This window comes from Mauremys mutica, chromosome 12, assembly GCF_020497125.1.
Source record: "Mauremys mutica isolate MM-2020 ecotype Southern chromosome 12, ASM2049712v1, whole genome shotgun sequence".
In the NCBI taxonomy this organism is placed as follows: domain Eukaryota; kingdom Metazoa; phylum Chordata; order Testudines; family Geoemydidae; genus Mauremys; species Mauremys mutica.
The window spans coordinates 536,771-655,795 of NC_059083.1; the positions used below are offsets into that span (position 1 = coordinate 536,771).

General features: G+C 48.8%; 4 protein-coding genes across 5 annotated transcripts; 2 read left to right on the forward strand and 2 right to left on the reverse strand.

Annotated features, from left to right (window-relative positions):
* Positions 1 to 17,793: 17,793 nt before the first annotated feature.
* LOC123345379 (C-type lectin domain family 2 member D-like) lies at positions 17,794 to 21,196 on the forward strand. The gene is made up of 5 exons (XM_044982179.1): positions 17,794 to 17,906; positions 18,545 to 18,643; positions 19,165 to 19,343; positions 20,032 to 20,135; positions 20,889 to 21,196. The coding sequence occupies exons 1-5, from the start codon at positions 17,819 to 17,821 to the stop codon at positions 21,004 to 21,006; spliced, it is 588 nt and encodes a 195-aa protein (XP_044838114.1). The 5' UTR covers positions 17,794 to 17,818; the 3' UTR covers positions 21,007 to 21,196.
* Positions 21,197 to 48,235: 27,039 nt separating this feature from the next.
* LOC123345377 (C-type lectin domain family 2 member D-like) lies at positions 48,236 to 63,352 on the reverse strand. 2 transcript variants are annotated; one of them, XM_044982176.1, is made up of 8 exons: positions 63,197 to 63,352; positions 61,520 to 61,635; positions 57,905 to 58,024; positions 55,170 to 55,306; positions 53,347 to 53,439; positions 50,285 to 50,475; positions 49,324 to 49,430; positions 48,238 to 49,117 (listed from the first exon to the last, which is right to left on the reverse strand). In XM_044982176.1, exons 4-8 carry the CDS (start codon positions 55,264 to 55,266, stop codon positions 49,009 to 49,011), a joined length of 597 nt encoding a protein of 198 aa, XP_044838111.1. In that variant the 5' UTR covers positions 55,267 to 55,306; positions 57,905 to 58,024; positions 61,520 to 61,635; positions 63,197 to 63,352; the 3' UTR covers positions 48,238 to 49,008. The 2 variants fall into 2 exon arrangements, with proteins under 2 accessions (XP_044838112.1, XP_044838111.1); XM_044982177.1 differs by lacking the exon at positions 57,905 to 58,024 and having other exon boundaries at positions 48,236 to 49,117.
* An 11,272-nt stretch (positions 63,353 to 74,624) lies between these two features.
* Positions 74,625 to 92,845, forward strand: LOC123345380 (C-type lectin domain family 2 member E-like). The gene is made up of 6 exons (XM_044982180.1): positions 74,625 to 74,667; positions 77,282 to 77,468; positions 83,182 to 83,280; positions 86,059 to 86,231; positions 87,867 to 87,973; positions 91,350 to 92,845. Exons 2-6 carry the CDS (start codon positions 77,390 to 77,392, stop codon positions 91,477 to 91,479), a joined length of 588 nt encoding a protein of 195 aa, XP_044838115.1. The 5' UTR covers positions 74,625 to 74,667; positions 77,282 to 77,389; the 3' UTR covers positions 91,480 to 92,845.
* A 9,525-nt stretch (positions 92,846 to 102,370) lies between these two features.
* Positions 102,371 to 117,797, reverse strand: LOC123345371 (killer cell lectin-like receptor subfamily F member 1). The gene is made up of 6 exons (XM_044982169.1): positions 117,602 to 117,797; positions 115,357 to 115,455; positions 110,456 to 110,626; positions 106,474 to 106,628; positions 104,620 to 104,732; positions 102,371 to 102,555 (listed from the first exon to the last, which is right to left on the reverse strand). Exons 1-6 carry the CDS (start codon positions 117,684 to 117,686, stop codon positions 102,432 to 102,434), a joined length of 747 nt encoding a protein of 248 aa, XP_044838104.1. The 5' UTR covers positions 117,687 to 117,797; the 3' UTR covers positions 102,371 to 102,431.
* Between the last annotated feature and the right edge of the window lie 1,228 nt (positions 117,798 to 119,025).

Sequence of the window (119,025 nt, forward strand, 5' to 3'; positions counted from 1 at the left end):
GTCCCGGAACGGAAGGGCCCCCCGCTGCCGAATTACCGCCGAAGACCCGGCTGCATTTCAGTGGCGGGTCCGACTTCGGCGGTAATTCGCCGGTGGGGGTCCTTCCACCCCAGAGCGCAAGGACCCCCCCACCGGTGAAGACCAGGAGCAGAAGAAGCTCCGGGGGCCCGGCCCCACGAGAGTTTTCCGGATCCCCCTAGAGCGAGTGAAGGACCCCGCTCCAGGGGCCCCGAAAAACTCCCGTGGGGGCCCCGGCAGGACCCGGGGCCTGGGGCAAATTGCCCCTCTTGCCCCCCCCCTCTGGGCAGCCCTGCTCAGCAGTTCAGGGCCCCGGCACCTTTGGGCCTGACGAGGGAAAGTTACATCTCACAGATTTCCAGAGCATGTGTTTGCTACAGCCTGTGATGGGCTGCCAGCCCCGAGCGCTCTGTAGTTCTACCGAAACAGCACTGGGCTGAAGGGGCAGTTCCCAGCCCCGGCACAGCGCACACCAGGGTGGAGGAACTGATTCACCCGGAGACACAGTGCAAACCGCACTGGGGGGCGGGGGGGTCTCATCTACTGGATTTTTTCCAGCCAGTTTCTGCAGTGCAAAGACTCAGATCATCCCTCTGCACAACAGGCTGGGCACATCAGGGTGGGCTGCACCCCGGAGGGGGCATGGCTCGCTGTCAGCAGGGAGAGGGGAGGGATGAGTCAGGATGATTACAACAGCGAGAAACAAATGCAAAGTCCTCCACTTAGAAGGAACTATCAGGTGCACACATACAAAATAGGAAATGACTGCCTAGGAAGAGAACTACGGAAAGGGAACTGGGGGTCATGGTGGACCACTGTCTAAATATGAGTCAACAGTGTAACACTGCTGCAAAAAAAGGAAACATCCTTCTGAGATGTATTAGCAGGAGTGTTGTAAGCAAGAGAAGTAATTCTTCCGCTCTACTCGCGCTGATTAGGTCTCAACTGGAATATTGTCTCCAGTTCTGGGCTCCATATTTCAGGAAAGATGTGGACAAATTGAAGAGAGTCCTGAGAAGAGCAACAAAAATGATTAAAGATCTAGAAAACACGACCTATGAGGGAAGATTGAAAAAATTGGGTTTGTTGAGTCTGGAGAAGAGAACACTGAGAGGGGACATGATAACAGTTTTCAACTACATACAGAAGCATGCACAGGAGTGTAAATTCCACCACTTTTGGAGGGGCACATTCTGTGCCTCTGCCGATTATTGGGGGGGATGTGCCCCTGCTCCCTCCCCTCCCCCCGCACGCCCCTGCGTACATGAAAGGTTGTTACAAAGAAAAGTGAGATAAATTGCCTCCTTACCTACTGAGCACAGGACAAGAAGCAATGAGCTTAAACTGCAGCAAGGGAGGTTTAGGTTGGACATTAGGAAAAAAATTCCTGTCAGGGTGGTTAAGCACTGGAATAAATTGCCAAGGGAGATTGTGGAGTCTTGGAAGTTGTCATTGGAGATTTTTAAGACCGGGTTAGACAAACACCAGTCAAACATCTGTTATTCTTTATCCTTCATTCTAAATTATATAAAATACAAACATATAATCCTTCTGCTACATATCCCCCTTTTGACCCAATAATTATTCTTGAAGGGTCAAAAGGGGAATATGTAGTAGTAGGATTTTATGTTTGTACTTCGTATAATTTAGAATGTAGGATAAAGAATAATAATGTAGCAGATATTGAATGTATTGGTGTATGTTTTGATCATATCCTGCCAGCCACCCTTTTGGAATAGCAGAAAGGAATGGCCTAATGGGCCATTGGTAGAGACACATCAGCCAGAATCTGTGTCTGTGCTGATTTCAAGGCAGAGGCAGACCTTTGAGGGTCACCAATTTGTGGTAGGTTTAACATTTTAAAATAAGTAAAAGAAGGCAATGCTCGTTTTTCTTTCGCATTGCAACTTGATGTTCCTGTTCAAAATGTTCCGTGTAAATTAACTCTGTTTTGTGTGTGAATGAGGAACATGTGGGTTAAGAGATAAGTGTGAAGGCCATTGCTGAACCAGATGGTCGAGGGAGGAGCCGGAGATGCAAGGGTGCCAGGAGGCTGCAACACGCCCCTAGTGAAGCAACAGAGGAGGGCAGATTGACAACTCTAAAGAAGAGACAGGCACCTATCAATGGGGACAAGATAGTTGTGATCAAAACCAGCATGGGACAACTCCCTGAGTTACAAATGTTATTAAGATGATGTTTGAAAAAAAGTGAACAGTACCAAGTTTAAGCGTAGAAAATTCTGGTTATCAGGGAATAACGTACAGATTATCAAGGGGTGCGAAGTTCGGTTTAAGATCGGGTGGTGTAAGGAATAAATAATCTGCAATATCCCCGATTGGGGGGGAAAGGTTGACAGGTCTCAGACATTGAGATATCAGGGTATGTTGTTCATAGAATGGCTACGTTCAGGTGTGGAGTATAATGAGTGGATATGATGAGGAGGATGGATTGACCCTCATTTGGTGAGATTTAAGGTTCAGTGAGTTTATGGTTCCAGTTCATATGGTCCAACAGACAAAGTCTCTCGGTCCCTTTCTTGTAGTAGATGCACCGTGGTGTGTACCACATCAGGGATGCATGCAGTTACCTGGCTCAGTTTGCATGGCTGACTCTGTTTAAGGAGCTGCTGTAGGTGCTGGTGCGATCCCACAAGAGGGGCGGCTGGTTCATCCCAGACGTAGGCACAGATATCTCTGTGGGCACTGGGCTGTGAGCCTTGGTAAATCAAATCACCACCAACCAATCACAGACCTGGGACTGAACATTGCCACGGACAGCCAATCAGCACCAGAGTGGAAAGGTTTCCAAGAGACACCTACCATCAGCATTTTAATAGGTGTCCTTACGGGCTAGGCAAACAGAGCTCCCAGCGCAGAGCGGGCTTCTGACTCAATAGATTATCACCGTGACTCGGGCCTACGTGAGAGATTCCAGTATTCCAACCCCCATACTGCCCCCATAACCCCTCTGCCCCGCTCACCCCTCTGCATTTGGAGAGACAACAAAGTCTAACTACGTCTATGGGGTCTACACAAGGTTGTCATTACCGTAGAACAGTGGTTTTTAGACTGTGGTCCGCAGACTCATAGGGGTCCTCAGACTAAGTCTAAGATTTCTAAAGCAGTCCACACCTACATTGGAAATTTTGTAGGGATCTGTAAATGAAAAAGGGTTGAAAGCCAATGGTTTACAGTTCAGTTCTAATGTTGTTTGTTTGTTATAATGCAGCCATCTCTAGCACACCAATAAGCCTGAGATTTCCCCAGGCTTTTATTTTAAACAGCTCTTAAGGGAGCATCCCTCCGAGGAGAGCCAGCTCAAACTTTTCTGCCTCCTTTTTATTAGATGTAAGCAGGGTCTGAATGAATCTTCCCTGACACCTAGCTGGGAGGGGGGAAGAGACCCTGGGTGCAGGGCCGGCTCTAACTTTTTTGCTGCCCCAAGGAAAAAAGAATAGTGTTGCCCCCCCCACCCCCCCATGAGCGCCATGTCGCCGAACCTCCCCCAGCACCGCACTGCCGACCCCCGACTCCCCCAAGCACCACGCCACCCGAAGCCCTGCCCCTGAGTGCCACGCAAGCCCCTGCCCCCCCCAGCGCTGTGGCGCCTGAAGCACCGCCCTCCCAGTGCAGCGCCACCTGAAGCCCCTGTGACGTTATTGATATAAATGGGGACCATATAGAACATGGGTTGCAACCAAGGTCCTGTAGTGGCACCAAACCTTAGGTAAAGGGGGTCATCTAAGGTGTCTAAGACCAGGTTAGGGGTTGCTGGTTATGATTATGCTGTCTGTATGTCTGTGTATCATTTTGTAGTTGAAGTTATAAGTATTGGCTCTGTACTGTCTGTATTTTGTATTATGCTCGGCTTCTGGGAAATATCCCAGACAAGCTGGTGTTAGCCCTGCCTAGCTGGCTTGATGGCCCATTAAGGACCATCAGCTACACAATTGACCCATGGAGAGAAGGCAGACACGCCTTGTGACTCAGCAAAGTATGCAGAGACTTGTCCATGTGACTGCAGACTCCATTTTGCTGTAATTTTCCACAGTGAGGACAAAGAGATTCTTACACCTGGAAAAGTCTATATAAGGCTAATGCCTCATCTCCATTTTGTCTTCAATCCTGCTTCTGACCTCTGGAGGGACTTTGCTACAAACTGAAGCTCTACACAAGGGACTGAATGACCCATCCCAGCGGGGGATGTATTCCAGAGACTTAATCTGAACCTGCAGTTTACTCCATCACTGCTGCAAGCCTGAACTAAGAACTTTGCCATTACTGTATGTAATTGATTCAATTTAACCAATTCTACCTCTCATCTCTACCTTTTTCCCTTTGTAAATAAACCTTTAGATTTTAGATTCTAAAGGATTGGCAACAGCGTGATTTGTGGGTAAGATCTGATGTGTATATTGACCTGGGTCTGGGGCTTGGTCCTTTGGGATCGGGAGAACCTTTTTCTTTTATTGGGGTGTTGGTTTTCATAACCATTCATCCCCAGGACGAGTGCACTGGTGGTGATGCTGGGAGACTGGAGTGTCTAAGGAAATTGCTTGTGTGACTTGTGGTTAGCCAGTGGGGTGAGACCAAAGTCCTTTTTGTCTGGCTGGTTTGGTTTGCCTTAGAGGTGGAAAAACCCCAGCCTAGGGCTGTGACTGCCCTGTTTGAGCAATTGGTCCTGATTTGGCACTCTCAGTTGGGTCCCGCCAGAATCGCACCGTCACAGCCCCACCCCGCCAGCACAGTGCCGCCCGAAGCCCCCGCCTCCCTGAGCACTGTGCCAAGCCCCCACCTCCCCTCCGAGCGTTGCGCCGTGCAAGCCCCAGCCCCCGCCCCCCCGAGCACAGCGCTGCCCGAAGTCCCCACCCCCGCTCCGAGCGCCGCCCCACCCAAAGGTGCCGCCCCAAGCACGTGCTTGGTCGGCTGATGCCTGGAGCCGGCCCTGCCTGGGTGCGTTTATCTAAATACAGTTTTCTCCTGCTTTGCTTAGATTTGCTAGATATTCAGCTGATGGAGCAGGGTTTTGCTCACGGTAATCAACTTGGTTGGTGTTGGGTCACAAATTATGTTAGTACTGAATACGGGAGTAGTGAAATTATGGTTACCAGTGTTTGTAATTATTATGGGAATACAGAAAAGGAGGACTGTGCCTAACCTGTCCCAAAGGAGGGAGTCACTTTCAGTTAAAGAACCTTGTTAAAACAAGGGGTTGAATGTCCGATTCCTGTGAAAGAAAAAGGGGTGGGGGCAGGAATATTAGCCATGAGGCCGCATACTCTGGAAGGTCCTTCCTAGGCTGGTTTAACCTGTTCCCCCATCCTACTCCACCTCACTGTTTAAAGAATAGACCTAAATAGGTTTCATTAAGAGACACTTTTGTTATGTTAAATGGTTCACTGAGAGCTGAAGTTGCTTGTGGTGAGACTGTTTCTGCACAGAGCTGAAGTCACGTGTGGTGAGTCTGTTTCTGCAGTGTTAGGATATAGATATTCAGGCCTGGCTGCAAAGGCCTATACTTTAAGAATGTAGGTAGATGTTTATCATTTAGCTAGTTATAGAGGTATAAAAGAAAGAATTTGTGTAAGGGCCTTTTTTTTACTGTGACAGTCTGAGGCCCTGTTCGTAGGCTAAGGCCTTTGGCCAAGCATCAGAGGCAGCCATAAGCTGGGAAGCGAATGGCCACATCCTCACATTCCAAACTAGTCATATTGAAATAAGGCAATGTGGGGCTGTTAGGAAGGTGATTTGATCTATCACCTCCAGAGAAAGGGAAGAGCCTAGAAGATGTAAAAGGAAATTTAGTTTGATAGGTTTCTATCTGGTAAGAACTCACTTATCAATAGACACAGCTGGGAAACCCTTATGTCTGTATAGATGTAGTTGTGAAATCCTCACTTCTGTATTGTTTTGTCATTATAGTTCCCACTTTGCTATGTTTATTTGCATGGTCTCTGTCTGGCTCTGTGATTGTTTCTGTCCAGGGCCGGCTCTAGACCCCAGCGCGCCAAGCAGGCGCGTGGGGTGGCCCTTTCCCGGGAGGGCGGCATTTGGCTCTGGCGGACCTTCCGCAGGCATGCCTGCAGGAGGTCCACCGGAGCCCGGGACGAGCGGACCTGCCGCAGAAGCGGAGCCGCAGGAAGAGGGGACCCGCCGCGGGACCGGGGAAGGGCGGCGCAGTGCGCCGCGCTGCTTGGGGCGGCCTAATTTATAGAGCCGCCCCTGTTTCTGTCTGCTGTGTAATTAATTTTGCTGGGTGTAAACTAATTAAGGTGGTGGGATATAATTGGTTAGCTAATCATGTTACAATACGTTAGGATTGGTTAGGTAAATTTCAGTAGAATGATTGGTTAAGATATAGCTGAGAATATTACTATATAAATTAGGGGCAAACAGGAAGTAAATTGGGATTTGAAAACAATGAAAAAGGAACTTGGATTGAAGCTTGCTGGAAGTTCACCCCAATAAACTGAATTGTTTGCACCTTCAGACTTGGGGTATTGTTGCTCTCTGTTCATGCGAGAAGGACCAGGGAAGTGGGAGAGTGAAGGAATAAGCTCTCTATCACACAGAGGTGAAGTCACTTGTGGTGAGACTGTTTCTGCCCAGAACTGAAGTCATATGTGGTGAGACTGTGTATCTGCCCAGAACTGAAGTCACTTGTGGTGGGACTGTGTTTCTGCACAGAGCTAAAATCACTGAAAGACTGCCCGGTGGGAGAGGTGGCTGGTGGGAGTGGCCAGCAGGGCAGTGGTAGAGAGGTGTGATGAGTGAGTAGGATAGCTTTTTATAGACCACCCCGCCTCAGCCAGGTTGGGAAGTGAACTCCGCAGATGCACCTCTGAACTCTGCGTCTGCACTGACCAAGGGCAGCAACTGTGAGTGGGGTGCAGAGAAGGGTTGGGCATGTGACGGAGACTTTGGGTTGTTGGACTTCAGAACCCGAGGAGAAAAGGATACTGCCCAATCTACTTGGGGGTGGGTCTTTTACTCATGGTTTATGAACCCTGTTTGCGGTGTTTTCCCAAATTAATGCTGAGTTACTTCCCTCCTTTTATTAAAAGTTTCTTTTCTACACTCAGACTCTGTGCTTGCGAGTAGGGAAAGTATTGCCTCTTAGAGGCGCCCAGGGGTGATGTGTAAATTTCCCAGGTTACCAGGGCGGGGAAGAGGTGAGGGGCGGGGAGGCTCGAGCCAGTTCTGTGTTGGGTCGATGGAAAGGAACCCCTAGATATTGAACCCGGCCCTGGTTGCTGCTAGCTCCACCCGACAGAAGGGTTACAATGTATTTGTATTACGGTAGCATCCAGGAGCCCTAATCATGGACCAGGTCCCCATTGTGCTAGGTGCTGTACACACACAGAATTAAAGACAGTCCCTGCCCCCTGTGTGAGAGCAGCACTATTAATGCTCATGGGATTGACTGTAGGAATTGTTCCCCTTTGAGGCAGATGAGGCTGGAGGAGGAAGGTAGCTGGCATGTGCCCCAGAAACATCCGTGCAGGGGAGGAACAAAGCCTGGATCAGGATTAGAAAAATAACCCTGGAAGAAAGGAGTAGCTGAAAAGTGAATGAGGCTGTAAATGGAAATCCTCTTCCACACAATGCATAAGTAGGCGGTGGAACTCATTGCCACAAGATGTCACTGAGGCCAAGAACTTGGCAAGATTCACAGCGGGCTCAGACTTTTATATGGGTGATGTGAGTATCCAGAGTAAGATACTAAGGACGTTTTTCATCACTAAAAAAGAGAGAGAGAAAGGCTGTAAAGCTCTGTGCTTCAGGGCATTAACGAGGGCCAGGCGGTAATTTTCCCTGGGGGCAGATTATTGTATAACTGCAGGATTTCTTGCCCTGTCCTCTGAAGCAGCTGGTGCTGGCCACTGTCAGAGACAGGAGACTGGGCTAAATGGACCAGGGGGTCTGATGCCACCTGGCAACTGCTGTGTTTCTATTGATAAAAGCACTCACCCTATAGGTCTGCACCCTGTACAGCTGTTATAAAGTGTATCACATAGTGTAGTAAGATGAGGCCCTGGGTATGAGGAATCAGAGGCCTGGTATGAGGCCTGAGGCCTGAACCAAAAGAATGGTCAAGACTTTGCTAACATAAAGCAAAGTTAAGCTGTGAGCCAGAGGCAGGCCCTGCTCACAAAAGTTGGCAAGAAGAAGGCTGCTAATTGGACGTATACACATATCTAAAGGGTATCGAGCACTAATAGGATAAACATGGATCAGGATGGCACCAGAACCCTGAACCAGTACAAACACATTCCACAGAGACAATGAGGAACAGGCTGACCCATCCTAAAAGACAAGGTCAAAAGGATAACATGATGGGTAGACTTGTTTGTTCGAACCAACACGTACCAGGAGAGAGGCAGCACCCCAACATGCAGAGGCGTTGTACCTCGATACGTCAGGAGTAATGTGTACCTTGTTTGTACCTGTGTATAAGAATGCATCCCTGGGTGTATGTCTTTGTCCAGCCTAGGAGACAGTGGAGTGTCCCGCCACTGACTGAGCTGGTCCATTGTCAGGGAGCACATATGTACTTGCTGAACCGTAGACATATGATCCGGGGAGCTAGAAACTGTTTCGTTTGGTAGTAAACCTGGCCAGGTGCCTTCGTACCTTATCGGAGTCTGTGGTCATTGGGGTTTCTCTCGGGGTCTGCTGTGTCAACGATCTGCAGAGCCGGGTCAGCACACAGAGGGAACACGCACGCAGCCGACTGTTATCAACACTGGGCAGAGCAGAGCACCACACCAGTGACATCTAACAACACATAGTCATGATAAAAACCAGAAACCTCCTTGGCCTGCAAATCACCTTCCAGCCAGCCCCTCCCAAACCCTCATCAGCCCCATGAAAAGGCCTGGAAGGAACGAGATTAACTGCAGTGCGCCCTGAACCAAGCTTTGGCAAGTGAGCTGTGGAGTCAAGCCTTCCTACTTCCACCAGCAGGTGGCACTATCCAGGCTCAAAGCTTCTCTCCCCTCCCTGGATGATTCCCAATAGCTGTTCTTTATATTTGTGTTATTGTACCATCTAAAGACTTCAAACAAGGTTTGGAGCCTCGTTGTCGTAGGAGCTTTACACACACAATTCCACAGTTATTGGTTAATGGAGCTTTCTTTTTAAGAGCTGAATTTTCAAAGTCCACTAACACCCATTAAGGACAGTCCGTGCCTTGTCCTTTTTTGGATTTTCCCCTGAACATTTGTTGCAGGGAAAAATGTGTCTGGATCAGGAAGGAAATGGATCTGCAAAATTATTTTTGTTACTGGAAAGGGAAATCCGGAGTGATTGTGTACATAGCTACTCCCTACATAGCTTGGAGAGCCTGAATTTGTGGTAAGTCTCCCTCTCCGGCTATATAGATGGATACTAAGTCTCATTTCTTTTGAGTTACAGAATTGCAGTGAGGCTGGGAGAGGACTGTGCTTAACCAGACTGAGGCAGCCATGTATTTGTAAAGTGCCATGCAGGCAAAAAATGGATCTGGGGGAAAGCAGCTGATTAAGTGAAAAGAAAGGAACATGCAAAGCTTAGGAGAATTGCAGAAATCAGAAAAGACTCCTAGGCCTGGTCTACACCAGGCGGCGGGGTCGACGTAAGATACGCAACTTCAGCTACGGGAAGTATCTTATTCTGACTTACCTCCCGTCCTCACGGCGTGGGATCGACGTCTGCGGCTCCCCCGTCGACTCCGCTACCGCTACCTCTCTAGATGAGACGCAATATATCGAGCCCCGATAAATCGATCGCTACCTGCCGATACGGCGGGTAGTCTGGAGGTACCCCTAGATTTCATGGCCAGATCATCTCATCTGACCTCCTGCATAAGGCCAGAGAAACTCACCCACTGATTCCTGCATCAAACTCAATAAGCCGTAGCTGCTTAGATCACATGCTGTGCAGCCCTCCAGAGAATGGACTGGTGCCTATAGGCCAACAAAGCAGCAGCAGTGAGTGGAGTGAGGTCCAGCTACATGATCTGATGGTCCCTCCTGGCCTTAACATCCATTAATCAGGCAGGTCCTGGTTCCAAACCCATTGACATCTGTGATTGACTTCCTTGGGGTTTGGATCAGGGTCCCAGAGCACAGACACTGGCTATGCAGAAGAGTTGGAACTGAGCTCCCTTGAGCTTTGGCTTAGCTGGTCCCACCGTCATCAAAAGCTGTTCCTTGGGCATCAGCTGGCTTTAACTTCACCCATGGTTTATGGGTCCCACCAGCAGGCCTCAGGTTAGCCAGTGAAGCTGGTGGTGTCATGGCAATGCTCCCTCCTCCTGGATGTTTGCCTCAGCAACTCTCTCCTCTTTACTGGGGGGAGTGTGTGGGGTAGCGGAGGAGGGATCTGCTGTTATTATGGGATGGATTCATCTGGGTGCACAATAATTATCCTGTGTAGTGTTTTACATACTCAAATCCTTCCCACACTCTGCTCCTCACAGCATCTCTATCACTAGCAATCCCACCTTGTAGTTTTTGTCAGTTGTCTAGTAGTTACAGTAGGGGGGCTGGGAGCCAGGACTCCTGGGTTCTATCCAGGGGTGGCTCCAAGCCCCAGCATGCCAAGCACGTGCTTGGGGTGGCATGCCGCGGGGGGCACTCTGCCGGTCGCCAGGAGGGCGGCAGGCAGCTCCGGCGGACCTCCCGCAGACGTGCCTGCGGAGGGTCCGCTGGTCCCGCGGGTTGGGTGGAGCATCCGCAGGCATGCCTGCGGGAGGTCCACCGGAGCCACGGGACCGACGACTGGCAGAGCGCCCCCCGCGGCATGCCGCCGTGCTTGGGGCGGCGAAATGTCTAGAGCCGCCCCTGGTTCTATCCCCAGCTCTGGGAGGGGAGGGGAGTCTAGTGGTTAGAGCAGGGGGAGATAGGAACCAGGACTCCTGGGTTCTAGCTCCAGCTCTGGAAGGGGAGTGGGGTCTAGTGGCTAGAAATGGGAGTGGTGATTAGGTTCTGTCCCCAGTTCTGACTCCCTGTGGCACTTTGGGCAAGTCACTTCCCCTCTCTTGTGCCTCAGTTTTCCTCGCTGTTAAATATTGATACTGACCCATCTTTATAAAGTGCTTTGGGAGCAGAACTTTTTCTTGGACAAAATATGCCCCTTCCGCCAAATCCAAATTTGCTGTGAGTGGTTTCGATCCTGCCAGCATTCTTTGATTTTTGACATTGTGGTTCACCCTGAAATAACGTTTTTCACTTTGTTCTGGTTTTGGAAAACTGAAAAAAAACCACCTGGGTTTTGATTTCCCCCATCCCCTTTCTTTTACCTCCCCCGTTCATTTCCCCACCAGAAAACAGGGTGAAAGACTAGGGCAGGTGGGGGTGGAACTCAGACACGTTGTACTTTATCCTGCCAATCAGTAACAGCCAGCTGGACGGAATTCCATCTCTTCCTTGTTCCTCCTCCACCCTGTATCATAAACCAGACTCTCATTGCCATATGCTGCTCCGACTGCCACTAAAAAAGTCATGCTGCATTTCAGGTTCCTGCTTGGCCTGGGTTTCTGCACGACCTCTCCTCTTACCCCAACCTTTAAACGCCAGCTCGCCTGGCGTTTCCCAACAAGGAATGATTGCAGTGAGTGAACAACGGGATTGTAGGAAGAGAGGGGCACCCCTAAGGGTTAAGTAGCTGTATCTTTCCATTGGGGTCCTTTGGAGACCTGCTCACTGGCATAACTGCAGTGACAGGGAGAGGGCACTGATTTTATATCTCCTTGTTCTCAGCATCCTGTAAAGGGTTAAGCCCTGTGTGTAGGGTTTGGTCCGTCCTGGTTCTTTCCTCTTTTGTGCTCTTCCACACTGATCCTCTCTAGCTTTCCTCTTGACTCCACGCTATGGCCCCTAATAGTTTATTTCTAAAGCCAGACTGTTCTTAATGCCCGGAATATTTCTACCCATCCACCACCCTTGTAACTTTCTTCTTCACTCTCCTTTGGCAGGAGTGGGGTTGATTGCTGGCCTCCTGTCTCTTTCTTATTCTGAGAAATCTGTAGGGTTTAATCTGTCTGTGTTGGGATTTTCCGTAGCACTCAAAAGCACAGTATCTGAAATGAATCATTGTTGCTTTAAAGGGTAAGTTCTCTCCTTTCACTGGTGCCCTCTGAGATGCCCTTCTGGATCGATGGACAAAAATATCAAGTTGTTTGCAGCATTGTTGTAGCTGTGTTGCCCTCAGGAGGTGAGAGAGACAAGGTGGGTGAGGTCATATCTTCTACTGGACCAACTCCTTCACCTGGAGAAGAGCTGTGTGTAGCTCAAAAGTTTGTCTCTTCCACCAACAGAGGTTGGTCCAACAAAAGATACGACCTTGCCCATGCCTAAAATATTTAGGTCCAAATTCTCTGCTGCAGCCAGTGGCAATAGCCAAAGGTAGGGCTGCAAAAGGGGAGGTTGGGGATCACTGATTCTGAAGGCTTTAGTCTGCACAGACTGACTGCCTGGCAGGAGCATCCAGTCCAGAGTGCAGCAGTGGGCACCTTCCCTGGGGGCAGCCAGAGGACATGGACAGCCAGCTCCATGAAGCTGATGGAGCCAGGGCTGGATTCTGATCTCAGTGGCCCCGGAGTTAATCCAGAGTGACCCCCCTGATTTACTCCAGGTTTGCACTGACCTGAGAGCGGAGTCTCCTTAGTCCTTAAGCATTTGTGGGTGGAGATTGTCTAACTGAACAAAGCACTGCAACAAATTGCCTAGAGAGGTTGTGGAATCTCCATCATTGGAGGTTTTTAAGAGCAGGTTAGACAAACACCTTCTAGGGATGGGCTAAATAATACGTAGTCCTGCCTCAGGGCAGGGGACTGGACTAGATGACCTCGCAAGTTCCCGTTCAGTCCTACATTTCTATATTAGATCTCAAAGTTTTCAATTCTGAGAACCTTTCCCAGCCCTGAAGAAGACCTCCGTGTGCCTTGAAAGCTTGTCTCTCTCCCCACAGAAATTTGTCCGATAAAAGATATTACCTCCTCCACCAGGTCTCCGAATGTAATTGTAAAGGGGGAATTGTCACCCATCGTATCCGTTTCCTGTGGGGTCCTGCAAGATCGGTTCTCGGCCCTACACTAGTTAACAATTTTATCAGTGACCTGGAAAAAAACATAACATCCTCACTCACAAAGTTTGCAGGTGACACAAACACTGGGGGAGTGGTAAGCAATGAAGAGGACTAGTCAGTGATAGAGAGCGGGCTGGATCACTTGGTAAACTGGATGAAGGAAACAACGTACATTTTAATACGGCCAAAGGTAAAGTCATATCCCTGGGAAAAGCATGCAGGCCATACGTACAGATGGGGGACTCTACCCTGAGAAGCAGGGACTCTGAAAACAGATCTGGGGGTCATGGTGGATAATCAGCCAACATGAGCTCCCAGTAGGACACTGTGGCTGAAGGAGCTAATGCGACCCTGGGAGATATAAACAGGGGAATCTCGAGTTGGAGCAGAAGATTATTTTACCTCTGTGTTCGGCACTGGTGTGGCCACTGCAGGAGTCCTGTGTCCAGTTCTGGTGCCCACAATTGAGGGAGGTTGTTGATAAATTGGAGACGGTTCGGAGAACCATGAGAATCACTGAAGGATTCAAAAACCTGCCTTATAGAAGAGCTCAATCTATTTAGCTTAACAAAGGGAAGCGTAACAGGTCCCCTGCCCGCCCCTCTTCCTGGGGCCCACTGGCTGCCCCAGTAAAGCACAGAGAGGCTTCTCCTTCTGCAGCACCTGTGGCTTTATTTACACATTTCTCCCACCACCAGTGATATACTACGTACAGCTGGCAGGCCTTACAATCTCCTCTTCCACCCAGAGTCTGCCCTCAGCCTGGAGACTGACCTTCCCCTGGCCATCCCCCTCCTTCTGGCTGCCAACCAACCTTTCTAGCCCTTGAACCCTCAGGCCCGCAGGTGCAGCCAGTTCCAGAGTCCAGGCACCAGCCTTCTGCCCAGCCCCAATCTATTTCCCCTGATTGGGGCTGGCTGAGCAGGGGCTAATTAGGTGCCCTTGCACCAGCACCCTGCTACAGGAAGGTTAAGAGGTGACTTGATTACAGTCTATCAGTACCTACATGGGGAACAAATATATAATAATGGGCTCTTCAACGGAGCAGGGAAAGGGCTGACATGATCCAATGGCTGGAAGTTGAGGCTAGACAAATTCAGACTGGAAATAACAGGACATTTGTTAACAGTGAGTGTAATTAACCACTGGAACACTTTACCAAGGGTCCTGTGGGATTCTCCATTACTGACAATTTTCAAATCCAGCTTGGATGTTGTTCTAAAAGCTCGGCTCTAGGGATTATTTTCAGAGCAGGTCTTTGTCCTGCGTTATCCAAGAGGTCAGAGTAGATGATCACAATGGTCCCTCCTGGCTTTGGAATCTACGAGGGGATCTGCTACTTGCAGCTATTGCCAAGAGACGATGTTGTGTTTGGATTGTAAGCTCTTTGGAGACGAGGGCGCCTCTCGCTTTACATGACCCCAGCACCTTCCACAGTGATGCCCTGATCTCTGCCAGGGCCTCGGTGCTCTGTCATAAGCATGTGCTGTGCCTCCGCCGTAGCTCATGATTTTGCCCTGACGCAGGATTTGTGTTGGTGTTTTTGGAACAGAGAATTGAAAATTGCTTTTCCCCCCCTTTGGGTTTCCTCACTGAACTGGGCTGTTCCCAACAAGTAAGGATGAGACTGTGTCACAACATTCCTTCTTAGACAACACCTGATCCTCAGGGGCGGCTCCAGGCCCCAGCACGCCAAGCACGTGCTTGGGGCAGCATGCCGCAGGGGGTGCTCTGCCGGTCGCCGGGAGGGCGGCAGGCGGCTCCGGTGGACCTCCCACTGGCGTGCCTGCGGAGGGTTCACTTGTTCATGCGGCTTCGGAGGTCCACCGGAACCGCGGGACCAGCGGACCCTCCGCAGGCACGTCCACCAGAGCCGTGGGACCGTGCTTGGGGTGGCAAAATGGCTAGAGCCGCCCCTGCTGATCCTCCACACATTTCTCCATCTATGGTACTTTTCTTGCCACTGTCGGCATCTCGCAATCTTGACTGTATTTATCCTGAGAGGCAGGGCAGGGCTGTTGTCCTTATAGAAGGCTAATGGTCAGACAGGGAGTCAGTGACGGAGCTGGGACCCAAATCCAGGTGTCCTTGCAACTCCAGCTTTGTGCTTCACTCCACCTCTGTCCCTTGCTCCCCACTCATAACGTTGATGCCTTTGTCCCCTCCCCAGCAGGCAACTCCCACTCCACTCACTGCTGCTGCTTTGTTGGTAATCTGCCGGCCCAGGGGTGGAGTTTCCCAGATATAGTTCAGCACCCACAATGTTCTTTCTCTTTCAGTCCCCAGACTCGGTGAGTACAATTCTCCGGGACCAGGGCGAAGTGGGGAGCAGGGGCCCATTTCTGGTGCTTGTTCATTATTTAGGGAGTGGGGAGAGGGGGATTGGAACCACACTGCAAAGCCGAGGGGTGAGTTAGCTGAGGGGTGGAGAGAGGCAGAGAGAGGGGAGAGCCAGGGGTTGGGGGAGGGGATGATCTAAGCGCACACCCGTGTACTAGGCAGTATTGACACCAAGAATAGGAATGGGCCAGGTCTGGTCTCTAAACTGAGCCTCTTTTGGGGACTGCGACGAGTTTCAGACCGAAGAGAAGACGGAGGGGGGAGGGGAGTGACCCCTTGCCTTGTGATTCAGATCAGTAGTAAAAGAGAAAGTATTTCGAAGGACGTACTGCTATTGCACTGATCTTTGCTTAAAGGGAGTGTTCCTCAGCCTATTTGTGCTGGCGACGTCCTTTGGACTTGAAATAAAATTGTGACACTCCCCCCCCCCACCCTCAAATATCATTAAGTAAATTCTGACTACGACTCAGGGCTGGCATCAGGGGGTGGCAAGCAGGGCAATCGCCCAGGGCCCCGGGAAGTTAAGTTACATGTTTCTGGCTTAGGCAGTGGGGCTCGGGCTTCAGCTTCAGCCCTGACCCCACCGCCCAGGGTGGAAGCACATAACTCAGTTTCGTGGGGCCCCCTTGTGGAGGGGGCCATGGGCAACTGCCCAGTTTGCCCCCCCCTAACACTGACCCTGCTCCTGTGACCTCCAAAGCCCATCCCGTGACCAGGGCCCTCCCTATGGGGGTGCAGGGCCTGGAACAAATCAACCCCCACCGGCTGAGGGGCCCTGCTCTGCAGTGCTGGGGTGACCAGATGTCCCATTTTTATAGGGACAGCCCCGGTTTTGGGGACTTTTTCTTATATAGGCGCCTATTACCCCCCACCCCCTGTCCCGTTTTTTCACAGTTGCTATCTGGTCACCCTATGCATTGGTGGCTGGGCCGGCGGGACGGATCCGGCCTGGTGCTGGGCTGCCTGCCGCTGCTGGTAGTGCCGGCACCTACTGTGAGGGGCCATTGTTGGCCACAGCGCCGTGGTGACACAGGGCTCCGGCCGGGGCGGGGGACTCGCTGCACCAAAACACGGGCGGCTAAGCCGGGCGCTGTCTCCGCTAACTGCCAACAAGATGGCGGGCCCTGTGGAAGTGACAGATTCACCTTCTGGGACCAACCACGCTGGACAATTGCACCAGCCCACGGAGCCCCCAAAGCCTGGGGTCCGGAGCGGTTGCCCCGATTCGCCCTACCCAAGGGATGGCTCTGCCCATGACCCGCCCCAGGGGCTCACAACCCCCAGGTTGAGAAACACTGCTTTAGGGGATCCCTTCACTTCCCCATCACTGACATTACCCCCAGCAGTTCCCGATCTTGGCCCCTGGCAGCAACGTATTGTCTGGTACGAAACAAATCTGGCAGGGAGAAAAACTTAAGGTTCCCCTCGATACAGTCATCCCGAAACTAAATCAGTTTTAATAAATAAGATAAAATCAGCTGCGGTTTTCTGCATTTAACCCAGAATCTCCCTGCCAGGTTTTATTACAACCAAATATCTTTTTGTCATTAGCTGGTTTTTCACTCCCTTTTTGCTGAGTTGAAACAAAAGAGGAACGTGACTGAATATACAGGGGAACCGACAGAACCAATGATGTACTAGTTACAGTAACAGAATCATTTCAGGGCTCCTCCCATCTCGTTGTTGGATTCACCCGCTGGATCTTGTCTTATAGGTGGGCTCTGATCCTGCCCAAATGAATGCACATGCTTAGCTTTCTGTGCGGCGAGTAGCCCCATTGGCTTCAGGGAGACTGTTCAGTGTGTGACGTTAAATAGGCATAAGTGTTTGCAGGGTTGGGGGCTGTAGGGCAGTTCTACACTACAGCTGTATATTGGTATAATTGCGTTGCTCAGGGGGTGTGAAAAATCCACACCCCTGAGCGACATAGTTATACCGACCTACCCCCAGTGTAGACAGGGCTATGTCAACGGGAGAACTGCTCCTGTCAACATATCTACCGCCTCTCGGGGAGGTGGAGTAAGTATCCTATTGGCTGACTGGAGAGTTCTCGCCCATTGGCTTAGAGCGTCTTCGTTAAACTGCTACCGCAGCGCAACTGCGCTGATGCAGCATTTTAAGCATAGACCTGCCCTTAGATTGTAAACTTTTTGGGGCAGAGAACAGCTTTTAGTTATTTGTGTGTGGCACACAAAGGGGCACTAATGTAATGCAGATAACAAATAATAGCAACACAAGCTGCTGTCCAATGCACAAAGGAAACACATCACAGAGAATGTTTCCCCTCTAATCATTCAGTTGCATCATCTTCATTGTTACTGTGGCTATAGCAGGTTCAAGCAGAATTGTGATTTTTTTTAATAGAGAATGACACAGAAAGTCAAAGGATGTACAATGGCCTGGATACCTGCAAGGAACAGCAGCTGGACATGCCCCTTAATAGCAATGGAGACCAAGAGCGAGGAAAGGACCCAGGTAGGTGGAGCCGCTCTGCCTGGGAGAGACACTGCGGCTTACGCAGATGAAGCCGTATTTTCAGTTTCGGGTGCAGCAGCCCAAACGCCTGCCTGCGAATGCAGCAGGGATCTGATCACCCCACCGGCTTCCTATGAGCACCACCACTTGCTTCACATCTACTGCTACAACCTTCCCTGCAGCCGGGCGCTTACGGCTGTGTAACAGGGTGCAGGGGCATTTGGTGGGCTTGCCAGCTGCACCCGTTTGGGACTGTGGCCCTGTCTCTCTCGCTCTGGTTCAGGGCTGAATATCCCAGTTTGTTTCACCGGGACGTGATGGCAAAAGCATAGCTGTGCAGGGAGCAGGTTGGCTTGTTCCATGCTGGTCTGTAATCGTTACTTGTTTAAATATCTCGCCGAGTTACTACGGTGATAAGTGCTGTCGAAAAGCTCAGGAGGAAATTCGTAATCCCATATTCAGTGCAGGGTAGATCAGAGATAGCTATAAACTCTGATCTACCAAGCAGCTAGTGACTGACTAGGGGGTGTGCAAACTGTCCTCTGTCTCTGCACTAGGCCACAGTAAATAAATAACTCAGATTCTTCTCTCCTGCAGCAGCCCCAGTCCAGGAGTGTTAATATATTGGTCTCTTTCAGGTTACGGATTCAGGAAAACTAGAGCACTTAAAATGATTGCAACAGTCACAGTCACGGTCCTGATCTTGGGTTTAATCACTACCACAGCCGCCCTGGCAGGTGAGTGTGCAGCTCTTATGGATTCACTCTCTGCGTTTTCTGTTTGGATCTGGAGCTGGCTCGAGCGCACGTTTCCAGGGCCTGGAGCTGACGGCCTCGCGAGGTTTGGGGGAGCCAGCGGAGCGCTGCAGCCACTAGGGAATGCTTAGCCAAACGGCTTCCCGGGTCGTAGCTCCTGTAGGTGCCTCGTACTTCTTTTTTAATGCTGGTTGAAAAATGGGAAGGGGGCTGGACCAGGGCTGGACCTAGACCTAATGGTGTCCCAAGCGAGGAGTGTTTTCGGCAGCCCCCCACCCCCTTCATTTGTTAAGCGTTTGGAAGGTGAGGTCATGTCCTGCATGCGAGTGTGGAATTGCCTTACTGGAAACGTCCCGGCCCACCACTGCATCCAAGCAATTGCCAGAGCCGCTTAGGGGATTCTCTGAGGCCTTGGTCTGAGGGGATTATTTCGACGTGTTCCCCTTGGATACAGAGATGAGGAGGGGGCAGCCTCTTACCCTGTGTTACATTCTGTGTTTCAGTCAGAACCGCTAAACCGTGTTTGGATTGTGAGGACGTCCCATCGTGCCCGGATGGCTGGGTCGGCTACCGAAGACAGTGCTACTTCTTCTCCGAGGACGAAAGGAATTGGACCGCCAGCCGGAGTTACTGCTCTTCACAGGGCGCCTCCCTGGCGGGGATTGACGGTGGCCTGGAGATGGTGAGGGGCCCGGGTGTTTTGTGAGCGCAATGGACGGGCCTTGGCACCACAGACCGTGAGCCAATGGGACAGTGCCCAGGCCCTGCAGAGTGAGGCGCCCCTGTGTGTCTCGTGCTGGGAGGGCAGAGTGAATGATCTTTCCCAGGTCCCTGGCTGGAGCTGGAGCTGGAGCCTTGCAGCCAGCGCATGATTGAAATTGCTCATTGGCCGCCTGCCCCCGAGCAGGAATTCAGTGGGGAACCCCAGCTCCAGCCCTGCTCATCTCCTGGGAGTTCATTCCCCGCCCAGCTCAGCACAGCCAGTGGTTCCGGATGGATGGATGGATGGACAGGAGAAGTGGCTGGCTCAAGAGACGGCCTGATTTTGCCTGGCTCTTGAGTGTTGTAGGCATTTCCCCTGTACTATAAAGCCACCCTTTGCCTTCCAGCGCCCAGCCACTGCACAGAGCAATGCGCTTTCCCTTACATGTCCCCTCGAAAGCAAAGACACAGGGGCTTGTGCCCTATTTTGCCTTGTGACAATGGAGGAAGGCGACCTAAAAAGTTGTTCTTTTTTTAAATGCCCCCCCGCTCCTCCTCCTGGGTTTTTTCACATGATAGCTACTGTGTAGGCTGGAAGACGTTATGGGCAGGGTGTCAAACATAAGCCATTCGTCCATGCAATACAATGGTCCCCCTTTGTTTTGAAGATGTTCCTTCTGCGGTACAAAGGCAGCGTTTACCATTGGATCGGCCTCAGAAGGGAGCCCAGCCAGTCTTGGAAGTGGCCCAACGGCACCGAATTTGACAATCGGTGAGTCTCTTTCTGGGTCTAAATTTTCTCAGTGCTAAGTCACTGGTGTTGGAAGTGCTGAGTGCAGAGAGATCGACAATGGAGATCAACCTGACAAACGCACATGGGTCAAAAACAGGTGAAAAAGCAGCATTTCCACCCCTTGTGGGTTTAGTTTGTTACTCCATTCATAGAATCATCAAAATCATAGAAATGTAGGGTCGGAAGGGGACTCATAAGCAGTCATCTAGTCCAGTCCCCTGCACTGAGGAAGGACCATGTGCACCTAGACCATCCCTGACAGGGGATTGTCCAACTTTCTAACTGTCAGGGTAGTTATGCCCTGGAATAGGTTACCAGGGAGGTTGTGAAATCCCTGTCACGGGAGATTTTTAAGAACAGATAAGACACTACCTCTAGGACTCTGTTTTGGTGCGGAGAATTCCACTGTCTCTCTCGGGGCTGGTCTACATGCAGAGTAGTCCCTGTTAAACTCAAGGTGCGACTTTAAACTGGTTTAGTTAAACCAGTGCAAAAGGCAGTGTGGACATTCTTCTTTCAGTTTCCGTTGCTTATTCTGGTTTAGCATCAGTCAGCTGGGAATTGGGATAAGATAAAACAAAATAAAATGCTCTTTAACCGGAATAACAGCTTCCATCCACCCAGGGGGCTTCCCCAGTTTAACAAAATCCATGCAAGTTTATGCTTCTCAGTGGGTGTGACCGACAAGCCTTGGCTACGCACTGATTCTAGCTCCCCGGCTTCTGGTTGCAGGTTCGAAGTAAGGGGAGGAGGAGACTGTGCGTATCTGAATGACATAGGCGTCAGCTCGTCAAACTGTGAGACGGAGAAGAACTGGATCTGTGCCAAACCTGATCGATTTGGGAAATGAAAAGAGAATAGTCTGGAAGGGATGGAAAAGCAATGACACTCAATTACTGCTCCCAAAAAACTCTTCTAGGGCTTGGCTACACTGGAGAGTTGCAACGCTGGTGGAGGCTTCACAGCGCTGCAACTTAGTAACTGTCCGCACCTGCAAGGCACATCCAGCGCTGCAACTCCCTGGCTGCAGCACTCACTGTACACCAGGTCTGCTTGGGGTATAACGAGTGCAGCGCTGGTGATGCAGCACTGCTCGTCAAGTGTGGCCACACACCATTGCTGTTATTGGCCTCCAGGATATTAGGAGATATCCCAGAATGCTTTTAAATAAATTACTCTCTTTGTTTTGTTATGCTGCCTCTCTTTGTTTTGTTGTGAACTCGGGTCTCCGGGAGCTGCTTATCTAAAAAACAAACACAGCTCTTGTTTGCTGTGAATGAGGCAGCAGGGGGATGAATGTCCACAGCTAGTGTTTGCTTGAGGAGAGAAACAGCAGGGGGGGAGGGGGAGAAAGGGAGTCAGTTGGAGCAGCTGCTTATCTGGTCTGCAGGCTATTTGCAGTTAAGAGTGAATGAGGGGTCAAGGAAATGGTCAAATTTTGCAAGGCAGGGAGCTGACACACAGTGTCGGCTCCAAAAATCCACTCTTTCTCTCTCCCTCACGCTCCCTGTCACACTCCACCCCACCCCCCTCTTTTGAAAAGCATGTTGCTGCCACTTGAACGCTGGGATAGCTGCCCATAATGCATCACTCCCAACAGCACTGCAAATGCTGCAAATGTGGCCACACTGCAGCGCTGGTAGCTGTCAGTGTGGCCACACTCCAGCGCTTTCCCTACACAGCTGTACGAACACAGCTGTAACTCCCAGCGCTGCACATCTGCAAGTGTAGCCATGGCCCTAGTTAAAGATGCAAACTGTCTTACTCTCATTCGTAATGCATAGATGACCAGTAGGTATCTATTCCAAGTAATAAATATCTCAAATCAAGAGGACACCAATGAAATAGAAAGGCAGCACATTTAAAACAGATGAAAATAAATCTTTTATTGACACATGGCTGAATTATCCTGTGGAACTCAAGGCCACAAGATGTTATTGAGGCCATGAGCTCAGCGGGATTCAAAACAGACTGGACATTTAGATGGAAAATGGGTGGGTGGCCCTTTAAGTGGAGGCAGGTCCTAGCCCCACCTGTTACACTCAGCTTGCTTCCCCAGGTGGAAAAAATAAGGAAAGTCACATGACAGGCAGATGGTGGGGTTAAATCAGGCCTCTAGGGGTGGAGAGAGGACAGAAGCTTGCGGAGCAGCAGATGGGAGATGCCAGGTAGGAAGCCCTGGGGGGTTGGTGTTTGGCAGAGACTCTAAGAACCCCAGAAGGGTCTATGGGGAGAACGGTGAATAAGCACAAGAATTGGAAGCAAGAAGACAGATCCTGAGAAAGGAGAAGCTGTGCCCAGCCTGAGGTGGGGTAGCAGCCGCTGTTGAGTTTGTTTATGGCCTCGGAGACATTGGAAGGGGCGGGAGGGCTTTTCTTTTACAACTTAGCTGGAGGGCCAGGTCTCTGCAACAACCAAGCGAGGCTGGAAGGTCAGGAGATTCCCACCTGAGAGAGGGGAAACTGAGGCAGCAGCTAGCCCGACACCAGATCAGGCAGGCGATGCTGCAACAAGGAACTTTTGCTGCTTAGAAAAAAGTTACAAGGACCCCAAACCCTCCTGCTTTAGAGCTCACAACAGCCTCCCCAGCTGCCAGGCTGGAGAGAAATGTCCCCCAGAATGGAGCCATTTGGAATAACGGTTCCTAAAGGACAGAGGTTTTCAAACTTTTTTTCTGATGACCCAGTTGAACAAAATTGTTGAGCTGGGAATGAGGGGTTTGGGATGTGGGAGGGGCTCAGGGTTGGAGTGCGGGGGTGAGGGCTGCGGGCTGGGGCCGGAAGGGGCTATGGGTTGGGGGGTGGGGGGCTCAGGGCTGGGGCAGGGGACTGGAGTGTGGGGTTGGGGTGCAGGCTTACCTCAGGCGGCTCCCGGTCAGTGGCACACCAGGGGTGCTAAGGCAGACTTCCTGCCTGTCCTGGAACTGCGGACGATGTTGTGCCCTGAAATCAGTCAGCAGCAGGTCCGGCTCCTAGGTGGAGGTGTGCAAGTGGCTCCATGCAGCTCTCACCTTCAGGCACCTCCCCCCAGCTCCCATTGGCTGGGAACTGGCCAATGGGAGTGTGGAGACGGTGCTCGGGATAGGGGCAGCACACGGAGGCCTGTGGCCCCGCGCCTAGGAGCCAGACCTGCTGCTGGCCACTTCTGGGGCACAGCGCGGGCTTAGCTGGGCAGCACCGCCGCCAGGACTTTCAATGACCCGGTCGGCACTGCTAACCAGAGCTGCCGAGACCCAGTGCCTTACATTCTGCAGCCCAGAACTGGATTGCAACCCACAGTGCCAAGGTTCCTTCCCCACTCTGAACTTTAGGGTACAGATGTAGGGACCTGCATGAGAACCTCTAAGCTTAATTACCAGCTTAGATCTGGTTTTGCTGCCACCACCCGAATCCTTTAAGAGTTATTTGGGAAACTCTGTCTACCGTCCCCGCCCCCCCCCCAGACTATCTCCCTCCCCGTAGCCTTGAGAGACTTCGCCACCAAGTTCCTGGTGAACACAGATCCAAACCCCTGGATCTTAAAACAAGGAGAAATTAACCATCCCCCCTCCTTTCCCCCTGCCAATTCCTGGTGAGTGCAGATCCAACCCCTTTGAATCTTAAAATAAGGAAAAATCAATCAGGTTCTTAAAAAGAAAGCTTTTAATTAAAGAAAGAAAGGTAAAAATCATCTCTGTAAAATCAGGATGGAAAATCACTTTACAGGGTAATCAGATTCATAGAGCCCAGAGGAACCCCCTCTCGCCTTAGGTTCAAAGTTACAGCAAACAGAGGTAAACCCTCTTAGCAAAAAGGAACATTTACAAGTTGAGAAAAAAAAGATAAAACTAACACGCCTTGCCTGGCTGTTACTTACAAGTTTGAAATATGAGAGACTGGTTCAGAAAGATTTGGAGAGCCTGGATTGATGTCCGGTCCCTCTTAGTCCCAAGAGCGAACAACCCCAAAACAAAGAGCACAAACAAAAGCCTTTCCCCCACCAAGATTTGAAAGTATCTTGTCCCCATATTGGTCCTTTGGGTCAGGTGTCAGCCAGGTTACCTGAGCTTCTTAACCCTTTACAGGTAAAAGGATTTTGGTGTCTCTGGCCAGGAGGGATTTTATAGTATTGTACACACAGGAGGGCTGTTCCCTTCCCTTTATAGTTATGACACACAGTTTTAAAATCACGGCTCTAGGAGATTGATTCCTTTTTCTGGGGCAGTGGCTGCTGTCAGAGAGAGGATCCCGGCTAGACAGACCATTGAATTGAACTGACATCTTCGGACAATACATTTTTTTAGAGTGCCGCAGGATCGGGGTCTGAGTTAAACACACCTGAAGAGAGTGAGTGCCATAAACGGCAGGGAGGCAATTAGTGAGGACCGTGCTTAAAAAACCTGGCAGCCCCAGGTTGGCGGCAGGGCTCCTTCCTGCTGTCCGTGGTTTTTGGAAGCCGTGACAGCCTTCAAGGGAGTTGCTTGGTGTCCAGTCCCCACCGTGACTCTCAGAGCGAGATAGAACCGGGGAAAAGACTCTTAACAGCACAACATGAGACCACGCAGCCAGAGCAGTGAATTAACCATGGCGCATCAGCCCCATCTCATGTAAACTGGCCCCCAGGTCTGCTGACTTCATTGAGACCCTGCCGATTTATGTCAGCTGAGGATCCGACCCCAGATGTTTCAAACCATGGAACAAAGAAAGGTACGTAGCCCTTGTGATAATCTTCACAGGACAGACCAAGACGAAAGGCCTTTTCTCCGTCAATTGCACCAACAACAGAGCCGGACCAGCCTTGCTTATATCAGGAGCGCGTCTTTCTGGCAAATCCATTTTAATTCAGCGCTGCAGGTTTCCGACGCAATCTGGTTTCTTTTTAACACCCCGCAGTCTCTTTCACCGGGTCTCCCTGCTCCGAGGAACCTGCAGAATCAAAGAGACAGTCACTGCCAATGTGTATAGACTTTGCAGTGAGTTGGATCTGTAGCGGCCCCGTGGGGCAGGAAACTGTGGTTTCTTTTTTCCCAGGCTGCACTGGGTGGGGACCCAGGAGATCAGCATTCTGTTCTAGGCTCTGCCACAGATTCCCTGCATGACCTTGGGCAAGTCACTCAGACCTTGATCCTCAAAGGTAGTTAGGGTCCAAACTCTCACTGATTTCAATGGAAATTAGGGCCCTAATTCCTTCTACCTAAATACTGAAATCCATGGGAGTTAGGAGCCAAGATATCTCTGGGATTCTGGGCCTTAGTCTCTGATTCAGGGGTGCGTGCTTGAGGGGTGGAGACGGCGTGACTGTGTGTTCAGCTGAGATGGGGGGAGAGGGACGGGTGTTTTAAGCAGCAGGGAACGGCACATGCCACTTCAAAATTCTTCCTGGTTTCCCTGCACTTATATTTGGTGATGTCCCCCTCCCCTTAGCGTCCAAAGCTTCCCCATTTCTGACTGGCTCTGGGCCTCAGGCAGAAACAGGTGATCCCACCCCCCCTTCCTTGTCTCCTCCCAAAACTCCAGGGGAAAAGGTCCCAGAGAGGAAGGGGCTAGGCGGGAGTAGGGGGAGCCAGGGAAGGGGGAATCTGATGGAGGAGGCAAAGAGATGGGGAGAGTGGGGGAATTTGAGGGAAGTAGGAGGGGAGCCTTGGGGCGGCAGGGGACAAGAGGAGCCTGAAGGGGAAATGGGGAATTTGGAGAAAGTGGAGGGGGGAAACAAAAGGGAAATTCAAGGGCCTCTGCAGAGCCAGTTTCTATTTGTCCACCAAGTTTGGGGTGAAAATTCCTCCTTCTCCATCACCCTCCAGTTTCCAGCTGGTTCCCTCGTTCCACAGCTGTGGGAGATCAAATCGCTCAGGAACTAACGAAGCGCTGGGGAGGAAGGGGCAATATTACAGTAAATGGAAAGAAACAAAGCCGCTCTTGCAATATTGCAGTTGCAAACGCAGCCGCCCAGACTGCTGGAAGTTCAGTGGCCCCGGCACCTTACGGGGTCGCACCGGCATTATGGGCTTCCATTAGGTGCTCACCAGCACGGGCTAGGGGCATAGGCACCGGGAGCAGCGAGTTGGCCAGGAAGATGTAACTGGGCGGGGGCTGATCAGGTCCCACGTGAGGATTTCTCTAGGAGCAGGAACACTCAGTTGCTGCCTTATAATGAGGGGATAAAAACAAGGAAATAGCTATAGAAAAAATGCAGGCAAGTGGTCAAGAAAGCTGCGTTCCTCCCTGCCCAGCGGGGCTTCAGGCATTGAACAGACCCACGTGGGTACCACCCTGAGTGGGGAATACGAACGTTTAGTCTTTTGCCCAGACAGCTGGCTAATGCCAGTAGAGCAGGGACTGAGCAGCCTTATGGCTTGATCCTGTTACGTCGACTCAGCTGGGCTCTAGCTTGTAGCTACACACCAACCTCCGTCTGCTTTAGCCTGGCGTTGGTTTAACCATACGACGTTTGGCCACTTTTGCTGCGTTCGTATAATTAGAGCAGCAAAACTCCCACCACAACAGATGCAAGATGTAGCAGGGCTGGGCTACACTAGGGACTTATATCGGCACAGCTACGTCTCGCAGGGGTGCCAACAATCCACACTCCGTGAGACACAGCTATCCTGACCTAACTCCCAATGTAGCCAGCGCTAGGTTGAGAGAACAATTCTCCTGTCGACCTGCCCGCCACCTCTTGGGGAGATGGATTAACTACACCGATGGGAGAACCCCTCCTGTTGGCATAGATAGTGGCTACACTGAAGTGAAGCAGCTGTGCCGCTGTAGCGTTTTAAGTGTAGACGTACCCACAGGAATAAAAGTGCATATACTGGTATAGCTATTCCTGTCTGGGGATATGCTGTCCTGGTTTAAGGCACCTTTAGATCAGTGTAACTGTGTCCCCAGTACAGCTCATAATGATGTAGTTATATCAGTAACAATTCACACCCCCCAACTGATATAGTTATATTGGTACGACTTTTAGGTGTATACCAGGCCTTGTTAGCTGCACACAAACTCCCATGTTTGATCACCTGGGAAGGATGAGCTGGGGTTTGAGTTATGTTCCTAGAATCTGCAAGTATGTTATGTTGAATTTGGCTCTCTGATTATCATGACACCGGAAATACACACGAAAACCCAAATTTTTCCAGTGACGCCTGTTGTGACCTTCACTTCTGCAGTGCTGGGAGCTCTTGCAGTTTTACTGCGAGTCTCATGCTATTTTGTGCTTTTCTTTAAGTCCCTGCTCTTGGAGTCAGGTGATTATGGGAGAATCTCAGCTTGTTTTTTTAAAAACAAAGTTTCTGCCCTTCCTGTTGCTTGAAAACATGACCCTGAAAACAAGAAGGCAAAGAACCCTAAATGCATTATTTTTTTTAAAAAATCATGATTTTTAAATAAATCTCACAATTTGGGGGACCAGACTCATGGGTTTGAATTTTCCCATACTGTAATAATTTCAAAGGAGGTGAAGTGCGACATTTTGTGGCTTCTGAATCTGCAAATGAGGCAATAAGATTGTTTGCAAACACAAACAGTACAAACATTAGGAAACTCACAGGTTTTCATTGAAGGGGGAGCCGTCTACCCAAATCCATGTTCTCTCGGGAGATTTAAAATTTAATCCGATCCAAACAGAATTTTTCTCGGATGTGATCGTCTGTATGTAATCCTGTAAAGTGTACGAGACAGGCATTTGGGTGAATAAATGGTGCTCTAATTCTCTGAAGTCTGCTCCAGTGTTGACAGCACCTCACTCAAATGCCGCAGTTGGGAAAATCACAAGGGTGATAAAAAAACCACCACAACATACTGTTAGGGTGGCCAGGTGCATGGTTTTCGATCAGAAAGTCCAATCGGAAAGGGGACCTGACAGTGTCTGGTCAGATCTACTGACCAGACACCCAAAGTCTGGTTATTGCAGGCAGGGGGAGTGGGGAGGCCCTGGATCATCACTTGTGCCATCCCCTACTCAGCTGGGGCCACCTCCTATCTTCATTGGGCAGCTGCAGCTCCCTGCCCCAGCTCTGCAGACATGTCCCTCCTGACCCAGGCCGGGGGGTTGGGGGGGGAAAAGCAGTGAGTGATGGGGGGAGAGGGGAAGAGGAATGGATGGGGGTAGGGATTTGGGGGGAGAGGCGGGGCAGGGGAGGTTCCGGCATTCCTGCTGGAGTGTCAGGTTTTTAAATATTACCAAGTTGGCAACCCTACATACTGTCCCTGGGATCTTAGCACTCCGAGCTGCCGACCTTCAAACAAAATATCTCCTGGCTTATCGGTGGGGTTGGAAGTACATTTTCCCACAGTGGTTTATTACGGAGCAGTGCTCCAAAATCCTACAAGAAAATTAACTTTACCATCTCCTCCTGGTCCTGGGTCACCAGTAAATGAGAGCTCTTTGTTATGCAGTCCTCATGGCTGCTATTCCATGTTCTAGTTTCTTTAGACACCCAGTAACATTTCCCCTTGTACGGTAGCCAGTCCCTGGGGCAAAGTACGCACCTGGAGCCCTCTGGAGGGGGAATTGGAAAGAGCCGTCATTAATGAGTTATTTATATTACTGTAGCACCTACTGTAGCTGCTGATCAGCTGTTTGGCAGGTCAGGGAGGGGCTTGGAGGAGGGTGGAGAATGGTGAGTGGGTGGGGGCAATGGGGAGAGGGTGGAGTGGGGACAGGAAGAGAGAGAGCGAGGGTGGGGCCTCGGGGGAGGGGGCGTTGACATTATCAAACCAAAATATTGCAATGGTCCTGGATCGAAATTGTTTGGAATTTTCGTTTCCCAGGAAATGTCAAGGATTCAGCTCTTGGTTCTGAGACTGATGGGAAAAAAAAATTCCAAATGGTTGGAATTTCCCACAGAACGAAAATTCCCATTTCCCAGCAAGCTCTAACACCAGCACAGGGGCTTCGGGGCTGGGAGCGAATGGCTAAAAGCAGGTCCTACAAACAGCGTGGAGAAAAACAGGTTAAATAACAACCCACTGAAGCTGCACCTGCCCAGAAAAATGAAAGTCAGCGCCTGTGACGTTACCTGTTGAGCTGCTTTGGGGTGGGTCACACAGGTGCTGTTTCAGGTAAGACAATTTCTCGAGGCTGGAGACGCATTTGCTTTCATTTCTGGGTCTCTCGGGGACCGCCTCACCTTCGGGGGCCCATCCACTCCCCGAGGAGCCCTGAAAAACTTTAGTGCAACATCCACGTGAATGAACATTGTGGGCCGTGCTTTAAACCATTACGAATGCAGGTCTGTATGTTACACCTCATTCGGTAGCGGCTAGTGACCATGCTTGGGAAAGAGATGGGGGGACTGAAAGAGGGAGGGAGAAAACTTGTTCATCTTAGCCTCTAAGGATAGAACAAGAAGCAATGGGCTTCAACTGCAGCAAGGGAGGTTTAGGTTGGACATTAGGAAAAAGTTTCTAACTGTCAGGGTGGTTAAACACTGGAATAAATTGCCTAGGGTGGTTGTGGAATCTCCATCTCTGGAGATATTTAAGAGTAGGTTAGATAAATGTCTATCCGGGATGGTCTAGACAGTATTTGGTCCCGCCATGAGGGCAGGGGACTGGACTTGATGACCTCTCGAAGTCCCTTCCAGTCCTAGAATCTATAAACAGATGGACTGAGTGTCTCCTTTGCTACACCCGTTCAGCGCCGTCTCACTTTTCCTGTCTGTGTAACAAAGGTAAGGCCTTCCTGAGCAGCTCAGGTGAATTCATGCACTGGGATCCCGTCTGTTTCATTTTGTCCCGCTGTTGAGAATGATCAGGTTGTTTCTTGGCAAGTGTAACGGGCGTGAAAACGAGCAGGAAAATTCCTACAATTCCCTGGCTTTTGCTATGTTCAAAGACCATGGAGGTTGCAGAAGGCAGCGCTCAAGTTAGGCAAATGTCTCGGCTGAAGTGATACGCAGGCTGTCCACCCAGAACCCTGGCTTATTCAGTGCACAGATTGGATGGTGGCTGCAGCCAGGGCTGCCCAGAGGGGGGGGCAAAGGGGGCAATTTGCCCCGGGCCCCGGGCTCCGCAGGGGCCCCCAAGAGACCAGCTGAGGCTCCCACCTCCGCTCCTCTCTTGGAGCCCTAGGGCATCAAGCGCTGTCCTCAGACAGCGCCGCAGCGTGTCTCTGCCGGGGCCCCTGAACCCCGCCCCGCTCCGAGCCGCGTGGTGAGGGGGCGGGGTTGGGAGCTCCGGGCTGAGCTCAGCTCCCTCCGCTCGGTGTGGAGCTCCCAGCCCCGCCCCCTCCCCACGCGGCTCTGAGCGGGACGGAGCTCAGGCCCCGCCGGCCACACGCTGCAGCTGTCGGGTGAGGCGCTGAGGCTCCTGGCGAGGAGGGAGCCGGGGGTAAGAGGCTGGGGGGGTTGGCTAAGGGGCAGGGAGTCCTGGGGACAGTCGGGGCACAGGGAGGGGGCAGAGGTTGGGGGAGCGGTCAGGGGGCAGGGAATGGGGGGGGTTGGATTGTGCGTGTTCTGGGGGGGGGGGTGGATAGGGTCAGGGCCACCCGGGGGGGGGGCAAGGCGCAGGAGCTTCTTCGCTCCCGGTCTTCGCCAGCGGGGGGTCCTTCCGTTCCGGGACCCGCCGCCGAAGTGCCCCGAAGACCCGCGGCGGGGACACACACACCCCCGCCGCCGAAGAATTACCGCCGAAGACCGGGCTGCACTTCGGCGGCAGGTCCCGCTTCAGCGGTAATTCGGCGGTGGGGGGCTCCCACCGTGGCTCTTCGGGGCACTTCGGCGGCAGGTCCCGGAACGGAAGGGCCCCCCGCCGCCGAAGACCCCGGGCCCCCGGAATCCTCTGGGTGGCCCTGGCTGCAGCAGGGATGCGGGTTGGCCTTTGATTCACAGAAGGGTTGGATGATGGGCAGCGTGTGAGAAGCAAGGGGCTGCATATTGCACCGCTGCCTCTTGCACTCAGCACCGGAGCCATTCAGTTTCCTGGGTTCACTGGAGCACCCCTGATTTCAGGCACCACCTCTTCAGCATCTGCTTCTATCTCCCACTTTCACTGAGCCGGGGAGCTGGGTGAGTGGGTATTTATGTGGGAGGTGCTCTAGGCCAGAGGTAGACAAACTATGGCCTGTGGGACCGTCCTGCCCAGGCCTTGAGCTCCTGGCCAGGGAGGCTAGGGCTCCCCCCCAGGTGTTCCCCGTCCCCTGCAGCCTCACCTCACTGCGACACCAGCGCTCTGGCCTGCCTCTCCTGCCGAGCAGTGCAGTGGCATGGCTGGCTCCAGCCAGGAGCAGGGCTGCAAGCTCCTGCTGCTCTGAGCGGTATGGTAAGAGGACAGGGGGCGGTGGGGTAGGGGGTTGGTCAGGGGACAAAGAGCGGGGGGTGGGGGTTGGATGGGTTGGGGATTCTGAGGGGGCCAATCAGTGATGATAATGTAGTATTCAGGTCTGTATATTTGCCTGAGATAGAATGTGGGGTCTTGAGTTGTTTGCCCGTTTGCCTTTTGATATTTTTATATTCTTACTAATATGTGTGAACAAAGAACAAAGACACCGTGTGTTACATCTGCCCACACGCAGACGGGGTGACAAGAGATACGCGATAGAGCTAACGTGTTGCTGGATAGAGTGGGAGTGTAATATACAAGCGTACACTTGAAGACTGCCTCCACGCCTACCTCAGGCAAATATACCGGCCTGAATACTACATGATCATCACTAGCACTCCTAGCAATGCCCTTATTTCAGTTTTCCTTAAATCTGCTCCCAATCAAGTTAAGCCAAAATAAGAGGGTCAACAACTGGGGTTGTGTTGTTTTAACTAAATTTGTTTAAATTCACACCTTTAGTTAAACTGGGGAAACCCTCCACGTCGGCATCGGAGAAATTCCATTTAAATTCTATCTGCAAGCAAAGTGCTACGGGCGCAGATCTGCTATTAAAAACCATCCTCCTAGTATAACAAAAATCACGGCTCATGCACACTGAACTATTAAAAAACAGCATCAACAAATCCTTAGACCATCCCCAAATCAAAACGTTAAGGAACCACAGAAAGGAACATTGGTGACCCATGTGTTCAAGGCCTAGAACTTTTAAATGTCTCCCCCAAACTGATGAGTAGAGTGGGTCAACATTCACATTTCTGTGCCACTGTGTTATGACGACATTTTCAGTCCAAAATTGTTTGGAAGAAAATGTAGAAATTCTGCAATTTTCTGTGGAGTGGAAATTTTAAAAAAAGATATCATTTAGGGGAAAAAAATCAAAACAATTGCATTGGAAAATTTCAAAATGAAATGCTGAAATATTTCAAAATTTTGAAATCAAATTTTAATTTTTATTGTTTATCATAAAAATTTTTATTGAGTTTTTATATTTGGTTCTATTTTTCAATTTCTTTTCATTTCATTTTTTTTTAATTATTAAAAGCAGCAGCTACCGGCTGTCTTAAACAGCCCGAGCGCTTATCTTATTTCCTTGTTGGATGTGTCCCCTGTTTGATGTTATGAAACCGTTTGACACATTGAGCAAGAAAATCAGAGAAGCCCTGAGTACTAACGACAGCAAGTTCGTTTCAATGCCATGTGTTAGCCAGAAATCTTTTTTCTAAGACATCAAAAACAACTGCTGCTTAGAAGAGTAGCTCTCTTAACCAGTTTTAAAAATAAAACATAAATTGCAATAAAATATAATGCCTCACTTCTGGGCTGCCCAGTTCCTAGGGGAGCTGGTTCTCTGGTTCCCCAACTCATTTCTATGGCAAACTCCCTGTTAAGCTGTCAGAGCTGTTAAAAAAAATAAAAATAAATTTTAAAATGTCATAAGCCTATTTTCCCCTCCCCACTTTTGTCGTATCCAAGAACAGCTGAGCTACTGTTGCTCAAACTTTTAAAAAAAATATTGCTAAGAATGAATGGGGAAAATTTAGCTCAAAATGTGAAAACTGTGGGAAATTATAGGAACCAAAAAACGTCCCTTGTAATAAAAATGCCTTAACAATAGGTGTGGTTGTGATCTGACTGCCTGTGATATGCTTGCAAGCGAATAACTGCTGTGGAGCGACTTACCCCAAACACTCAGCACTATGACTGTCATCAGCAGGACAACGTACCCAGCCGCTCCGATCTTCAAGACAAGTTGATGCCAGTGCGGACACTGATGGAAATCTGGCCAATTCCGTATTTGGGGAAATTATAATAAAAAAGGAAATATTGCAATTACTTGATGATTTACATTCTCTTTTAAACAAGAATCAGGGAGTAGCTGTGTTAGTCTGTATCTACAAAAACAACAAGGAGTCCGGTGGCACCTTAAAGACTAACAGATTTATTTAGGCATAAGCTTTTGAGGGTGAAAAACCCACTTCTTCAGATGCATGGCGACTGCATCTGAAGAAGTGGGTTTTTACCCATGAAAGTTTATGCCCAAATAAATTGGTTAGTCTTTAAGGTGCCACCGGATTCCTCGTTATTCTCTTTTAAAGCTTGTCCAGAAACCCCTGCAAGAGGATGGCACACCAGTCTATACTGCACCCGCAGATATGCTCCCCACAACTGCTCGCAGCACTCCTATGTAGTAGAAAAGTCCTGACACCTTGGTTTTACAGCTGGGAACTCAGGTCCAGGGAGATTGCCCATGATCCCACAGGAAGTCTACCTACGGCAGAGCAAGCTCAGATCTTTAGAATCACAGCCCAGCATCTTAGCCACCAGACCACCCTACTCTTGCTCATCGAATGATAAATAAATCATGATTCTGGGGGCTACGATACAGCTGTCCGTCAGGCGAATGTCCATTTTAAGAGCCTCCCTGAAACTGTCTAGACAGAATTATGCACCCCCTAATATTATCCCGAAGTAGTAAAACAATAGCAATTGTTCTGCAGCGTATTGTGGAAGAACTTGTCTGTCCTTGAACCTTGGTGTGAGCCTGTGACCAGCCAGCAGCATGTTGGGTCTTCCCCTGAGGCCCTGCTCCTGCACTACCCCTTCCTCCCAAGACCCCGTCCCCTGTTCACTCCTCTCTGCTCCCTCCCCTGTTGCTTGCCCTTCTGCCCCTCTAGCCACCCCCCTATTCTGGCACCCCAAGAGTTGCCAATTTTGGACATATTCCTGGAGGTTTCATCACATGACCTAAGATTTAATCTGTAATTCCTGGAGACTGCAGGACAATCCTGGAGGGTTGGCCACCCTAGTGAGAAGCAGCTGAATCGAGGTGTTGGTCTGTGTGGCTCCCTGGAGAGGGACAGAGGCACAATAGATGTTTCTTTGGGCCCAGGCAGAGGAAAGCTGGCCTGGCAGGCTGTGAATATGGCTACCGCTCAGCCAAAGGGGTAAGGTTTTTATCCGAGACCAAAGAAAACCACAAAGAGCAAAAATAGAGTCTTCATGAGAGAGACAACAGAGGGTGTCTCCTGCTTTTTAAGATCCTCCTTCTCAAATCCCTTCACACCCCAGCCACACGTCTTGCATGTGACAGTCCAGAGAACAAGATTAGGGCAACGAACACCAAAACTAAACAGCTCTGCCTGTGCCCTTATTACGCTAACATTTGTACATCAAATCAGCAGACGACCTCAGAATTGGATGGGGACATAACTAATTAAATAAGATCAGAGCTGTGAGGGCTGCCGGCAGCCAGAGAAAATGTCAGAGTGAATAAATGTAATGTCCTTGCCCCAAAAGAAGAAATTGACAGCTGAGGGAGAACATGGAGGGGGTGGCTTTAAACCGAGCTTGTTTTCGTTTTGTTTTATCGGCCTCGTGGATGGACCGGTGGAGCAGGATGCAAAAAACCACAGTTCTTTCCCAGCTACTGCACTGACCACCTGGGTGATGCTGGGCAAGTCATTTTCTTGCTCTGTGCCTCAGTTTCCTCATGTGTAAAACAGGGATAATGATACTGACCATTGAGATCTAGGGGTGAAAAGCTCCAGGTAAGATCTAGGGATTTGTACTTATTTCAGACCTAGCATCACTAAGCAGTTTAACACTGTTGCAAAAAACCCCAATCCTAACATTGTGCTGGGATGTATTAGCAGGAGTGTTGTAAGCAAGACCCGAGAAGTAATTCTTCTGCTCTACTCCATGCTGATTAGGCCTCGACTGGAGTATTGTGTTCAGTTCTGGGCACCACATTTCAGGAAAGATGTGGACAAATTGGAGAGAGTCCAGATAAGAGCAACAAAAATGATTAAAGGTCTAGAGAAAATGACCTATGAGGGAAGATTGAAAGAAACGGGGTTTGTTTAGTCAGGAGAAGAAAAGACTGAGAGGGGGACATGATAACAGTTTTCAAGTACCTAAAAGGTTGTTACAAGGAAGAGGGAGAACAATTGTTCTCCTTAACCTCTGAGGACAAGAGAAGCAGCAATGGGCTTAAACGGCAGTAAGGATGGTTTAGGTTGGACATTAGGAAAAACTTCCTAACTGTCAGAGTGGTTAAGCACTCGAATAAATTGCCCAGGGAGGTTGTGGAATCTCCACCACTGGAGATTTTTAAGATCAGGTTGGACAAACACCTGTCAGGAATGTTATAAAAGGTGCTGGTCCTGCCATGAGTGCAGGGGACTGGACTAGAGTGATGCTCAAGGTCCCTTCCAATCCTATGATTCTATGATTAATGGTTCAGGTAACCAAGTGTGGAAACGCTGAACTGGGACTAGGTGGGGACCGAATACATCAGTTTTCAAAAAGGAAAATATTTGAGCACCACTGGGCTGTACTCTCAGCCAGTTCTTCTAAAGGAAAGATGGTCCATCTCCATTAGCCCATGTCATTCTCTGTTAGCACAGTGAAATGTCTCTGTTGCAAATGTAAGTGTCTTACCTGAAGGATTCAGGGCTAAATTCTGATCTCACCGACCCTGGTGTAAATCTGGAGTGAACTCACTGCAATCAATGGAGTCGGGGTTGGATCCTGATCTCAGTGACCGTGGTGTCAATCCACAGTGACTCCAGAACTAGTTAGTCTGGGTTTACACTGGTTTAAATTAGAACAGTCTTTGCCCTGCTTTCTGAAATAATACATGTAAATTCACTCTCTGAGCATCCCGAATCTCAATGCTCATTCTCGCTCATTCTTCCCCAAACTCAACCGCGGAAGCTTTTTTTCATCCCTTCTGTGACAAAGTGGGAAAAATTTGTAATATTTTCACGATTCCTATGCGTGCCTCAGTTTTCCTCTGAACTTTGCATTGCCACCTACGTGTCGGGCAGGAGGGGAATTAACACTGCTCCTGGAAAAGAGCAGGAGACGTGTGTGTGTGTGTCACCTCACTGCCTGGCTGGAATGAATTGGGTCCTTAATGCACTAGCTGAAACCGACCCACATCAACAGAAGGTTCGGAAAGAAGTCCCAAGGACTGAACCATCAATGCCTAAGAGCAGGAAACTTCATTAGGTGAGACATGTGAACAAAGCTGGAGAACAAAAGGGAAAATGGTGCTGGGTGGCTGGAATAGGGGCTTCCCTATGCAGGGAGTGAGAAGCTCTCCCCTGGGGAGGACAAAGAGATAGAGAGAGGGCCAGAGATGAAATCCATTGCAGCTTGGCTGGTTCATAGCACTGCCTTGGCCAGGATGGACGATGGTGTAACTTTTGCTTCTTTGCCAACCCAAGGATGTTCAGAGTCTGTAGCCAGGTGACTAATAACTGCTACCTTGTTCTGAAAAGGCTGCCTGCGTCGCTGCAAATACTCCCTGAGCGCATTGCACGCTGGAGGGGTACAGAACAAGCCACCCACAGGGGTCTGGCTTGGCTGGATTTGTGGCAGGGATGGATCACTGGTGCCAGAAGACCCAGTCTTGGGGTCCATGGACCGCTGAGGCACCGTGTGAGCCCTGGGGGTCTGAGACGCCGAAGGGGCACAGACTAGACCCTGTGAATCCGTGCCAGCCTCCACCTACCCCGTTATTCTAGAGACACTCGGCAGGAAACATTGTCACCTACAGCGTTAACTTCTTTCCACCCCAAGTCTGTAAATAAGAAACTAAACTAAGCATTAAGGATTCTCTGACAAAACAATACGCTGCTTGTCTTTCTGTGCTAGTGCTACAATTAGCTCTGAAGCGGCCTGGGAGACATTTACATTGACACAGTACAAAGTTTAAAATATACCGTACTACACCTATCAACTAATAAATAGTCATTTACTCGGCTAGACCAAGGCCCAGATTTGGTCCTGTCCAGCATGGGGGGATGGACCACAGACCCAGCAAGGTCCCTTCTACTCCTACATTTCTCTGACTCTGTGTTACACAGACTAGTGCCTCTATTCCGGCCCCTGTCTCTGCACACTCATCTCCAGTTAGAAACCGGGAGATGTAGCTGAAAATCCCCATCTTAGCACAAAAGTAGGAAGGAAGAACGCACTCACTGTGGGGTTGAGATGGACGAGGTAAGTGGGCTCCCGGGATGTTTAAATCAGCATAGACGACATCAGCAGCCATGGCACACACAGCCTGAGATGAGAGTATGCCAGTAAGCAGAGCTGTGAATAAGGAGAACCACCTATTATGCATAAAACAAAATGAACAACACATCCAAAGCCAGGAAGTGTTATCTATCAGAAGCTGCTGAATTTCTTTCCTATCACCGCTCTGTGGATTTCCTTCGCCATTTCAGGCTAAGGACTGAACCGATCGTGTAGTTTTAATCAAGGCATTTGCACTTGCAGAGCTGGGAGGCACTGAATTGATTGGCTTCCAGACGCCCCCATGCTTTCCTGTAAACAGCAGCTCTGCAAGCTAGAGGGGGCCCAACATTTTTTGCTGCATAAAAATTGAGAAAGAGCGTGGAACTGAAATTACAACGGGTATTTCCCAGACCCACTGGAAGCAGCCCAATCCAGACCTGTCCCCTCTCCCTTTCCAACAGCTTTGGGATCGTCAAGCTCTTGTGCCGATGCTCCCTGTGAAAAGAGACGGCACTGGGTAGATGGCACATCACGGCTGATTTCTTCTTTCCTGTGGGGGTTGGGGGCGGGGGGTTAACTTGAGAGTCAGGGATCTGTGCACAAGTTCCATAGAGTTCCCAATGCACAGGGACCGGCCTGCAGGTATGGAGTTGGAGCGTATGTAGGCTACCTTGCATAAGCTCTGAAAACCTTAGTGAGCAAGGATGCTCTTGTGGATAAGGAACAAGCTTGTGAGCTAGGGGTTCAAATCCCAGTTCTGTGACACAGACTCACTAAGTGACCTTGAGCAAGTCACTTAAATCTCTGGGCCTCAGTCCTTCATTTCTTCTTCCCATTTAGATTGGAAGCTCTTTGGGGCACAGAGTGTCTCTTACTATGTACAGTGTGTGTCATCAGATATTTGGCTGTGTGTGTGTTCTCTCTGTGTGCCATCCCAGCTCTGCGCAGAGACCTGGCACAGCAGACCTTGAGCGAACCACCCAATGACCACAAGATCCGTTAAGGTATGAAGGCACCCGGCCTGGTTGATTGTCGATGAAGCACTGTATAGGTGCCTTATACTTGCTACAAGTACACTCAATGAGTGTATGCCCGTGACAATGGATGCAGCTCAATTAGTGGCCAGACTTTTCACTATCCCTTCGGCTGGACAAAGACACTCTCTTTGAGACTCCATTTTGCTATCAAGGTGGTCTGGTACCACCCTTCTGGAATGTTCTTTCATGATTGTGTTGTGCCTAGTACCTCTTAGGAACGTGTGTTTCTGCACTATCAGCCCTGTTCTTGCCAGATTCTGTGAGCAGGGCCTACCTCTTGCTCACAACCTGACTTTGCTTTATATCAGCAAAGCTTGGCCCACTACTTTAGCCCAGGCCTCAGGCCTCATACCAGGCCTGTGATTCAAAGGTTTATATTTCAGGCCCTCTTCCTACTACCGTGTGCAGCACAATGGAGGCCTGATTTCAGTTGTGTTCTATAGATGCTACCAAAATGCACACAATCAATGTTGAGTGGCTGGTTGTTTACAGATATATGTCTATATATACGCGCAGCGGAAGCTGAATTTCTGTTCCATTGCAACAAACTCAGCCCCCATATCTGCTTAGCTGCTACCCAAATATGTGTGGCTTTGACCTGAACATGTACCAAACCTATACGGAAAATAACTCGACCCGCCTCTGTGGTGGTCAGACACAAAATAGTCTTAATATTTTGTCGCTTCGGTTGCACAAACCACTATATCCTCCAAATGCTGACAGGGGTTAAAAAGTGCAAATACGTAATCTGCCAAATGCCAATTGTAATGTTGTTGTCAATGCGTTTTCCAGTTTGTATGTAGCAAGAAGTGTTTCTTGTCTCTGGAGCATTCAGAGCGGCTGCTGCAATGGGAACAGATTTCTTTAAATCAAAGTGGTTATTTCACAGGGGAGTTTCAAAAACCATTTTAAGTGAAACCAAATATTATTTTCAAGGTGAGTGTGTCCATTGTCACAGCATGACCTGGCAAACACAACCAATTCATAAAGGCAGACAGGCCAGAAACTCACCACCAGAAACAATATCAGAAGGAGAAAGAAATTAAGAACTATAGGCATGGTGGAAAAGAGATTGTTTGACTCTATGTAAATGAAATACCTATAACTGTTACAGCTTTTCAAACACAGAGGGCAAAACATACACTTTGGAGCTAACATTTTACATAGAACTGTTCAGCAATGTCTCCCTTCCCTCTCCAGGAAAAAAGTAGTGAAAATGAGACATTTTTTATCTTCATTGATATTTTTCTGTGTGTGTGTGTTTGAAGTTTAACATTATGCAGCATTTTGATAGGACAGCTAATACATTGGTTATACAACTCAAATGCATGAAAAACAGAAGTTTGGACCTAAACGTGAGATGAAAGACTTTAACTGATGCTAGCAACTTAAAAGATAGAAGAGGAAGACAAAGAGTAGAAAATCATCAACCACAATATGTGATCAAGATCACAAAGTTGAGGAAAGTGACTGGTAGCAGGTCTTGTCAATGCAGCTCTAAGGACTTACATAGGCCAGTTTATAAATGTGTATTTGTGTATAACACACTGTGGGAGGGGATCGATCTAAGATACGCAACTTCAGCTATGCGAAAGTATCTTAGTTCGACCTACCTGGCTGTCCTCACGTCGGTGAGTTGATTGCCGCGGCTCCCCGTCGACGCGGCTTACTCCTCCTGCCGAGGTGGAGTACGGGCATCGATTCGGGGATCGATTATTACCCGCCAATCTGGCGCATAGTATAGATGTACTCTAAGTATCTCTATTTAATTTAGAAGATTTCTGTTATAAAAGAATGGATCTGTTAATAAAAACAAAGAAAAAAATCTGAAAAAAATAACATTTTTTGGTTTTAAACTGAATTTTAGATTTGTTTTTCAATGAAATTCCAAACAGTTTGAATTAAAATTATTTTTTGGAAAGAAAATGTCTGTTTTGCACATAATCCATTTTCCATTGGAAAAAGTAACATTTTGACAGAAAAAATTTGACTAGCTAAATTAAGTGCAAAGCAGGTTAACCCAGTGTGCCTCCATGTCTCCCTCTAGTGGCTGAACCAGGTTTAGAGATTTAGGAGTCTGCGACTGCCTCAGGGCTAACAAAGAAGCCCTTTAGCTCAGGCATCAGAGGCTCAGGGCTTCACAGGATTCCAGGTTCAATCCTCCCAGGCAACCCTGCCAGGAGCTTCAGAGTTGATTTCACAGCTGGACAGACCAGTAACGGTCTCACTAATGTTGCATACAGATGTAACACCTATTCCTACTTGATATGCCCCTCCTTATACACCCAAGGATGTCTTTGGCCTTCTTAGCCACAATGTCATACTGAGAGGTTGTGTGGAGTTGATCTCCACCATGACCAATGTGACCTTCTCAATGTCACTGTTTTTTCCTCTGAAACACTGCATGGGCTTCGGCAATGCCAAATGGTATCCTTACATAACCGAACACTGTGTCAGCTCTCCCTGTTCCCATGAGCAATAAATTCATGGACACGTTTTAAAAAATAAATAGCAGATTCTTCCATATTCAGCACTGCCTGTCATTAACCAATAAGTTCTGATTCATTCTCTGATCAGAAAAAAGACCATTTGTATATCTTCCTTTGTGTTGCTGGTTTGTTGAGACCCAAGCCTGATGTCAGCTGCTTTAATCGTAGTATTTTTCTTAGGAAGGAGTGATGAAATCACAGAGTATGGTTATGGCAAGAGGTGAAAACGTCTGCTGTTATGCACACAGAAATCTCAGGATTAGTAGCCAGGCCATCTCTTGAGGCCATCTTAGATATGTGGCTTCCATTTGGTCATTTATCAGGTGTAAAATCCAGTTACTGAGGAAAGAAATGGGCCACAGAGTGGTTTAAGAAGTTAGATTTGTGCAAGAGTCCACAGGTTACATCCTCACTGCAGAGCTAACTCATCTGACCTGCACTGGAGTGACTCCTCTCAAGTAGAATGGAGGGGGTGGGGGGGGTGGGGAGAACATGGGAAATTTTTCAACCAAAACTGTTTTTTATGGAAAATGAAGATTTGGGACAACTGAAACATTTTGTGAAATTGTGCTGAATTTACCAATTGTTTCAGTTAAAAAAATATTCTGAAAATATTTTGATTTGAAACAACTTTTCAGTTTGAAATTTCCTTCAATTTTATTCAACATAAAATAAAAGCTCAAAATCAAAACAAAACATTTTCGTTGTGGGTGAAATGAACCATTTTTCTTTGACCCCAAATGAATTTTTTCTGCCTTTTCAGTATGCTGAAAATTTTGAAAAATTTTCATTTTGGGTTGATCTGAAACTAATTTTTTTCCTGATATTTCAGGAGTGCCAGCAAACTGAGAAACTAGTCAGCTGCAGAACTCTACCCTGAGTTAGCCTAGCTCCAGCGAGGATGCCCATGCTGCAAAAATAACACTCATGTTGCCATGTCCACAATGGCTCTGTTCTCACCTGAATGTGGTGCTAGCACTTCTCAGGATACATCCTCCAGCTCGTCAGTGAGCTGAGCTGCTCTAGGAATTCTTTCCCAGTGAATTGTTGGAGAACTTGTCTGTCCTTTTGGGGCACACTGGGGAATTGTGGGAAGGCACTGGAGGACTAGTGACACTGAAGTTGTGCTAGCCTGCATCCACACTACAGAGCAGCTGTGTTAGTAGCTGATGAGTTGTGCTCACTCAAGTTGTACTCTCCAATGGGACAATAACGTGAGCTACAAGCAACACTGCATTTGAATTAAAAGCTTTGGTGTGGGAACAGGACTCAAGTTAGGGCAGCATTTGAGTTATAACTTCAGCTGACTTTGCAGTGAAGACAAACTCCAAGAAAGACAAAGCTGCTCCTTGTTGACAGGGCTTTAGCATATGTCTATACTGAAAAAATAAAAGGTGTGTTCATAGGGTGACCAGATGTCCCAATTTTATAGGAACAGTCACGATTTTGGGGTCTTTTTCTTATATAGGCTCCTGTTACCCCCCACCACCCTCCCGATGTTTCTCATTTGCTGTCTGATCACTCTGTGGGTTCTTAACCTGGGTTACCTAACTCAGATTCAGGGCCGGCTCCAGACCCCAGCACGCCAAGCGCGCGCTTGGGGCGGCGTCCCGTGGGAGGGCGGCAGGCGGCCCCAGTGGACCTCCCGCAGGCATGCCTGCAGAGGGGCCGCTGGTCCCACGGCTCCGGTGGAGCATCCGCAGGAACGTCTGCGGGAGGTCCACCGGAGCCGTGGGACTGGCAACCGGCAGAGCGCCCCCCCGGCGTGCCGCCCTGCTTGGGGAGGCGGAAATCCTAGAGCCGCCCCTGCTCAGATTAAAACAGCAGTGAAGACACATCAACTCGGCTTTTAACTTGGGTTGGCAGCTCAAATTAAAGCCTATAGAGGAGCTGGTGGTGGAATTTGAGCTGCTAACCCTGAGTTAAAACCCAAGTTGCTGTGTCTTTACTGCTATTTTAACCCAAGTTAGCTAATGTGAGTTAAAAGACACACCTTTTTTTGCAGTGTAGACATACCCTTAGCTGGTGTTTCTGCAAGGGTTGCCTGTGAACTGTTTGCAGTCTCTTTTTTTCAAGAAACAGGACTGGAAGAGCATGTCTCTGCTTTGTGGGTGCCCCTTTCTCTGGCCCAATGTTGCATGGGGTCCTCCTCTCCGGTGCCCCTACTGGGCTCTCCCACAGATGTGCAATGGCCCAGCCTGTGTCGTCTCCCAACTCACCCTCAGAGTGTTCTCCTCCAGCACAGTCACGCAACGGTTCACTCCGCTTCTGGGGTACTCAGCGTCCCAGCTGATGTTCACAAAAGGTCCTTCAACCCTCCTGGGCTTCTCTCATTTCTCCTCCCTCTCATCAAGGCACTGACTTCCCAGGCTTTTTCCCCGTTGGGAGTCCAAAATTCCACGTGAACTGGTTTCCTACCCCTCCTGGGCCTCTCTTCTCTTCCCTGATGTAGGGCTTCTCTCAGGAGCCGATTCTGCCCCAGGCGGGTCTCTCCACTTGACCTCCTCAGGCTCTTCCCAGAGGGGAACCTGCTTTGTTCCTTTCTCCACGATCTTCCTCCTCTGCCGAGTCCCCAGCCCTAGTTAAGTAGTGCTCTGCCTGCTTCACCACCACAGCTGGGCTTGGTTTCTAATTATGCCCCATTACATCCAACTAGGGTCACTAATGAGCTAGGATGTTGCCAGCTCATCAGAGAGGCTGAAGAATAGCTGCTAAGTCCTGGGCAGGGGCATTTGTACCTTCTGTAAATAAACGAACCATACCAAGAAAATCCTCTTATTAGGCACTGCCCCTTTCTCCTCTGAGGGGAAGCTAGCCCTCGGCTTTGCCAGCACAATGCTTTATTTTTATATGATTTGGCTTAAGGCCTGTCTCCTTTACTGGAAAGTCTCTACTTCAGAAGCCTCAACAGCTTAACGAACATTGCCTGAGTCGTCACTGACCTTTAGCCTTCCTTTCCTGTGTGATCTCTTTGGTCTGCTGCTCGCAAAAGGTGTCAATTGTGCTCCCACGACAGAGATGGCTCAGGAAGGGCTCCCTCACACTGCAGTCTCCTGCAAAACAGAACCAATGTGGTGCGTTAGAGGGTTTTCCCTTCACCCTCTCCCCTGGTTCTCCTCACACAGACAGAAAGCAGAAGACCAGAAGTCCGAAGCGCAGACAATGCGATGTTTACTGGGGTTAGTTTCCAAGCAAGCATATTCCGAAGCCCTGCACACCGGTTGGGCTTATCTGTATGTGATAGAGTCTTTTCCGCAGTGTTTCCTTCCCAGTTCTGATGCCACAGAGCCTTGCCTGTGTCTCTGTTCCCCGTTCCCTATTTCCTGTTCCCATTCCCCCCTTAGCAAATGTGATTCCAATTTTCCTTCCCCCCCACTTCGTTTGACCCCAGTTTATATAGTAATAGTCTCAGCTCTATCATTCTTAACCAATCATTTCACTGAAATGTAACTAACCAATCCTAACATATTGTAACATAATTCTCTAACCAATCATATCCCACTACCCTCATTAACTTACACCTGGCAAAATTAATTCTACCGCAGGCAGAAACAATGAGAGAACCGGACAGATTAATAGAAAAGTGGGGGCCATAAAGATAAAACAATAGAGAAATGAGGGTTTCACAACCACAACCATTGAGAAGTGATTTCTTGCCAGACCGGATGCTAGCAAACTATGTTTTCTTTGAAAAGGATAAGGGGGCCGAGGTTAGGACTGCAGCTGGGGGTGGATCTGGAGCCAGGAGCGGGGCTGTGGCCAGGGGCTGAGGTTGGGCAGAGGTAGTAGCATAGCTGGGGAGGTGCAGGGGAAACAGCCGCTTCCCCTCAGCACATTTTCCAAAAGCCGTGCCTTAGTTAGGGGTTACCATGGCGCCAGCGGGCGGGGCCCACGCTCCGCTCTGAAGCTTGGCCTACCCGGCCAGTGCTGGGCTCTTGCAGGCAAGGGGAGGCAGCACAGCTGGAGGAGCCACGGGGCGGGGGCAGCACGGCCGGAGGAGCCATGGGGAGGGCCCCGGGGGCGGCATGGCATGGCCGGAGGAGCCATGGGGGGCCATGGGGGCGGCCAGAGGAGCGAGGGGAGGGGGCAGTATGGCAGCCCGCAGCACGGCCGGAGGAGCCGGGGTGGGCGTGGCCCGAGGAGGAGCCGGGGGGGGCTTTTTAATGTTTGCTCCCCCTGCTCTTAGAACCTGGCTATGCCACTGGGCGGAGGCGGAGCCGCAGCCAGGCTGTGGTGGGGCCGGGGCCGGCAGCTGGGCTGGCAGCCTGGTGAGGCTCCGCTCCTGGCCTCACCCCCAGCCTCAGCCCTGGGCAAAAAATGGAGCTGCAGTGAGCGGTCGAGGCTGGGGGCTGGCGTGGGGCCAGGAGCAGAGCTGCACCGAGGCTGAGGGACGGGGTCAGGGACGGGGACGCGGTTGGGGGGAGGGACCGGAGCAGAGCTGGGGGCAGATTGGGACTGGGTGGAACTAGGGGGGCTTGCCCCACAGTTTGGAGACCTCTGGAGTACATGGACCACTGATCCAATCTGGACGGGACAGTCCTATGTTCCCAATTACCAACCAATCAGGATTCACAGCCACGTAACAGAGACCGATTTTACGTCTTGGCAAATGTGTGACTAAGAAACTGACTCATGGATTGTAGCAGGAAACACTCTCTGATCAATGAGCCCTGCGGTAATTCAGTGGCATAGCTACCAACAGGTGTTACTGATGATATTACCAGCTAGCAGCACTCAGTCCTTCCTGTCACTACTCTGTGATCTCTGTGCATGAGCTTAAGTACGGCTGGCTTCTGCATTGGTCTGAAAGAACAGTGGGAAGGGTGCAGTTACCTATATCTTCAGTGGGGTTGTGTTACTACAATCGGCTTCTGCAGCAGGCTTAGCCACTTTACAGGCAATTCCTCTCTGCAAAATGCCTCTATAAAAGCAGTCCTTTTTCGCTCAGCAGATCTGCTTCCTCTAGGTATCCAAGTCCCATCTCCTGAGCCTTCGCCTCTCTGTGGAGTGAGCCCAGCTCTGGGAGCGGGAGCTGGATTCAGTTCAGGCTCTTGCATCAGTGAGTTCCAGCTGTGCAAATCCACTGATGGCACCAGGGCTGCAGAGGGGTCGCTGAGGGCAGGATGGGAAGGCAACAGGGGCCATAGATTGCAGACGGCAGAGAGGAGCAGATATTTGTAACTTTGCATGAGGCAGAAGCAAAGGGCACGAGGATAAGAGTATTTGCAGGGTACAGGTCAGCCATCCGGACACATGGAAGCAGAAATCCTCTGTTTGATGATGAGCAATTGCACATTGGTTGTGTATATGGTCCCTGAGCTGGTCAGAGATCATACAAAGCTTAAATTGCTTGCATCAGCTCTGCTTTATTCTCAGTCTGAATCAAACTGGCTGTGCAAAATTACACCTACAAGAGGTTCCCATGGCCCCACTGAGACTCTCTGGCTGGGAAGCTTAGCCCTTACAGGAACAGCCCCTCCCTCCCAGTACCACATCTCTTCTTCTAAGCAAAACTTAGTAACACCTAGAAAAACCCAACGTGAAACCAACACACAGTTACTAACAATGTTCAACTAGTCTCTGAGGTGCCTTGTGCAGTCTCCCCTGGAACATCAGCTCTACAGCTGTCAGGAGGCAGCAAGTCCACTTGTCTGGTTGTTCCCTGTCTGAGATTTCCATTGTCTCAACCCAATGTGGTTGTTGCCAGTCTGAGACCCTCTCAGCCAAAACAGCTGATTCTGTCCCCGTTATCTCCCTTTCTTCTGAGATCTGGAGAAATCGTCACCTGTTCTTCCATAGTATGTGTCCAGCGAGGGTCACAGCTTCAGTCAACCACCAGGCAACCTCTTGTGACTCCGCTGCTATTTGCGACCAGTGTTTCCCATCATACAGATCATTTTTCAGAAGTGGTGGCAGCTCCTGGGACCCCAAATCATCTTCAGTTTTTTGCTTTGCCTTATCTGTCTCGTTCTACATCTGAAAATCCCCAGTGACGCTAACATCAGTTTCTAACAGTGCAGGCACGCTTGTTGGCAGTTTTCTGGTGAAGAACCCATGCTGTGGTGGTGCCGTTCTGTAATTTAACGGTGATAAACACAGATCAGAGTCTGACTCTGCGTCCTTTTTTCAGCCTCCATTTTATTATTTTAGTACCGTTTTCTGCCAACCTGCTGGGTTGGGGAGAACGGGGACTAGTGGTTACATGTTGAAACCTGTACATCACTGTGAACTGTTTAAACTCATGCCCACTGAACCGGGGCCCGTTGTCAGACATCACTAGGTCAGATACGCCATGTCCAGCAAAACTAGATTGGATATGCACAACCACCCGGTTAGTAAGGCTATCTGGTAAGGCTATTTCAGGGAAGTGACTTTGTCTAAGTTGTTCTTAAAAACTTCTAGTGATGGGGATTCCACAACCTCCCTCAGAAGCCTGTTCCAGAGTCTAACTCTCCTTAGAGTTAGAAGTTTTTCGCCTCATATCCCACCTAAATCGCCCTTTCTGCAGACTCAGCAGGTTCCTTCTTGTCCTATCTTCTGTGGACAGGGAGAACAATTGATCACAGCCCTCTGTATAAGAACCATTTACATATTGGCAGGTTATTATCATGTCCCCCCTCAGCCATCTCGTCTCTAGACTGAACTTGACCAAGTCTTTCAACATCTCCTCAGAAGTTATGTTTTCTAAACCACGGATCATTTTTTTGTCAGTGTCTTCTGGACTTTATCCAGTTTGTCCACATCTTTCTTAAAGCGTGACCACGATCCTACATCTCTACGTCTCAGAGCACTGAGATTTTCTGGGTACAGTTTGTTTATTCACCGGCACTCCAGCACCCTGAGTTTCAGCACCCCTGCTCCCTGGGCCCCAGTTCCCCACCCGTAACAGGGGGATAACGATACTCCCTTTGTATATTTAGATTTCAAGCTCTTTGGGGCAATGCTTGTCTCTCGCTGTGCATCTGTGTAGCACCCAGCACAACGGGTCTCTGATCGCAGCTGGGGCAGGGACTGTCTCTTCCTGTGTGTCTGTGCAGCCCCTGGCACAGTGGGGTCCTGATGTCAGGTGGGGCCTCTATGCACAGCCATAATACACAATGACTCATGATAATAATAATGGAGGACGGGGCCACCGGACAGGCCAGTAGCCTACCACTGCATACCCTGTGGTGGCTTATTGCTGTATTAGTCACCTAACCACAGCTACCTCTCACATCTTAGTGAATAAGGTCCAATACGCAGAGTGTCTCTCCCACTTTTTTATTGACTAACATGAGAATGCCTGTTCGTGAATTGTTTGTGCAGTGGGTAGATCAAGGGGGCTCAACCTTTTCCACATCAAGACCGTCTTCTCATTTAACACTACAGGAAAAGCAGCGTGATTACAGTCCTTTGGTAACAGCTTGTTTGCAACATCCAGCTTAAGAAGCTGGTAGGAGAGGTATTGCTTCAAGAGAAAGGGAAGAACATAGTGTTTTCTTTGATGGTTTTGGTAGCTGGTCATATGGAAAAATATATTAATATTCAGAAAAATAACTTTTACGTTAGTGAAGGCCCTAATGCTGACACTTTGGCACATTAGTTGAGACCAGAGCTGGTCAGAATATAGGGGAGGGGTTTTGTGTAGAAAACTTCAATTTTTTTATCCAAAATTGAAATACTTTGATTTGGAAATGCTGCTGTGGTACCTCATGGGAGATGTAGTTCTGTTTCCTCATGCTCCCATTCTCCTCTACATGCCAGGCGTCTTGGTCAGACTACGTCTCCCACAATGCACCGCAGTCTCCCATCTAGGAGAGGGGATCACAGTGGTCCCTTCTGGCCTCAGAATCTATGAGAACTACATTTCCCAGCCCAATTTTCCATCGAAACACAGGTTTGGACCAGTCCTCAGTGAGTCGACAAGGGTCAATATCTCCAGTTCAGAAAGCAAAGTGACGACTAATCACTCTCCCTCATTCCGAAAGCCTCGCATTGTCTTTTGCCTTGGCTTTGTGCATCAGTCTGGCCTGCTGCAGACCCAGCGTCTCCCTGTGCTGCATCTTGAGCTGCTGATACCTTTGTCGTCATTCAGATACGCGCATTCACCTCCTCCCCTTATTGGAAACCTGCAACACAAAGGCCGTGGGATTTAAAAAACAAACAACCCCGTTGGAGTCAGTGGGGCAGATTCCCAGCTGGCGTAAGTCATATAGCTCCACTTAAGTTGCAGAAGTCAATGGAGCTATTCCAATGAAGACCAGCTGAGAATATCTCCCTGCACGTTAGTCACCTTAGACCATTTTAGAAAGGGAATGTAAAGAAAGGGACTTACTGGTCCTTGAATGGGGTGCCATTTACCCATTTCCAGGGCTTGTCTTCTTCTTCCCTGGTAAGGCCAATCCAGGTTTCTGAGCGTCCCTTATAGTGCAGCATGAACTCCTTATTAAAAAAAAAGTGAAAACAAATATTGTGCATTACATGTTACTGAGAAGCTAATGGAGAAGATGCAGTAAAGACACAAATCTCTGCATCACATTCCACACGTGGAACTCATTTACAGGACCAGCCTATGCAATAATATACATCAGAGATTGGGGAAAAAAATCCAATAGTTTTTTTTATACGTGGAACGTAAGACCACGTGAACAATTTTAACATGCCAGTTATCCCCAGATGTACTCAGGCCCTCATCCCATAAGTGGCTAAAGGGGGAATCACAAATTGAAATGAGTCAACAGTGTGATGCTGTGGGCAAAAAAGGCTATTATATTATTAAGAATATATTAAGAAGAATATTATTAGCCCATCAGCGATGAGTGCAGCATAAGAACCTCTATAGCAGAGGTAGGCAACTTATGGCACTCGTGCCAAAGGTGGCACATGAGCTGATTTTCAGTGGCACTCACTGCCTTATAGAAAGAGACCTTCTAAAAACGTTAACATGTATGACTGGCACACGAAACTTTAAATTAGAATGACTAAATGAAGACTGGGCACACCACTTCTGAAAGGTTGCCGACCCCTGCTCTATAGACTGGACTAGAATAGATTCAGCTTGGGCAGACCCCTGCCTCTGGGAGCGCAGGAATCTGGTTGCGTGGAGCGCACTGCAGGATCAGGGCCTTATTTTGGCTTCTCATCATGAGACTTGGTACCGAGGCATCTCCTTGTTCTACAGTTGCTGAGTCCTAGCGTAAAATATTCCTCAGGTTTAACTACAGAGTTCCGCGCAGCATCTCCACAGTCACTATCTAGCTGTTGCCAAGGACTATTGGGATCGCAGAGTTTCTCACCTTTTCCTCCCAGGTGTCAACTGTAGCCAGGGAGGCACCGAGCGAAGAGCAGTTTCTCTGGCTGGAGTTCCAGTCCCCATCGACCTGGGAGAAGTAGTAGCATTTCCATGGGTATGTTCTGCCTTGGGACCCGATCCAATCGACTGGACATGTGGTAGCAGCATGATTTGGGCAGAGCCTTCTGCTAACCACTGAAAACGAAATTACCACAACAGTGAGGCTCTTTCCTATCCCCTCTCTGTACAGGATTCAGAGGCAAAGAGTGATATTCCACCCCGGGCTGAGAGCCTGCGTACAAGGATTAAACCTGCCACCCACTTAAGTTCTCAAAATAGGACGTAAGTGGCCCAAAGATTGTGTGCAGGGTCTACACTTGGGTGACAAGAACGTAAGAACGGCCATACTGGGTCAGACCAATGGTCCATCTAGCCCAGTGTCCTGTCTCTGACAGTGGCTGCTGCCAGATGCTTCAGAGGGAATGAACAGAACAGGGCAATTTATCGAGTGATCCATCCCCTGTGTCATCCAGCTTCTAGCAGTTGGAGGTTTAGGGACACCCAGAGCATGGGGATGCATCCCTGACCCTCTTGGCTAACAGCCATTGATGGACCCTTCCTCCTTGAATTTATCTACTTCTAATTGAACCCAGTTATATTTTTGGCCTTCACATCATCCCCTGGCAAGGAGTTCCACAGGTTGACTGTGCACTGGGTGAGGAAATACTGCCTTTTGTTTGTTTTAAACCTGCTGCCTGTTAATTTCATTAGGTGACCCCAGTGTGTGTATTATGTGAAGGGGTAAATAGCACTTCCCTATTCACTTGCACTAGGCCATTCATGATTTTATAGACCTCTATCATCTCCTCACTTAGTTGTCTCTTTTCTAAGCTATATAGTCCTGGTCTTGTTAATCTCTCCTCACAAGGAAGCTGCTCCATTCCCCGATCATTTTTATTGCCCTTCTCTGTATTTTACTTGGAATGTGCTATTGGCAGGTTCAAATACCCCGTCTGCAGCTTATATTGTTAGATATAAGATCGACACCGGAGTTTAACAAGATTAGCTCTGCCACGAAGCTTTGATCCTGCATCATGAAAGGCTACAGGAGCTTTGCCGTTGATCTCAATGGGAGGAACGCCAGGCCCCAGATCCCCAGTATAAATTCCGTCATAGCATATTAGCAAGCAAGGAGGTGAGCGGTTTAATGTGCAACGTACCTGGAAGCTGGCAATCAGACACAAGAACCGCAGGCTGATGGCAGGGTTTTATGAAACGGGTATGCCAATACTGTGGAATAACATCGTCACCGGGGGACTTGGCCTTTAAGGAGAGATGGGGCCTGCCTGACCTGTGCCATATATAATTGTGTGCTTCCCAGCCTGAGGGGGTGGGACTAAGGGGGGTGAAATAAATCAGTTGAGAGTGGAACCACAGAGAGTGGGTAGGAGCCTCTGGAAGGCTCTGAGGTAGGGTCTGCAGGAGGCTGCTACTCCAGCCTGGGGGGTAAGTGCTCCATCCCAGAGAGACGGAAAGGTAACCCAGAAGGAACTGGGAACTCACCCTGGAGGGTGGGACTTTTAGCTGGACTTTTGTTACCAGGGAAGGGGGTTACATTTGTTTGTAACTTAGCCGGAGGGTTCAGCCACATTTCCAGCACTGACTGGTGTCTGGAAAACTAAGGACGCTCACCTTGGGGAGGGAAACTGAGGCTGGGAGTGCTTTTTGGCCAGCAGAGGTGGCCTGAAATCACATTTAGACTTCACATGAGATAGCTGCATGGCTAAATGCTAGGTAGGCATCTAAATGACGATCTCAGGTGCTGAGAACCTATTTATATGTGCAGTTATGGGAAGTTCAGACAGAGCCATGCATTTTTACACCCAGGGCTCCGGCCTTCCTATCTGCAAACGTGACCATTCAGGGATGGAAAATGCCCCTAAACCACTATCAATTTTACACATTCTAGGAAAATCTCTATTGTTGTGGCCCATTTATGATTACACCGCTACCTTGATATAATGCGGTCCTTGGGAGCTGAAAAATCTTACCGCGTTATAGATGAAACCGCATTATATTGAACTTGCTTTGATCCACCGGAGTGCGCAGCCCTCCCTGCTCCCGGAGCGCTGCTTTACCGCGTTATATCCGAATTCGTGTTATATCGGGTCACGTTATATCAGGGTAGAGGTGTACTTAGATATGGACGGAGGTGCGCATAGAATGTTACACGTAAGAATTAAGACCTGGCTACTTCCCAGAGGAACCTACAGTCTAATACAGACAAAAAATGACATGGAAAGTTACGTTTGCAAAGTCAAACACTCCAAAGTTAAGGCCAGGAGGCCACTCAAAATCCCAGCCTCTCACAAATCTCTGCTGAGCACCTCTGAATGGAATTTTTTCAAAGGCTTATAACGTCCCCAAATTTGGATGGCTTTTCATGGGACCGCCAGCGGCACGCCCTTGACACAAAGGGTATGTCTACACCGAACTGTTAACCCAGGCTCTCCCCCAGGTTTTAGCTCCCGTCCACACAGGTAAAAACAATGACATGTGTTTGAAGGTGATTTATGCCCACACTAGCTGACCTGGCTGGGGGATGGGTTAGGATCTAGGCTCTGATTTAACTCAGGCTGGAACCCACCAACTTTGTAGGAAGGATGCAGGCTAAATCGCTCAAGTGAATGAATCTATAAAAATAATTCGAGTGCTGATTGTTGTCCGAGGCCTTTCTCACGACGCCCCCCTGAAGGACAGAGAAGTTCTCCCACAAGTGACTGGGAAGGAATCTGTCAAATTTCAAGTCCCCACTCCAAAGCAGAGAGGCTCTAGAGATTCTCAGCCAGAAGGTTGTAAGAATTATTTTGATGGGGGTGAAACAACTAGTTTCAGCCAGAGGGATGAAGCAAAGCAGAAATGTCAGACTTCAGGCTGTTTGCTTTCCTATCACATGCTGGTTCAGCACTACTAAGGTGGGGAGGCTGGATTGTGCGTCTTCCAGGATTCTGACTGTGAAGGGTAAAGAAACACTAAAAACTCAATTAGGAATTGCTGTCAACTCACCTGCCAAAACAATAATAGCAATAATGAGAAAAACTATAAACTGGACCAATCTATATTTCCAGAGGATACGGCAAATCCAAAAGTGAGATTCATCTGAAAAAAACCCAACACATTAATGTTCTTGAGGCTGCTTTAGGAGAGATAGAGGAGCCACATTTATCAACAGTGTCTGCAGCCAAGCCCCCAGTGGTCAAGTATTAGTTTGCAATCGCTATCTGTTGTGAACTGCACTTGCTAGTAAATCCTGGGGAATGTAATATTGTGCATTATAGCCAGAGCCCTGTGTACACTACAATTCTGTGGCGGCAGGGTTCATACCTTGCTGCATAATTGTGCTCCAGAATCTGACCTTTATTCTAAAAATGCATGTTTCTAGTACTCGTGGTTGCAAAGAACAGCTTGAAAAGGTGACATGAGTGCAACCGATGCAGCAGTATCTGCCTGAGTCTGCAGAAAGCCTGAAACAACAGCTCGGAGAAAGGGCAACTACCCAATTCATCACTATGGGGTGTTAACGCTAAAACTTACAGATAACAATGTGACACATATAGAAAAGGTAGGAACAGAATAAAATAAGCTTAATTTATTATAACTAGAGCTGCTTAAAAAATGAACAATTTCACAACAGTTGTGAAATTGCTTTTAATTTTTCAATTTTTTTCAAAAATTTCAATGGTCAAAAAAAAAATACCCAAGATGAAAAACATTAAATTAAAAACAAAACAAGGAGTCCTTGTGGCACCTTAGAGACTAACACATTTATTTGGGCTTAAGCTTTAGTGGGCTATAACCCACTTCCTCAGATGCATGGAGTGAAAATACAGTAGGCAGGTATAAATACATAGCACATGAAAAGATGGGAGTTGCCTTACCAAGTGGGGTGGAGGGGTTCAGAGCTAACGAGGCCAATTCAATCAAGGTGGATGTGGCCCATTCCCAACAGGTGACAAGAAGGGGTGAATATCAACAGAGGGAAAATTACTTTTTGTAGTGACCCAGCCACTCCCAGTCTTTATTCAGGCCTAATTTGCTGGTGTCCGGTTTGCAAATTAATTCCAGTTCTGCAGTTTCTTGTTGAAGTCTGTTTTAAATACCATGGCCCCGCCCATCCTTTCCGCCTGCGGCCCCACCCATGGTGCCACCCCATTCCACCCCTTTCCCCGGGGGCCCTCCCCCTGCTTGCTCCTTTCCGCACCCCCACTGTGGCCGTGAGACTGGAGAAGCTCTGTGCCCCTGCCGTGGCCCCGGGGCCAGGGTGAGGAGGAAGCAGAAAGCAAGCGCTCTTCCAGTGGTAATCCACCATTGACTGACTGCATTATCTTTTTCATATTTAATCTCATAAGAGCTCACATTTGTAATTTATCTGATGCCACCAGAGAATTTCCACCAGATGCAACAGAAATCCAGGAATGCCGAAGCAGAATTTAAATCCAGTTTGCCACGGAGTACATAGGGCTGGCCTGTAGTGTTATGTTATGTAACAATTAGTGTGGCAATTTACACTGTCTTCTAAGACGTGTGAAGGAGACACAAGACTGAGCATCTACGCAGCTATTTCTTGTCCTCCCACAACCGCCGATGGTTAAGAAATAGGATCAGACAAGAACAGGGCCCGAGTCATGCCAGAACACTCCAGTTCTGGTACTTCTGTTGGGAGGAGAACAGCGTTCTGGTACACCTGAGAAAAGTACAATTCTCAGAAGTACCGGAACGCTGTGAACCTTTTGATTAAAGGCTCAGTGGTAAGCTTGTAAACACGGCAATTCTTTCCATACTTCTTTTTCATTCTTCTGTTTGTCTAATGACAGCGAAGCTTCGCTTACCTGGTCTGTTTTTTGTCTGTGAACCTGGAGGGTTAGTAAGTGCCTTAGCTGTCTCTCCTCCATTCTCTGATTGACCCATGTAGCAAGTGGAGCACATTGCTTTCCTGTATCTTCTGGCTGCAATCAGTATCGGCTGGCTGCAAAGAAGTGTACGTTATTCAAAGGTGGCAGAGCTAGTTTCTGTTATTGGGTGTCTTATAGTACCACCTAGAGGCCTCGACTTGAGATCAGCACCACAACAGCCTAAGTATTGTACACCCACGTCATCAGAGACAGCTGTAAGCAATGCTGGCCCTGAGCTTTCTCCCATAATCAGGATCTCTTGTCGGTTTGCAACAGCACAGCACTGGCAATAGCTGTGAATAAGGCTGCCTAAGTGTTTCCATTATAATCCCCTGTTAAATCACTGAGACTTTCACCCGTCCATCTCAACTTTCCCACATCAGGGCTGGCTTAGGATACATTTTTCCAGATTTGGAGCAAAAGTGGCTCAACATTTGGGGGTGGGTATGTGAAAGGAGAATAAAAGAAGTATACATGCGCCCCATTCATTATTAATGTTATTATTATTGGCCACAACAATTTGTTAATCATTCATAAGCCATTTTGGTGTTGCTGAATCTGCATTTTTCTCCGAAAGGAAGAAAAATGTCGTCCATTTCTAGTGGCACAGGCCCCTCCCAAATTCTAATGCGATGGGAGAGTCAGTTCCGGAGCCATGTAAGCAGGAGGTAGTTGTGATGTCAGGGATGCTACAGCCCGAGATCCATTTCCGTGGATGAGTTAAAGACAGTTGCCTTGGCATTGCGGGTTCTGAGCGGTAGATTTCACAGGCTGTTGTTTTCCAGAGCATGTGGGCCCCTTCACAGCCGCCTCTCCTCTGAGGCTGGAGTGCTGAGGGGCTCCCCTCTCCTGTTTCAATCTATTTCAATCCCTGCTCTCAGCCACGCTGAGCTTCAAGGTGCATTTCTACTCCTCCTCCGGTGAGTGAGGAGCAGGCAGTGAAATTGGGGACAGGTTGAGAAAAGTGTGTTGGGCACTGAAAGGGTCGGAAAGGGATGGAAAGGAGAGAAGGAGAAGGGGGAGACTCAGAGAGAGGGAGGGGAAAGAAAGGTTAATCATGGGGAGGAGAAATGAAAAATTGAGGGAAAGAGAGGAGCAGGCACAGAAGGAAAAGAGAAACGTAGAAGGAACACACACACACACATGCTTCAACTTGGCTGGCTAGGGGATCTGCTGGAGGAAACAGATTCCTTTTGGACACATCTCACCTCGTGGCAGGATTCTCTTTCCTTTCTCCAAGCTGATGCAACATCATGTGTGCACTTGACAAGGACACCCAGGCTAACGTGTCATATTTCCCTTTCGTTTTTATTTTCTTTCACCACCATCCCTCTCTCCATAATCACCAATATGATATAGGCCAGTGGATCTCAAGCTTTCCAGACTACTGAACCCCTTTCAGGAGTCTGATTTGTCTTGCGTACCCCCATGTTTCACCTCACTTAAAATCTATTTGCTTACAAAAGCAGATATAAAAATACAAAAGTGTCACAGAACACTATTACTGAAAAATTGCTGCCTTTCTCATTTTTACCATATAATTATAAAAGAAATCAATTGGAATAGAAATATTGTACTTCGATTTCAGCAGATAGTCTATAGAGCAGATAAACAAGTCATTGTATGAAATTTTAGTTTGTACTGACTTGGCTAGTGCTTTTTATGGAGCCTGTTGTAAAACTAGGCAAATATCTACATGAACTGATGTGCCCCCTGGAAGACCTCTGTGTACCCCCAGGGGTGTTGAGAACAGGGCCGCCCAGGGGGGCAAGTGGGGCAATTTGCCCCGGGTCCCGCCGGGGCCCCCACGAGAGTTTTTCGGGGCCCCTGGAGCAGGGTCCTTCACTCACTCCGGGAGGCCCGGAAAACTCTTGCGGGGCCCGGGCCCCCGGAGCTTCTGCCGCTCCCGGTCTTCGCCGGCGGGGGGGTCCTTTCGCTCCAGGGCGGAAGGACCCCCCGCCGGCGAATTACCGCAGAAGCGGGAAGGCCAAAGTGCAGCCGGGTCTTCGGCGGTAATTCGGCGGCGGCGGGGGGGGGGGGGCCCTTCCGTTCCGGGACCCTCCGCTGAAGTGCCCTGCAGACCTGCGGTGGGGGCTCCCACCACTGAATTACCACTGAAGACCCGGCTGCGCTTCGGCGGCGGGTCCCGCTTTGGCGGCAGGTGGCCCCCGCCGTGGGTCTTCAGGGCACTTCGGCGGTGGGTCCTGGAACAGAAGGGACCCCCCCGCCACCGAAGACCCCAGGCCCCCGGAATCCTCTGGGCGGCCCTGGTTGAGAACCACTGATGTAGGCAACCTTACCCTGAAAAGGGCTCATATCGATTAGTCTGGTTGCTTAGACAGATGTACATGGGACTTTACAGAAAAATTAAAGTCTCCAAAAAACTTACAATCTAAATTACACACACAACTCTTCAGTTTCCTCTCCCCTGCTCTGTGTGGGAAATCCCAGATGTTACATTTCAGAACTGAGGCCTAACGTACTTCCCTGATACAGAATTGAGAAAGAAATAGAGCGAGAAAGAGTAGAGTCACACACTCCTATTTCTTTCCTCCTCACAGTGTTCCACCATATTATCTATGCTAGGGTTTTATCTTGCTACCCATCTCTGCATATCCTCTGACTATTGCACTAACTCAATACCTCTGCAAGATACAAGAGGCACGTCTTACCTGGGAGCTCAGAGCTGCTCAGCAGAGAGAGGAATGTGAAGGGCCCAGAAAAGAGTGAGTGCCACCCACAGGGTAACAGTCGTAAACTCTTCCAATTGAGAGTGACTTTCCAAAGACCAGCTGGGAATCAGAACATGAACATATCAGGATAATCACCAGATGAATTTCATCCAATCACAGCATCAAGATATGTCAGGAGATTTTTCTTGGCAGTTGTTATGGCGATGGTGAGTCACTGGTATGAGCATGCAAGATGAAAATCTTCATAGAAAGAGGACACAGCAAGCTCAGATAATTGTGATGGGTTAAATCCTTCTCCCAGGGGCATGTAAACCTTTCTAAGGTTCCTTGCAGCTGCAGAATAGCTGCACAAAAGATGGTTAGTATCAGAGGGGTAGCCGTGTTAGTCTGGTTCTGTAGAAGCAGCAAAGAGTCCTGTGGCACCTTATAGACTAACAGACGTTTTGGTTAATGATTGGTTAAGATGGTTAACCTGGCCACTTTTTTATGCCATGTGGTCCTAGGTGAATGGGGAGAGATAGACGCCTCCACATGGGAGCCACAACAACCAGCTGGCTAGGGGGCTCCTCGCATGAACTAGCCAATGGGAGATGCCATGAGAGGGGGGGTGTCCAGCACCAGGTTTACAATGGCCCCACCGGTGACGTGGCACCAGGCCCACACTCAGAAGGGGCCTCGGTGCCCTGACTGGGGCCCCCGCCCCCGTCTCCACCTGTGCTCTGCCCAGAGGCCACGCCCGCACTCGCTCCTCTCCACCCCTCGCTCCCCTCCATCCCCTTCCATCCGTGTGAGTGACGGGCCTTGGGAGGAAGAGGCCGAGTGAGGGCGGGGCCTCAGGGTGGAGCATGGGTGGGGACAGGTTCAATCCCCCCACTCTGCCGGATGGCAAGAATGAATGTGAATGGGAGCAGAGAAGTATCTGCGGAACGTTTGAACTTGGCACTGGGAAGGGTGGCTACATGGGGTGGGGGGGGTAAGATAAATTTTGGGGTGGCGATAGCCCCTGCAGGGCCCCCCCTCCGCAGCGCCGCCCCAGTGACAGGTATTTTTTGGATGCAATCTTGTTTGTTTACAAGGCACGTACAAAATCTTGGGTCTGTGAACCCAGAAAGAAGCAAACAGCAAGAAATAGCTTCTTCACAGACAATCTTTTCCTCCTGCACCCTTGACCCAAAAACCAATCACCAGCTTTCTGCCTAGGTCAGACACCAGGCTTCGGATGCTCCTGGTCCTTTTGTGTTCTGCCTTACACACACACACACACACACACACACACACACACACACGGTAGGTAAATCCAGAACACACACACACACACACACACACACAGTAGGTGACTCCAGAACACACAGGCCATAGACACACACATGCAGGGTAGGTGAATCCAGAACACACACACACACACACACACACACACACACACACACACAGTAGGTGAATCCAGAACACACACACACACACACACACACGGTAGGTGAATTCAGAACACACACACACACACACACACACAGGCACGGTGGGTGAATCCAGAACACACACACACACACACGGTAGGTGAATTCAGAACACACACACACACAGAGGCACGGTGGGTGAATCCAGAACACACACACACACACACACACACACACACAGAGTGGGGAGAAGAGCCCTATGAATCAGGAAGATGGAAAGAGGCCAGAGAGTGCTGGCAGAATGCTAACAGCCCTGTTGCATACGCACTTCCTGATCCACTCCCCCCAGCTGTCTAGTGATCATATTTGTTCATTGCAGTGTCTCACTGCACCGAGCTAGCGAAGCCCAGACGTGTACGTTAGACTCTCGCCTGCAGTGATATCGCACTGCGTGGTTCATAACTGTTATTTGGCTGGTTTTGCGAACTCCGTGCTGCTGGCTCCAGCTTCCCTTCACATTTATCTTTCTTGGTGTCCCTTCTGCCTGGGAGATTTTGATTCTTCTGTTTGCTTGTGGCCGCAGTAATGAAGATATGACCCACAGTGAGCAAGTATGGACTTACCAGGGCATTCAGCAAGCAGGTACGTGGACAATTTCGATCTTCCACAGGTAGAAGAGGGACTGATGTGGAGAAGGATAATGTTGGATTTAGTGACATGGACCGGAAAGAACAGTGAGTGAGCCTGAGAAGGACAGTGAGGGTGGGATCTAAGTTTACTGCATTTTTTCCTGTTCTAGTAACTCCCCAAATTCAGACAGTTTAGGCTGCCACATCAGCATTGTCAGAGTGACTGTTGTTAACAAGGCAAAATATGCAAGGCACGAACTGCTTAAAAACTGCAGTGCAGAAAACTTAAAAAGTTAGAAGTGGTCAGCCTGGCTGAGGTGCTGAGCAAGCCCCCTCAACCTCTTCAATGAGGAATCAGGGACAAATCAATGACAAATAAGGGACAAAATTAAAGTGAGGACAGAGGATGCCCCACACTACCCAGTTTCTGCTTTGGGGTGATAGACTCTGCAAGTGAAACTCTAACGTGACTGTGTTACAGATCAGAGCAGACAGCGCCCCCCATGGAATTTTGTTGCAACAGAGATGAGGTACGCCAGGGAGGGATCTGGCCCCATAAGATTTTTGTGACCTGGGGAGAGCAAAGCATGATGGTGGCACTTAAATTATTAACAATTTTTTGTAAAACAAAAAAAACACTATATAAATTATATTTGAAATTGGTGTCAGAAAATATTTTCGAAGGCGAGACTCTTTTTCTAATCAGGGTAGACAAATTCTTACCTTTTCTGGCCTCTCAAAGACCATACTAAATATCTAGCATTTGTCTCATAGCATGGGCCAGTGACCAGAACTCCATGGTGGCAGGCACCGTGTAAACTAGAGCTGGTTAGAAAATGGGATGTTCTTCTACAGAAAATGTGGACAGAATATATATGGAGATATACCTATCTCATAGAACTGGAAAGGACCCTGAAAGGTCATTGAGTCCTGCCCCCTGCCTTCACTAGCAGGACCAAGTACTGATTTTTGCCCCAGATCCTCAAGTGGCCCCCTCAAGGATTGAACTCACAACCCTGGGTTTATCCCTCCCCCCTGCAAAGTTTTCAATAGGAGTTTTTCCACTGATTTCAGAGGGAGTTGGATCCAGCCCTAACAACACAGGCCATGGTCTGCCTGCCAGTGCCATCTGAGAAAACTTTTGCATATTTCAAAATTTCCAAAGCCCCCAAAATAGTTTGGCCAAAATCCAAAAAACAGTTCATTTTTTGGTCAAAAAAGCAGCTTTTATCTTTAAAAATCTCACTCTTAATTTCTAAATATTGGAGTGAGCACATCAGCCCCACAGAAACGCAGTTAAAAAGAAAGTTATATAGAGAGCATCCGCTAGCAGACGTCATTCACTATTAAATGTCCATAGCACCAAGAGATACACCCATCAGGATCATGGTCCTATTGAGCAATTAATTTCCAAGCTCCCCATGTCTTTATTTTCCCCTCCCCAGGCTGACGAAGGAGAGTGAAAAGTTTCTGGCTCAATGGAGCATTTAAAACCATTTTTTGGAAGCATTGCATGGGGGCAAGAAAACCAAAGTAGTGTGCTTCTTTTTTGCATGTCTGCTAAGACTTACCACGTGGTAAAATTGTGTAGCTCAGAGGATCTCAGAGAGTGATCTGCAGGCTGCTCGGTGAGGCTCAGCAGAGAGCTAGCTGGTCACAGAGCACTGGCTCTTTCTCCTTGTTTCAGCTGCCAAAAAAAAAAATTCATAGATAAAAGTGTTACATAGGTTCTTAATGGTACTTTTCAGAATCAACCATTGCAGTTAGAATCATAGGACTGGAAGGGACCTTGAGAGGTCATTTCTAGTCCAGTTCCCCGTTAGCCACAAGGACCGCTGCATGGTAGGGAATGGAAGGAGAGGAGAATCCATAGGTTGAGCTACATATTTAAATATGGTCCACGCAATGAACACATTTGGGAACCCCTGCGTTTACCCTCAGTGTGTTGCAGTGTGAAAGAGGGGCTTTAAAACGGTCCCATCTGAATGCGAGGTAGGGTTTAACCTCAGCCACTGCGACGTATAAGGAGACAGGGCAAAGAGGGTTTGCTGTTTTTCTCTGATCCTTGTTAGCTCTGAGAGGATCCCATCTTGGTGGAATTTATTCTGTCCGTTGTTACAACATTTTCCACTATAAATTGCAAAAGCGGTAAAGAGCGGGTACTCTGAACAGGGCTAACTAGCCGGGGGCTGAACCAACACCCGGCCAACTTAAAGGATTCCAAGATGGCGCCGGCAGCTGGGCCGCACCCTAATCTTGTTTGATCTTATCCAACTCCCGCTCAATTTGATGAATTCCAAGATGGCGCCTGCAGCCCAGCCATGATCTATATGGCAAATATGCCCAACGGAGAGTGACGTGAAATGGGAGTACTTCCGTACACGGCATTCTACAACTAAAACCCGAGACTGCTGCTTTTTAAAAACAGATCGAAAGCTTGCGAGACTCATTCCCCTTGCTAAACTGGACCCCGCTATCTTGCATCTTGTGTCGGCATTTACCCCAGTGCAGAGGGTGTTTGAAACACTTCCATTCTGATTTAGTCAGATGTTAGGCAGTGTGTCCATGCCCATGGAGGTAAATGTTACGGGGGTGCTGGAACAATGTGTATAGTATGGTGTGGGGTGGGGGAGGGCTGAGAGCCATTGACTCAAACTGTAAACACTGTATGTGATGGAAACCACTTCAAGCCAGGGGGTGCTGCCGCACCCCCAGCACCCCTAGTTCCAGCACCTATGAATGTAGCCCTTCTACCAGGTGGAGTCAGCAGCAATAAGGGCCGGGTTCAATATCTAGGGGTTCCTTTCAACAGTATGACACAGAACCGGCTTGAGCCCCCAACCCAGAATTCTGGGAAAATTGCACACCACCCCGGGCACCTCAATGACACCGTACTTCCCCTCTCGCAAGCACTGCATCTGTGTATAGCAAAGAAAACTTCTAATGAAAAGGGGTAAAGAAACCTGGTATTCATTCAGGAAAGCACCACAAGCAGGATTCGGAAACATGACCATGAGCAAAACGCTCACCCCGGAGTACGCTGGGCAGTGGCCTTTGCCTCAGTTCCTCACCTTGCCGTGTGAAAGTCCAACAAGCAAATGTTCCTTTAACGCGTCGCTCCCCTCTCCTTCTACTGGATCCCACTCACACAGTTGTTGGCTTTAGTCAGCTCTTAATGGGGGAGCCTCTCTGCTAGTGCAGACTGGGCAGTCTTTTTCACCACAGTAGATGTGAGACTTAGCACGTACCTGCTTATCAATGATCTCAGCTCTAGTGATCCATAACAAAAGACTCTCAAGTGAGTCTAATCAGCTCTGTCATGAAATGCTGGAGAGAGAAAGGGTCACAAACCCTTGTGCAGACCCAAACCACCGCTCAGCTGCTGTGCTTGAAATATTCTGCAGTATTCCAGTCAGCGGTCAGATGTCTGCCAAAGTAAGAGGTGTGGCTTATGCGAGTCAGGCTCTGGCATGGGTGGTTTTGATGGGCAGCAACCACTCCCTGTTAATGACCAGGGTTTGAGCCAAGGAGGGAAAGGGAAAATAGTAGTGGTGTCCTCCCACAATCGGCCTCCAAACCAAATCCCACTGATTTGAGATTCCACTTAGAGCTGGTCAGAACTCCAAATTTCTGTTTCGCCAGAAGTTTTGACATGTCGAAATATTTTCATTCCGAATCAGAACACACGCAAATATATTTGAAATTTTCTTCCAAATTGGAAATTCTGAAAAATGTTTGGTTTTAGAAAAAAAAATGGTATTGGCATTTTAAAACTTTTGGTTAGAATTTTTTATTTTATTTCATTTACATTTTTGATATTATTCCATGAGGTGAGTATTAGTGCACAATATGCATTACTGCTATTGATGTTATCATATGAAAAAATTGAAATAATCCATTATTTTATTCGTTTAAAATCATGAAAGACGGCAGCTTCTCAGTACTGATGGACACTTTGATCTAGAAAACACAAGCTGTAGCTCCTGTTTGCATTTGTATATGAAACAGTCTGACATGAAAAACATTTCAGTGAAAAATGCCTGATCCATTCTATTGCCCCTCAGAGTAGATTGTTCAGATGTTAAAAATATGATCAGGGAAGGTCTCTGGGTTCTGCTGGGTTTTTGGGGTGTGGGTCCTTCCTGATTGGGGGTGGGAATTGGCATAATTTCCCAAATTTGCTTCCTGCAGCATCAGAATGAGCTGGCATTCATAAAGATCTTCATAATATGACCCTCCTCCCTCGCTTTTCTTACATTCTTTGAGCTGTGAAATAGTTAACAATACAGACATTTATATCATCGGCATTGGACATCTGAGATAGGAAAAAATTGAGGAAAGTAAAAGGTTTCTTTTTATCTTTGTCAGCTATTTTAGGGTTTGTCTACACTTACATTAAAATATGACAAATATTTGTTACCTAAGGTGTTTAACATAATTGTAAATTCTTCTCCATTCCAGTTTAATTACAAGGAATAAACATAAGTGTCATGCCTATGCTAGAATCTACAATCATGTTACTTAACACTAGAGCTGGGTGCAATTTTTTTGGCTGAAAAACCAAAGGAAACAAATTCAGAATATTTTTTTTTGACATTTTAAAAATTAAATGTTTTGATTTTTCTGTGCAAAATGACGGGTTTTTTAATTATATTTGAAAAAAAGGGAAAAATGGTCAAAATTGAATTGATTTTGTCAAAACATCTACTTCAATGTGAAATTATTATTATGGTTTAAACGTTTTGATGTGTTGACATTTCATTTTTGGTTTGACCTGAGACCAATGTTTTTCCTCCCAGATTTTTGGAATTGCCAGCAAACTGAAAAACCCATTATTTGTCTAGCTCCACTTAACATAAGTTGGTTCAAATTTGTTAAAACACAACTAGAAATCTGAGTGTAGACGTGGCTTTAAAGGTTACTTGTAATACTAATAAACACCAAATTTCCATAAGGATATGTGCTTTTCAAATTGATAGCACCCTTTTACCTCTCAGTTGCAGCTTCGCTTTAACTACTTGTGCATTGTGATACACCTATGGATAATTTTATTTTCTGTGCATTGAAACTTTTAAATGGCTACGCACCTCTTGCCTGCAAACTGCCACTTTGATTCTCAGCAGTGTCACAGACTGTTACAGAGAGATACACACACTGTGCTCTCTCCTAGAGACTTTATTTAATTCTTATTTTTATCATTTCTTTTAATGTAATCCAGGCACAAAGTTTCAGATTGCTCCTTCTGTCTAGATATAAAACCACACCACTCACTGAACAGTTGTTTTTCCTTCCTTGACAGGAGCTGACAGTGGATTGTAGCCAAAGTTTCCTGCTGAGATTTCTTCCTCAACGGACTCCTCTGAGGCAGCTCCTTAATTATTCCGTATTGTAAATCACACTTCAGGAGGCCTAAAACATGACTTTAGAGTACTGCTCCGCCCCTCACCCCACAAAGGACTGCTCCACAACATAGTTACACAACACTCAAATGCATCCCTCACCACAACACGCATGGGGCAGAAGGGAGCTCAATGTAAGATTTCTTTCCAAGGGCAGTTTCTCTAACAGTACTGGGTATCCAGCAATGACTATGCAGGAGGGATTAATGTCTCCCATGAAGGTGAGAATCTCCAGCCCTCTCCCAGTAATGTCCCATGGGATCAGCATTCGGCAACTACTGGAGACAGTAAAGAAGAGAAATTAGATGAACTTTTCCTCCAAAGGACCCTCTTACACCATGATTTCAGTGGGGTTTGGCCCTAATTTAACATTCTGATCAGAGGCTCAGAGCCCTAGTTAGTTTAAAAATGACTCATGGATGTCCGTGTTGGGTCCCTTAGCTTCGAGATTAGCCACATAGGAGCTGGGTATTATTATTTATTATAATTATATGACCAAGGGAGTTGTTTTCTAACGTGATTTCTTTAAGTCTTTTTTATTTATTTTAAATAAATATTTTTTTAAATAAAAATTTTGTTTGTCGAGTCTTTTTAAAATAATGACAGGAAAATATAGTCCATTCAAATGGATAATGTATCCTGAATAAGAAACATCTCACAATGCAAACAGGAACAAATAGCAAGGAAAAGTCAATGGGACTGTCTCTCGCTGTGTGTCTGTGCAGCACCCGGCACAACGGGGCCCTGATCTCAGCTGGGGCAGGGACTGTCTCTCCCTGTGTGTCTGTGCAGCGCCCGGCACAACGGGGCCCTGATCTCAGCTGGGGCAGGGACTGTCTCTCCCTCTGTGTCTGTGTGTGGCATGATGGGCAGACACCTGATGTCCCTTCATGCCATGTCCCAGCACAGCCACTCCCTTCTCCCTCACTCTCTTCTGTGCTTTTTCTGCTGTGGTACTGTATATACTGAGAGCTACCCTTACTGGCCACTAGGTGGCACTGCTGCTCCTCTCAGTCCCATCTGAAGGGTACATGTAGGCCTAGTAGCTACATTGTGGGAAAAGGTCTGGTAAAACCCCAAGTGAACAAGTTGGAGGCCATCCAAAATTGGCCCTGACCACGTCGCAAGAAACAAGTCCAGGGGAGCTCTGACAGATGCACTACAGCAGCCTAAGGAGCTAGACAGGCAGACTGCTCAGGCACGGAAGGAGCTGCAGTTACCTGCACTGCTCTGTGTTTGCAGCTCGCACAGACTCTGTCTCAGATAAGCGAGGACGTCCTCTGGGCTGCTGCTGCTGCCTTCTGCGCTGTTCAATCTTCTCTGCCTGGAATCACTGTCCGCAGGGAACCAGACAACCGTGGCCACTGGGAACTGCAGGGGGGCGGTGCCTGCGGATGGTCAACGTCAGCAAAATGTCTCTTAGCCCACAATAACGTTACCCTAGTGGCAGGGGCGGCTCTAAGAATTTGGCCGCCCCAAGCAGGGCAGCGCGCTGCAGGGGGCGCGCTGCCAGGCGCCGGTCCCGCGACTCCACGGGACCTCTTGCAGCTGGTCCACGGCTCCGGTGGAGCTTCCGCAGGCATGACTGCGGAAGGTCCACCGGACCCGCCTGCCGCCCTGCCGGGAAAATGCCACCCCACGCGCACGCTTGGCGCGCTGGGGTCTAGAGCTGGCCCTGCCTAGTGGACCTCAGGTTGCCCACCACTGAGTTAAAACCTTTACCCCGAGCCAGTCAGTGCAAAGTTTTGTGATGAGGCTCTGGTGCCATCTTGTGGCTGGACTTATCTAGTTTTTTTTTTTTTAAATAATGCAGGTTACCTGCATTTATTGAACAGTGTTGATAAGTGCAAAGTAACACACATTAGAAAAAATCAGTCCCAATTATACATACAAAATGATGGGTCTAAATAGCTGTTGCCACTCAAGCAAGCGATCTTGGAGTCATCTTGGATAGTTCTCTGAAAACATCCGTTCAATGTGCAGCGACAGTCAAATAAACTAACAGAATATTAGGAACCATTAGGAAAGAGATTAGATAATAAGATAGAAAATATCATAAATAGCACTAAGTAAATCTGTGATACGCCCATGCCTTGAATACGGCGTGCAGTTCTGGTCACCTCAACTCCAAAAAGATAAATTCAAATTGCAAAAGGTGCAGAGAATGGTGAAAAAAATGATTAGGAGAATGGAACAGCTTCCGTTTGAGGAGAAATAAAAAAGACTGGGACTGTTCAACATAGAAAATAGACAGCTAAGGTGGGAATATGAGAAAGGTCTGTAAAATCATGACTGGTGTGGAAAAAGTGAATAGGGAAGTGTTATTTACCCCTTCACATAACACAAGAACCAGGGGTAACCTGATTAAATGAATAGGCAGCAGGTTTAAAACAGACAAAAGGGAGTATTTCTGCACATGACGCACAGTCAACCTGTGGAACTCCTTGCCAGGGGATGTTGTGAAGGCCAAAAGTGTAATGGGGGTTCAAAAAAGAATTAGATAAGTGCATGGAGGATAGGTCCAGCAATGGCTATTAGCCAAGATGATCAGGGATGCAGCCCCATGCTCCAAATATCCAATTGCCGCAAGCTGGGAATGAGTGACAGGATGGCTCACTTGATGATTACCTGTTCTGTTCATTCCCTCTGGGACGGACACCTGGCATTGGTCCCTGTCTGAAGACAGGATATGGGGCTAGATGGACCTTTGGTCTGACCCACTGTGGCTGGTCTCATGCTGTGACTTTCAGTCAGATGCTTTTCTTCTTCAAAATAAAATCCTCTTCTTTTTTATTTTTACTGAATCAAATATATGGATCTGAGCACTGGGCACAGGATGGGCTGGGTTAATCTCAGGGGGAAAGTGTGTGTGTGAAATTCCTACTGCTGCGTGTAATTGCACAGGAACAGATGGGTCTCTGTCACCCTGCGTCTGTTACTTTCTCTCTTTCCCCCCAGGGGTAGCACTGACACTTCAATTTGATCCTCCGGGCTCCCCTGCTGTCCCTTGGTGCCCTGACGGCTGGGTCGGGTACCTAGGGAAATGTTACCATTTCTCAGAGGCTGAAGGAAACTGGACCTTGAGCCAGAGCAACTGCTCCTCCTTCGGCGCCTCCCTGGCTGGGATCGACACCCTGCCTGAAAAGGTGAGACGCCTCCAGACGACAAAATGGGCCTGGAGCAGGGACCTGAACTTGGGTCTCTTCCCAGGTGAGTGACCCAACCACCAGGCTAGAGAGTCCGTCTCACTTGCTCTCGGCTCCGGCGACTGTTCAAGTGTCCTATGCGATGTGGAACAGCTTCAGCAGGAGAGAGGAAGGAGGATCCACCCTGAAATAACGTCTTCCTTTTCCTGTTCTAAAACGGCTTCCTCTGTGTGACAGCCGGTCCATGGGACAGAGTTTGCACTCAGAGCCTCCACCTGGGGGAAAGGGACCCGACATTAATGGTCCTGAAGACACTTCATGGTTCAACACTTTCCATGCAGCGGGTTCAGGCACTTGACTGAGTCAGGTGATCTGGCTTCAATTCCCAGCTGTGACGCACATTCTGGGAAAAGTCATGGCAATCTGCCGTGCCTCAGTTTCCCTACCTGTCATATAGAGATAACAGCTCATCTGTTATTCCATTTATGATCCACTGTAACCAAGACCGAGCCTCTTATTCCCCATACCTAGCCTCTTATTCCACAGTTATTCTCCTCTCACTGCAGCAGTCCCTGCTTCTGGTCCTATCGGCTGGGGTCTCTTCAAAAGATGATCTTCCTTCTCCTTTCTCACATGCGATGTTGCACAGTGAAATAGCTGACAATGTTGACATTTAAAGTATCATAATTAGTATATAAATTCTGTGGCCTGCGATGTGCAGGATGCCAGACTAGACGATCATGATGGTCCCTTCTGGCCTGAGACTCATAGACTGTAAGTCAGCATCTGTTAAAGTGGATGGGGCAGTTCACGTATCAGGGCTGTTGTTTCAGGCTCACGTGCAGCTGGTCGGGAATTTGTCAACAAAATTGTTTTTGTCAGAAAATGCCGATTCATCAAAACGTCTCATGGAAGCGTATCAGTTCCAGCAAAGTTTGCTCAGGTTCAGGGGTGGTTATGGCATTTCCTCTGGGATGTGGGGGAGCCAGGCTCACGTCCCTGCTATAGCAAAGGATCTTATCTTTGTTCTGCTGCAGAATTAAAACAAAGGTCGAGACCGCTACATTTTTCACAAACGGGAATTCCTGTTGTCCGTCCAGCCCTAAAAATAAGCAGCTTTGAAAATCAGAGCCTGTGGGAATTGAATGCCCAAATCCCATTGATTTTGATTCAGTTTGGGTGTCCAAATCTCTTAGGCAGCACTGAAAATCTCAACCTTCAAGTGCAAATATCCCTTTCTGAACAGGAACAGGGAATGGCTGGTCACAGGGTGAAAGCAAAGCCTGTCTGACACACATCAGAATAATGGCGCTCTGCACTTCTGCTCTGCACTCATTCTCTCCCTGCCACATGCTCATGAAGCACATCTGTACCTTGGATCCTCCCTGGTGACAGGCGGGTGGTGGTTTTCTCCTGGCGTCGGAGGTTTAATACCGTGTAACCTTCTTCATCCTCCATCTTCCAGGCTTGCCCAGAAACCGATGAGAAGAGAAGAAACAAATGACACTCCACAGACTCACCCTGTCCGACTGAGGGCTCAAGGTTGCAGAGGAAGCGCTGGCCCCATCTCAAGCTGTCAAACCACAGGAGCTGCTCAGATGCAAGAGGCCGACCAACCTGCTCGCGAGCTGCAGGGCCTGGCACTGTGAAAGGGCAAGAGGATGGGAGCGTGGGTCAGAACATAACGCTAAGTGGGGGGGCACGTAAAGGGAGCAATCACAGGGCAAAGCTGGACCCGATGCCCTGAAATAAGTCACAGGGAAGCTGCAGGCTGCAGGCCGGACCGAGAGCAGCCAAGCAGTGGTTTCCCCAGGAATTGAAATTAGGGGGGGTGTTCGAATTTACAGGGGGGGTGTCAGGACCAATGAGATATATAAAAAAGATATGAATAAAGTAAATGTTTTGTTAGGATTATGCAAATTTAACATAAGAATAATGCAAGTTACACCAAAACACATAACAGGTCTAGATTTCTAAAAAAATATACATTTTTTAAAAAAAGTATTTAATTTAAATTGACTTTTGAAAAGTAAGCCATCATGGGGTAAGAGGAAAGTCCTCTCATGGATCAGTAACTGCTTAAAAGATGGGAAATAAAGGGTAGGAATAAATTATCAGTTTTCAGAATGGAGAGAGATAAATAGTGGTATCCCTGAGGGGTCGGTACTGGGACCAGTGCTGTTCAACATATTCATAAACGATCTGGAAAAATGGGTAAACAGTGAGGTGACAAAATTTGCAGATGATACAAAACTATTCAAGATAGTTAAGTCCCAGGCAGACTGCGAAGAATTACAAAGGGATCTCATAAAACTGGGTGACTGGGCAACAAAAATGGCAGATGAAATTTAATGTTGATAAATGCAAAGTAACGCACATTGGAAAGCAATCTCAACTATACATACAAAATGATGGCATCTGAATTAGCTGCTAACACTCAAGGAAGAGATCTTGGAGTCATTGTGGATAGTTCTCTGAAAACATCCACTCAATTTGCAGCAGCAGTCAGTGATTCCCAACATTCTGTTTGCTTTTTTAAAAAGAACAGGAGGACTTGTGGCACCTTAGAGACTAACAAATTTATTTGAGCATAAGCTTTCGTGGGCTACAGTCCACTTCATCGGATGTAGCCCACGAAAGCTTATGTTCTTTTTGCAGATACAGACTAACACGGCTGCTACTGTGAAACCTTTGCTTTTTAAAGAAAGGGATAGATAATAAGACAGAAAATATCATATTGCCTCTATATAAATCCATGGCACATGTACACCTTGAATACTGTGTGCAGATCTGGTTACCCCATCCCAAAAAAGACATACTGGAAATGCAAAAAGTACAGAGATGGGCAACTAAAATGATGAGGGGTATGAAACAGGAGGAGAGATTAAAGTGACTGGGAATTTTCAGCTTAGAAAAGAGACGACTAAGGGGGGATATGCTAAAGGTCTATAAAATCTTGACTGATGTGAAGAAAGTGAAGAAAGTAAATGTTTTGTTAAGATAATGCAAATTTAACATAAGGAAAATGCAAGTTACACCAAAACACACAACAGATCTAGATTTCTAAAAAAATAATTTAAAAAAAATGTATTTAATTTAAATTGACTTTTGAAAAGTAAGCGATCATGGGGTAAGAGGGAAGATCCTCTTATGGATCAGTAACTGGTTAAAAGATGGGAAACAAAGGGTAGGAATAAATTATCAGTTTTCAGAATGGAGAGAGATAAATAGTGGTATCCTTGAGGGGTCAGTACTGGGACCAGTCCTATTCAACATATTCATCTGGAAAAATGGGTAAACAGTGAGGTGGCAAAATTTGCAGATGATACAAAACTATTCAAGATAGTTAAGTCCCAGGCAGACTGTGAAGAGCTACAAAGGGATCTCAGAAAACTGGGTGACTGGGCAACAAAATGGCAGATGAAATTCAATGTTGATAAATGCAAAGTAACGCACATTGGAAAGCAATCTCAACTATACATACAAAATGATGGCATCTGAATTAGCTGTTAACACTCAAGGAAGAGATCTTGGAGTCATTGTGGATAGTTCTCTGAAAACATCCACTCCATTTGCAGCAACAGTCACAAAAGCAAACAATGTTGGGAATCATTAAGAAAGGGATAGATAATAAGACAGAAAACATCATATTGCCTCTATATAAATCCATGGTACGTGCACACCTTGAATAGTGTGTGTAGATCTGGTCACCCATCCTAAAAAATATATATTGGAATTGGAAAAGGTACAGAGATGGGCACCTAAAATGATGAGGGGTATGAAACAGGAGGAGCGATTAAAGTGACTGGGAATTTTCAGCTTAGAAAAGAGATGACTAATGGGGATATGATAGAGGTCTACAAAATCTTGACTGGTGCGAAGAAAGTGAATAAGGAAATTTTATTTAATCCTTCAAATAACACAAGAACTAGCAGTCACCCAATGAAATTAATAGGCAGCAGATTTTAAAAAAACAAAAGGAAGTATTTCTTCACGAAATATAAAGTCAACGCAGGGAACTCTTTGCCAGGGGATGCTGTGAAGACTAAAACTATAACAGGATTTTTAAAAGAACTAGATAAATTCCTGGAGAACAGGTCCATCTGTGGCTATTAGCCAGGATGAGAGGGATGCAACACCATGCTCTGAGTGTCCCTAGCCTGTTTGCCAAAAGCTGGGAATGGGCAACAGGGGATGGATCTCTTGATGATTCCCTGTTCTGTTCATTCCCTCGGAAGCACCTGGCCTTGACCACTGTTGTAAGACAGGGTACTGGGCTATATGGACCATGGGTCTGACCCAGTCTGACCATTCTTATGTAAAAATTAATTATAATAAAAATGTTTAGTACAGAAACTCCCCAACATAATGACCTCCCAAGATAGCAACAATGTGAGATAACAACCTTGGTAAATACTGCATTTTAAAAATCTTGGCCTACTGGGAAACATATTTATATAAGTTTCCATTCCCAGTCACAAATCTAGCATTCTGGAGCAAAGTCACTAAAATATAGTCCAACCATCAAATGTTTATTTAACATGCCCCTGACTTTTCCCTCCACCGCACTCCACTCACCGGTGTTGTCCTTGGTCAGTGGAGACTCAGAGTTCAGAGGTGCTTTCATGTGAGTACACCTTCCAGGTGGGGGACAAAAAGGCACAGGTTGCTCTGGCCACGGCTGTTGGTTGTGCCACCGTTCACTCCACCACTCTGTTGCCAATGGCCCTGCACAGTCACCTTCTGCTGTCACCTACCACTGTGACCTCTGCGAGTTGGTCTCTTGAGGTTCCACCAGCTCTCAGTGATTTCAGTGTGAGAACCTCGCTGCTAGTGCAGGCTGGGCCGTCTCTTCCACAGAAACACTGTACCCACAGGAACACTGTCCCCACAACAGGACTAAGCATTTAGACCTGATTGTCAGTGATTTCAGCTGCAGCGGTCACTTAACAGGACAAAAGACTCTCTATGGAGCCTAATCAGCTCTGTCTTTAAACAGTGGAGAGGGACAGGTCCCCACCCTCTCTCTTGATGCCTTCAAATCATCACAGACTAAGTACAGTTCTATTGCCCTTTACTCATACAATAAGAACAACATTTCATCCCCTCTTCCCCCCACATTCAAGTGGTTTGTAACCCAACCCCAGCCAAAATCTATCACTTGGACAACACAGCTCTGTTTGCTGGATACCTAGGTAGATTAGGTGTGAATGTAAATATAATCTGGCCCTGAAGCCTTAGCTGTCAGGGAGAACTCATTTAGACTTTGCTTACAAATCATCATTTGAAATTATTAGGTTGGCCAACATCACCGAAATGAATGCACTGACATCATAAAAAACAGCTGTATAAGGAAGCAAGGAAGCAAGTCTGTTCATACTTTCCAAATCTATTCTACTTTTTCAGATACACATATTTTATCATACACTGTATAAGCTTTTAAAGTGTGTATTAATGTTTCAGTTTAAATTCAGATTTCCAAACAGTCACTAAATTGGTATGTAACTAGCTCACAAAACTGGGGGGGGTGTTGGGAAAATTCAGGGGGGGGTGTAGGGAAATCACTGCAGCCAAGGCACTGGGGGGCCTAGGCACTGTCCGAACGCAGAACAAAACAACAGTCTCTGCCCCCAGGGCTTCCCGAGGTAAGTGTCAGTGAGATTCGGGTCTGTCCCGGGGCATCGCCCCCCCGCCGTGTGAACGCGTTTCCCAGCGGAGGGGCGCATACGGGCTCAGGCCGGGCTCTCACAGCCCAATCGCTGCAGCGGGAGCATCGCTCATAGCGCGGTGCCGCGCTGCAGGTGTCTGTGTCCAGCCACCGGGGCTCGGGGGAGCGGAGCGGGGCGGGAACAAAGGGCACTGGAGCCGCGCAGGGGGGTGCCCCGTCGCGCGCAGGAGTAACCTGGGGCCTGGCAGAGCTACAGGCGGGAGCGAAACTTCGGGGGGGACGTTCAGAAACTGTCCCCGCGGCTTCCTAGCACCACACCACGCCCGGGGAACTGGAGGCGCAGAGCGTATTTATTTCCCCGCCACCCCGCCCTCTGACGCTAATTGATGGAGAGCTAGCTCCGCCCCCACCACGTGCTTCCCGGTCCCCGCCGCTGAGAGCGGGTCCCGGGTCAGGCAGCAGCAGCAGCGTCTCCTTCCAGCTGTGTTGTGAGAGCCACGTGCCAGGTGAGAGCGCTGGGGCTGGGGCTTGGGGGGGGGTCCCAGGTTGTGGGGTCTGAGCCGTAACCGGGCTGCTTAGGCTGGGGGGAGGCGGCTGGGGCCAGGACCCCGCTGGGCTGTGGCCGGGTCCCATGGAGCCCGCAGACCAGCAGAGCTCCCGGGACACGGGGGATCCTCCTTCCTGCTGCTGCACCGGGGCCCCGCAGGGGGGGGGTGTTGGCGGGGGGGGGGCGATTTGGCCGAGATGCTGCGAGGGGGCCCAGTGTAGATCCAGACTGGAGAGCGGGTGGCGGGTGCGTTGGGGCTGGAACTGGAGCTGCCGCCCCCCTCCCCCGAAGTGGTTCCCATCCCAGACCCGGTTTGCTGTCTGGTTCAGTGGCTCTCGGCCCCCCTGGGCGGTGGGGTGGGGAGATCACGGGGCGCTCTCAGCACGGAGGCTGGGGTCCCTGTGCACTGAGGCGGGCTGCAGAGGTGCCGGGAGGGACGGTGTGGGGGATGGGAGAGCATGGACTTGGCACGTGCCTCCCCTTAGCGGGGCCCAGGAGGTGGTGAGGACCCACTGGTGAGTCATAGTGTGGATGCTCCGACGGATCCCCGGGTGAATCAAGTGTTGGGTGGGATGTGAATTGGTGAGACCATGAGTCATGACCTGGGGTCTCTGAGGAAACCACAAAGTGGTTTCAATAAAAAGTGACCCAGACAAGCTTTGACCCCCAAATCTATTGTCAGAACAGACAACAAGAGAATCTTCTCCTCCTCCCGCAGGAAAAGTCTGCCCCAGGCATAACAATGCTGTATAAACCCTCAACCAGCACATGGACACTGCTGGTCCAGACCCCCCTGTCCCCATCCCTGACCCTGTCCTGTTAATAGAGAACAAGTGTTGTGCTGGTCTGAGACCATCAGAAAGGGGGTCTATGAGGGGGAAGGGTGCAGAACATCACAAAAAGCAACATCCCCATAGCAGGATCCAGCCAACTTCTGGCTGTGAACCTCCTCCCAATTCTCCTCTCTAATAGGATAAGAAATATGACCGCACCCTCCAGCTCCAGACCCTGGCTCACGTTGGCCATATCCAGTTGTCTTATGTTTCAAGCACGTGTATGAGACTCCAAAGACGCTGTTTGTTCTATTGCATTCAGTGGCAGCTAGGGTGACCAGATGTCCCTATTTTATAGGGACAGTCCTGAAATTTGGGGCTTTTATAGGTGCCTATTACCCCCCACCCCCTGTCCTGATTTTTCCCACTTGATGTCTGGTCACCCTAGTGGCAACAAACTCGGGCTGGTGTCTTATTTAAAATTTAAAAAAAGTGGTGGGGATGTTTTTTTCTCCCAAACGAAACTTTACACTTGGAAATTTCCTGCTGGAAAGATTTGTAAAAATGACACTTTCCTACCCCAAAATCCTTCCCCCCCCCCCCCCCCGTTAATTTTGGACCATTTGGATCATTTTTTTGCTGGAAAACACAGTGATCAAAAAAATGTCAAGCCGTTCTACTGGAGTGGGTGTTTGGGCCAGCGGGCTGTGCATTGAGAGGAGTCAGGAGTGCAGCTGTCATCTCTGGGTTGTGTTTTCCTGGGGGAGCGCTCCTCGCCCTAAGGGAAGGGCCAATTCTGCAGGGCGGAGGGTTGTGCATTTTGAAAGCAGCTTTTGAGAAAGCCAGGAAGGAGTTAAGACAAGTCATTGTACGTGTTGCTTCTTTCCGGTTTATTTTCTGTCTTTCATTTTCTCCTATACGCCAGCACATTATCAAGGAGCAAAAGAGAAACGTGGCTGGATTGTTACTGCCCACAAAACGTTCTGTTTTTACGATCTGAAAACATATTGCAGCTGTGTAGAAGAACTTGATAGCTAAGAGTTAGTGAGTGGGAGGGGGGCATGAGATGGGAGGACTCATTAGCATTGTTGAAGGCAGTGTGTGTGTGGGAGGGGGCTGGGAATGCATGGTGGGGGGTTGTGTGTAGGGGGCTCCTGTGTTGAAGAGACTAGGGCTGTGCACAGGGCAGGGGTCTGAAGTGGGGAGCTTAGTCCAACTATGAAGAGGCATCAGTGCTTAAAGGCGCCTTTGCACACTGAGGCAGCATTGATGGGGAAACTGAGGAAGGAGCGCCAGGCGAGCCTGGTGGTTTGGGTCTGCCCCAAAGCTCCCCCCCACAGCCTTGCTTCCTTTCCCACCAGAAGTGTGTGTGTGTGTGTGTGTGTGTGTGTGCGTGCGCACGCAGGGGAGAAATGGCTGTGTGAGACCATAAGGAGAGGGAATATGAGGGGCTAGGGCAGGCCTAGTGGGGAGAAGGGCTGTGCCTGGGGACAGTGCTGGGGTACTATGCAAAGGGAGAACCTGCATCTGGGGAGCCCAGTCAGAGCCCCACTGTGGTCCTGCCTCAGTTTCCCCTGCCAGCGCATCTGAGGCCGCAGTGTCTTGGGGAGCAGTTTCAACCAAGCATGTGGCCTCAGAACCTTTTAAAGAGCAGGGAAAGTCAGGTCTAGTGATCTTCCAATGGGAACTTCCCATGCCCTGTGTCCCAGGTCAATAACAGTGATGACTCTGTGACCCATCTAGTGGCGATCCACAGAAACTGCCCTTTACATATTCCGGCTGTTCCCTCTTGCATTGCAGAACAGCCACGTCGGGAGCCAGGAATCTCTCCAGCCGACCAGGACTGAATCCCTGCGCTGGGTGTAGCGAGAAAGGTGCCCGCGTGTCTTGCCAAGACGAGAGAAAAGAATGGACCCCGCTGGGACGAAACCGTGGTTGGAGGTTAATCCTGAGATCCCTGGAAGCCCCAAGAGCAGAGCGCAGCCAGGTAACTTAAGCCCCCTTCTGAGCACTTAAATGGGGTGTGTAGTGTCATCGTTTGTAAAGCCAGAAGGGACCACTGTGATCACCTGCTCACTCTCTCACTCTCACTCTCTCTCTCTCTCTCTCACACACACACACACACACACACACACACCCACACCCACCCCTGCACAGCACAGGCCATTGAATCTCGCCCCCTGCATCCAGCCCACACCAGCTGGGGAGAAGCTAGCAGCTCTTGTAAAAAACACGTGCAAACCTCTGGCTCTGTACAGATGGGCTCTGCCAATACCAAAGAGCGAGTGTAGGAGGAGTCTCACCTTTCAGTGCCTGTGACTGTAACACCTGTGGGGGTGGGGGAAATTGCTGGAGCATCTGCTTTGCCTTAAACACGTCTCTGGAAAATGCTGGCTAAGGACCTGTGGAGAGACTGAAACTGTTCTCTCAGCCCCAGATGGCCGGGTACCCTGGGTTTATTCCCCCTGGGTAAGCAGTTTGCCTGGATGCCAGGCCATCCAGCTTGCCCCAATCAGGAGGTTGTTCAGGAGTGTGTGTGTACATGTGGGGTTAGGGGCACGGGGAGAGCAGGGGCCCTGGTGTCAGATGTGAGACCTCGCACACATGCCTCCGCCCGCCCCATTGCAAGCCTTAAGAAGCTGGTCTGCCTCCAGCAAGCTACAGCTACATGCTTAGATGCTCATCAAACCCTCTTTTATCCCTCTTGACCTGAGCGACTCACCAAAAATGTGGTGTCTTGCAGTTACGAGGAGAAACAGACAGTGGGGTCTGGTCCCCTTTCTTAGAGCCTGGCTTATTTACAAAGTCCAAAGTCGTGTTACCCCAAACACAGGAGGAGTCAAATGATGGGAGACAATTTCCTTGCTCATAGTTCCCAGCCTCTTTCAGCCAGCACTGTGCCCAAAAGCACAGTCTCAAGGTTTCTTCTCAGGGTCCCACTGCCAGTGCTTCTGTGTCTGGCTTTCTGGCTGCCTGCTCCCTCCGCTTCTCTGGTGTTTTTTCTTCTCTGTCTTGTGCACATGTACACACACGCATACATCTATTCACAAACAATACCCAGGCAAGCCCCTCTCCTACATAGCACAAACTCCTGAGTAGCCCACATGTGCCTCTGTGTTGGGATAGGGGTGTGGTAGTTTCATAAAGGAGCTTAGCTATAAGAAATAATTATTGTAAAGGAAGGGTGGTGGTTACACCCAGCAGCTTCAACAAGAACACAACAACCACCTACAACGTGATAAAGTCTCTGGGGGGTCTGCTGAGCCTACTAAGGCTGCTTGTTGGTGATGGTTGTCACAGGACAAGCCAGACCAGGGTTGCCAAGGTGGTAGAAGAAGCCAGTCCCCAGGTGTCTGTCAGAGGCAGGTATGCCCCACCCAGGATGGGGTCACATGCAGTGTTTGGGGGTTGAGCCCCTGTACCCGTTACCGTTGTTGTCAGTCCTGTTCCGGTGGCAGGTCACTCTGTAGTACGATGTCTCCAGGGTCAGCCTTGGTTTTTCCTTGATGCTTTTCAATGAGACTTATTGCACTTGGAGGCAACATCTGTCACTCCCTGATATGTGGGACGTTGCAGTGGAAAATGCCTCTGTCACCTAGTCCAGTCTCCCCTCTCTATACAGCACTCCAGGGAACCTGCTCAGGTTTGTGGAGGGGTGTGTGCTGCAGGGATAGGGCTGCGTTATTTTTTTCTGTTGGGGATTTTGTACTGCACCCAGAGCCGCGGTCCCTGATTTTTAGGATCTATGGTGTAAATTAAGAAAACAGGATGCTTTCACTGAGAGTAGGTCAGGAAATTGTCAGTTACGCTGTTTTTTTTATCCTAAAATGACTGAAACAGTCACCATATTCCCCACTTCACTAGCTCAAAGCTTGCACGAGTCATGTTCTCCAGTGGCACACAGACAGTTATGTAAGCAGGGGAGGAGGAGACTAAGGTGTCTTTTTTAGGGCTGGGCTGCATGGGAAACATACAGGGTATAACTTCCCAGGTGGACATTCTTATTGTGCAGTAAGTGGCTTTTTTGGTTTAGCTTGAACCTCTTCCAAAGCAGTATTAGCTGACCTAAAGGCCACTCGTCTACTGGAATAAGAGTCTCCCTATGGGAGGCTGAACTGGTATCACTGTTGGTTTAAACTCCCACCTTGGCTTATACTGGGATCACTTTCCCATATAGACAAACCTTTATACTCCAGGGGATGGTGACCGGTGGTCTGAAGCTTGTGGCTGTCTCCTTGGGTAGGAAGAGCTGGAAAAAGCTGGATCAGAGGAGACTTCCGGGTGTCAGACAAAATCTACCCTCTGCTCTCCTAGTTGGCTTTAGCCAAGAGGCTTTAGCCGAGCAGGCAAAGACCAGAACCACCTAACGGATGATCTGAAGCACCAGGAAGGGGCCTGATGCTCATTAGAACTGGAATTTGGGAAGGAAATAAAAGGAACCTAAGAAAATTTCCCAGGGAGGTTGTGGAATTTCTGTCATTGGAGGTTTTTAAGAGCAGGTCAGACAAACACCTGTCAGAGATGATCTAGATAATACTTAGTCCTGCCATGAGGGCAGGAGACTGGACTAGATGACCTCTCGAGGTCCCTTCCAGTTCTGTGATTCGGTGAAAAGAGTCTGACACCGCAAACCACCAAGAAGCAAAGCCCAGCACCGCCCCTCTGGGCCCTTTGTGACACCCAGTCACTGGACTTGGCAGAGTTTTCCAGGCTCCTTTAGCCCAAACTGTCTTAACTCGAAAACTCAACCATCTTGGGGAGCCTGAAATATGTCAACAGACTTTCAGTTTTCCCAGCATGCTTAGCAGGACTTGGGCTAAGTGACTTCAAGCCTCTGCCCCAAATTCCAAGCTACCAGCCCATGCTCCAGAGGCCTCCAATCCATTGGGATCTTTTCACTCTCTCCTAGAGGCAGGAGCCACTGAAACAGAGGCTGTTCATGGTGATAGTCCCCAGCTCTGACAGCACTTCTCATCAGGAGATCTCGCAGCACTTTACCAAGGGAAGCCGGTCTCGCTCTCCCCGTATTAGAGAGGGAAACTGAGCCCCAGAGAGGGGACGTGACTTGCCCAAAGTCAGGCAGCAGCGGAGCTGAGAACAGAACCCAGGCCCCAGTGTCCCAGGGCAGTGAGCTGACTGAAGCAGGTTGCCCCTAGTGAAGCACGGGGGATGGGCGGGTGCGGGCCGCTGCCCCCAGCCTAAGGGGAGGAGCCGCTGAACCCAGGCTTTCAGCTAGTCACTGGGGGACAACAAATGAAAAAACAGGGATGGGAGTGAGGGTCACAGATTCAGAATCAGGGATTCCGAGGGGGACCCCGAGAAAAGAACCCAGGACAGAGCCCGTCGCTCCTCACTGGTGTCCTGGGAGCCAGCGGACACGACGCAGAGGAACTCTGCCCAGAGATGTGACATCAGGAGGGAGCAGGTTGCACATGGGATGACATGCTGAGATTTTAAAGGCCTGCCAGAGAGCTAGATTTCCTCCATTGTGCCCCCTCCCTACAATTCCCTTCTCCATTCCCCTCCCACTCTGACCGCTTTTTTCCTGCTCCCCTCCCCCGATTCCATGCTGTCCTCTGCAGACCCCTCCAGCAGAGCAAACATCTGTGTGCACCTTAGCAGGGCTGCAGAAGTGAGGGTGCAGGGGCTGGAAAGGGGCTCTAGTGGGGGGCAGCCAAGGAGGGAGGTACCCTGAATTTCACCATCTGGCAGATGAAGCCAAAATCGACCTTTCACCATCTCACTGTCTAGTTGGAATCTGGGGGATTTAATTTTTTTTTTGAAGTTTCTAACTCGTGACAGTCGCCAACAAAAACTAACTTGAATGATTTGAATAGTAGTTTAAGAGGGGAGAGGAGGGGAGTTTATTACCTGCTCGCTGATTGCAAATGTACTGTAAGTGCCCTTTTCTGATTTACCTTAATCAGTGTTTGGGTTTTTTAATTGTGTTTCTTTAAGTGATTCATTTGCTAAATCAAAACAGGACACTACTCTTAACATCTAAACTAGGATTGTCACTGCCCAGATTTTCCAGAGAACCAACACAACACGATGGGTGAACTGAAAGCCACGTGGGTGCAAGTGTGTGTCAATCAGTCCCCGACTCTGCTAATGCCTAAGCCCCTCTTTAAGGGACTGTCCGTACTGCAGCCAGGGGCGGGTGTTTGCAGACCTGAGCCAGTTTTGATTTAGTGAGTGGCACTAAAAATAGCAGTGGGGCAGTGGCCCAGCTTTCAGCATGGGCTGTGTGTGCCCCTCTGACCCCCACCTATGTACCTGCCTTCCTAGCTTGTACCAAAGCCTGCACTGACACTGCTTCGCTGCCAGTTTTTGCTCACTAGATCCAGACTAGCTCCAGCATGTCGACCCGAGCTGCAGTCACACCTGCCGACTGCAGTGTAGACGTCACCTGGTCCCCTCCACGTCAAGCTCCGGCTGACGCTGGGGGATGGTGAACGAGCAGCGGGAGGGATAGAGGGCAGGTAGGATACAGCGGCGGGTGGGGGAAGTGGTCATCAGCCAGAGGATGAGCTGTGGTTAGGACGGGAAGGGGTCAGCTGTGGGTGGGAGAGATGCAGGGGAGGGCAGGAGGGCAGAAAGCAGCAGCGGGGTAGGGCAGGATGCCAGCGGCAAGCGGGGAGGGTGTACGGGAGGGGAAGGGGCCAGCAATGGGTGGGGTGGGGATGATGGAGCCGCAGTGGTGGGGAGTGGACTGTGGCTATGGGGGAAGCAGGGAGCCTGCAGTGCTCAGTGGAGAGGGTTTCAGACCGTGAGAAGGAAGGGGATGTGGTAAGAACAGTAGCGGTGCGGTGTGTAGTAAATCCGCCGTTGTGTATGGAAAATGGGGGAAGCCAGAGTTTGCCTTATGAAGACTGAACAGCATCGATGCCGGCTGCTTCCTTTTGGGGTTAAGTCTTTTCCTTCCAGTGCTCTCTAAACCTGTGAGCGATGCAGACTGGAAACCCCTGAGCAGCGTGACTGGTGCGTAAAGTGATCACAGGATGCCACACGGTCCCCGGGGCCGATGCCCACGCCCTACAGGAGTGTTGGAGCAGTTCCTCGCTTGCGACTCAATATTTGTAGCATCTCGGTCCCTGTGTCGATGTCGGTGCAGGTGGCTGTTAGCTGGGCTCTGGGGCTGTGTGACACTCGGACAACCTGGGAAAGTGGGGAAGAGCTGAGAATACAGCAGCTAAGTTGCTCAGGTTTCAGCTTCAGCCCCAGGTGGCAGGGCTCAGGGCCTCAGCCCTGCACAGCGGCGATTCGGCTTTCGGCCCTGGGTCCAAACCTGCTTGCCAGGGATGAGAACCGCTGATCTAGGCTCTGGGCATGGCATAGAGATATCCCTGACTGTAGCTGTACGCTGCAGGGCATAATCTGTGAAGTCTGAATGGCTGAGAACTAAAAAATTGGGCAGTAACAGGCCGGGAATGTCAGTGGTGAATGAACCTGGTGCTATTCCAAACAAAGAGCTTTCGGCCATATTAGTAGCTACTTCCATTGCTTCCCAGTGACTCTGCAGACATTGTAGGCTCCAGAGTGACACAGACAGACCGACACTCCTGAGGTCCTATTCCATAGATAGATAACGGCAGCCATTCAGCACAATGCTCCTTGCACCAACGCAGCTCAGACCCTGGTGCAGCTACTGACTCTGGGTACCCCACTCTCAGGAGAATTAAGGGCTTTTACTCTTTCAGGTAATGGCCGTAGCTTCAGGCTCAGGAAACGTGCTGCGTGTACAGTCGCAGCGAGCGTTGTACTTGTCCTTCTGGTTGTTGCTGTTGTTGCTCTGGCAGGTGAGTGGCTAATCCCAGTGTCCGTGTGTTCCATTTACATCGAGCTGGCCACGCCGCTCAGGGCTGTGAAAAATTCCATGCGCGGAGCACCACACTTAGGTCAACCCAATCCCCGGTGTAGACACAGCTGGATCGACAGAAGGGTCCTTCCATCGACCTAGCTACCTCCTGTCGGAGAAGTGGATTAACTACCGCGATGGGGAAAACCCTTCTGTTGATGTAGGAAGTTTCTACGCTCCGGCACTTCTGGGGCAGGGCTGCAGCAGCGCAGCAGTGCCATTGTCGTGCAGACATACCCAGAGTCACAGGCTGTCTCCTCTCAGGCATCAGCCGTGGGGACCAGGAACGCATCTTCAGACTCTCCCTCCTGCTCCCCTCTGGAGCCTTGTTTGTGATGACAAAACTGGCCCTTTAAACTATCTTCCTGGGTAAGCACGTATCCTTGTAACGAAAGGGAGAAACGTCAGTTCCTGAGATAATACAAACAGGAAAGGAATTTCTCCTCCAAAGAGTGTACAGTCTCGGGGATGTCTGCCCTACGGAGACTACACTGGCACAGCTGTGTCACTCTGGCTATGCCGGCATAACACCCTACTATAGACCCAGCCTACGCGGACAAAGATTTTTCCCATCGGTGTTGGAACACCACCTCTCTGAGCAATGGTACCCACATCAACACCAGCCTTCTTTCATCAGCATAGCTGTGTCAACACTAGAGGTTATGTCGGTTTGACTATGTCACTCGGGGGTGCGTGTGTGTGTGTGGTTTTTTTCACACCCCGACCGAGGTAGCTATGTCAACCTAACTTTTAAGCGTAGACCAACTCTCAATAGACTAAACAAACTGAGACCATGGGCAAAATAAAGAGAAACAATGAATAAAGTGGCCTTCCGGAGACTGTTGGGTGGAGGTGGCCAAAGCTCTTACAAGTTTTAACGCATACGGAAATGTGGCTCTGTAGATATTACTAAACATTGTAAAACCACATCATAATAGTTAGTTACTTTAGTTATACAGAGGAGCTGTATTTCTGGTAACCCCAAGCATGGGATAAACCATGGGTCATGCCCCAAAAATCATGAGATCGGCTTAGAAATTGTGACTTTAAAAAATAAATTTGGGTTTCAACATCTGCATTGCAGTTTATAGCCCTGCAGGCCGAGCTCCGTGAGCCCAAGTCAGCTGACATGGGCCAGCCGCAGGGGTTTTATTGCAGTGTAGATGTACCCTAAACTGCAGCTCCCAGAGTGTCTACACTGCACTGACAAGGAACAGCCACGACTAAAGGCCTGTTACATTGATTCCGAGTTTGACCTGCACTCTAGAACAGGGGTCGGCAATCTTTCAGAAGCGGTGTGCTGAATTCATTTATTCACTCTAATTTAAGTTTTTGCGTGCCAGTCATACATTTTAATGTTTTTAGAAGGTTTCTTTCTATAAGTCTATAATATATAACTAAACTATTGTTGTATGTAAAGTAAATAAGGGCTTTTAAAATGTTTAAGAAGCTTCATTTGAAATTAAATTAAAATGCAGAGCCCCCCGGACCAGTGGCCAGGCCCCGGGCAGTGTGAGTGCCACTGAAAATCAGCTCACGTGCCGTCTTCGGCACCCGTGCCATAGGTTGCCTACCCCGGCTCTAGAATCTCCCCTGTACTTACAGTGACACCTAGTGGCTGGTTAGAGTAATCCTAGGAGTGAATGTACTGGAGGTAACTCCCAAAGCTGATTTCGGTATAGAAAGCTGCTAGGTGTGTGTCCCATTTCTAGCTTGCAGGCTCAGTGGGCCAGGCTCAGCTTTTCTGCTTAACAGCAGGTGTTTGACTGTCATGTGGGATTTTGGTTTCTAGCTGCCGTATCCACCAGATCTCCTTTCCCACCTCTCCACTCTCAGGGGAGTGGCCAGTTTTTTCAGGACTCTGGACCCCAGATGAATTCATCACACAAGCCTGCCTCGTTCTTTGCACACTGAATGAGGCAGGGGTCCTGTGGAAAAACATAACAGTGACCACATAAAGACAGTATCATAACTAGGGCCCTGCCAAATGCACGGTTGTGAAAAACACGTCACGGACTGTGAAATCTGGTCTCCCCTGTGAAAGCTGGTCTTTTGTGTACTTTTACTCTGTGCTATAAAAGTACCTTATACTATACGGTAAAAGTATACAGAAGTACACAGCGTTTCTCAGACTGGGGGTCCTGACCCAAATGGAGATTGCAAGCCTATTGTAGTGTGTGGGGGGGGGAGTGTCACAAAATTGCCACCCTTACTTCTGTGCTGCTACTGATGGCAGCGCTGCCCTCAGAGCTGGGCACCGGGCACCAGCCGCTGCACTCGGGCCACCCAGCTCCGAAAGCAGTGCAGAAGTGAGGGTGGCAATATCATAACCTCCCTACAATAGCCTTGTGATCCCCCTTTGGGTCAGGGCCCCCCAGTGTGTGAAACGCTGAGTCTTAAGGGCTTTACGTGTTTATATTTTGCTATTTTAAAATATATTTGTTTTTTGCAACCCCGTGAAATGTAAGATTTAAATACCTGAAACTGTGAAATTCAAGATTTTTAAAATGCTGTGACCGTGAAATGTAGGGAAATGAGCTGTGAATTTGGTAGGTCCCTAATCATAACTGATACACATAAAAAGGGAGGATCAGGGAAACCAGGGTTAAGGTTGCACTTTGGAGCCTTTCCTCATTTTCATCTGGTGGGTGTTTGCATCTGGGGGAGCGGCGGAGGGAAAGGTTGATCTGTTGCCCTTATGTCGCTCTCTCAATTTCAGTGCTGGTACTTAAAGCACAGCCCCAGTTCATGGCCTGGTGCCCAGACGGCTGGATCGGATACCAAGGGAAATGCTACTATTTCTCCGAGACGGAAGAGAACTGGAACAACAGCCAGAGACGCTGCTCTGCGCTCGGTGCTTCCCTGGCTAGGATTGACAGCGAGCAGGACCTGGTGAGAAAAAAACAGACCCTGGGGGTGATGGGCTATGCTGGAGTTATGGTCAAGGTCTTCAAGGCGCTCCATGGCCTGGGCCCAGGGTGCCTAAAAGAGCCGAAAGCTCCAGGATGAAGACCTTAGTTGACATCTCTGCTCCTCTGGCACCATTTAAGGGCAAAACTTCTCAGTGAGGGAGATGGAGCTTCCTTGGTGGCTGGTCCTAGCTTGGGGAATGGACTCCCCCAGGAACTAAAGACCGTCCAGAACCCCACCACCTTCTGCTCCGAGAGCGAGGTGCTCTTCTTTGAGCTGTCTTCTGTGATATCAGTGTAACCCACTGGTGAGCGTGTCACTGGTTACACTCTGTGCTCGTCCACAGAGGAGCTGTGCTGACTGGAGAGGGTTGCTTCGTTAGCTCCAGCTGGCATGACTTGGGCTTTTTTGTTATGGAGGTTCCCAGTCTGTCAGCCAAGATGGCCGCCTTCACATAAACATGTAGCATGTGCACTTCAAATAACAAAACCCTACCAAAACAAACCGCTCCACTACACACACAATTCTCCCCCTTGGGAGAGAGAACAAATTACATGTAACCTGTTAATCGTGTCGCTTAATTCATGAGTGGAAGATGCTCAACTACAAGGGGGATGGGGTAAGACGCCACCTAGGATAGTGTAGACACACGGGATGATTCATATCATTAAAATTGCCTAAGCCAGTGGTCTCAAAACTGTGGGGTGTGGCATCCCCTACAGAGGTGTAGAAGAATGTTCTGGGGGGGGGGCATATTGTGGGGCCCGGGCCATCCCCCATAGGGGGCGGGGAGGAAGCCCCAGCCACAGCTCCGCCCTGGCCCCAGCCACAGCTCCGCCCTCAGCATAGCTCTGCCTCTAGCTCCAGCTCCTCCTCCATCCCCAGCTCCGCCTTCAGCTCAAGCTCTTCTTCTGACCAATTCCGTTACTGGTAAGTGCGGACACCACAGGAAACGTTTGGGCACCACTGAACTAAGCATTTCCATTTTTCAGTTGCTTATAACTGCGCTGCGGATTTTCTTTTTGTGTTTTTTGGGGGGGACGGGGGACGCTTGTCTGAACTTTACTCTCTCAAGGGGAGCCTTTTTCCTGAAAGTTTCAGCAATTTCACGTGATTATTTCTCTCGTGGTAGCACCTACGAACTCCAGCCCAGAATTTTTCAGTGAATTTACAAGTCACCAAAAACTTGCCCAGCTCTAACTGGGAATAAGTCAAAGCACCCAAGTGCCACCTTAACTCTGGTTTTCCTTCTCCTTCCCTTTGGTGTGGCTCAGTTATGCGCCAATCTTTAGTTATGTGGCCCCCTGCTGTGTTTTCCCACGGGACCCCTGCCTCATTCAGCGCCCAAAGAATGGGGCATGGTTGTGTGACGAATTCCTCTGGGGTCCTCAGCTTCTTGCCACGTTCACTGCACTGGTTGTACCCGGCGCCGTGACTGAGGCGGGGCTGAAGGAGCTTGAGGTTAAGGCGCTAAAGTGGAACCCAGGGGCTCTTGTTTCCGTTCCACACTTTGCTTTAACTAACTCGGAACATTTCTGTATAACGTGACTCTGTGCTGCCCGGAGCCCTGTGAGCAGCACACGTGGAATCAAACTCCTTCCTTTTTCTCTGTTACAGGCTTTCATGATGCAATACAAAGGCGTCTCCGAGCACTGGATCGGCCTCTGGAGAGAGCAGATGGGGCAGCCCTGGAAATGGGTGAATGGCTCTGATCTGAACATCCCGTGAGTCTTTTTTTCTATTTGGTTAGATTCTGAACACTAGGTTGTGGGGGCTGAATTCAGGCAGAGTCAATGTTCACCAAGTAAACCCTAAAATAATGACGGGGAGTGAGGGAAATCTGGATTCTCTCTGGGATTTGGGGCTGTCAAGGTTCCTTCCCCACTCTGAACTCTGGGGTACAGATGTGGGGATCCGCATGAAAGCCCCCCTAAGCTTATTTCAACCAGCTTAGGTTAAAAACTTTCCCAACGCACAAACTCCACCTTGAACAGAATGCTGCCACCACCGGTGATTTAATCAAACGTTCAGGGAGGGCCACCTGGAGCCCTACCTTCCCCAAATACCCCCTCCAAGTGCCTACACCCCCTTTCTTGGGGAGGCTTGAGAATAATATCCTCTCCAATTAGTACACGTGAACACAGACCCAAACCCTTGGATCTTAAGAACAATGAAAAATCAATCAGGTTCTTAAAAGAAGAACTTTAATTAAAGAAAAGATAAAAAAAATCACCTCTGTGAAGTCAGGATGGTAAGTACTTTACAGAATAACAAAAGACTCAAGAACACAGAGGATTTCCTCCCTAGGCAAAACCTTAAAGTTACAAAAAACAGGGCTAAACCTCCCTCTTAGCACAAGGAAAAATTCGCAAACTAAAACAAAGGTAATGTAACTCATTTCTTTTCTGCTGTTACTTACTATTTCTGCAAGACTATGTGCTAGTTCAGATATATTTTCCCCTGCCCTGTTTCCTGGCTGGCTCCAACAGACACAGACACAGACCCAAAACCTTCCCCCACAGATTTGAAAGTATCGTCTCCCCTTATTGGTCCGGTGTCATCCAGGTTATCTGAGCTTCTTAACCCTTTACAGGGTAAAGAGGGATTTTATGCTACCCTTAGCTGTATGTTTATGACAGGGGCTCACTCCCACTGCTGAGACATGGATCAACAGTGGAGCAAGGGGTTCTGCACTGTTAGGGGGATGGTAACACTAGGGTTGTTGAGAACTTTTCATTGAAACTGGTTTTGGTGGAAAATTGGGGTTTTGATCAAACCTTTTCACAAAATGTCTTTTCATGGAAGATATTTGATTTTTTTTTCCATTGGAAAAATGAATGGCCAAAAACTGAGATTTCAGCTGAAAATACTGCCCTGATACCTCATGGGAGTTTTAGTTTCATTTCCTTGTATCCCAATCGCCCCTTTATGGGCTGGACTCCTCAACTGGACTACATCTCCCATGGTGCACTGTGGCCAAGGGATTACATCCCCTTTGCCAAGAGAGGTCAGGGGGCACCATTGGAGATGTAGTCTAGACATGGAGCTCAGCTTATAGAGAAGAATGGGAGTTTATCAGCACTACATCTCCCACAATGCACTGCCTACCCTTGACCAATAGTGAGACCATGGTGCACCCTGGGAGATGTAGTCTGACCAGGGAGCTGGTCTATAGAAGAGAAGGGGAGCACAAGGCACCTGAACTACAGCTCCCATGAGGCACCATGGCAGCGTTTCCAAATTGAAAAGTTAGGCTGTGATTTTTTTTTTAATTATTTTTTTTTTTTTGTCAACTTCTCTGGGCCAAGTCCATCATGAGCTCCCACCTCAGCTCCTCCCACTCAGACTCCAGTCCTGGGGCGCTGCAGGCCAGTTGCTTTGGAGAGTCTGGAGGGAGTTGGAGGCTGGAGGAAAGGGGTGATACCCGGTCCAAGGCTGTACGTTTGACACCCCTGTCTTGGACTGAGACATCAAAAACAGGGAGCAGGGTTTGTATGTGCGTCAGGATGACTGAACACACTAGTGGCCACCTGTCTCCACAGACGGCGGAGTCCTTTGAGATTCAAGGGAAAGCAAAAGGCACCACAGTGTGTCAGTTCCACCACAGCTAACAGACCTCACGGTTTGAGTTATTTACATGGCAGCAACCGTCAGTACGAAAGGGGCTGCAGAGAAACCCTCCTGAGTGGAGACTGACTCCCCTGCTCACTGCCACCTTCAGGAATTGGGTTCCTCAGTGCAGCCCGGCTAGGCCAGGTCCTACATGAGCCTGTCACGTACCCAGGAGCACAGGAAGGCCCAGGCTGGTTCTGACTCAAGGTCCATCTAGCCCCATCTCCTGTCTCTGCCAGTGGCCGGCGCCAGCTGCTCCAGAGGAAGGTGTAAGAACTAGAGCTGTCGGAATGAGCGATATTGTCGTTCACTGGCTGAACTGAAAATTGGGAGCAGAAGAACCTGGATCAGCCAGAAATGAAACATTTTCAGTTTTCTCGACAAAACAAGGAATTGAACAGCTTTTTCATTTTGGGTCAAATGAAATGTTTCATTCAACCTGAAACAAAATATTTCATTTCAATTTCAGGCAGTTTTAAACTGCTTTTTTTTTTTTTTAATTATTAAAAGTGAGGGAAATTTGGAAAAACATGCACAAAGCCGATGGAGGTGTCAACCTCCCATCTTATAGCCCACTGGTTAGGGCACTTCAGCCTGGGTCTCCTGTATTTGAAATCAAGTCCTCTCCATGCCTGGTTCAGAGTAGGGACTTGAACCCCATCTTCCCCATCCAAGTTAAGTGCTCTAATGACTGGGCTATCAGGCCTACAGCCAGCTCCTTCTCCAGTGTTGTGAAGGGCACCCAAACTGCCATGTCAATCTAGCCAGAAAAAATATTTGAGGGAGATGTCAACCCAAAAATTGAGTGTTTTGGTGAATAAACGTCATCTGAAAAACTTCATCTAGTAAGAACATCCCTCCCTGCAATAGTAGATGTGGGCTAATTTGCGCGCGCACGCGCACACACACACACACACACACACATATATATATATATATATATATATATATATATGTTAGGTAAAAAGCAAGTCCTACTCACCTCTCCAGCACCCGAGTTTGTGCGGAGTTGGTATGGGGCTCACAAGTCTGTCAGAGACCAGACAACAATTCGTTGATCAACGGGCTCACACCATCCTTAGCTTAAAAAAAGCTTCGGAGTAAGTGTGGCAAGTTTATTAGGGGTGAGCATCAATATTTATACACAGAAGTAAACAAAGTGATTAACAGATCATAATGGTCATGCATAATCAAACAAGATTCTACAGGATAAAACAGGTTAAAATGTAAATTAGAAAAGACAAAGGGGAAGATGGCTACTTATTGGGAGGGGGGGGTTTCATGAGTTGTTCGCAGGTCAGAGCTTTGATTAAAAGTTTCAGACAGAGACATCAAGTCTGAGTTAAGTTTCAGTTCATCAAAAGTTCAGACTCAACATATATATTAGGGAGAGATCCAGTCTGGAGGTGTCAGACACATTCTCCCACTGGCAGTTACAGGAAAGGCCCATCGACTGGCTGACAATGGCTTTGTTCTCTCTCATTGCAGGCTTCTAATAAGGGGAGGAGGTAACTGCGTGTACCTGAATAACAACAGCATTAACTCTTCAAGCTGCAGAGCTGGGAGAAATTGGGTCTGCAGCAAACCCAATGCGTATACAGTCAGAAAAGTGCTTTAAAAACCTTGACAAAGAGAAACTGCCTCTTGCACAACTTGTCTACAGCCCAGTTTATAAACAAGGGCTGAAGAATAAAATAGCAACATTTCCAGTGGATGCTGGATTATTAGGTTAATCAAACTGAAAAACAACAGGAGGAAACTTCAGCAGGATCTGGCCACATGAGAGGAATGGGCCACCCACCGACAAATGAAATACAGTGTGACAAATACAGATAGGGTCCAGCAGAGGAAGAATTAGGCATTACTCATCCATCTTCCTAAGTCCAAATGCAATTGCAACAGCTCAGGAGAAAGAGCCGGGGTGAACTGCTGATCCCACTGAAATCTATGCGCATTTTCCCATTCAGTTCAAGGAGCGTCAATTCCAGGGTGTCATTGTAGATCTCCCAGTGCAGACCTCGGCTGAGTGTGCAGCAACTGACAACAAAGCAAACAAGATGTTGGGGTATATTAGGAACACACTAGGTGATGATACAGAAAATGCTCTGATGTCATATGAACCAAAGGGACACCTGATGCAGAACACCGTGTGCAGTACGGGTCACCTGTCTCCAAAAGGACGCTGCAGAGCTAGAGGAGGTTCAGAGACTGGTAAGAAGAATGATGGGAGGCCAGGTGGGACTTTTATGGGTTGAGATTGGAGCTGTTCTTGTCGGAGAATAAGGGGACGTGAACAAGGGGAGAAAAACAAAGACTGGGATGGGGAAGATGGATTGGGGTGCTGCTATTCAATCCATGTCTTCATACAACAACAATGGGAACACTTAACAAAATTGAAAATCAGCAAATTTGAAAGTGATCAAAGGACCTATGTTTTTGCACAACACACAATTAGCCTGTGGAACTCACTGCTACAAGATGTCGTTGAAGCCAAGAGCTTGGCGGGATTTGTTTTTTAAAGGACTGGGGCATTAGATACTGTTGTTCATACAAAAGAGGAAATGAACAGGAGTTTGGGAAGGGATCCAAACCTCCTCTCTTCGGGGCATGAACCACCATCTAAGTAATGAAGATCAGGAGGAAACTTCTCCATTTGGTTGGTTATTCCATCACTGTCCACTAGGGGGTCTCTTGACCTGTGTTCTGAAGCCGCTGGTGTGGGCCAGAAATGCACTACTACACCTCCTGAATTCGTCTTGCAGTTACTATGTAAATTGCCTCTACCCCAGTGACCTCGCCCTTTAATAACCCATGGCTCTTCCTGAGCCAAAGACGAGTCCTGCAGCTTTTAGAAATGAATTCTTGTTAGTTTTGCTTCCTGGGGCAGGACACACCCACACACCCACCCCGGGCTGTGTGGATTTTTGCCAAGCAGTGCAGCTGGATAGCAGCAGATGTTCAGGATATCCTGAACCAACCTTCCAGCCCTGGGATTCCTTTTCAGTGGAGCAATTTCCCTGCTGGAGCTGTCCAATGCTTGGGAAGCATTTAAGAGGGTGCTCCTAGGCTCCATGGTAGATTATGCAACGTGGAATTGCTTCATTTGATCTCATTTAGCTTGTTTATTATTAGGATGACAGATCTAAATAGCTGATAAGTCAGCTGCCTTCTCTCCTGCCTTCTCCAAAATGGGGTGCGGACAGGGGGCTTTGACACTATTAATACAGCCCAGAGAAATGGGAAACTGGCCTGACTGAACTCACTTGGGCCACTTCTCTTAGGATTCAGAGTTTAAATCCTTTGGGCAAAGGATCCAGCCATGAAGAAGCCACAGGTTGCAGTGTCATGAATGTCTCCCAGCTGCGATGCTACTTTACTTTACATTGTAGCTGTCAGGAGTAGAGATGAGGGGAGAAAAGTAATTTGTGGTGTGTGTGTGTGTGTGTGTGCTCTATTTTTATACAATTCTCCCTTCTTTGAGGATTATCTCCAGTTGGGATGCAGGTGACAGCCAGTCTGTTTACACAGGACATCCAGCTGTTTCTGTTGCCAATATGTAAAGTTCTTGTTCACACCCTTCTTCCTGCCAAAGAATGGCCACTTAACTAGGTGATAGTCCATGGTAGTTCCTTTGATTGTGCTGATACCAGCCTGGGACACCAGTGTGTCTTTGTCTCTGAAGAACAGGTTTGGGTCTGATTTTCTAACTCTGGAATATGCCACAGCAATGTTATATGGTAGAATCTTATACATTTAAGAGCTTGCCAGTTTTATATTATAATTTTTTTGCTTTGTCTTAGATAAATCAGTAATAACAATTTTTATAATTTTTAAAAAAGTTTTACTTCGTCAATATTTTTGAAACATCAATTGGTTTGTTTGGGGGATTTTTTAGTCAAAAAATGACCTTTTCTCAACATCAGTATTTTTCATTTAAAATAATTTCTTTTTAAAATGTTACCATTATTTTTTAGCAATTTTTCCCTTGAACATTTGTTGTTTATTGCTTTCCTTTTGTAAAAATATTTTTAAAAATATGAAATAATTAACTAAAAATGCACCATGTGACTAAGCTGACAAAAACATTAAAATATCCTTATTCTGAAAATGGAAGATTATAAACTATACAAAATGTTGATAATTTATTAAAAATGGGAAATGAAGAGAGATGGTTAGAAATTAAAAATGATGTGAAATTCACAAAAACATGAGAAATGCATAGTCGTGGTTAGCAATTTTCTGATTTTTTTTTGGTCAGAAAATGCCAACTCATCAAAACTGAAACTGTTCAAGAGCCGTTGTCAGCTTCCGTGAAACACCTGATTTGAAAAACATTGGGTTAAAAAAGTTCCAAGGTTGTCAAGGAGATGCTGAAGGAGGAATAGTCAGAAAAGCAGGAGAAGACCCAGGAGAGATGGCAGAGAGACCAGATCCAGGAGAACAAGGATGTGAAAGTGTCCCTCCCACCAGTGGTTTCCCCAGGAATTGAAATTAGGGGGAGTGTTTGAATTTACAGGGGGGGTGTCAGGACCAATGAGATATATAAAAGAGATATGAATAAAGTAAATGTTTTGTTAGGATTATGCAAATTTAACATCAGAATAATGCAAGTTACACCAAAACACATAACTGGTCTAGATTTCTAAAAAAATATACATTTAAAAAAAAGTATTTAATGTAAATTGACTTTTGGAAAGTAAGCCATCATGGGGTAAGAGGAAAGTCCTCTCATGGATCAGTAACTGGTTAAAAGATGGGAAACAAAGGGTAGGAATAAATTATCAGTTTTCGGAATGGAGAGAGATAGAGTGGTATCCCTGAGGGGTCTGTACTGGGATCATTACTGTTCAACATATTCATAAATGATCTGGAAAAATGGGTAAACAGTGAGGTGGCAAAATTTGCAGATGATACAAAACTATTCAAGGTAGTTAAGTCCCAGGCAGACTGCGAAGAATTACAAAAGGATCTCACAAAACTGGGTGACTGGGCAACAAAAATGGCAGATGAAATTTAATGTTGATAAATGCAAAGTAATGCACATTGGAAAACAATCTCAACTATACATACAAAATGAAGGAGTCTGAATTAGCTGTTAACACTCAAGAAAGATCTTGGAGTCATTGTGGATAATTCTCTGAAAACATCCACTCAGTGTGCAGCGGCAGTCAGTGATTCCCAACATTCAGTTTGCTTTTTTAAAAAGAACGAGGAGTACTTGTGGCACCTTAGAGACTAACAAATTTATTTGAGCATAAGCTTTCGTGGGCTACAGTCCACTTCATCGGATGTAGCCCACGAAAGCTTATGTTCTTTTTGCAGATACAGACTAACACAGCTGCTACTCTGAAACCTTTGCTTTTTTAGAAAGGGATAGATAAGAAGACAGAAAATATCATATTGCCTCTATATAAATCCATGGTACGTGCACACCTTGAATAGTGTGTGCAGATCTGGTCACCCATCCTAAAAAATATATTTTGGAATTTGAAAAGGTACAGAGGTGGGTAACTAAAATGATCAGGGGTATGAAACAGGAGGAGAGATTAAAATGACTGGGAATTTTCTGCTTAGAAAAGAGATGACTAATGGGGATATGACAGGTTTACAAAATCTTGACTGGTGTGAAGAAAGTGAATAAGGAAATTTTATTTAATCCTTCACATAACACAAAAACTAGCAGTCACCCAATGAAATGAATAGGCAGCAGGTTTTAAAAAAACAAAAGGAAGTATTTCTTCACACAATATAAAGTCAACCCAGGGAACTCTTTGCCAGGGGATGCTGTGAAGACCAAAACTATAACAGGATTATAAAAAGAACTAGATAAATTCCTGGAGAACAGGTCCATCAGTGGCTATTAGCCAGGATGTGGAGGGATGCAACACCATGCTCTGAGTGGCCCTAGCCTGTTTGCCAGAAGCTGGGAATGGGCAACAGGAGATCACTTGATAATTACCTGTTCTGTAGCTCACGAAAGCTCATGCTAAAATAAATTTGTTAGTCTCTAAGGTGCCACAAGTACTCCTGTTCTTTTTGCGGATACAGACTAACATGGCTGCTACTCTGAAACCTGTTCTGTTCATTCCCTCTGAAGCACCTGGCCTTACCCACTGTTGTAAGACAGGGTACAGGGCTCTATGGGCCATTGGTCTGACCCAGTATGATCATTCTTATGTAAAAATTAATTATAATAATAAAAATGTTTAGTACAGAAACTCCCCAACATAATGACCTCCCAAGATAGCAACAATGTGAGATAACAACCTTGGCAAATACTGCATTTAAAAAATCTTGGCCGACTAGGAAATATATTTATATAAGTTTCCATTCCCAGTCACAAATCTAGCATTCTGGAGCAAAGTGACTAAAATATAGCCTATTTAACATGCCCCTCACTTTTCCCTCCACCACACTCCACTCACCGGTGTTGTCCTTGGTCAGTGGAGACTCAGAGTTCAGAGGTGCTTTCATGTGAGTACACCTTCCAGGTGGAGGGCAAGAAGGCACTTTACTTGTTTCTCCAGCTGCTCACTGTTCACTCTGGCCATGTCTGTTCGTTGTGCCACCGTTCACTCCACCGCTCTGTTGCCAATGGCCCTGCACAGTCACCTTTGCTGCCACCTGCCACTGTGACCTCTGTGAGTTTGTTTCTTGAAGTTCCACCAGCTCTCAGGGTATGTCTACGCTACAAGAGTAGTTCGATTTAACTTAGGTCGAATTTGTGGATTCGACCTTATGAATTCGAATTTGTGTATCCACACTAAGGACACTAATTCGACTTTGTGAGTCCACACTAACGGGGCAAGCGTCGACATTGGAAGTGGTGCATTCTGGGCAGCTATCCCACAGTTCCCGCAGTCCCCGCTTCCCATTGGAATGCTGGGTAGAGCCCCCAATGCCTGCTGGGGGAAAAATGTGTCGAGGGTGGTTTTGGGTAACTGTTGTCATTCAACCGTCACTCCCGCCCTCTCTCCCTGAAAGCGCCGGCGGGAAATCTGTTACCGCACTTTTCTGGTCAGTGACAGCGCGGACGCCACAGCACTGCGAGCATGGAGCCCGCTGCGATCATCGCTGCACTTATGGCCGTTGTCAACTCCTCGCACCTTATCGTCCACCTCTTCCACAGTCAGCTGCTGAGAAATCGGGCGAGGAGGCTCCGGCAGCGCGGTGAGGACATGAAGTCACAGAGTGGCACAGACCTCTCACAAAGCACGGGATCCCGCGCCGCGGAGATCATGGTGGCAATGGGTCACGTTCATGCTATGGGACGGCGATTCTTGGCCTGGGAAACAAGCACGGACTGGTGGGACCGCATAGTGCTGCAGGTCTGGGATGAATCACAGTGGCTGCAAAACTTCAGGATGCGTAAGGGCACTTTCCTTGAACTGTGTGACTTGCTGGCCCCTGCCCTGAAGCACCAGGACACCCGGATGCGAGCAGCCCTGACTGTGCAGAAGCGAGTGGCCATAGCCCTCTGGAAACTTGCAACGCCAGACAGCTACCGGTCAGTAGCGAACCACTTTGGCGTGGGCAAATCTACCGTGGGGGTTGCTGTGATGCAAGTAGCCCACGCAATCGTTGACCTACTGCTCTCAAAGGTAGTGACCCTGGGAAACGTCCAGGTCGTCATAGATGGCTTCGCCGCGATGGGATTCCCAAACTGCGGTGGGGCTATAGATGACACTCACATCCCTATCCTGGGACCGGCCCACCAGGCCAGCCAGTATATTAACCGAAAGGGCTACTTTTCAATGGTGCTGCAAGCACTGGTGGACCATAGGGGACGTTTTACCAACATCAACGTCAGGTGGCCGGGCAAGGTTCATGACGCACGTGTTTTCAGGAACTCTGGTCTGTTTAGACGCCTGCAGGAAGGTAGTTTCTTCCCAGACCACCATATAAGTGTTGGGGATGTGGAGATGCCTACAGTGATCCTCGGGGACCCAGCCTACCCGCTAATGCCCTGGCTCATGAAGCCCTATACAGGCGCCCTGGACAGTGACAAGGAGCTCTTCAACTACCAGCTGAGCAAGTGCAGAATGGTGGTGGAGTGTGCTTTCGGACGTCTCAAGGGGAGATGGAGGAGCTTACTGACTCGCTCGGATCTCAGCGAAACCAATATCCCCATTGTTATTGCAGCTTGCTGTGTGCTCCACAATCTCTGTGAGAGCAAGGGGGAGACCTTTATGGCGGGATGGGAGGTTGAGGCAAATCGCCTGGCTGCTGATTACGCTCAGCCAGACACCCGTGCGATTAGAAGAGCCCAGCGGGAAGCGCTGTGCATCCGGGAGGCTTTGAAAGCTAGGTTCCTCAGAGAGCAGGGTAACCTATGACTGTCCAGTCTCTTTACAGAGAAGCTGAACCTGCCCCTGTTTCACTTACTATTCACTTTTTTCAGCGGTTACATACCCCGTTCCCCAGGTTTCCCCCCTTCCAACAGACGTTTAAAAATAAATTTATTGGAACATTTTTAATTCACAAAGTTTTCTTTACTAACGAATTCGCGTTAAAGGGTTCAAACAGGGACGCAGCCTGTGATGGGTACGGTGTGCAGTGATGTACAGACCGCTTCTACACTCGAGGACTGACAGGCTCCTGCTCCTACAGCGGTCTCTGGGGGGAGGACGGTTACAGGAGGGTGTGCAGGAAGGGGTGGGTTTGCAGGAAGGGGTGAGGAGTGTGTGCGAAGGGTGAGTAGGTGTAGGGGGATGATGGCTCTGGCTGGGGCTCAGGGCATCGGAGAGGTTCATGGCTAGGGTGGAAGGGCATGGTAAGGGCAGCCTGCCTTGCCATTTGTGGATGCCAGGCGCTCGGACCCTGGGGCAGCATACACCTCCCAGACTGACCTGGGGCAGCAGACACCTCCCACAGTGACCCGGGTGCCTAGTGACTGCACTCTGTGTGTGACCTGCTGTTGATCCTGCCCCCATGTCTGTACCCTGTTAATGGTGGCTGTCCTATGCAATTAACAAACCCCTCCCCCCCCTTCACACAAAGTCTTCTGCAAAGAAACATGACGGAAACAGTAATGAACAGCAAACTATTTTTAATACTCAACTACACAGTTGGGGGATGAAACTGGGATTTGGGATCGGGTGAGCCAGGAAGGGAAGCAATTCTCATACTTTAGGGAATGAGAGCTGTTTGGTACATGAGCGCTCTGCTGGGGTGGAGTGACAGTTTTCATGGCCCCTAGCACCCCTCCTTCTTGTGATTTTGGGTGAGGGGGGGACAGGACTTTGTGGCGGGGAAGGGCGGTTGCAGATACAGTTCAGGAGGGCTCTGTGCTCCTGCCTGCGGTCCTGCAGAACATCCACAAGGCGCCGGAGCGTGTCCGTTTGCTCCCTCATTAGTCCAAGCAGCGTTTGAGTCGCCTGCTGGTCTTCCTGCCGCCACCTGTCCTCCCGTTCGCTGTGTGAGCGCTGCTGCTGAGAGAGGGTCTCCCTCCACTGGCTCTGCTGGGCCGCCTCGGCTCTGGAGCAGGCCATCAGTTCAGCGAACATCTCGTCCCGAGTCTTTTTCTTTCGCCGCCTAATCTGCGCCAGCCTCTGTGAGGGGGATGCTGGGGCAGTTCGGGAAAGAGCCGCAGCTGTGTGATGGGAAAAAGGAAGTGATTTCCTTGCAAAGATACATGTTTGCGAACACTGAACACAGTCTACTCAGTTTCTGTGAACAAGACCATACAGGGCACCTAAGCTCATGTGCTCTCAGGACAAGTTCGAATTTTCGGCATTCGCTTTCATTGCCTGGGGTCTTGCACTGGAGATCGGACAAGCGGGGCAGGACAGCAGAATCCGTGTAGCAGCCAGGCCTGGTAAGCCGTAAACTTTAGGCTGCTTAACAGTTAATGGATAGCAGTGCCCTCCTGCTGCAGGCAATCTGGAAAGCATAAAGTCTGACCCTGTTCCAGCCCCTCGCGGCTGTCCCCGGGAAAGATCCCTGTATGCTTTTCCTCTGCAGCCTCCACCACATGGCTGTTAAACGACGGTCATTGTTATGCAAAGGAAAAGTCAAGCATTCACAATAGTAACATTAAAGTAATTCCCCTAATTAGATGCAGCAGTCGCCGAGCGAGATCACCCTGAGGCGGGTCACCAGGAGAAACAGAGAGCGCATGCTACATGAATCCCTGCACAGACCAGGGCCCTATGCTGCCATGCTGGTCGAGGCAATGCTCCCACTATACCTCAGGATGGCCTGGCGCGGAAGAGTGTGCTTCCACGAAGCACCCAATAAGGCACCTCTCCCCAGGAACTTCCTGCGGAGGCTTTTCGAGTACCTCTACGAGAGCTTCATGGAACTGTCCCAAGAGGAATTCTGTTCGATCCCTATATGCATTGACCTTCTTTTCATATAGTTTTTATTCCTGTTTTTTACAAAATAAATGTTTACATGTTTATAGCACTTACCGACTGATCCTTCCCCTGATTCAGAGTCCGGGTTAACGGCCGGGGTGGGTTGGTAGGGGATCTCTGTGAGGGTGATGAAGAGATCCTGGCTGTCGGGGAAAGCAGTATTGTAAGCGCTGTCGCCTGCCTCGTCCTCCACAAACCCTTCCTCATCTTCCCCATCGGCGAACATCGCCGAGGAACTGCCCGTCGACACTATCCCATCCTCAGAGTCCACGGTCACTGGTGGGGCAGTGGTGGCAGACCCACCGAGAATGGCATGCAGTGCCTCGTAGAAGCGGCATGTCTGGGGCTGGGCTCCGGAGCGTCCGTTTGCCGCTTTGATTTTTTGGTAGCCTTGTCTCAGGTCCTTGATTTTCACGCGGCACTGCGTTGCATCCCGGCTGTATCCTCTGAGTGCCATGGCTTTGGAGACCTTCTCGTAGGTCTTTGCATTCCATTTTTTGGAGCGCAGCTCCGAAAGCACAGACTCATCACCCCACACAGCGATCAGATCCAAGACTTCCCAGTCGGTCCATGCTGGGGCCCTCTTTCTACTCTGAGATTGCATGGACTCCTCTGCTGGAGAGCTCTGCATCGCTGCCAGTGCTGCTGAGCTCGCCACGATGTCCAACCAGGAATTGAGATTCAAACTGGCCAGACAGGAAAAGGAATTCAAATTTTCCCGGGGCTTTTCCTGTGTGGCTGGTCAGAACATCTGAGCTCGGACTGCTGTCCAGAGCGTCAACACAGTGGTGCACTGTGGGATAGCTCCCGGAGCTACTAAGTTCGATTTGCATCCACACCTAGCCTAATTCGACATAGCCATGTCGAATTTAGCACTACTCCCCTCGTCGGGGTGGAGTACCGAATTCGAACTAAAGAGCCCTCTAGGTCGAATTAAATGGCTTCATGGTGTGGACGGGTGCGCGGTTAATTCGAATTAACGCTGCTAAATTCGAATTAAAGTCCTAGTGTAGACCAGGCCTCAGTGATTTCAGCTGAGCTCTCAGTGGAGGAACCTCGCTGCTAGTGCAGTCTGGGCTGTCTCTTTCACAAAAACACTGTACCCACAGGAACACTGTCCCCACAGCAGGACTAAGCACTTAGAACTGATTGTCAGTGATTTCAGCTGCAGTGGTCACTTAACAGAACAAAAGACTATCTATGGAGCCTAATCAGCTCTGTCTTTAAACAGTGGAGAGGGACAGGTCCCCACCCTCTCTCTTGATGCCTTCAAATCATCACAGGCTAAGTACAGTTCTACTGCCCTTTACTCATACAATAAGAACATTTCATTCCCCCCTTCCCCCCACATTCAAGTGGTTTGTTACCCAACCCCAGCCAAAATCTATCACTTGGGCAACACAGCTCTGTTTGCTGGATTCCTAGGTAGATTAGGTGTGAATGTAAATATAATCTGGTCCTCAAGCCTTAGCCCCCAGCTCATCACTAGCTGTCAGGGAGAGCTCATTTAGACTTTGCTTACAAATCATCATTTGAAATGATTAGGTTGGCCAACATCACCGACATGAATGCACTGACATTGTCATAAAAACAACAGCTGTATAAGGAAGCTAGTCTATGTTCATACTTTTCAAATCTATTATACTTTTTCAGATACACATATTTTATCATACACTGTATAAGCTTTTAAAGTGTGTATTAATGTTGCAGTTTAAATTCAGATTTCCAAACAGTCACTAAATTGGTATGTAACTAGCTCACAAAACTGGGTGGGGGGAGGTGTTGGGGAAATTCAGGGGGGGTGTAGGGAAATCACTGCCTCCCACTGAGCTAGGTGGAGAACAAGGGAATTGAAGTATTGGCCTGAGAGGCAGAAAGCAGAAGAGGCATTGGGGGTGAAGGAGGAAGGGATGGAGCCAGGGAATCAGTGATGGTGGAAGGGGATACAGGGGAAGGGGATACAGAGGGAGGAAGTGGCGTGTTCTTGCTGGATCAGAGTCGATGGTGCAGTGTTTACGTCCATGAGATGCTCCTTTGCCCTTGGGCCTGATTTGCACATGCATGTACCCGAGTTGAAGATACCAATAGCTGGTCTGAGGATGCACGTACATGTCTCCGCAGGCACATCCACTCCTGGAAGTCTGGCCCGAAGACTGAAACCCAAGGCAGTGTGCTGGTCTGTTACAGGAGCGAGTGTCTCTAATGCCACTGTTTAGAGCAGCACGGCTTCCTTCTGGCAAATCCATTTGAATTCAGCACTGCAGGTTTCAGAGTGAATCCGATTCCCTTTTATCAACCCGCAGCTGTTCACGTCGGTAGGACCCGTTACTGGGAACCTGTAAAACAGAGGAGAAAGGAAGCCAATGAGCCAAATTCAGAGCCTCTGTAACTCTGCCGAAATCAATGGAGTTGATTACATCAGGGACAAATTTGTCCTTATTGTGATTAGATTAAATGACAGGAACCTAGAGCAGTTGGGTCTTCATTCTAATCCCATGGGCAGTTTGAATGGAGCGCTGTGTAACACGTGCTAGCACAGGGTCGCTCTTCCCCCCATCTAGTGGCTACATCACAGGTCTCAAACTCAAATGACCACAAGAGCCACATGAGGACTAGTACACTGGCCCGAGGGCCACATTACTGACACCTCCCCACCGCTGCCCTCGGCCCCGCCCCCACTCCACCCCTTCCATGAGGCCCCTGCCCTGCCCCACCTCTTCCCACCCCTTCCCTGCCCCCATTCCAACCCCTTCCCTGAAATCCTCACCCCAACTCCACCCCCTCCCTGCCCCTAGGGGGTGCAGAAGGAGTGTGGGGTGTGGTGGGGCTCAGGGCAGGGAGTTGGGCTGTGGGGTGCAGGAGGGGTGTGGGGTGTGGCGGGGCTCAGGGCAGTGGGTTGGGGTGTGGGGTGCAGGAGGGTGAGGGGTTCAGCGGGGGTCAGGGCAGAAGATTGGCATTCAGGAGGGGTGTGGCAGGCAGCTCAGGGAAGGGGGTTGGGGTGCAGCAGGGGGTTCAGGGCAGGGGGTTGGGTGCAGGGTGCAGCAGGCAGCTCAGGTAAGGGGGTTGGGGTGCGTCGGGGTTGGGTGCAGGGTGTGGCAGGCGGCTCAGGGAAGGGGGTTGGGGTGCAGGAGGGGTGCGGGGTGCAGCAGGGGGCTCAGGGCAGGGGATCAGGGTGCAGGGTACGGCGGGGGTTGGGGTGTGGTAAGGAGCTCAGGGCAGGGGGCTGGGGTGCAGGAGGGGTGTGGCAGGGGGTTGAGGTGCAGCAAGGGGCTCAGGGCAGGGGGTTCGACTGCAGGAAGGGTTTCGGGGGCGGGCTCTGGCCCAGCATGCACCGGGGGCAGGGCAGGCTCCACTCCGGGAAGCAGCTGGAATGTGGGGGAGCAAGGGCAGGGGTGTGTGTTACTGTTGCTTCAGGCACCGCCCCCAGCATCTCCCATTGGCTGGGAATGGGGAACCGCAGCCAATCGGAGCTGCTGGGAGCGGTGTCTGAAGCAACATCAACACACACCCCCCTGCACCTCTCTTCCCCCACGTTCTTTCCTTGTCCCGGAGCAGCACAGGGGCAGGGCAGGGACCCTTCCCTGCCCCGGTGCATGCCGGCCAGAGCTGCTCTAGGTAAACGCTGGGGGAAGGCGACGGGGCCGCGAGGATCTCGCGGGCCGCAGAGAATAACCTTGCGGGCCACATGCAGCTCACAGGCTGCGTGTTTGAGAGCCCAGGGCTACACCATAGATAGAGGCTTATGAGGCTGCTACTAGAGCTAAGCAAATAATTGATTTTTTTCAGTTCGGGAGCTGAACCGAAAAATAAAATAAAAAAGTAATAAAAAATTTGTTTGGTTCAAACCAAAACTGATTTTTTCCCCTAGGTTTTTCTTTCTGGAATGAAAAACTGAATAGGAAAAAAAAAACATTATGAGTCAAAAAACATCCCCTACATTAAATGAAATGCAAAGATATAAATATTTTTGTTTTGTTTTGGGAACTTTTACATCTTTTTTTAATATACATCACTAAATTTAGAAACAAAGCATCATTTCAAAATGAAAAGTTGCAACACTGCATTTCAAACAATCAAGCAAACCATTTAAACTTTTTTTGGGGGGGGAAATTGGCAGCCAAAACTATTTGCTAATTTGGGATGATTTCACAAATAGTTTCATTGCCCCGAAAAATGCATTATTTTTTCCAATGAATTTACTGGTCACTGACAAAAATTCACTGTTGTAGTTCCTAGAGTCTCTGCATTCATAGAGCTGGCCCTGGAGCTGAAGGAATCTTGCAGTTTGGTTTGTTTAGATACCCGGCTGCATGTGCTCGAGGCCTATGAATAGCTAAACCAGATGGTGCCATTACATGTGCTTTAAAAAAAAAAAATAGCAACCACCAGGCAACACTCACAGAGTTTGGTCTAACACGGAGTTGTCCACCCAGGTCCAGTTCTTCTCTGCAGATGGAACACTGAGCCCAAGCCAGACGTGATATTTGCCCTGTGTGACGTTCTGTATGAACTCCTGTGGGGTGAAGACAGAGGGTGAGGACAACCTGCCAGAGCTCTAGGGTTCTTGGCTTCAGCCAGCAAACTGGACAGACTGTTCTCAAAACAGGCACTTGAGTATTTAGGCCTCATCTACATTAGAATTTCTTTTGTAGTTATGATGTCCCAGCATTTCTACCATCTGTGTAGCAGCAGTAGTGAGCATGCTCATGTAAATAGTGTGATGGGGCAAGGCCAGATGGCTACAGTAAAGTACTGAGGAACAGGTCTGTTAGCCCCAGGCTAAACACATCCCTGGTACCATGGTAACCAAATGGCAGTTGCTCCAGGTTAATCAAGATACCTGGGGCCAATTAAGATCCTTCTAGAAGGCAGTGGAGCTAGCTAGAGTGATTGGGACACCTGAAGCCAATCAAGGGCTGGCTGGATCTAGTTAAAAGCCTCCCAGTTAGTCAGTGAGGTGTGTGTGAGGAGCTGGGAGCAAGAGGTGCAAGGAGCTGAGAGTGAGAGGGTGTGCTGCTGTTGGAGGACTGAGGAGTACAAGCGTTATCAGACACCAGGAGGAAGATCCTGTGGTGAGGATAAATAAGGTGTTTGGAGGAGGCCATGGGGAAGTATCCCAGGGAGTTGTAGCTGTCGCGCAACTGTTCCAGGAGGCCCTATAGACAGCTGCGATCCACAGGACCCTGGGCTGGAACCTGAGTAGAGGGTGCACCCAGGTTCCTCCCAAACCTCCCAACTCCTGATCAGACACAGGGGGAGTTGACCCAGACTGTGGGTTCCACCAGAGGGGAAGATCACTGAGGCGAGTACATCTGCCAATAAGTGCAGGACCCACCAAGGTAGAGGAGGAACTTTGTCACAATAGGTTTCAGAGTGGTAGCTGTGTTAGTCTGTATCAGCAAAAAGAATGAGGAGTCCTTGTGGCACCTTAGAGACTAACAAATGTATTTGGGCATGAGCTTTTGTGGGCTAAAACCCACTTCATTGGATGCATGGAGTGGAAAATACAGTAAGAAGATTTTATATATATATATATATATATATATATATATATATATATATATATATATATATATATATACAGACAGAGAACATGAAAAAAATGGGTGTTGCCATACTCATTACAGTTGGTATAGCAACACCCATTTTTTCATGTTCTCTGTGTATATATATTTTCCTACTGTATCTCCCACTGCATGTATCCAATGAAGTGGGTTTTAGCTCAGGAAAGCTTATGCCCAAACAAATTTGTTAGTCTCTAAGGTGCCACAAGAACTCCTTATTTATTTTTGCTAATGTAAATGGGGCTCAGGGCCAGATGACATAGGGTGGGAATGGTAAGTGTCATGGGGAATTAGGAGCAGAAGTGACAGTCACTTGTCACCCGAGTGACAGGGACTTATGCTTCTAGCTCTCTTTTGTGCTTCTGAAAATCACACCCAGAGCAGTTAATATACTTCTCTGCCTCTCGCCCTGCTGTTCCCCGTGCTTGGATCCTGATGGGGAGGGGGCATCCATCAGCATGAGGCAAGTCGGAGGAATAAGCAGAGGCAGTGGGGACAGACGGAGTTGGGGCTCTCCTGGCTCTCCCATCCCACCGTTGAGGATGGGGAGCAAAGCGTGTGGGAGCTATGCCATCCGTTATGCTGCATTAGCATCCTCAGTAAGAAATCTCCTTCACCTCTTGCACATCTGGTACCATGTAACCAGTGACCCCTCCAGCAGAAGTCTAGGACCCTCTGTTTTTACTTTACCATCTCCTCCTGGTCCTGGATCACTAGCTTTCGAGAGCTCTTCGCTGAGCAGTCAGCACGGCTCTCGGTCCAGTTTTTGCTGTCTTTGGAAAACCAGTAACACTTTCCCCTGCGTGGCAGCCAGTCCATGGGGCAGAGTTTGCAGCCGGAGCCGTCTGGAGAGAGATGTGGCGAGACACAGCATTAATGATCCTTAGCCCCAGGGAACGTGTGTGCTTATAACAGCTCAGAGAGGGTACAAATCTCACTGAGTTAGGCTCCGGCTGGGATCACCGATAGTGCCTTTCTCAATATTTAACAATGAGAGCTGGGCAGAACATTTTCCTCAAAACCGTTTTCTAGCAGAAAAGCTGCTTCAACAAAATGTTCTCATGAAACCGTGTCAAGTTTGACACATATTCTCACAGAAAAAAGTTCCAGAATAACAAGTTTTTTTATTGTGGAAAATATTCAGCTCCGAACAGTGCGAAATTTCACTTTGAATTTTATTTTATGGATTCTTATTTTTATAGGATTGGTATTATTTTGTACATTGTTTCATGCCGTGTCATAATATGTTGAAATATTCTGTGATTTTATTGTAATTTAATTTTATAATTCATTACGGGCAGCTGCTACTTTGTGCTGATCAAAAACACTGTTGATAAACTGCAGAGGGTTCAGAGAAGAGTCACGAGAATGATTGGAGTATTAGAAAACCTACTGAACAGCGATAGACTCAAAGCGCTAGAGCTATTTAGCTGAACAAAGAGAAGGTTAAGGGGTGAGTTGATCACAGTCTGTAATTTTCTGTGTGGGAAACAAATATTTCATAACGGGCTCTTTGATCTAGCAGAGAAATATAATGTGATGGAACTTGAAGCTAGACAAATTCAGATTAGAAATAAGATGTACATTTTTACCAGTGAGGGTAATTAACTAGTGGAACCATTTACCAAGGGTCATGGTGGATTTTCCATCACTGACCACTTTTAAATTAAGATGGGATGTTTTTCCGAAAGATGTGCTCTGGGAATTAATTTGGGCAGCTCTCTGGCCTGTGTCCTACAGGCGGTCAGACTAGCTCAGCGGTTCTCCAACTTCATTGCACTGCGACCCCCTTGTGATAACAAATGTTCCTACATGACCCCAGGGGTGGGACCAAAGCCTGAGCCCTCCCAAGCCTCCCCACCCCAGGGGGTGGGGGTGCAAAGCCTGAGACCCGTCACCCAGGGCTGAAATATTCAGGCTTCGGCCCCAGGCTGTGGGGTTTGGGCTTCGGCCCTGGGCCCCAGCGAGTCTAACGCCCGCCCTGGTGACCCCATTACAATGGGGTCGCGACCACTTCGGGGTTCTGACCCCCAGTTTGAGAACCACTGGACTAGATGATGACAATGGTCCCTTCTGGCCTTGGAATCTACGAGTCTATGCTTGAAACTTCTGGTCGTCTTTTCTTTTCGAGATCAGCGCGTCTCCGGTTTGTGCTGTAATGAAACAGTCTGGCACTTTGTGTCAAACTCTTTTCATTGCAGGGCAAGGAGGAGACACTTTGATCTCAGTCTCAAACTGTTTCATTGTTTAATTATGACACAAAGTGGCACAGTTTCAACAGGAGAGATTTCCCCTACACGACTCAATAGCCCAGGGTTGGGGGCACTGGGTGCGATTCCCCAGGTCCAGATCAAGCAGAATTCTGGGTTTCCCACGTCCGGGCAGAGGGCTGTAGCTAGTGGGTATAACAGACGCGCTACCAGCCAAAATCCTGCTGTGTGCAGCTCCAGATGTCCTTGATGTTAGGCACCTACAGGGTTAAGTGGCAGCTGGGGGTGGGTGTTGAGGATCCCAGCAGTATCGAAATGTTGGACTTAGGCTCCTCAAGTGGCAGTTAATCATCTAAGTCCCTTTGTGGATCTAGCCCCAGGGTCCTCACTCAGCGTCACCCACTGTCACTATCGCTGCATCCTCGAGCGTCACCCAGAACCACCCAGGCATTGTCAGCAGGGCTGCCGAGAGCAGGTTTGGGCCCCGGTGAAATTTTTTTGGGGGCCCCCCAGCAAGGGCAGACTAGCTAAACAAGGGGGGGGGAAGCTGGGGAGGCCGGGCCCTGGGCATCCTTCTGGGCCCCGGTGGTTTGTACCAGCTTCCCACCCCTCCCGTCGGCCCTGATTGTCAGCCACTGACATCAGCCAGAACTAGCTCTGCACACTCCGCCTCAGCCATACCCAGCTACCTCCGCGCTGCCCCTGATCTCCGCTCCTCCCGCAGACTGGAGCAAAACCTGCATGACGCCCTCGGCCTGACAAAGCAGAGCCACCTGCTTCCCAACGCACGGGCCGTGTAACAGGCAGACGTGCTGCTGGTGTTACAAGAGAGCGTCTGAGGTCACTGCTCAGGTTTCTGTGTGGGAGTTGGGTGAAGCTGGGATGCCTAGTGCTTTCTGGTATCCATTGGAGGTGGGGGTGAAGGCCTTAGAGACCACTGGAGTGTGTTACTGACAGTGCTGTAGGAACATGGCTGTGCCTTTGGCGGGGAAGGCTATGGGGTACCCTGATTGAAATCTGAACCATCACTAAACACGGTCTTTGTTGGAGGTCATTATACTAGTATCTTAGACCAACCTGTCCTGCTCCCTAGAGCTGGGTGAGGGGAGAGGAAATTCAGCAAATAGTAAATTTGCCAAATAACGCATTTTTTGCACTCAGGCTATTCACAATTTTGGGTTGAATTCCACAAATCGTTTTGGCCCCAACACTTTTTTTTTTTTTTTTTTTTTTGGAAAAAGACAAAATGGTTCATTTCAGCCATATCAAAATGTGTCATTTCAACCTCTCGATTTGAAACTGTATTTCAACTTCCAGTCTGGCTAGTATAAAATAAATAAATTTTAAAAGGGCAAAATACCCCTGAAAAATGAAAAAAGTTTTCCCCCCCCTCTGTCCCTTTAGCCCCTTTTTTTTGGTTCAGTGCCTGAACTCATAAATCAATTATTCGCTCAGCAATCCTGCTCACCCTGACAATTTCCCTGACTGACCACTGGGGGTCACTGTGCCCCACAATCCCCACTGAGAGGTGTCTGCCATTGGTGCTAGTTGGCCAGCAAACATTGTCCAAATTAGATCACAAAACTATTTGCTTGTCTGTCCGTAGCCAGCACTTCTCCCCTTCCCCTGATGCCACCAGACTGGGAATTCAGGCACCCAGTGTCTGCCCTACCTCCAGCCACTGCTGAGGAGGCTTGGAAAGAAATTTCCTTCCTCTGAGCCCAGTTGGATGGGGGAGGTCGGATATGGCCGTGTCTCCTACCCCTGGCCAGTGCTTTCTCTGATGACCTGGCCTCTGCTGGGATCTGGTGACAGATGCTAATATCCATGTTTCTGCTCCACCTCCCTGATCCACCTCTGGCCTCCCTCCTGTTGGTGGGGATGGGGAAAGATGCCCCAGGCTCATCTTCTGCTGGTCTGAGGCTGGAGGAAGGAGACTCTCTCAGCAGCACCACTACTCACAGCTCCCTGCGCTGAGCACGACCAGGTAAACCTAAACCGTCCCTGACAGGTGTTTGTCCAACCTGATCTTAAACACCTCCAGTGATGGGGATTCCAGAACCTCCCCTGGAAGCCTGTTCCAGAGCTCAATTACCCTCTGAGTTAGAACGTTCTTCCCAATATTTAACCTGAATCTCCCTTCCTGCAGATGAAGCCCGTTAGTTCTCGTCTTGCCTTCAGTGGCCATGGAGAACAACTGATCCCCTGTTATCTTTATAACAGCCCGTAACGTATTTGTTATCCTTGGAGGAAATATGGGAGAAGATCCCTTTCTTGCATCTCCCTTCCCCCGGTCTCACTGAGAGAAAATCTCCAGGGCCCCCTGAGAACTGGGATGGGAGGAGGAGAGAGGCTAGCAGGCTGGCCTGCCCATGGCCTGCCTCCTTCAAACAGGCCCCCCTCCGCCTGCGCGGTGCATGGAACATGCCGAGGGGCTTAGGGCCACAGTGAGTTGTGGTTACCTGCTGAGGGGCTCTGGGCTGAGTGACACAGACTCTGCTTCAGGCGAGACACCAAGTCCTCCAGGCTCCTGTTGCATTCTCTGCCGGGGGAGTGTCTCTGAGCGACACCGCTGCTCTCAGGGACCGATGAGACTGTGCCGGTGTCCGTCTGCAGGGATCGGCCCTGGAAAACTTCCAAGCAGCAGCCAGCTGAGTGGTTGTTACTGTTGCTGTTATGGCCACAGGAGCTCGGGTTGTGCACTTTAGGGGTCACTGATGTATGAGGTCCCTGGGGTCCCAGGGATTTTTCGAGGTCCCTTATGCTGCACAGCAGCTCCCCCTAAGGAGGACTAATGGCCAGGGCACCTGTCCAGACCATGCAGTCCTAGGGGAGTGGCTTGGACTATGGGGGTTTCCCCAGGGCCGAGGCAGGAACAGGGTGAGAGTGCAAGAGACACAGAGGATACTGGCTTCTTGGTGACCGGCACTGGGCCTTCTGCAAGGGGGCGTTGCCAGGGAGCAGTTTATGACCAGGAACCAAGATATCATCTATCTATCCCCAAGCACACACCCTCCCTCCCTCCCTCCCTCTCCATCCATCTATCATCTATCCTCTTAACACTGGCCTCCAGTTTGTAGTGTGTGGTATCACTTTCTATTTAAGCAAGAATGATGCAACAACCATGTTTGGTCACATAAACTGAGTTGTGTGTGTCCAGCATTCTTAACAGCCTCATTAAGTTCTTCTAAAATTGGCTTTGACAGTGACTGGCTTATAAGGCTTTCTGCATGTCGATGCAGTCCAGAGGATTGGTGTTTTTGCAGCCTTTTTATATAGGTTGTCAATATTGGCTTAGCTCAGCAGTCTGGCAAACCAAGCTCCTCCACTTTTACTATATAAATCCATGATATGCCCACATCTTGAATACTGTGATCAGTTCTGGTCACCCCATCTCAAAAAAGATATATTGGAAAAGGTTCAGAGAAGGGCAACAAAAATGATTAGGGGTATGGAGCAGATTTCATATGAGGATAAATTAAAAAGACTGGGACTTTTCAGCTCTGAAAAGAGATGATTAAGTGGGGATATGATAGAGGCCTATAAAATCTTGACTGATGTGGAGAAAATGAATAATACCCCTTCACTTAACACAAGAACCAGGGGTCACCCAATGAAATTAATAGGCAGCAAGTTTAAAACAAACAAAGTATTTCTTCACACAGTCACAGTCACCCGTGGAACTTTTTGCCAGGGATGTTGTGAAGGCCAAAATTATAACAGGGTTCAAAAAAACTAGATACGTTCATGGAGGTTAGTTCCATCAATGGCTATTAGCCAGGATGGGCAGGGATGCAACACCGTGCTCTGAGTGTCCCTAGCCTCTGTTTGCCAGAAGCTGGGAGTGGGTGACAGGGGATGGATCACTTGATGATTCCCTGTTCTGTTCATTCCCGCTGAAGCACCTGGAATAGTCACTGTTGGAAGACAGGATACTGGGATAGATGGACCATTGGTCTGACCCAATATGCAATTCTTATATAAAAATAATTATAATAATCAAAAAGTTTAATACAGAAACTCTCCAAGATAACAACCTCTTGAGATAGCAACTGTGTGAGATAATGACCTTGGCAAATAATTCATTTTAAAAATCTTGGCATACTAGGAAATATATAAATATACAAGTTTCCAAGTCACAAATCTAGCATTCTGGAGTGAAGTTACTAAAACATAGTCCAGTGCTCTGGCCACGGCTGTTCGTTGTGCCACCGTTCACTCTACCGCTCTGTCCCCAATGGCCCTGCACTGTTACCTTCTGCTGCCACCTGCCATTGTGACCTCTGCGAGTCGGTCTCTCGAGCTTCCACCCAGCTCTCAGTGATTTCAGCTGAGCTCTCAGTGGAGGAACCTCGCTGCTAGTGCAGGCTGGGCCATCTCATCCACAGAAATGCTCTCCTGCAGCAGGTCTAAGCACTTAACCTGTTATCAGTGATTTCAGCTCTAGTGGTCACTTAACAAACCAAAAGACTCTATGGAGCCTACTCAGCTCTATCTCTAAACAGGAGAGGGGGCAGGTCAAATTGTGCCTGTGAGTTGCAGCGCTGTAAAGCCACCACCAGCGCTGCAACTCTCCAGTGTAGCCAAGCGCCCAGACTCTTCGGCAGAGCCCACACCACCAAGCAAAACACCTGTGCCCCACCCTCTCTCCCTGTGCTAGGATCTGGCACCCAAACCTCCTGCTTAGGGAGTGCAGTTCAGTTGAGGGTGACCACGGCTTAACTTGTAATGAAAGAGGTGCCGGGGCTCAGGCAAGTTTGTTACTTTCATAACTGATGTGACCAGCCCAGAGGTCCCAGGGCTATGAACTGCCCAGCCTAGAGAAGTCCTAGCACAGATTAAGCCCTGAGGGAGACCCCCTCATTCAGGCAGGCTAAGCACAGTTCTGCTGCCCTTTACTCAGACAATAAGGAGACCAACATTTCATGACCCCCACATTTAATAAGTGATTTGGACCCAACGCCAGCCAAAATCGATCACTTGGGCAGCACAGCTCTGTCTGCTGGACACCTGGGCAGAGCAGGTGAGTTCATGTAAATACAATCTGGTCCTGAAGCCTTTTCCCCCTCCCCGGCTCATCACTAGCTGTCAGGGGAGAGCTCAGTCAGACCTGGCTTACAAAGCATAATCTGAAATGATTCAGTCGGCCAACATTGCTGAAACCAACGTGCCGGCATTGTCATAAATAACAGCTGTGTGAGGAGGCTAGTCTTTGTTCAGACTTTTCAAACCCATGGTGCTTTCTCAGGTACAAGTGTTTTCTCATATACTGTGTATGCTTTTAAAGTGGGTATTAATGTTTGAATGACAATTCAAATTTCCAACCACCAACTAAATTGGCAACACTGCATGTAATGGGGGGGGGGAGGGAGTGTTGGGGAAATTCGGGGGGGGTGTACACCCCACCAAGGAGGGTCTAGGGAAATCCCTGGAAGGGTGATCAATTGTTCTCCATGTCCACTGAAGGCAGGACGAGAAGTAATGGGCTGAATCTGTAGCAAGGGCGATTCAGGTTCGATATTAGGAAGAACTTTCTAACTGTAAGAGAAGTTAAACTCTGGACCAGGCTTCCAAGAGAGGTTGTGGAGTCCTCATCACTGGCGGTGTTTAAGGACAGGTTGGACAAACGCCTGTCAGGGATGGTCTAGGTGTATTTGGTCCTGCCTCATTGCAGACGGCTGGACTTGATGACGCTTATTCTCCAGTTTGTAACTGTCCATTTGATTTTTTTTTCTTCCTAAGTGTAGCATGTGCACTTGTGTTTACTGAATTTTATCATGTCAATTTCAGACCAATTCTCCAATTTGTCAAGGTTGTTTTGAATTCTGATCCTGTCTCCAAAGTGCTGGCAACCAGGGCTGCCCAGAGAATTCAGGGGGCCTGAGGTCTTCAGTGGCGGGGGGCCCCTGCCACCGAATTGCCACCGAAGACCCGGCACTTCGGCGGCAGGTCCCAGGGCGGAAGGGTCCCCTGCCGCGGGTCTTCAGGGCACTTCAGTGGCTGGGGGTCCTTCCGCCCCAGAACCCGCCGCCAAAGACCTGGAGCAGAAGAAGCTCCGGGGTCCCGGGCCCGGCGAGAGTTTTCCGGGGTCCCCGGAGCGAGTGAAGGACCCCGCTCCAATGGCCCCAAAAAACTCTCATGGGGGCCCCTGTGGGCAAATTGCCCCACTTCCCCCCCCCCCCCAACCCGGGTGGCCCTGCTGGAAACCCCTCTCAGCTTGGTCTCTTTAAGGACCCTAATCAGGAAAGCACTGAAGCACAGCCTTCAGTTTCAAAGCATCCGTATGTGCTTACCTGAACTGGGGCCATTTCCTGCTCAGGGGCCATTTCTTCCTGATGTTACTAATGATGTGGTATCCGAGTATAGGACAGCAGTTCTCAAACTGTAACCCATGATGAACCAGTGAGCACTTGGTGGTAGCAAAAGCTGGCCACATAGGGCTAAATCTCTTTGCTTTTACCTGCTAAATTACTTTCCACAATAGCAACAATTACATTCTTTTCCTAACGTTACTCTTTCCAGTAAGCAATAGCTGTCATTGGCACAGGGATTATAAATGTAAGAGATTATGTTATGTGCACCAGGGAATGTGTAATCCCCACTTCCCGCAGCTTCCATTGGCTGGGAATGGTGAACTGTGGCCACTGGGCGCTGCGGGCGGCCGTGCCTGCGGACAGTCAATCTAAACAAAGTGTCTCGCGATCTGCCAGCGGATTACCCTGATGGGCTGTGTGCGGCCCCTGGGCTGCAGGTTGCCCAGCACCGGTCCACGCCGTGGTGCACAGCTATGTGTCAGGGAATGGTTCTGGCAGGGAGGAGGCGGTGGGGTGAGGCTCGGTAGCAGGGAATTGCCAGAGACTTTCCCCACTGCTGGAGTCTCTCCCTGCAATGGGTAAAGGCTCCACAGCAGGGAGCTGCCGGAGCCTTTCACTGCTGACTTCTCATTGCCAGAGTCTTTCCCACTTCTGAACCTTCCCCTTTGGCGGGGAAAGACTCTGGCAGTGGGACACTGAAATAGAAATGGAGATGGGGAGACACTGCTTGGGTGAGTAGAGAGCTGTGTAGGGGGCATACCGGAGACACTGAACCCTGGGGTATGTAATCTTAACTCTGTTCCCCTAGGCAGGGCCTCACCATCTACACTGCCACTTATACCCAAGTTGGGGGGGGGCATGTGGTGTATGTGCTCTGCACACCGCCGAAAAGAGTGTGCAGCGTAGATGGACCTTCACAGGCGGACTGCGCCATGGAAAACTTTGAGAATCCCCGATCGATGGATAGAAAATAGCTAAGCTGAATTACTAAGGCATAAGAAACTTCACCACCTGCGTATTTACAAAACAGACGGGATCCAGACACTTACCCAGGACAGTCAGAATGATCACGGCTAATGTCAGAATGATGCAAACGGCCCCCAAAATCCCTAGCATGCGTTTATAGCACTGGGAACTCAAAGGAGAATCTGTAAAACATGCAAAGTTTGAGATGGTGTCAACCTTATCTTTGCCTTTTAAAATATAGTCTCACGTTATGTCATTAAGGCATTGTTAGCCAGATAATATCCATAATGCAATACAAACCAAACTTTCTCATGCAACCCTATGTGCAGTAATTTACAGTTGCATAACCAGTCTTGGCTTGGTTTTTTTTAGCCTAAATGAAATCTACTAAAGTCAAGTGAAGAAAATGCCGCAGCAATTTTTCAAGTTATGGGTGAAGATTTTCAAAAGTGACAAGTGATTTTGGGTGCTCAAATTTAGAGACCTTAAAAGGCCCTGATTTTCAGAAAGCACTGAGCACCCGCCCTCTGAACCCTCTGCAGTTTATCAAGATCCTTCTTGAATTGTAGATATCAGACCTGGACACAGTATTCTAGCAGCAGTCACATCAGTGCAAATATAGAGGTAAAAAACCCCTCTCTATTCCTACTCAGTATTCTCCTATTTATGGCTCCAAGAATCACCTTTGCGTTCAGTTGCAGCCCCACACTGGGAGCTCACATTCGGCTGGTCGGGAATGTGTCAAAAAAAACCCTGTTTTTGTTGGAAAAATGCAGAATCATCAAAACTTCTCATGGAAGCGTATCAGTTCCAGCAAAGCTCGCTCAGGTTCAGGGGTGGTTATGGCATTTCCCCTGGGATGTGGGGGAGCCAGGCTCACGTCCCTGCTATATCAAAGGATCTTATTTTTGTTCTGCTGCAGAATTAAAACAAATGTCGAGACCGCTACATTTTTCACACAAGGGAATTCCTGTTGACCAGCCAGCCCTTGTTATACAGACAAAACTACACGGGATCTTTTCAGGGGACAAGACAAAGATGCCACATTTATTATGATAATTTGATTTATGACCAATAACTAATATCTTAATCCACACACACACACACACACACACACACACACACACACACACACACACACAGCTGCTGCATAGTTACCAGTCCTGAACATAGCTTGGGTTCGTAGCTTGTAGCAGCTAACTGGCCAGGAAAGCCGGGCACAAGGACGAGCTGGGTCTCTGTTGGGCCTGCACCGATGCCCTTCCATGTTGGCAGCAGAATGTTACCCTCCAAAGTCTTCCATCTCGCCCATCCTTTTTGTAGGCTTTAGTTTGAATCCAGAGTCTATAGGTCTTGCTTTGTCACGCTGCCTCTGGGTTTGGTGATTGATCACCTATCAGTTGCAGGCATGACTTTCAGCCTGGGACCTGACTTTGAACTTGCTTCTATTGCACCTTTTCTTTTTAGGGTGGACACTTCTCACTTTGTTAGGGCTCTTGTCTGCATCTTCAGCCGGTGGGGTTTGAACTCTATTTCATCAGGACAGGCTGGGGCTGGAGGTTGATTCCATCATCCACACATACCTCAGTCACACATCTAAACTAAACTAATAAGATTACAGCAGGATTTGCAAAAAAGGAAGGTTGGAGGAAGCTTTTACAAAATGGAGTGTTTTAAAATGGGGTTTGAATTACAATATGGCAAACCGTGAACAGAAGTTAGAATATACTGTTTGCCATCCACTACACTTGTCTAAACAGAAGTTACAATACTGAAACAGTGCAAGTCTCAGTGATTTAAGCAGGAATTGGACCAATAGTGAAACTTACAAAGGCAGCTGACTGAACAGCTATGGCTCTTAACAAGCATTTTTATTGTCAATTAGCCAATTATTGGGGTAACCGGTTTTATGAATAAACATTGTTTCATTCATAAAACTTTACTTATGAAGTTACGTTAATAAAGTGAACAATTAAAAACAATTTCATTCATCAGTTCTATACCCTAAAAATAAGATTTTCAAAAGGGTCAGATGATTCTGAATGCTCAAATTTAGAGACCTTTGAAAATCAGAGCCTATGGGAACTGAATGTCCAAATCCCATTCATTTTTATTTGATTTGGGTGTCCAAATCTCTTAGGCAGCATTGAAAATCTCCACCATAAAGTGCAAATATCCATTTCGGAACAGGAACAGGGAATGGCTGGTCACGGGGTGAAAGAAAAGCCTGTCTGACACACATCAGAATAATGGCGCTCTGCACTTCTGCTCTGCACTCATTCTCTCCCTGCCACATGCTCATGAAGCACAACTTTCTAACGTCCGTACCTTGGATCCTCCCTGATGATGGGCGGGTGGTGGTTTTCTCCTGCCGTCGGAGGTTTAATACCGTGTAACCTTCTTCATCCTCCATCTTCCAGCCTTGCCCAGAAAACGACAAGAAGAGAAGAAAGCAACGACCCTCCACAGACTCACCCTGTCCGACTGAGCACTCAAGGCTGCAGAGGAAGCGCTGGCCCCACCTCGAGCTGTCAAACCACAGGAGCTGCTCAGACGCAAGAGGCCGACCAACCTGCTCGCGAGCTGCAGGGCTTGGCACTGTGAAAGGGCAAGAGGATGGGAGCGTGGGTCAGAACATAACGCTAAGTGGGGGAGCACCTAAAGGGAGCAATCACAGGGCAAAGCTGGACCCAATGCCCTGAAATAAGTCACAGGGAAGCTGCAGGCTGCAGGCCGGACCGAGAGCATCCAAGGCACTAGGGGGCTATTCTTGAGTCCGTCCCCACGCCCTGCTGCGCCTGTCAGTGATAAGAAACACATCTCTAAACATGCAATAAACAACGCCACGGGCCCAGTCCCCTGGTGGCGTAAATTGGTATCGCTCTTCTGAAGTCAACGGAGCTTCACTGATTCATCCCAGCTGGGATCTGGCCCCACTGAGTCCAGTGAAGATACGGCCCATTGACACCAGCTGGGGGATCTGGTCCCATTGACCCCAGTGGAGCTACGGCCCATTGACACCAGCTGGGGGATCTTACACAGAAGTCAACAGAAGAGGGAGAGGAGAGGAAAGAAAAAAGGTAAGGAAGGAAAAGGGCACAGGGGGAAAAGGAGATGACAAATTCTCGTATCCCAGGTGACATTCAGGATGTAGCCAGAGCTGGTGGAGGTTGCCATGTCCCCTGGCTCCCTCTCTCTGGGGGCGAGGGGGAGGAGTGGGGATGGGCCGTGATTGGGGGAGGGGCGGATCTGGGTGAGAAGAGGCAAGTGTAGGGATTTGGGAGAGGGGGTGGAGTGGGGGCTGGGCGTGGGGCGGAGCAGGGGCGGAACGAGGCAGGGTGGGGTCTTGGGTAGAGTGAGAGCAGGGCCTGGGGCGGGAGGCGGGAGTGGGGGCAGGGCCTAGGGGGCACCCCCTAGGTAGAGGGGAAGTCGGTGTCTGCCTTGAATTATATCAGGAGGCCTTTTTGTTTGGACTAATGTAGGCTCTCTTTTCCCCTCGTGTACCTTCACCCCTCATTTGTTGTTACAGGTTATTGTGACATTTTATAAACTTTTTACAGCTGTGGTTGAATTAGTCGAAATGTGTGGGCCCCGTTATTACAACAGGCTCTACTTCTATTTTTAGTGCGCTAGCTCGCTCAGCGCTAGCTCAGGTATGGCTACTTGAATTGGATTTACACGTCCAGCTGTAGTGTAGACGTACCCTCGGAGCGAGATTTCCACACCCCTTCAGAACGTTCCTGCACTGCCAC

Coding starts and splice junctions, on each gene's coding strand:
- LOC123345379 (XM_044982179.1), top strand. CDS start 17,819: ATGTACAATGGCCTGGATACCTGCAAGGAACAGCAGCTGGACATGCCC. Junction 17,907..18,544: donor AGAGCGAGGAAAGGACCCAG/GTAGGTGGAGCC, acceptor GGTCTCTTTCAG/GTTACGGATTCAGGAAAACT. Junction 19,344..20,031: donor TTGACGGTGGCCTGGAGATG/GTGAGGGGCCCG, acceptor TTTGTTTTGAAG/ATGTTCCTTCTGCGGTACAA.
- LOC123345377 (XM_044982177.1), bottom strand. CDS start 55,266: ATGTGCTCCACTTGCTACATGGGTCAATCAGAGAATGGAGGAGAGACA. Junction 50,476..53,346: donor TGCTATTATTGTTTTGGCAG/GTGAGTTGACAG, acceptor TTTCGTTTTCAG/TGGTTAGCAGAAGGCTCTGC. Junction 49,118..49,323: donor GGCACCCCATTCAAGGACCA/GTAAGTCCCTTT, acceptor TTTGTGTTGCAG/GTTTCCAATAAGGGGAGGAG.
- LOC123345380 (XM_044982180.1), top strand. CDS start 77,390: ATGGACCCCGCTGGGACGAAACCGTGGTTGGAGGTTAATCCTGAGATC. Junction 83,281..86,058: donor TGCTGTTGTTGCTCTGGCAG/GTGAGTGGCTAA, acceptor TCTCAATTTCAG/TGCTGGTACTTAAAGCACAG. Junction 87,974..91,349: donor GGCTCTGATCTGAACATCCC/GTGAGTCTTTTT, acceptor CTCTCATTGCAG/GCTTCTAATAAGGGGAGGAG.
- LOC123345371 (XM_044982169.1), bottom strand. CDS start 117,686: ATGGAGGATGAAGAAGGTTACACGGTATTAAACCTCCGACGGCAGGAG. Junction 110,627..115,356: donor GATCATTCTGACTGTCCTGG/GTAAGTGTCTGG, acceptor GCTGCTTGGAAG/TTTTCCAGGGCCGATCCCTG. Junction 102,556..104,619: donor TCCGTGTTAGACCAAACTCT/GTGAGTGTTGCC, acceptor TCTGTTTTACAG/GTTCCCAGTAACGGGTCCTA.